Source organism: Schistocerca americana, chromosome 6 (genome assembly GCF_021461395.2).
Source record: "Schistocerca americana isolate TAMUIC-IGC-003095 chromosome 6, iqSchAmer2.1, whole genome shotgun sequence".
NCBI lineage: Eukaryota > Metazoa > Arthropoda > Insecta > Orthoptera > Acrididae > Schistocerca > Schistocerca americana.
This window is the reverse complement of record NC_060124.1, coordinates 373,573,900-373,718,078: the sequence shown is the minus strand read 5'-3', so window position 1 is coordinate 373,718,078 and position 144,179 is coordinate 373,573,900. Positions and strand designations below refer to the sequence as shown.

The following is a 144,179-nucleotide window of genomic DNA, read 5'->3' as shown; positions in this document are numbered from 1 at the left end:
TTGTAATGTGAAGTGTACTTGCTGCCTGGACTCCAACCAGAGGGTGAACTTTTGCACTTTTGCGCAATACATTTGAATTCCACTCCCAAAATCCACTGCATCCGTTGACGCTCTTTTGTTTTACAGTGTCCACAGCGATATTACGAGAAACGCACGTTATCTCAACGTTTCCCAGACATTATGGATTTGATGTCCGGCGAGATTTTACACTCCTGGAATTTGAAATAAGAACACCGTGAATTCGTTGTCTCAGGAAGGGGAAACATTATTGACACATTCCTGGGGTCAGATACATCACATGATCACACTGACAGAACCACAGGCACATAGACACAGACAACAGAGCATGCACAATGTCGGCACTAGTACAGTGTATATCCACCTTTCGCCGCAATGCAGGCTGCTATTCTCCCATGGAGACGCTCGTAGAGATGCTGGATGTAGTCCTGTGGAACGGCTTGCCATGCCATTTCCACCTGGCGCCTCAGTTGGACCAGCGTTCGTGCTGGACGTGCAGACCGCGTGAGACGACGCTTCATCCAGTCCCAAACATGCTCAATGGGGGACAGATCCGGAGATCTTGCTGGCCAGGGTAGTTGACGTACACCTTCTAGAGCACGTTGGGTGGCACGGGATACATGCGGACGTGCATTGTCCTATTGGAACAGCAAGTTCCCTTGCCGGTCTAGGAATGGTAGAACGATGGGTTCGATGACGGTTTGGATGTACCGTGCACTATTCAGTGTCCCCTCGACGATCACCAGTGGTGTACGGCCAGTGTAGGAGATCGCTCCCACACCATGATGCCGGGTGTTGGCCCTGTGTGCCTCGGTCGTATGCAGTCCTGATTGTGGCGCTCACCTGCACGGCGCCAAACACGCATACGACCATCATTGGCACCAAGGCAGAAGCGACTCTCATCGCTGAAGACGACACGTCTCCATTCGTCCCTCCATTCACGCCTGTCGCGACACCACTGGAGGCGGGCTGCACGATGTTGGGGCGTGAGCGGAAGACGGCCTAACGGTGTGCGGGACCGTAGCCCAGCTTCATGGAGGCGGTTGCGAATGGTCCTCGCCGATACCCCATTAGCAACAGTGTCCCTAATATGCTGGGAAGTGGCGGTGCGGTCCCCTACGGCACTGCGTAGGATCCTACGGTCTTGGCGTGCATCCGTGCGTCGCTGCTGTCCGGTCCCAGGTCGACGGGCACGTGCACCTTCCGCCGACCACTGGCGACATCGATGTACTGTGGAGACCTCACGCCCCACGTGTTGAGCAATTCGGCGGTACGTCCACCCGGCCTCCCGCATGCCCACTATACGCCCTCGCTCAAAGTCCGTCAACTGCACATACGGTTCACGTCCACGCTGTCGCGGCGTGCTACCAGTGTTAAAGACTGCGATGGAGCTCCGTATGCCACGGCAAACTGGCTGACACTGACGGCGGCGGTGCACAAATGCTGCGCAGCTAGCGCCATTCGACGGCCAACACCGCGGTTCCTGGTGTGTCCGCTGTGCCGTGCGTGTGATCATTGCTTGTACAGCCCTCTCGCAGTGTCCGGAGCAAGTATGGTAGGTCTGACACACCGGTGTCAATGTGTTCTTTTTTCCATTTCCAGGAGTGTATATACACGGCGTACTGGACTCCAGGCCTTGTTTAAATCGAAACCTCCATCCTTGCTGATTAGGTTTTCAAGACATTTCTGGATTAAGCTGTCCCAGAAACTTCGCTTTCGCGCCACGATACTGGCAACAACAATTCAGCTGCACACCGAGAAGTACACATCAATCAGTCACTGCAAAAACATGAGAAGTAGCAATCTGGTGTTACTCCTCCATATAATCATTTTGAGTGTGGCATATTTTTCCGGCGATGGATGATTTATAGGAAAACTTCCTTGTACAAACCTGCATTTTATGTGTTCAGGAAACGTTCAACTCAGAAAGTAATCTCGTCGTCATCTATAGAACGTCTGTAATTCAGTGCTTTCTTCACCCGAGGAAAGAGGCAGAAGTCACTATGTACGTAGTCAAAAGACACATCAAATTTCAAAGAAGCACCTTACCATAAAGTCGTCTGGAGAATTTGGTAGTAATCTGATGTGGTAGTTTTGCCTGTTACGAGCATAGTCTATAAGAAGTGCACCATGCCAGAACCAAGAAAACATTGAGAACAATCTTTCGCGACTATGTTTTGATGTTCTCCTTCTTCGGTGGTAGCAAAATCACATGATTTCACTGCCAGCTGGTACACACAAAGCACTTGTACGTGGTCACTTGACGGCTGCAATCATCTGGACTGGTGTGATGCAGCTGTAGCATCTGTTCAACTGCCACGAATCTGCGGGCTTTTTGAAGGGGTATGAAGAGTGGTGTGAAGAATCGCGCCACTCAGCCGTCGGTGAACTTAGTCAAGTTCAAAATGTCGCGCAAGATGTCGAAAACTGACCTATGACGGATTTTCCCTTGTTCCACAATCACCTCGGCTGTAATACGCCTTTTTTCGAGCAACAGTGTCAGCTCTTCTCCTGCGATTCCCGATTCATCTCTGAGAGAGGGCTTCCAACTTCGTTCTTCGAGATGCAGACCTGCCTCATGGCGTTAGAAGCGACTGCAACAGCCAACCATATGGCGGTGCGTTGTTGCCGCACACTTCCACCAACACAGCACGGACTGATCCACTTCGAGGAAATGGCCACTTACATTTTCCAGTTAAACTTTTACTTTATGTCACGACCCAGTCACTGATGGAATAATGCAAAGACGGTGTTCTGTATCAAGAATCGATTCCGAACAGGTTCGCTAGCTGGGATTGTCTTTGAAATTAGAGGAATTCGTGTGTTGGGCACCCGGCAGTATGGGACATTCAGAGTCGTGCCAGATCACTGATCATGCTGGCTGCTGATATATTCTGATCTGCGCAGTCCTGCTGTCGTTTGCTGGTCAGCACTTGGATGAGACAGGTTTAGCTGAATAGAGTTGGTCGACGAACTTGCTGTTCCGTGAGGTATCTTACAATATCGTTTTACACGGGCACTGCATTGCATATTGTCAAATGAATTTGTGATGCATTCGTGAGGTATTTCCATCTAGTGGGTAGATTTTCACTGAGACGATGAACGAGCGGAAGCTCGCCTTGGTATACAGTGTGATTTTTTCCTCCGTGTACAAACTACAGCGATTGATCGACAAGAAGATACGGAAAAAAACGGTCTAATGAACTTATGTTCGGAGATACATGGTTTCCATGCTAGAGACCATTTATTCAATCACACTTTGTTACAGAGACTGCGGTCTAATACACACTGTACCATGTAGCCACAGTTACAGTACGCATGGCTTCCTCCTAGAAGAATGCCCTAGCTTCTAGCATCACGCACACAACGAGTGATGCATGTGTGAACTTATTTGTTTTGAGTCGGCCGTTTAAACATTTCACATAATCTGTCATGCATAGTCATGGCACCGAGTCAAGTTGGTTTGGCAAACTGTTCCACCTGTACACAGGAATCCACTGGGATTTCAGAGGCTCGCAGGGAAGTACCTGCATTCTGAATTAACTGAACGCGAAATAGCATACTTGCATTTTCGCGCAAGTGCCATTAATAACAGATTGCTGCCATCCATGACTTCAGTCGGCGAACGCGTTGGTGTGTGCCGTCCTGACCAGCAGGTAGCTAAAGTATTTGCTGCTTCGGTGTAGGGCTTTAATATAGGTTTCTCATTACCCTGTTCTGTGGAACCATATTTTTCGTTAGGGAATAGTAGAGCATAGATGCTTGATTGTGGGGTAGTTTTTGTGCCATACCCCAGATTCACGTGTATGAAGTCAGGTAAATCGATTATAGTTCTGGTTAGTGCCGTGTGTCGATCCCCAGTTGATGCCTTTGTCCACCATAGACCCCATATTAGTGAAAGTGTTTGCCAAATAAATGTGTTTGTGTGACGTTTCTTTAGCCATTTCTCTGTCTCGTGATATTAAGAATAAATAAATATATTGTTATTTTGATCACAGCTCCTCCCTGTATTCTTATTAACATTCCACTTGCCATTTTTGTTAAAGTCCTGATTACAAAAGAAAGTAGGAAGCTTGCAATTGGCGAAGCGCTGCCAAGATCTAGATCCTTGGCACTTCTGTGACGCTGTCATTTAGCGTACTTGCGAAACAGGTCCACATTCTGATGAAATAAAAAACAAAAATACAAAAATATCGTTTATTAGTGTGTTGTAGATACTTAATTCTGTGATTGTGTTGTTTACATGTTTATTTCTTTTATTTATAGTGCATTTGTGTCAGTTACTTCTGTGTCAACCGTCGACCGTTTTCATGCCGTTGCTAAAGGCGTCGTCGTATTATTTTTGTGGTGTTTACTAATTTATTTGTTTTTAATATTCTGAATCTAGTGTACTACTGTCGTAGTCTCGGACTACATCCTGCTTCGCTATTTTTTTTTTTTACGTCATTGTGTGGTACTGGTATATCTTGTGAGTTACATAATACAGCTGTCTACGTGTTGAACGGATAATTGATGTTTGTTGTAGATAGAGAATTTGAATGATAACGGAAGTAGGGCACCGGGACAAATAGACTAGGAGCGGGAAAATACAGCGTATATCATGGAGGAAGAGCGCGATGAAACGGTTGAGGCACAGTTTGAACGTAGGGAGCCGTTGCTGTTGAACAGTGTTAGCAACAACGATGTCGGGCAACAAGGAAATCAGGGAGACGAAAGCAATATGGCTTTTCTTGAGGGGGCACACAATGTCAGATCGCGAGTGATAGAAGATGTGAGCGTACCACAACACATCGGAGCAGAGGTGCTCGTTAGAAATCCGGTACCGGCCGCTGTGACCAAGCGGTTGCAGGTGCTTCAGTCAGGAACGGCGCTGCTGCTGCGCTCTGAGATCTGATTCCTGCCTCGGGCACAGATATGTGTTATGTCCTTAGGTTTAAGTAGTTCTAAGTCTAGGGGACTGATGACCTCAGATGTTAAGTCACATAGTGCTTGGAGCCATTTGAATTAGGAATCCGGAAAGAGCAGACAGGCCGATATCAGAACGCAATGATGGGGATACAACGCCACAGAAATCAAGTATGAGTTCGCTCGATCACGATACTGAGGAAAAGAAAGAGGACTTCAACCTGGTGGCATTTTTATTGGGTATGGAGAAGAAACTATAGGAGAAAATTAATGATGCGAGGACGGACATCAGAAATATCGATGCTCAGGTACATGACACGCAAGTGAAACGCAAGTCATGGGCAAATAAACTCCAGGAAACCCTACGTAAAGCCGGCCGCGGTGGTCTAGCGGTTCTCGCGCTGCAGTCCGGAACCGCGGGGCTGCTACGGTCGCAGGTTCGAATCCTGCCTCGGGCATGGGTGTGTGTGATGTCCTTAGGTTAGTTAGGTTTAAGTAGTTCTAAGTTCTAAGGGACTTATGACCTAAGATGTTGAGTCCCATAGTGCTCAGAGCCATTTGAGCCCTACGTAAAGTAAACACCAAAGCACGGAAAGCCTTAAAAATTGCACATGATGCTAAGAAAACGGCAGAGAGTGCCATGCCAGTAGCAAGTTTCGCCAGACGTGTAGCAGCTGAAGCATCGAAAGCGAGTGAGCGCACATAACAGCAAGGACGAGAGGCAGTGGTCAATTTGAACAAGAAGGTCGTAATCGTGGAAAAGTGGCAAAATGACGTGGAGTCGCGCATCAGTACAAAAGTACATGAAGCCACGGATCTTCATGCGACAGCGGCCATTGATAAATCAGAATCTGAGCTGCGCAAATTAGGGACAGGTTGGACGGTAACAACTGCAACTCCAGTGAGCGAGGCCGATGAGGTCCGGACTCTCCTTTCGTTCAAATCTCAACAGAAAGCTATCAACACGTGTATGGAGAAGAAATTGGAGGAGGCGCTAATGAAATTTGGAAATTTGTGGTAAGGTCTTATGGGACCAAACTTCTGAGGTCATCGATCCCCTAAGCTTACACACTACTTAATCTCACTTAAACTAACTTACGCTAAGGACGACGCACACACCCAAACCCGAGGAAGGATTCCAACCTCCGACGGGGGAAGCCCCGCGCACCGTGACAAAACGCCCGAGACCGCTCAGCTACCCCGCGCAGTATGAGGCCCTAAGGAAACAATTTCAAATGCGGCCAAGCGCGAACGCAACAGAACCAGAAATAAATTTGGACCGGACGGATAACTGCATAAGTTTAGCAGCGAGCAGATGACATAGTGAGATGAACGTCGTATTTTCTCGAAGCCGTGGAGGGAACTCAGATGAGATGACTCTAACGAGGACATCCAAACGACTGATATTTTTCGTAGGACGGAAGTTGCCGAGGAAACGCCATTTGATTTTAACATTTTTTACGAGTCCGAAAATTCGAAATTTTCCGAGCTCAGGCTAATTTTACTCACCCACGCACTTGGATATCACAAAAAGAAAAATGGTGCAAATGGCTCTGAGCACCATGGGACTCAACAACTTAGGTCATCAGTCCCTAGAACTTAGAACTACTTAAACCTAACTAACCTAAGGACATCACACACATCCATGCCCGAGGCAGGATTCGAACCTGCGACCTCTCTTTACCTCCAAATTCGCCTTCAAAGTACAAATTAGACTTCATTTGCGGGCACTTGCAAGGGTCAGTTGCGGAGCAAATGCGCGGAATATCAGCGACGTGTAGAAGTTACCAGGAGTTCAAGGACGCCTTCCTATACATCTACTGGTCCAAGGAGTCGCAGGAGCGCAAAAAGTAAGAGATGATTGTTGGCAAAGATTTCGAGAGTTCAGGCTACGAAAGCCCAATAAAGTTCCTTGATGCAATGATTGACAAGAACCAGTATCTTGATGTACCGTGCTCCACCGGCGAAATCATACGTCACTGTTACACCAAACTTCCGTCAGCATATCAACTAGTATTAGCTTGCATGTGTAATGTCGAGCTCAGTACTTTCCGTAACACTCTTTACGAGTTAGAGTACGCATTCTGAGCAGAGAATATCAGAAACACGAAGTCTGACAGATACGTCGCAGGCCATATGTCGCGTCCTCAATACAACCATTACAATAATAGGAACGAAAATGCGCGGAATGGAGCGCCTTACAGAAACCATACACGGTCGGGAAATTTCGGGAGTAATGAAGTCGAACAACGAAGAGACTGGAATGGGGACCACAATAATTATGTACTAGGCAACAGAGGCTGGAATGGAAGGACGAATGAAGGCCACGGACCACAAAACAACGGATGGCGAAATAATGGATCCTGTTTCAATGACAATAGAAGATGGGGGCGCATGAAAAATGGATGAAACGGAAGTCGAGGTCAGGCTGAGTAAATTGAGATTCGGGAACCAAACCCAGGACGGGGGCAAGAGGAAATTCCAACCAACGCCAATGACCATTTGAATCGGCAAAAGAGGCACAAAATGCATCTGCAACTGAACTCGGACCTAGCCTCACCAATCTTACCAGATACGACGATCTAAAAGAAATGTTGTTGGAAATATCCTATTCTGAACAAATCACAGATAGTTTAATGGTCGGTGACAGCCGAACATAAGGATAGTAGCATAAGGTTTGTTTAGTCATAATAGTGTTAAAGATAACAATCATTTCTTTAGATTTCTTTCGATATTCACCATCGTAATTAGCATAGGAACTTCTCCCATTACTGCTAGTTGTAAGAGTTAGGCATCGTTAGAATTTCACGTACAAGTATTTCTTTGTAACGTATATCAAGTTTATAGATGTGCAGTTGGTGATCCCAGAGCTGACTAATTACAATTGTTGAGAGTAGAAATGTGACGATTTCACGACGGAAACTTCGTTGTCTGAGTCCTATTTCGCGTGATTTATAATGTTCTCATAGCAGTTTTGCAGTCTGCACAGAACAACAGAATCAGGTGGCAAAACAAGGATAGAATTTTATGTCTTCGAGTCCAAAACATGTACACGAGTATTGGGAACGGAATTCTTCCCTTCGACTCAGCTACAATCGTATTTTCCTCTGTTTATTGTGTGTGCATTGCAGTAAACGCCCTTGTACGACCCAGTATATAATTAATGGTATAGTGTGTGAGAGGGACGTCGTTGGGATTAGTTTGCGAGATCATGGAGGTGTTTTGCTGGATGATCGTGTATTGTCCATGCGAGAGGCGTGTTGGCTTTCTTGTGTTTCGTCTTGGTTTGTGACCATTGCCCATTGCAATGTGTCTTCACTGTGTGCTGATTATTGTCATCGCAAGTAGCGCGGTGTATTTGCTGTGTGTTTTTGTCTATGGATGTCGTCTTTGGTGCGATGTTTATCGCGAATGGGAGATTTTATTCGAGTGTGGCTACACAGATGATCTATCGCGTCTTTTGTGACTGTGGTTATTCTCATGTGGTTTTCGCATCTGGTTTTCTGCACTATTGTGCGATGATATTCGTGTGGGCTTTCGTGAGTGTTTCGAGAGCACCTGAATGGTAGATCTTGGGCGATAGTTTGTACCATGTGGCGTGAGCACAGAATGTGCTAGTCACTTTAGTATATTTTTGCAGAGTGAGCGAGGCACAACATCGATTTGTCAGAAAGAGAAGAACGGAAGAAATGTAGCTTTGCAGTCAAATATCGATAATACCTCGTACTTTTTATGCTTGTTTCAGGAACTGCAATGGAAAATCTTTACACCAACCTGAGAAAATTTGATGTCAGTTTCAGCAAAAAGAGAATTTTACAGTGGTTGTCTTGGCACATAGGAGAGAGTGAAGATTGGTGACATAGGCACTCATCGTGATTCACGCCATACACCAGCGTTAGTGCCATCATAAAGAGAAAAAGAAAGTAATTGGAAGTCTAGTTGTTTGTATATCTTTTATAATAGTTGGTTTGTAGTAGACTTAGATGGAATTAGAATGACTGAAGGGAATGTGTCACCTAAGCCAGCTTAGTACTTTGAGCGCATGAAAGGTTGTGGGAAATTAATACTACACTATCATACGTTACAACACCTCACCACTACTTAAGGTTATAAAGATTTAGACACAGAAAATTGATCATTTAAAATTATTGGTGTAATAAAATCAAATAAGAGTTGTAAAATAGAATAAAATTTTATTCTTGTCAAAAGAGCTCTGTAAACCATTTTTTTTTAATTCTTGGAGTAATCATGTAAATTAATCCTTTTATAATTTCATTATAATTCTATCTGTATTTATACTGTAAACATATTTGTAAAAGCACGGCACTAACTTTCCATGTAAGCATTGTGCAGACTATGGGAGCTGAATTGAAGGCAGCGTATCAGGCAGTTGGAGAGGTTACTGACACCGGAATGGCCAGAGCAGCTGGGAAGATGGGGCGCCAAGCAGACAGGAGTCAAGGTCGTCAGCCAGCCAAGTGAGCTGGGTGTGGCACAATAGGCAGCTGTGACCCACATTGCTGCAGGACAGCTGGTCGACATAAGTAAAGCAGGAAAATAACCAATGACGGACAGAAGAAGGAGGACTCAAAAGCAGACTAGCAATGGCAAAAAGGGCATTGCTGGCCAAGAGAAGTCAACTAATATCGAATATGGGCCTTAATTAGAGTAAGAAATTTCTGAGAATGTACTTGGAGTACAACATTGTATGGTAGTGAAACATTGACTATGAGAAAACCGGAACAAATGAGAATCGAAGCATTTGAGATGTGGTGCTACAGACGAATGTTGAAAATTAGGTGGACCGATAAGGTAAGGAATGAGCAGGTTCTGCGCAGAATCGGAGAGGAAAGGAATGCGTGGAAAACACTGATAAGGAGAAGGGACAGGATGATGGGACATGCGTTATGACATGAGGGAATGACTTCCATGGTACTAGAGGGAGCTGTAGAAGGCAAAAAGTGTAGAGGAAAACACAAATTGGAATGATCCAGCAAATAGTTGAGGACGTAGGCTGCAAGTGCTACGCTGAGATGAAGAGGTTAGCACAGGAGAGGGTGGGCCGCATCAAACCAGTCAGAAGACTGATAACCAAAAAGAAAAATCATGAAATAGATGTGCCACTAAGAGGTCGTATGTCACCTTGTTCATTTCCTTTCTCAGTTAATTAAATAAAATGGAGCTCAGGTAACTTCTCTCATTTAAAATTTCTTCGTCACTTATTTGGTGGTTATGTGCACTGGTATAACTTGTACTGTGTCGCCAATACATGATGCGTATTGACTGGTATAACTTGGGCCGTGTCGCCGTTAATGACGCGCATAAAATGGAGCTCAGGTAACTTCTCTCATTTAAAATTTCTTGGTCACTTATTTGGTGGTTATGTGCACTGGTATAACTTGGACTGTGTCGCCAATACACGATGCGTATTGACTGGTATAACTTGGGCCGTGTCGCCGTTAATGACGCGCATTGCGAGTTACATTCTAATATTCGCTAACTGGTCCAGTTGTAAATACTCGAGTGACGTTTACTATCTGACACTCTAAACGTTACAATTCCCGCTCTACTGCATGCACTTTCAGCAAGAAGATATTTCACGACGCTGATGCTTGGAGAGACGCCGTGCGCAATTCTGCACAAGTGTTTATGATCAGTATTTCATGCATGAATGTTCTGACTGGAGAAACGGGGTTGATAGCCCCACTGCACCGCAACTGACTGTAAGTGGAGTTGCTATACATATTAATTAGAACTGGAATAACGGATCTACTTGTGTTCAATGTAACAATACTATGCTCCTACTTTTTCGTTGAGCGATTGACGTATATGTTCCGCTCATTTACCTTTGATTGCTCACTTAGAGTTAGAATGCATTTGTTAATGAATTACGTGGGTTATTACCAGTTCTATTATAAGTCATGATGGTTTCACTTTGCACTATTAGTCCAGCCTCCAAGTAGAGCAGAGACCTTACAAAATGCAGAAAATTAATTACGGTCCGTTATTAAACGCTATGAAAGGACTGTGCCATTTCGTTTTGACTCATCTAGTAGTTTTCTAGTATAGTGCGGCGTGGGACTTCATTGAATACCGTGACTCTAGACATGTACCTGAAAACAAACAAACAAACGTTCAGGTACGAGTAGGATTCGCTCTCTTGAGAGTTCCGTACAGACTTAATTATGTACACAGACAGTTCATCCATCGTGGGAATTGAGAATCTCGACGATTTTTCCTCTTATCGACACTGGTACTGGCAAGATATCTGTCCAATGAGATACAATACTTTCGAGAATGTTTTAATTTTAAGTTTGAAGTCGGATAACAAATGAAAAAGTAATATTTTACGTGCTATAGTTACAAATTACCGATTTCCCTATTTTTTGCTTTACTTGTACTGTCCGACATTGCTTCTACCCAAATTTCATGATTCTATGTCAACGAGAAATAGCCCTTAGTTTTTAATGAGTGGTTCAAATGGTTCAAATGGCTCTGAGCACTATGGGACTTAACATCTGAGGTCATAAGTCCCCTAGAACTTAGAAATACTTAAACCTAACTAACCTAAGGACACAACACACATCCATGCCCGAGGCAGGATTCTAACCTGCGACCGTAGCGGTCGCGCGGTTCCGGACCGTAGCGCCTAGAACCGCTGGCCACACCGGCCGGCCGTTAATGAGTGAATTTACGAACGTAAAAATATGTGACATAAGTAGGCGTATGTTTTGTTTATATTGATTTACAAGTTTAACTTTTTTACGATAGACTTAAGTACGCGACATATATTTTAACTACATGCGTCTTGCCTTTCCTGAAAAAAAAAAATTGCTTAACTGACTTACGGACAGGCAGAAATTCGGATAACAACTGGAAAAAGGTCTATCTTATGTTACACGAGTGCAAATTATCTATTTTAGGATTTTTCCCTTTGGTTGGATTGTGAAGTTCTTATTCTTGCCTAATTTCATAATTCTAGGTTAATGGAAAGTAACCTATAGGTTATCGTGAATGAGTTAACGAATATGAAAATATGTCACATAAATAGCAGTATCTTTTGATTGCACTGACTCGGAAGTTTACATTTACTGCATCGCCAAGGGCCACAGACCTTAGTATGTGACATAAATTTCAGCTTCATACGTTTACTCCTCTTCTTGAGAAAAGAATGTTAACAGACGGATAGACAGACACCCGAATAACATACGGGGAAAACCATATTTTCTCGTGCGGCGTACTTAAAATTTACAGTTTTTGGAAATTTTCCTTTACTTTTGCTATGGAAGCTTGCAGCCTGCCAAATTTCATTTTTTATAGGTCAAAGATAAATTGCACGTATAATTTGACGAGTGAGTTAGCGAGTCTTACAGTATGTGTTATAAATGGCCGTATCATTTAATCGTATTGACGTAGAAAGATATTTTTTTTACGCCGTCAATGGATTATAGACGTGTCATACATTCCAAATTTATACGTCTACCCATTCCTGAGAAAAAGGACTTCTAATAATCGCTGAGACAGATAGTGAGATGGAGAGACAAGAATCTGATCCAATAAGGAATCCGTTATTACAGATTTAGGTACAGAACGCTAAGACTAATGGCCGAAATACTAAATGACTTTTTCCAAAGCTGTGTCACAGAGGAAGACTGCACTGTAGTTCCTCCTCTAGATTGTCGCACAGATGACAAAATGGTAGATACCGAAATAGACGACAGAGGGATATAGAAATAATTAAAATCGCTCAAAAGAGGAAAGGCCGCTGGACCTGATGGGATACCAGTTTGATTTTACACAGAGTACGCGTAGGAACTTGCCCCCCTTCTTGTAGCGGTGTATCGTAGATCGCTAGAAGAGCGTAGCGTTCCAAAGGATTGGAAAAGGGCACAGGTCATCCCCGTTTTCAAGAAGGGACGTCGAACAGATCTGCAGAACTATAGACCTATATCTCTAACGTCTATCAGTTGTAGAATTTTGGAACAGGTATTTCGTTTGAGTATAATGACTTTTCTGGAAACTAGAAATCTACTCTGTGTGAATCAGCATGGGTTTCGAAAAAGACGATCGTGTGAAACCCAGCTCGCGCTATTCGTCCACGAGAGTCAGAGGGCCATAGACACGGCTTCCCAGGTAGATGCCGTGTTTCTTGACTTGCCCAAGGCGTTCGATACAGTTCCCCACAATCGTTTAATGAACAAAGTAAGAGCATAAGGACTATCAGACCAAATGTGTGATTAGATTGAAGAGTTCTTAGATAACAGAACGCAGCATGTCATTCTCAATGGAGAGAAGTCTTCCGAAGTAAGAGTGATTTCAGGTGTGCCGCAGGGGAGTGTCGTAGGACCGTTGCTATTCACAATATACTTAAATGACCTTGTGGATGACATCGGAAGTTCAGTGAGGCTTTTTGCGGATGATGCTGTGGTATATCGAGAGGTTGTAACAATGGAAAATTGTACTGAAATGTAGGTGGATCTGCAACGAATTGACGCATGGTGCAAGGAATGGCAATTGAATCTCAACGTACACAAGTGCAATGTGCTGCGAATACACAGAAAGAAGAATCCTTTCTTATTTAGCTACAATATAGCAGGTCAGCAACTGGAAGCAGTTAATTCCATAAATTATCTGGGAGTAGGCATTAGGAGTGATTTAAAATGGAATGATCATATAAAGTTGATCGTCGGTAAAGCAGATGCCAGACAGAGATTCATTGGAAGAATCCTAAGGAAATGCGATCCGAAAACAAAGGAAGTAGGGTACAGTACGCTTGTTCGCCCACTGCTTGAATACTGTTCAGCAGTGTGGGATCCGTGCCAGATAGGGTTGATAGAAGAGATAGAGAAGATCCAACGGAGAGTAGCGCGCTGTGTTACAGGATCATTTAGTAATCGCGAAAGCGTTACGGAGATAATAGATAAACTCCAATGGAAGACTATGCAGGAGAGACGCTCAGTAGCTCGGTACAGGCTTTTGTTGAAGTTTCGAGAACATATCTTCACCGAGGAGACAAGCAGTATATTGCTCCCTCCTACGTATATCTCACGAAGAGACCATGAGGATAAAATCAGAGAGATTAGAGCCCACACAGAGGCATACCGACAATCCTTCATCCACGAACAATACGAACTGGAATAGAAGGGAGAACAGATACAGGCACTCAACGTACCCTCCGCCACACACCGTCAGATGTAGATGTAGATGAGGATCGAATGAAGGGTAGAGCCACGGGTCGTAACAGATCTGAAATGTAACGTCCACTGTTCAAACTTCCGTCAAAGCGAACAAGAGGTGCCCGAGACGTGTAACCAATGGCACCCCATACCATTACGCCGGGTGATGGGATGGGGTTCACCGCGATGTCGCCAAACACGGATGCTAACATCATGATGCTGTAAACAGAACCTGGATTCATCCGAAAAAAAATGCGTTTTGCCATTATTGCACCCAGGTTCGTCGTTGAGTACACCATCGCAGGCGCTCCTGTCAATGATGCAGCGTCAAGGGTAACCGCAGCCATGGTCTCCGAGCTGATAGTCCATGCTGCTGCAAACGTCGTCGAACTGTTCGTGCAGATGGTTGTTGTCTTGCAAACGTCCCCATCTGTTGACTCAGGGATCGAGACGTGGCTGCACGATCCGTTACAGCCACGCGGATAAGATGCCTGTCATCTCGACTGCTAGTGATTCGAGGCCGTTGGGATCTAGCACGGCGTTCCGTATTACCCCCTTGAACTCACCGATTCCATATTCTGCTAACAGTCATTGGACCTCGACCAACTCGAGCAGCAATGTCGAGATACGATAAACGGCAATTGCGGTAGGCTACAATCCGACCTTTATCAAAGTCGGAAACGTGATGGTACGCATTCCTCGTACTTACACGAGACAGCACAACAACGTCTCACCAGGCAACGCCAGTCAGCTGCTGTTTGTGTATGAGAAATCGGTTGGAAACTTTCCTCATCTCAGCACGTTGTAGGTATCGCCACCGGCGCCAACCTAGTGTGAATGCTCTGAAAAGCTAATCATTTGCATATCACAGCATCTTCTTCTTGTCGGTTACATTTCGCGTCTATAGCACGTCGTCTTCGTGGTGTAGCAATTTTAATGGCCAGTAGTGTATTTACCATAGACAAGCCACCACTGCCAGGGCAGACGAGTTGTGTTCCATGGCCCGTGTGGAGTTGCGGAAAGGGCGCGCGGTCCTCCATCTGGAGGATGTGTGGCCCCCTGACAGGTGAGCAGTAAGGCAGCAGGTGCAGCGAGTCGCATGCTCCGCGCGGCCATCCGTCTGCGCGAGCAGGCTGCCGCTGCCGGCGCCCGGCTGCGCCGTTATCGCAGACGTATGCCCCCGCCATGCATCAGCCCGCGCAGCGGCGATAAGAGCGCCGAAAGCCCCACAAACACACGCCCTCCCCCCCACTTCCATCCCCTACCCCCACCAACACTGCCGCGGCGGCCTCTCGCGGAATTACGCCACCGGGCAGGAAATTGGAATTTTATCTCCGCCATCTGGTAGGTGGCGCACCTAACCGAACATCCCCGGCTCTCGCTTGTTTCAGCGAGGGGGCGCCGTGGGGGCGGACGGGGTGTAAACCGGCCGGCTTTACAGCGTAATCTGCTGCGGAATGATTTCCGCATTAAAACTGCTACGCACTCTCTCTTTTTTTCGCGTGCGAAACAAGGAATTTTAAAAGGATTAAGCTGGTACTATGGAAGATAAGGCGCGTGAGTGACAGCTCTCGTGTGCTGATGGAATAAAGCACTGTCAGCGCACCGGAGTACAGGGAACTCGACTCACTGAGTTGCTGTGTGGCCTCAACATTATTCATTCCGTATCAAGCACAGGTCGGCTGGCTACTGCAATTATAATACGAGGGGCGTTCTACAATTGAGAGCCAAAGAAACTGATACACCTGCCTAATACCGTGTAGGGCCCACAGGAGCACGCAGAAGTGCCTCAACACAATGTGGCATGTATTTGACTAATGTCTAAACTAGTGCTGGAGGGAAATGACACCATGAATCCATCTGTACGAGGTGGTGGAGAACTCCTCTGAACAGCACGTTGCAAGGCATCCCAGATATAGCCAATAATGTTCATGTCCGGAGTTTCGTCGGCACTGGAAGTACTTAAACTCAGAAGAGCGTTCCTGGACCCACTCTGAAGCAATTATGGACGTGTGGGGTGTCGTATTGTCCCGCTGGCAATGGTCATGAATGGAAGCAGGTGGTCAGACAGTATGCTTAGATACATATCACCTGTCAGGTCGTATTTAGACGTATCAGGGGCCCCATATCACTAGAACTGCATATTTCCAACACTTTTGCAGAGCCTCCACCAGTTTGAAGAGTCCCTTGCTATAATGCACGGTCTATGGATTCATCAGGTTGTCTCCATACTCGTACACCTTCATCCACTTGGTACAATTTGTGTAATGTGTGTGAAATCTTAACTGCTAAGGTCATCAGTTCCTGAGCTTACGCATTACTTTACCTAAATTATCCTAAGGACAAACACACGCACCCATGCCCGAGGCAGGACTCGATGCTCCGCCGGGAACAGGTACAATTTGAAATGGGTCTCGCGCGACCACACAATATGCTTCCAGTCATCAACAGACCAGTGTCGGGGTTGATGGGCAACACAAGGCATAAAGCTGTGTCGTGCAGTCATCAAGGGTACCCGAGTGGGCCTTCGGCTCCGAAAGCCTACAACGATGATGTTTCTTTGAATCGTTCGCACGCTGAGACTTGTCGATTGCCCAGCATTGGAATCTACGGCAATTTGCGGAAGGATTGTACTTCTGTCACGTTGAACGATTCTCTTCATTCGTCGTTCGTCCCGTTCTTGCAGTATCTTTTTCCGGCCGCAGCGATGTCGGACATTTGATGTTTTACCTGATTCCGTATATGCAAGTTACACTCGTGAAATGGTCGTACAGGAAAATCTCCACTTTGTCGCAACCTCGGAGATGCTGTGTCCGACTGCGTGCGCCTATTATAACACCACGTTAAAGCTCATTTAAATCTTGATAATCTGCCATTGTAGCAGCAGTAACCCATCCACCTACTGCACCAGACACTTGCCTTATACGAGTATAGGCGTTGACGATCGCAGCGCCGTATTCTGGCTGTTTACGAATATCTGTATTTGAATACGCATGCATTAATCAGTTTCTTTGGCATTTCAGTGTATAAGTAATGGAATTTTTTTCCTTGCCCAGTTTTCTTTCAAAAAAATACAGAATTTGTTGTGGAACATTGTGATATATTCCCGCTTCATGTCCTAGAGTATCATGAAGTACAGATAGGTTGGGGTTGGGTTGTTTGGGGGAGGAGACCAAACAGCGAGGCCATCCGTCTCATCCGATTCGGGAAGGACGGAGAAGAAAGTCAGCCGTGCCCTTTCGAAGGAACCATCCCAGTATTTGCCTGGGACGATTTAGGGAAAGCACGGAAAACCTAAATCAGAATGGCCGGACGCGGGATTTAACGGTCGTCTTCCCGAATGCGAGTCCACTGTGCTAACCACTGCGCCACCTAGCTCGGTACAGATAGGTGGCAGCTCTATACGCAGACTTCAAAATGGCGACTGTAACGGAGGTACTTCCAAGCAGAGAGCTGTCATTGACTTTCTTTTGGCGGAAAACTGGAGCATCGCAGATATTCATAGGCGACTGCAGAATGTCTACGGAAACCTGGAAGTAAACAAAATCGTGGTGAGTCATTGGGAGATGCGTTTGCCATCATGGCAACGGTGTGACGCAAACCTGTCCCACCTCCCGCGTGCCGGTCGGTCGCACACAGTTGTGACTTTCGTAATGTTGAAATGTGCGAACACTCTCATTCGGGGTGATCGAAAGATCTCAATCAAATACGTAGCTGCACAACTGAACTTACCTGAAGGTGGTGCTGACACACTCGTCTACCAGTTGGGTACTCACTGTCCGCCTGCTTCCTAATATCTAACAGACTTCCATCTGTTTAGTCCAATGAAAAATCCACTCCGCGGGAAGCACTAAGTGGATGAACAGAAGGTTATTGACCCAGCAAGACGTTGGCTCCGATGTCAACCAGTAGAGTGGTACCATGTGTGCCTACAGGCCCTCCCAGCAAGGTGGCCTAAGCCCGTCCCATTGATTAGAGAATATGTGCGAAAATACTGGTTTGTAGCCAAACGAGTGGGGAATCATGTAATGTATTGAAATGTGAATAAAACAAAAATACTTTCAGAAAAAAAGTGTGTTGCATTACTCATTGAAGGCCCTACACATTTCTACACAAAAAACCACTCTCTGTACTAAAGGTCGGAGATTCGTGGTAGTGCAATGGCGCACGGTCTGTAAGTAACCCGTTAAAATTCTGTTGGAGTGGAAATTTTCTGTGCTACTGTTACTCCCGTGAAGGACCGAAATTTAGTAATAAGACAGACAACGCTGCTATATACTCATCGACTATTAACATTTAACCCCAGACACTCGTTCCTGGACTACGCACATGTTGCTTTGAATATAATATCTGTTTCTCACAATTTACATCTTTTAAAAAGGGGATGCAATTTTAGAATGTTTATGTGCGTATTTATTTTGATTTTGGTGCTATTGCACCCGACATCTATCTCACATAGCAGCTCAGGATTATAATTTCACGATTCTTGCACGTGAAGTAATGTCTGCATGTTAAGACAATCAGAACTGTCTATTTATAATGTTTACAAAGTATTCGTGGCACATTTCTCAAACTATTCTAAGCTAACCTAACAAAAAATTAGTCACCCATAGGTTACGTAATTTTAACATCGTGTGCTCTAATAACCTCGTCGTTGAGCGCTCCTAACCCAAATACACAGACCCACAAAGCTGTGTATCGTCATCTCTATTAATAGCCACAATGCGAAGTGGAGGTTATTCATTTCTTCAGGTGTTCATATCCAGCTGAATCAGAAACATAATGCAATAAATCACATGTATTTTGGGGATGTTACGAATTATGTATAAAACCTAATAAATAGCACGGTCTGTAGACTTGCCAACCAAGGGGAGGCATTGCTTGCTAAATTTCACAGTATTTTCCAGGTTGTTATATTTGATCAAGATTAGGTGAATTACCAAGTCAGTCAAGGTTCGATGTGAGTGTTCGTTTAAGCAATGTCGTGCGAAGTGGCATCAACATGGCTCGTTTCACCTTGCAAGACGTAAGCGTCCACATACTCGTGGTGAATACGTAGACCGATGTTGTGCGTGAGCGTATATATATATATATATATATATATATATATATATATATATATATATATATATATGTGTGTGTGTGTGTGTGTGTGTGAGAGAGAGAGAGAGAGAGAGAGAGAGACAAAATTTGTATTTTTGTTAATACTACACAATGAAAGGGTCCGCACAGATTTGGATGGAATTTATTATGGAGATAGCTTATATCCTGAATTAACACACACCTTATACCAAAACAAGGAATAAAGTACAGTAAACATGGGCTCTCAAAGACAAGCCCTAAGACCTATGAGCACTTGTTCATCTTCACTAGTGTGAAATACATATCACTCAACTAGTTCTCGTAGCTATTATCTTAGGCCTCGTGTTTACTGGACTTTTCTTCTTGTTTTATCCATACTACCTCCTCCCAAAATGTGGAAAGCAAAGACCTTGCAGTAGAAGAAATGTGTTCCACAGTATCGCTGAACAAGTGCTAATAGCTCTAAAGATATGCATTTTAGAGCCCAAGTTTACTACAACTTTTTCTTGTTTTGTTGTAGGAAAACTGTTTAAAAGTTCCACTCCACTTTCAGCATCCTTGGCGCTGTGAGTCGATCTGCTTCCGCTTCTTTGTAAGCGATAATTCAGATTTCCTGGTGATACGACCACTGGCCAGACAGTAAATTATGTGCCATTAATTTGTGCTACACATATTGTTTTTATAGTTTCCAAAATGTTTTATTCATAACCTCAGTTTGTTACTGCGTAACAAAGAAAAGCCATCTCATCACTATGCGGCCTTATACCTCCACCCCAAACGAAGAACCAAGTCTCCCACTGAAACCTCCAAAAATCTCCGTCCAAAAGAGAACGTCCTCTTATTTTTACTAAACTCACGGGCACGGTGGTCACTTTGAAATATCTCGAAATACTGGCGGAAGTCAGTGGCTGTATAGGGTCTATATATACATGTCCTGCAATAACGTCATTCATTTTCTTTTTTAACACAGAAAATTAACGAAATCGACTTGATTTAGATAGCGTCAATCGCAAAATGTAGTCCTACCAGGTACCATGTCAACTTAAACTTGAAAAAGCCTTCTCCACAGTAAATTCACGAAATAAGCAAGTACAATATTTCGCAGATACAATATTTCACATGACCTAGTGATCAGACTTCTCATTTTGGAATTATAAAAACAACCCTCAACGTATACTTTTCATTTAAAATGGATGAGAATCTGGTAGCTGTTACGTTTCGCACCCCCCTCCCCTCCCCCGCCTTCCCTCAAAGACGTGTACAGCTATAGAATGGACAAGACTTTTGAAGCCTACTCGAGTAATAGTGGGTACAATTCTACATTATGGCAGTGATCATGACTATATAAATTTACCGTTGTGTGTGCGTTCCAACATTCCATAATCAGTGTACCAATGACACAGTTTCTGCAAAACTTGACTGTAAGACAAAGATGAATTGTAAGTTCCTTAACTTTTCACAGAATTGCAAACTGAACAATCGTACAAAACAGTAAATATTTCATCACTTGTATTATCCATTCTTAACCAGTTTTCATCTGCAGATACAAATCTTGTTATTTCGAGACAAATCTAAGTAAAATTTTTGCATTTTTAATAAACAAATATGGAACGAGGCTGAAACAAGTAAAGACAATATTAGAGAGAGGGAAATAATTAAATGTGGTTACATGTACTGTTTATGCATACGTATTTTCCTATAAGAAGACACAGTTACTTCGAGAAGTATTTACATGTACAGTCTCTCAACTGCTGACTGGACAGAAGTAGCATCTGTTACTGTCATTCAGGTGACTAAACATTTCAGTATTCTAAGAAGTACGTACCATCAGTGTAAAATTAATTATTCATAATAATACAGCTTATAAGTTGTGATGTACATAATAACTAATAAATCTTTACATTGTGAAATGACACACACAAAACAAAGTACAAAGTGATGCTGATCACACACTACTGTTCATATGATCTACAATTACATTGGCAGTCCTAGTGCAGCAGTTTGCATTACATATAAGAGATGATACCAGCTCAAATGCTGAAAAAGTAGGTTTATTATCATACAGTGCAGTTGACGTACTACTGGTTGAGTAACGACTCATAATAAAACTGATTTTACATCTATTATTATCAAAAGTAGGAGGAGGCAAACTCCTAACACTAATTTCTAGTTCCTATTTGCTATTACATTTCATTTCATTGCATAAGTCATCCCTTTTTTACCAACATTTCACTTATTGAATCAGTCATTCACTTATAAGTTCATGACAGAAGTGAGATATTGTATGTCTGCAAAAAGTCTCTGGTTATTACACACATCTAAATATGAATCCCCTAATGTACATTTTGCAACTTTCTAAGTTTCACATAAAATGTCCATATTACATAGTACTGTCTCCTAACTGACAGAAGAAATTAAACTTTAAAATCACTTCTCTGTCCTCCCTCATAGTAAATCAGTCGCTGGATAATCAATGGTGGATAAATTAACCTACCTATTTACATGATGTGGCTTTCAGAAATACATTTCAAGTTCATGCATAATTTGTGATTACATTACCCTTATTTGTGCTCACTTAAATTAATTTCTATACAATTATGGGCTAAGTCCTTTCGACGTCACATCTTTTTGTCTCTTTTATCCGAATTGATGCAGTTGAAAGTTTTGCTTCATTTTAGGCAAATTTCTCTTATAATGAGCAAAAGGAAACTTCAGATCTATATACCTATTTTATCTTACTTATGAGTAATATTTAGTTCAGTGATCTCAGTGTATTAATCATCATAATTACTATTTCAGTTAGTATGCACACATAAATCAAACTAAACATTATTGTCTCTATGAAGTGCTAAACATTCTCTGGGTGCAATGAGACCTGATTTAAGTGTAGTGGCATGTTTTAGTCAAATATGTGTCAGATGTATGTAGTACCATCATCATAAAACATCAAATCGTATATATAGTGTAGAAAACACGTAAAACCTTTCAAGCAAGCAGATGTAAAAGTTGCACATACTTCTAAAGAAGGCAAATTTTTTTCGATTCTTAATGTAATACTTCATCTTTCACGAAAAAATTGTATTCATAACAAAATACTCTTCTATTCTCAGCACGTTTATTTACATCCCTAAGATCTAGTACAATTCTTATCACGCCATCGCGTTTGGACACTGCAACTAATCGATTGTTGTAGTAGTAGCTGCTTCTTTCTAATATTTTTCATCTTTACATTTGTTCCAACTCCCTTTCTACTTCTTCCCTTTTACAAATTGGGATTTCGTAAAGCTTAACAAATCTCATGAGCTTTTAATTTCAGTCTACAGTGATAATGTTTAACTCTTCCTGGTTTAACATCAAAAATATCTGTATATTCCACAAAAAATCTCTAGGTTCTTCTCTGTTTTCTGGGCTTAAGGTTTCTGCTTGATACAAATTTTGCCATACAGTTCATTGTAAGAATCACTACTAATTTCATCATTACAGTATTCCTCATTTTCCTCAAAATAACCTTAATCTCCAGATTCTTCTACCCCCCTCCCCCTTGATTTGATTACTGTGGCCATTGTTTAATATTACCATACTAGCTTCTGTACAGAGCCCGCTTTATGGTTCAGTAAGTTACTTTCAAGTAGGTCAAAATAAAATTCACTCCTCGATTACCAAGCATCCTTGATTAAAGTTAGTGTTATTGATCTCGAACTCTAGTAAAACCTGTCTGGTGATTAATTTTCTCCTTTCACCAGTAGCTCCTTTTATTCTAACAACTTCCACATGATATTCAGTGAAGTTCCCATTATTCTTTATTTATGTCTCATTATTACCGACATGACATTAATGGGACTCCCGGTGTCCAAAAGACAGTTACCTCTCTAACTATCAATCTGTACAGTAACATAATGGGTACCTGTTTAATCTTCTTTTCCATCTTTTTAATTCTCATATAAAAGACCTTACTCAATTTCCCCGAAACTCATTCCTCCCTCTCTATGTGAAACTTTATCACTTTCTACTCTTGGCAAACTTTCCAAAACTACATCACATCTAAGTGGCTTTTTACTAGAAGCAACATTAACTTCATTGCCTGAGTGCATATGTTGACAATCTTCCTTAAAACTTCTTGCATTTGACTATCATTGCTAACACTATAACAGTGATCAACAACCTTCAATATTACCTGTTCCTTCTAAAACTACTGTTAACGTGATTTCAATAGTTATTTCTTCTTGCCTCAGACCGACCGGTCTTAAGGCAAATCTTAGTTTTCTGGGTGGTACGCTCTATATTCAGATTACTGTTATACTGACTACTCCTTCACTCGTGACCTCTGTCTTCAGTACGCTTATCGTTTCCCATGTTACCACTCCTGTTATCATTTGTATGCCCATCATTTCAGTAATTATCTCTTTGGTTATCATTATTATCCTCATAATGGTTCCTATTATTTCTTCTCCTATCTCTGTTTTCATGGTGATAATTAGAAAAACTGTCATTTCTGTAACATTCTTTATCTATTGGTCTATCTTTATCTCTTTCATTTCTCTCCCACGACATGGCTGACTTATCTATGTATCTTAAAAACTCTGCTATCGAATCATCTGGTCCATAGACCAATCCCAGTTGCACTTCGTTGCTTAACGTCTCTCAAGAGCACGTGTCTGGATCATTTCGTCTAAAGGTTAGTTAAGGTGTACTAATGTTTTAATTTGTTCTTCACAAAATGTTCTCATACGACCACTACTTTCCATTAAGCGGAGCCCATTTAAGAATTCTGATTTTATTCTTGACCATTTAATATCTGACCAAAATTTACTCGCAAAATGTTTTTCAAACTCTGTAAAACTCATCTCAGAATGTATGATCTGATTCGCTCAGGATAAGGCCTCAAGATCTAACATATTTTCACCAATTTAATTTTTACCTTAGACTTGTTGGCTGTTAAATCATCTTCATATTGACAAATAAAGTCTACAGGATGGATTTAGTAGTATGCTGGAAAACTTTTAACGTATGTATTGTCTCAAACCCTACCAACGCTACTGCAAAAGATGTTAGTGATTACATTTTTTTTCTATTTCAGCAACCTTCCATCTTACATGTTATTGAAACATGCACCTACATCGCTTTGTGACTTCTGAAACGATTTTGTTAACTGGTTTAGTTAATTCGTCTATCCTTTGGTTTAAGGCCGAGCTCTCATTTTTAATCACAGCATGCCGGACATTGCTGACTTTTTTGTTAGTTTCACCTAGTAACCTATTTTCTGTTTCGGATTTCTGTTTTCAGCTTCATCTAGCCTCATATGGAACTCTTTATGACCTGCTTCCGAACTAGTGGCTTCATTTACAACAATCTGAATGTGGTCAATACCTTTACGAAAAGCTTTAGGGCTTCCCCTTTCTCCTGTACATACTTTCCTAACTGATCTAGCTTTTTCCCTTGTCTGTCTAGTTTTGTACCTAAATTACTTGATTTTCTGCTTTGTTATTTTGAAGTGAGTTTGATTAAATTGTCAAGTCTGTCGACTATGCTTCAATCTCTACTGTTTATTGTCTCATGTTCATACAGCCCTCGAAATGACGAACTAGTGCTACTGTTTTTGTCTATTTCAGCTTCTCTTTCTGACTCACTATCACTGAAATGGTCGTCATGAATACCATCGACACCATTAATTACTTGTATTCCTGGCACCTCCTCCTCCTCTCTGCTCTGCACATTTTCTGCATTTAAGTTTTCCATGTATTTAACTACAAAAATAGATATAACTAATCACCCAACATAAAATCACAAAATATCGATGTCATTCTAAGCACAAATTGCTTAACGTGACCTAACTTCACAGGCTTTACACATCGGTAAAAAGAATGTTGAGACGCCTTGACATAGATGCTCAGCTGAAAAATCATGAAGGCTGCAGCGCTCATGGTCGGACTCTGCTTCGAATTTGTCCGAAGCAGTTGCTCGTCTTCGTTCACAACCTTATTTTGCCCAAAGTTCATGCCAATTTTCTTTTGATCTGTCGAAATACATCTGAAACTTAAAAACTATGTGGGCCAGAGTTTCACGTCAATCCCTGCTCCTACAACAGCTGAGAAGTTTTCTCCACTTTCAGCATCCTTAACGCTGTGAGTTGACCTACTTCCGCTTCTGTGTACAAGATAATTGAGATTTCCTGGTGATACGATCACTGGCCAGACAGTCAATTATGTGCCATTAATTTGTGCCACACATATTGTTCTTATAGTTTGCAAAATCTGCCATACGAGCGGTGATGGAAGTGAAAAAGAAGTCCAGACCATAAAGCACGAATACCCGTAATTTATTCATTCATTATTTGAGAAAGACAGCTTTTATCGACTCGTTACAGACTTTACACGTAATACCTTTACAGTCGCATTAAATGATGAAACAAAAGAAGTTTATCGTTTACTAAATTTTCTCTCTTCATGCACCAAAACCGCTACTTCTTTACTACTGACTGTATTGGAAACACATTTCACAGACAGTGTCCAGACACAGGGCGTTTTCGCAAGAGAGTAAAAAAATGTAACAGGACACAGAATGCTCCACTGGACAATTTAAGGTACGGAACCTGGGGTCAAAGCAGCCACCTAAATGAGATATGGAAGTAAACTTGTCTGCCGTTTTGTCTAGCATTACTGCTTCCATGCTTATTTAAAACTAACGAGCGTACAGGTTTACACATACCGTGCTGTTTATTTACATGTTCCTTCTTTATTTCCTGCATGAAAATAAGGAGGACCAGCCTGATTACCAGGAAGTCTGGATGGCTACCTGTACTTCAGGTTCATGCAAAGAGTTCTACCTGACTTTAATGTCAGTACCGCCATTAGACTGTTGTTTATTTGCAGTGTTACATTTACAGTTACAGAATCATGATTTCGGCTTCAAAGTGCCATGTCAAGTATTTTAAGTGCTATACAGACCTGAGACGGCATACTATCGTATTTAAAATACACTGTTAGACACATTGTCTAAGTGTCGATATTTCTGGTAAAGCCTACTGCTTTGTTTCATCGCTGAGTATACCAGTACACCAATATTGAAGATGGTATACTCAGTGTATTAAATTATGTAGACTGCGCTGTTCCTTCCCTTTGTAACATGTGTCAAAGAAGATGGAGCACAGTCAGTCTCGTGAGAGATATGGTTCGTTTTGTGAAATTTATCCGTAATAGGACGACGCTACATGCTGCACGGAATATTGTGTTGTTAAGCATTGCAAGCGGTGCTCCGCTGCTATAACGCGTTTCAAATGCCATTAATACAGAATTGTGTCAAATATATGTTGAATACAAACAAACAAAAATATGGTATATTTGTCTACTGCTTACAGTTGTATCACGTTCTCCCACGAATTTCCCATAGTGCAGGAGGAACAGAAGGTCCGGCCACATTAAGGACCGTCTCTGTTCGAACTCAGTGACCCCACTCACAGACGGCAGTTGACAATACCACCAATGGGAGGTATATAAAGTTTTTCGGAAGACGGGCACGCGGAAAACAGTACAGTCGTCGTTGTAATGTGGAAATTGACAGAACTGACTTCTTTTTCGAAATGGACCACATCGTCTAGGAATGTGCCATTAGACAAGACGTTATTGATCAGGACAGGAACGTCTTTGGTAATATAACAGTCTATAAAATAATGAGGAATGACGAACTGTGGCATAATCTGTATTCGATAACAGCTAAAATATCAGTTTATGGACTGAAAACCTATGTGGCCGAAAGAGAACCTAGAAGAGGCCATACATCATGCCAACTTTATGTAACCTGGCAGAATATGCACCTACAACAACTTTCTGGAAGCACTGAGGAGTTGAGCCTCGGGGAGGACCAGGAAGGATTTCCCGAAAACCTGACAGCCGTTTCCCAATCTCTTCACCCCAGGTGGTACACCACCGTTACCCCTATGAATCCTGAGTTGTACTTCAGCGAAATCAGGTTAACTATCCAGACAAATGAGAATCTATCTTGGTTCTGATACCAAGTACAATAGTGTTATTTAGTGTTACCATAGTAGAGTAGTCGAGAATTACAAACTAGAAAATTTTTGATGCAGCAATGCAGCATAGTGTGCTGCACCAGTAGCATGTGCCTCCTGGATTCAGGGTAAACATATATCTGTGCATTAGATGGCCATATTGTAGTATGTAGAACTTTTTATTATATTTTTAAACATTCCTTTTTCTCCTTTTATGTACTCAGCAACCCAGCATAGTGTACTATATCAGTAGACTGTGCCTTCTGGATTCCGGATGAAAAGATATCTGTGCACCAGATGGCCAAATTGTAGTAAGCAGACGTGTCTCACTTTAAAGAAGGCTTATTTTTTTCTTTTTTTATGCAGCTTAGATGCTTGATGTAGATTTTTTCTCCCTTAAATATCGTAATAATTTCACTGACACATTTGAAATTGCGTTAAAATACATTACGTGTTATGTTAATGCCAACTTATGTGCACCATTTGGTCTGTTCTTGTATCTAGGATCCAGACTAAAACAAAATAGCAAATAAATGAAAGTCATCATGAACATCACGTGACATGTCACGACCTTGTTCCTCCCTCCCTCTCTCATCCTCTCTCTTCTCCCCTCTCCCCCCCCCTCTCTCTCGCTCTCTCCTTTTCTCTTTCCCCCTCTGTCCCCCTCTCCTTCCTCTCCCCCTCAGCCAACAATCATGCACACTCGATGTTTATATCCTGAACTTTCAGGTTAAACAGCACTAGTCACAAGTGAACGTGCGAAGTTTGATCGCTGTACCATAGATAAGGCACAACTGAGTATCAAATTAAATGTTTTTCTCTTCTATATTCTTCTATGTTTCTCAAGTGTCACAATATTAATTCAGTGTCTAAAATATATGCGAAAATGCGTCAGTCATTTTGGATCACTTAAATTGGGTCTTATACAAAACGCATTGTCTTTTTGTATGACCTCTTGCCCAGACATGTTTCCTACATGTCAGCTTCTTTCTCATGTAATGCAAATTCAGGTGAGCAATAGTAACAAATGAAACGAATTTCACATGGTATATAGTAGTTCTTAGGCCTAATACAGAGAGACCACCATAAGCTTTGTGTTATTTCAGAATAAAAGCAGTCTTGGTTGCGACATTATTTTAAAGTAACTTGGTATGCAACCCATGCTTCATAAAGTCACATACAATGTAAAATGGACGCAACAGTAACTCGATGTGTGATAGATGCACCATAAAAACGTATAAAACTAAGGTGGACCTTACTCAGTGATATTAAATAAGGTCACAACCAAGACAGCCATTATTCTAAAAAATTCTGAACTTGCCAATGTAGTACCCAGCCACAACGGAATAGAATAATTTTAACATAAACTTTGTACGATATTTTTCAGATCTAATTCGAGACTCACAGGTATCGAAACATGTTTGGGTGGATAGAAAAAGAAATGAGTCGTTTTCTGCATTAGCTGAAGCCTAAAAAACCATAATTTAATCAGCAAACACAGAAAAAAATGTCATAAAGTTGTATCATAAGCTTTACGAACTCAGCCACTTAAAAGAGCACAGAGATGATTTTCAGGTGCTGTAAATGGTATATACACTCCTGGAAATTGAAATAAGAACACCGTGAATTCATTGTCCCAGGAAGGGGAAACTTTATTGACACATTCCTGGGGTCAGATACATCACATGATCACACTGACAGAACCACAGGCACACAGACACAGGCAACAGACCATGCACAATGTCGGCACTAGTACAGTGTATATCCACCTTTCGCAGCAATGCAGGCTGCTATTCTCCCATGGAGACGATCGTAGAGATGCTGGATGTAGTCCTGTGGAACGGCTTGCCATGCCATTTCCACCTGGCGCCTCAGTTGGACCAGCGTTCGTGCTGGACGTGCAGACCGCGTGAGACGACGCTTCATCCAGTCCCAAACTTGCTCAATGGGGGACAGATCCGGAGATCTTGCTGGCCAGGGTAGTTGACTTACACCTTCTAGAGCACGTTGGGTGGCACGGGATACATGCGGACGTGCATTGTCCTGTTGGAACAGCAAGTTCCCTTGCCGGTCTAGGAATGGTAGAACGATGGGTTCGATGACGGTTTGGATGTACCGTGCACTATTCAGTGTCCCCTCGACGATCACCAGTGGTGTACGGCCAGTGTACGAGATCGCTCCCCACACCATGATGCCGGGTGTTGGCCCTGTGTGCCTCGGTCGTATGCAGTCCTGATTGTGGCGCTCACCTGCACGGCGCCAAACACGCATACGACCATCATTGGGACCAAGGCAGAAGCGACTCTCATCGCTGAAGACGACACGTCTCCATTCGTCCCTCCATTCACGCCTGTCGCGACACCACTGGAGGCGGGCTGCACGATGTTGGGGCGTGAGCGGAAGACGGCCTAACGGTGTGCGGGACCGTAGCCCAGCTTCATGGAGACGGTTGCGAATGGTCCTCGCCGATACCCCAGGAGCAACAGTGACCCTAATTTGCTGGGAAGTGGCGGTGCGGTCCCCTACGGCACTGCGTAGGATCCTACGGTCTTGGCGTGCATCCGTGCGTCGCTGCGGTCCGGTCCCAGGTCGACGGGCACGTGCACCTTCCGCCGACCACTGGCGACAACATCGATGTACTGTGGAGACCTCACGCCCCACGTGTTGAGCAATTCGGCGGTACGTCCACCCGGCCTCCCGCATGCCCACTATACGCCCTCGCTCAAAGTCCGTCAACTGCACATACGGTTCACGTCCACGCTGTCGCGGCATGCTACCAGTGTTAAAGACTGCGATGGAGCTCCGTATGCCACGGCAAACTGGCTGACACTGACGGCGGCGGTGCACAAATGCTGCGCAGCTAGCGCCATTCGACGGCCAACACCGCGGTTCCTGGTGTGTCCGCTGTGCCGTGCGTGTGATCATTGCTTGTACAGCCCTCTCGCAGTGTCCGGAGCAAGTATGGTGGGTCTGACACATCGGTGTCAATGTGTTCTTTTTTCCATTTCCAGGAGTGTAACTGGCTCCAGGCCGTGATGAGAACCATCACGGCTGACGCCTTGTCTGATGGCACATTCCTAGACGATGTGGTCCATTTCGAAGAAGACTCCGCCCTTTGCACGAAGCCAGTTCGCTCAATTTCCACATTACGACGACGACTGCACTGTTTTCCGCCTGCCCCTCTTCCGAAAAACTTAATGTAGCTCCCATTGGTGGTATTGTCAACTGCCGTCTGTGAATGGGGTCACTGAGTTCGAACACAGACCTTCTGTTCCTTCTGCACTATGGGAAATTCGTGGGAGAGCCACAGATTTCTAATTCTACTGGAATCGTACTTGAAACCTGGATCACGTAGATGGAAATGTAATGACCTCGTCGTCGATGGAATGTTAAACCCTAGACAGAAGGATCGGCATTAATGCTTTTGCTGCGTGATTTTTTCATTCCTTTTAAATGAAAATTTATCGAGCTGTCATACAACCACTTACATAGTTTATTAATACATACGTTGTTTGTATTAGACATGTACGCAAGCCCATATAAGGTGACACAACTTTACATACATGGTTACAAATGTAAAATTATACGTGATACAACTGTAAGCAGTAGACAAATATACCATATTTTTGTTTGTTTGTGTTCAACATATATTTGACACAATTCTGCATTAATGGCATTTGAAACGCGTTATAGCAGCAAGCACCGCTTGCAATGCTTGACAGCATAATATTCCGTGCAGCATGTAGCGTCGTCCTATTACGGATAAAATTCACAAAACGAACCATTTCTCTCACGAGACTGAATGTGCTCCATCTTCTTCGACACATGCTACAAATGGAAGGAACAGCGCAGTCTACATAATTTAATACAGTCCTAGCAGCTGCATGCGTTTGTTTGATGTGTAAGTACAACATAAACTACGTAGGGCGACTATTTTCGTTTTGTTTTATTTCGAACTCTCGCTTCGAATGTACACGTTCGCAAAAAATGTTACGTACTTAGAGTGTTGTTCGTTTCTATTGAGTCGAAGAGAAGTACTTATGACAAAGATATTCTAATGTTTGTAAATTTAGTGCAAATTAATTTGGACAGATATTTGAGCGTACTGTTAATTTTACATCCAAAAGGAGAGAATCCTTACGGATTTATGTATGAACGTACAAATAAACGTTGCACTGAGACATTGTTTCAAAAAGCGTCAAGACACGACTAGAGCAGCGTACGCGATGTTTATGATAGTGTAACAACAAGGATCGGAATCCTAACAGCTCGTGCTCAAAAGATTAGTAACCAGGTTGCAAATACGTCTGAACTGCGACCAGTTAATTCGTCTTACCTTGACTAACATAACTGGATACATTTAGAACAAATTCCAGTCTTCTGATTTCACAGTCTGAAATTTTTTTATATTCTGAGCAACCGCAGCTCTTGAAAGGCATGATGTCAGGAAGAATTCCGCTAACAGCTGATAAAATTATTGTTCACTGAAACACAATCGGTTTTGCGGCCTAAAGCCAAATCATGAAGTGCAATGCACGCGGTAAAGAGCAAAGTACAGTTTCATCACATTTTGTGGATACTAAAATTAATAAAGGAATGTCTAAAGTATATTCACAACGTTAGAGGGTCATCGGTATACCCACCGGACCTTGTATTCAGTGAATACGTCAATGCTATGACGAGCAAAAGGTAACGAAGACGTGCTCCAGTCTTACTTTGTCCAACACCGGGTAGCCCAGCTATCACACCGGGAAGACACTACCACCTCATACACTCCACATAGTAAACTGTATAGTGCCGCGAATAATCATGTCAGTAGCGTCAGTTTATTTATTAACAGTCAGGTCCTTTTAGAAATTTTCAGAGTATTCTCTTTTTTTGTATTTTTTTTCTTTTTTTTTTTAGCTGCAGACAATTTTCACCTATTAGCAGTTTGTCCTAAATGAATGGAGCACGCCTGCGTTACCTTTCGCTCCCTATAATATTAACAGTGTTTACTGAATAGTGAATTTTGACTAGGAGCGATGGCTATACCTATAACTTTTAACTTTTAAGCGCTGCGAGCTTATTTTAGACATTCCTTTATTAATTATAATATATGCAAAATGTGATGACATCGTACTTTGCTTTTAGCATGTAGGGTGCACTTATGATGCGGCTTGAGGTCGCGCGACCGATGTGTTTCAATGGATAGCAGTTTTACCAACTGTTAGCGGAATGGTTCCTAACATCGTTATTTCACAGTAGCAGCAGTTTATTTGCAGTATGATGAAAATACATTTTCTTGAAAATTATTCGTAAGAGTATCGCCCAGATATCGCCCCTTTCAATATGGAAACAATGACTGAAGAATCTTGCGTAATTTTTATCACATGAACATCTCCTTAAGTTATCCATTACATATGAACAATTAATACTGCACTTCTATGGGCGCCGAAGTTCTCCCATTAGTGTTAATTGTAAATGCTACATATTACCGCTAACTAAAATAAACTGGTCACGTAATTCTAAACAATGGAATGAACAAAAATAAATGAAACTAAAGTCAAATATTTCAATTTCCATGAGTCAACAACTAAAACTAAACTTTGTGACGTTGAGACATCATGTCTTAAGCAAACTGAGGAATTTTAATTTTGCAGACGTTTTTTATGAAATATGCTTGTGAACCCTTAAAAGTGTTAGTAACATGAGAGAAACTTATTGTTTGAGTGTTATTGATGCTAATATTACACAGTATCGTACGTACATTACTGATTGTTGCCGTACACAATGAAGCATTTTGAGCTCTCCTATAGTCTTGCCGCTTGCCTATTGTGTGCAATCCCCTTCTAATTGAATCATTGTCGCACACATCACGGAGAAGCACAAGTTGCCATTGGTTCCTTTACATTTTGCATACTAAAAGTTTCCTACATGAATGATCATCTTGTGTTTCCTAAATTCTGGTGCATTAAATAGAAAAGTTTTTTTTTTTTTTTTTTTTTTTTTTTGCTGTTTTGATAGTAGCAGCAGCAGCAAAAGATAGGTGTTTGGTTAAATATTGTGGCATATGTTCTATATTTTGTGCAAACCATATGGCGTTACCTAATTATTAGACACGTGAGCTGTGGTTTCATTATCTTTCAACACCGTGAAGGGCACGTTTCACATTTCCAAGTAGAAGTGGTATTTAATAATTTTAAAAGTTGCTGTTTACTACAGGAAATTTGTCAACAAAGAATACATATTCTGAGCAACGGGAGAAATAATTAAAACGATGCATTCCATTTTCCCACTCTGTTTGACGTTAGAGTGGTAGTAATTTATTTTGTCAGTGGCAGTTACTGGACTTATGGACAGGTAACTAATACTGCTGTAATGGACAGAGCTAAACGTTTTTTTAACAGTAGAACAGTGTGCAAATAATGGACTGACAGCAGCTTTAAAATAAAAAAAGTGAACATTGGTCGTTTCGTTGACTCTAAACTTCGGGTGTTTTCCTGCATAATTTGTTGATTGATTATACATCCAAAAATCACGAAAGGCGCGACATGGCACTCAAGCACTGGTGAGCAAAATACATTATATTACATACTTCTTTTCATTATATGAAACCACACGATTTCGAAGAATAAGTTAGCTTACATACCTACGGTGATTCATTAGATGTATTCAGAGCGGGTGGTGGGATGTTATCAATAATCTGTACTTATTTCATATTACATGGGCAAACGTACTTGAACCGAACTGAAGAAAGATGGTAATGCCTGACATTCCGTCAATGATCGTGTCACTAGAAACGATAGACAACCTCTATTTGGACTGGGATAATGCTGTGTATGCCTTCTCAAAGTAACAATCCATACTATTGCCTTTAGTGATTTAGTGAGACCACGTAAACCTAAATTTCGATGCATGGCCGGAAATTTGGATAAAGCTCTTCCGTAACGCTACTATTGTGCCTTACTACAATAGGTGGTTCCCTGGCTAAACTTGTATTGCACACGCCTCTTGTCCCAACATGATTGCTTAATACATTCTTGACATACATGACATTAACTGATATACATTAATGCCACTGTACTGTGTTTCCTGGTATGTTCGTTATGTCTGTTCACTTCATGAATGTCGCGTTGAAAATTAGAGATGAAAAACTTTATTTGAAACTTTAGACTGCAATAAAGGTGAATGCGTCTAATTTAAAACAAGAATTTTTATTACGTAAGAGATAATCCAATTAATCAACAAAAGATTAACTCACAATAGGACGGGTATTTGTAGCACAGCCAAAGTAAGGCTACCCGCAGGATTTATCTCTTCAAAAATTATTTTTTGTTTTCTTCCAGATTAGATCTTTTCTTATCATTCATAACACCTCAAGGATAATTAAATCAGTTCCTGGAAGATGTGATTTCTAAATGTAGGTTTTTGCTCCTCTGTCAAACTATTCTCTCAGTTTACTTTTTCCACGCACAAAGATCTACACTGTGCATCACACACTTCATTCATTCGTCCTTTTTCTAATTACTACACTATTTTCGTTCACTCTTTATCACTGTATCGTCTGTGTCCTATTTCAGTCCAATAACGCATTTAATGCACATTGTTCGTACCTATGGATCAAAATTGTGTCCATTTGTATACGCTGAGATTACTTTCATTTTCACGAATACCATACACATTGTGGCGTACAGTTTGAAGTTAGTTTTGTTTAATTTATTTCATTGTCACGTGCAACATTTGTGGGGCTAAATAAACAGGAATAAAAGAGAAAGGGGAAGCAATTTAATTGCTCTGGTTTTCTCATTCTATAGCTCTTCTGATCAGAAGAAAGAAATATTTAGAAGCACTGTTGGTTGCAGTCATTGTTATCTTTTCGACTAACAGTCCTAACTGTCTGTTACGACTCGTCCTTTCTCTTGTAGGCCCGATTCACCTATCGCCATATCGTGTTTAGCATTTGTTGTAACATTGGCTTCTAAAAGCTACTTCATTAGTAAAGGTCAATATTTCGTCATCGTAGCAGTGTGTTAATCATGTTAGTAATCTTGTTCATTTCTGGAATTCCGTTAAATGGAAATATCGGTAATGATTCTATGTGCTTTACGACAGTTTTGTATTTCGCATGATATATCTAGGTATGCTACATACTGAACTGCCCTACAAATCTTGCTCCGATAAGCATGATTCTTTTGAGGGTTGTCAATCTGCATTTAGTTGTTTGGATTAACCTGACAAATTATCGACGTTTTACGTTGCACTTTAGTGATGAATAGAATATCGCTATTCATATCCAGTATTCATGATAGAATATTGTACTACATCTAAGCTACCCTTACGTTGAAGATGAACATCGGGAGAACTGTCGATCAGAATCTTCTTGATATTGTGTAAAAAGTATACAATAAATAGATTTGGTGATAAACGGCAATTTGGTCGAGCTCCTCCTTTTATTTGCTAAAATGCAGAAAATTCTATTCCCGGTTTCAATTAGAATTTTATTTACATCGTAATTTCTCTGTATAATTTCTCAATGGATTATGTCTCGTCTTATCAACATAGAGTGAGATATTTTCTAGTTACACTATAATATGCTTTATTTCAATCGATGAACAGGATATGTTACTTTTTTTAAATCGACATATCTTTTAGTTAAATCTGTAGAATAAAGAAAACTATCTGCATAAGGTGGAGGTTTATGAGGTTATAGCCAATTAGCAAATTACTTACGGTAGAGGGCAAAGAAATTAAACAGGAATTTCACGAAGAGCGTTAACAAAACAACAGCGACCTGTTAAACATTATATTTATTGCAGACACAGTATTACAAAAGGTGTAAAGGGAGCAAGATCACACCATGAGGCCGAGGTAAGGAAGGTTTCAGAAGAGGATAAACTAATCTAATGACAGCATTCTTCAGCCAAGTCCTACTGATGACAAACATTGAGCTGGATACGAGGAACATGGTACTAAAACTATAGCTCCGAGCGATGTACTTTATGAAAATGAAAAAATATGTTTAAAAAGTTAAGTTAATATATGACACACAAATAGAAAGGGTATGTGGAAGGAAGGCAATATGCAGAATATTCTCACCAAGAGCTTGCATCCTACTTCCTCAATTATTTGCTGTTCTTCTCTACAGTTTCTGGCCTCTACAGCTCCTCTAGTACCATGAAAGTAATTTCTTGATGTCGTGACACATGTCCTATCCTCCTTTCCCTTTTCCTTGTCAGTGTTTTCCACATATTTCTTTCCTCTCCGATTCTGCGCAGGACGTGCCTTCATACCTTACCTTATCAGTCCAGCTAATTTTTAACATTCGTCTGTAGCAACATATTTCGAATGGGTCGATGATCTTCTGCTCCAGTTCCCCACATTCCATGTTTCACTACCATACAGTGCTGTGCTCCGAACATACGTTCTCAGAAATTTCTTCCTCAGATTAAGGCCTATGTTTGAGACTAGTAGACTTCTCTTGGCCACGAGTGCCCTTTTTGCCAGTGCTAGTCTGCTTTCGATGTACTCCTTGTTCCGCTCGTCACTGGTTATTTTGCTGCATAGGTAAAAAAATTCCTTAACTTCCTCAACTTATTGACCATCAATCCTGATGTTAATTTTATCGCTATTCTCATTTCTGCCCTTGTCATTCCTTTCGTCTTTCTTAGATTTACCGTCAATCCACATTCTCTCCTATTGTTCATTCCATTCAGCAGATCATGTAATGCTTCTTCACTTTCACTCAAGATAGCAATGTCATCTGCGAATCGTATCACATATCCTTTCACCTTGAATTTCAGTTCCACTCCTGAACGTTTCTTTTATTTCCATCATTGCTTCTTCGATGTACAGATCGAACAGTAGAGGCGAAACATTACATCTTTGTCTTACACCGTTTTTTATCCGAGCACTTCGCTCTTGGTCGCCCAGTCTTGCTTCTTGTACATACTGTATATTACCCGTTCGCGCCTATAATTTTCCCCAATTTTTCTGAGAATTTCGCACATTTTTCTGAATTTTACAGCGACAAATGTGTCGTCAGGATGGGTGACCGCGATGGAGATGTAGTTAAAGAATTCTATTACCTTGGCAGCAAAATAACCTATGACGGACGGAGGAAAGGGGACATAAAAAAGAGATTGCCACTACCAAAAATGGCGTTCTTGGCATAGGGAAGACTACTAATAACAAACATAGGCCTTAATTTTAAGAAGAAATTTCTGAGAATGTACCTTTGAGGCACAGAATTGAATGGTAGTGAAACATGGACAGTGGGAAACCTGGAAAAAAAAAGAGATTTGGAGTGTCTGAGATGTGGTGCTATAGACGAATGTTGGAAATTATTTTGACTGATAAGAGAGGAAATGAAATGGTTCTCCAGAGAACCAACGAGGAAAGGAATACTTGTCAAACGTGACAAGTAGAAGGAACAGAATGGTAGGACATACGTTAAGACATCACGGGACAACTTCCATGGCACTAGTCTACTAATAACGAACATAGGCCTTAATTTTAAGAAGTAATTTATGAGAGTGAACGTTTGGAGCACAGCATTGTACGGTAGTGAAACATGAACTGTGGGAAAACCGGGAAAAAAGAGATTTGAAGTATCTGAGATGTGGTACTATAGAAGAATGTTTGAAATTATTTTGACTGATAGGAAAGGAAATAGAATGGTTCTTCAGAAAACCAACGAGGAAAGGAATACTTTGCAAACGTGACAAGTAGAAGGGACAGAATGGTAGGACATACGTTAAGACATCACGGGAAATCTTCCATGGCACTAGAGGGAGCTGTAGAGGGAAAAACTATAGAGAAAGAAAGAGACTGGAATACATACACCAAATAATTGTGGACATAGGTTGCAAATGCTCCTACGGGATGAAGAGGTTGGCAGAGGCGAGGAATTCGTGGCGGGCCACATCAAACAAGTCAAGAGACTAATGACCCGAAAAAAAAATTAACAAGGTTGTTCTTAACGCACTACGTTATTTAAGCTTTCTGGAAATGGGAACAAGTATTAACTATAGTAACAAAACTATAGTAACGAACACACATGGAAATTCAACGAGATCGTCATGAAACGATCTCACTCTACCGTCGAGACGGTATCTGAAACTGCCTGGGTGTTGGGCATTCTGAGTCGCTGCAGACGCCCGCAGTGAAGGGGTGATGCTGAGCCCGTGGTCAGCCGCCTGCGCAGCGCCTTCGGACAGCGGCAGCGTCCACGGCAGGCCGCAAGCCGCCTCCGCAGCACTTGTCGCGTCCCGTGTAATCTGTTTGCCGATAGTCCGCCCGCCCTCACCAGTTGTAGCTGGCGCGCCGCGGCGCCGTCTCGTTGTACTCCGGCTCCTCCTCTGCGAGGCACACAAACACGGGAGGACTCAGCAGCAGCCGCACTGAACCGCCTTAGGACACTCAGTCTCACTACCAGTACATTTCAGCGGAGACCACCCAGCCAACGCTTAAATTTATGCAGAAGTGGAAATCAGTATAGAGGAAGGTTCCTTCGATACTAATAGTAGGATGTCTGTAAAATACTGTATCGAATTTATTAAGAAAGTTGTAGATAGAAGTAAGACATAAATCTCGACGGTATTATACAGGTTGCTTCATAGCAGGAGCAAGAAAATAAGGTATTTTCATTTCCTGTTTGGACCCTCCATTCTTCTTAAAGACAAGAAACAACATCATTCAAAAGTTCTGTGGTACTACCTGGGCAGCAACGGCCTCCACTCTCCACACCTCTGCTTTAGCAATTGTATTCTCGGCTGCCGAATACTGCGCTCCGATTTGGCTAAACAGCCCACTCTAAGGATGATTTCTGGAGTAATTAAACCCACTCCAACGCAATGGCTCCCAATATTAAGGCACATCCCGGCGCCACACCTGCGACGTACTGATGGCCTTGTACGTGAATACAAAAACATCATGGGAAATCGAAGCTAACCAATACACCAAGACACTGAGGCTGCAAACACTAATAGGCTTCATTAGGGAGGAAAATGGTTCAATCCCACGTCCGGCCATCCTGATTTAGGTTTTCCGGCAAATGCCGGGATGGTTCCTTTGAAAGGACACGGCCGACTTTCTTCCCTAATCCGATGAGACCGATGACCTCACTGTTTTGTCTCTTCCCCCAAACACCCCCCTCCCCTAACTAATAGGCTACGATCTAGGAACCCGCCAACAAGAACAGCAAGGACCTGTGTACAAGAAAGTTTCAGTATCACAAACGCATGGTCTGAAAAATGAAACGCATGGCAAGATTACAACATGCCTTGCATCGCACAAAAGCCACCTGGTTTTGACCTACCACGCAAAACGTGGTCCACTCTAAATAGGATTCGAAATCGTCATAGCAGATGTGCTTACTCCCTGTATAAATGGAGTAAAATACCATTCCCTCAGTGTGACTGCGGAGAAAATCAGACCATCAGCCACAGAGTTGAAGAGTGTTCCAGAAGAGCCTATAAAGGGAGCCCCGACGACTTCCTGCTGGCAACTCCGGAGTCGATAGATTATATTAATAGACTTGATGTTTGTTTGTAATCCTTAAACTTTGTTATTTTTTTGCAATTATTAACGTTTCTTATGTGTCTGTATTGCCATAGGATAAATAAATAAAATCTTTCTAATTATCTCAAAAATTCTCTTCCGCATCGATTTTGTTAACGTTTGTAGTTCCTGCAGTGAAATTGTTGCCCGCTCTTCTCGTATTCCACATTTCAGTTCACATAAGGCTTTCATTTACCTTCCATTGAGATAAAACACGCCTTGCAAGTATTCTCCAACGTGCTACCCGCGAATCATATCCAGGCTACGTACAGGCTTGACGAAGACAATGATATCTTTATCCCCAAACCACTTTTCGGCTGTAGCTGAAATATGCATACAGGCATTATCTTGTTAAAACATTAGCCTTTCGTTTCCTATGTCCTATTACAATCTAATTAGTTCTGCCTCTAGCATTTCAATGTGCATGTTTAACTTCATTCTAGTATTCATCCTAGAAATGCGTAAATTAGCTTTAGCGTCCCATAGTGCCCGAATCATCGCAGTTCGACCACCAAATTTTCTGTTCATTCTTTCCTGGTGCTCTGTTCTCAGACTTGCCAGTAATATTGAAATCACTCCCGCTGTGGCCTAGCGGTTCTAGGCACTGTAGTCCGGAACCACGCTGCTTCTACGGTAGCAGATTCGAATCCTGCCTCGGGCATGGATGTGTGTGATGTTCTAGAGGACTGATGACCTCAGATGTTAAGTCCCATAGTGCTTAGGGCCATTTGAAACATTTTTGAAATCCCTCCGGCCCATCCAAATTTGACCACTCCCCAGCACTGTGGACCGCTTTATTCCATTCTATGGCGTATGTTTTTCAGCAAACTCCAATGTATCCTTTTTATGTTTGGGTGTGACAACACGTTTCTACAGTCGTTCCTTGGATGTAAGATTTTATTTGACAAAATTTTTCGTACATGTCTGGCAGTTCTGATAACTGTGAATCAGCGACAAGTTCAGAAGAATAACGGTTTGTGCCCCTTGCTTTGAGTAAATGGCACTGTTTCGATGCCTCAAATAATTTTCTACCTAGTACATATTTTACGTCCTGTCCGTACCATGCGCTCAATCTAACAAAATTATCAATCACTGTACTTAAACTGTTCAGCTTGGCCCCGTTTCCTTGAACGCACCAATTTTTAATTCATCTCATGATAATTGTTCGCCGCGTGTCATTGTCACAATCGCGGTTTATGTACACAACACAGGTGTAACTAAATGAGTCTGTTCGCTATCTGCAATAAAGACACATACGCCGACACTAACACCGCAGAGAGACGACTGCCTTTATACTGCCTTTCATCCTCACCACCTGAATCGTTGAAGCCTTGTTATATGCTGTATCACTGATATTAAAGTCGATACCAATTGGCTGCATTTGTCGGTGTACTGCATCTCATACTATTACATATACACTGTGTACAACTACACACTTAAAAAAAAGGTTTGCATCACCTTTTTATTGCTCATCAAAACGACACGTTGCACGTTGTACCGCCATACAGTGAGACCTTCATAGGTGGTGGTCCAGATTGATGTACACACCGGTACCTCTAATACCAAACAGCACATCCTCTGCCTGTGTTGTTCGTGGCATGCTACCCACAATTTCATCAAGGTACTGTTGGTTCAAACTGTCCCACTCCTCAACGGCGATTCAACGTAGATCCCTCAGAGTGAGTCACCTCGTCCGTAAACAGCCCTTTTCAATCCATCACAGGTATGTTCGACAGCGTTCAAGTCTGGAGAACATGCTGGCCCCTCAAGTCGGGCGATGTCGTTATCCTGAAGTTATTCACAAGATACACACGACGGGGGCGTGAATTGTCGTCCATGAAGACAAATGCCTCGCCAACATGCTGCCGATTTGGTTGCACTATCGGTTGGACTACGGCATTCACGTATCGCACAGCCGTTACGGCGCCTTCCATGACCACCAGCGGTGTACATCGGCCCCACATATTGCCACCCTAAAACAGCAGGGAACATCCACCTTGCTGTACTCACTAGACAGCGTGTCTAAGGCGTTGAGCCTGAACGGTTTGCCTCCAAACACGTCTCCGACAATTGTCTGGCTCTGAGCACTATGGGACTTAACTACTGAGGTCATCAGTCCCCCAGAACTTAGAACTACTTAAACCTAACTAACCTAAGGACATCACACACATCCATGCCCGAGGCAGGATTCGAACCTGAGATAATTGTCTGGTTGAAGGCATATGCGACACTCATCGGTGAAGATAACGTGATGCCATTCCTGAGCGGTCCATTCGGCATGTTGTTGGCCCCATCTGTACCGCGCTGCATGGTGTCGTGGTTGCAAAGATGGACCTGGTCGTGGACGTCGGGAGTGAAGTTGCGCATCATGCAGCCTATTGCGCACAATTTGAGTCGTAGCACGGCGTCCTGTCGCTGCACGAAAAGCATTATTCAGGATGGTGGCGTTGCTGTCAGGGTTCCTCCGAGTCATAAGCCGTAGGTGGCATTCATCCACTGCAGTAGAAACCCTTGGGCGGCCCGGCGTCTCATCGACAGTTCTTGTCTCTCCATATCTCCTCTATGTCCAAATAACATCGCTTTGGTTCACTCCGAGTCGCCTGGACACTTCCCTTGTTGAGAGCCCTTCCTGGATCAAAGTAAAAATGCCGACGCGATCGAACTGCGGTATTGACTATCTAGGCATGGTTGAACTACAGACAACACGAGTCATGTACCTCATTCCTTGTGGAATGACTGGAACTGATCGGCTGTCGGACCCCTCTGTCTGATAGACACTGCTCATTCATGGTTGTTTACATCTTTGGGCAGGTTAAGTGACATCTCTGAACAGTCAAAAGGACCATGTCTGTGACACAATATCCACAGTCACCGTCTATCTTGAGGAGTTCTGGGAACCGGGATGATACAAAACTTTTTTTGTTGTATGTATAACGACAGAAACGCTAATTTTGCTACAAATAACCATGCCTTTGTACAGATTTCCACTACTATATCTTCGTGAATAATACATTTACTGTTTCTAAGAGGTAACGTACGGCGCCTCTGTTCAATACTTCAGTTGCTCGTCATTTCAGGTGATGATGTTTTCTGCATCTACATGATTATCCTGCAATTTATGTATGTTTGCAGGTGAGGATATTCAGCTGCCAAATAATTGTTAAAATTTATGGTGAACCTTCAACTGTCCTTCATTACGCACAAGTCGATGACAGCCGAAAGTTGACCTTAAATTTTAACAACTATTTTGCAGTTCATAAGTCGGCGGTTGGCCGAACCACTTTAACACCGATAAAATATTCTTGGAAGATAAGCCGAGTGGGGCGTCGTCTTGTCACAACGTTTCAGTGAGTCTCGTGGCCATCTTCAGGCGAAGTATGACACCGCCCGAAGACGGTGGGTACGACTCTCATTGAAACATTGCCGTAAGACGACACGACCACTCGGATCATCACCCAAGGAAGTTTTATCATTTAGATACGCAGAAAAAACCTGCAATCACATACACATTATGAGTATTTTCCTACTATTCCAATCTCGAGTAATACATCAGAAAAATCTTCATGTCTAAACGGGTAAAACTGTCACCCAGTTCCAGTCGCAGGTTGTCGACCTAACGGTTTCCAGGTTCAACAACTACTTAATTTTCTCTATTTGTTATCAGGATCGATGAAAAAGTGTCCGTTCGAAGTTCACATCGACGCCTTGCCTATATGTCAGTGCTTATACATCCCCATCGGAGTCGTGCTATGTCTCATGTACACTGCAGCAGTGAACTCAAAGGGAAACTGTGTTTCACCCTTTATATACAGATTTTCCCAGAAAAGTTGCAACAACCTTTGAGCTCTTGGAGAGGGTGTGCTGAGAAACAAATCGCGGGCAGGAAACCGTGTCGAAATTATAGGCGCCGGCACTCACCACTATGCCAAACCTTCGGCAGCAAACTTGACTTTCTACGCTGACGGACTGTATGCGGAATGTCTCGCGACACTGTTTCTTATTCAGTGATCATGAGTGATTGCCACAACTGCTAGTGGAGAAGATGGAGCTACTTGCTGCGTAAACAGGTCCTGTGTCCTATGTATGCGATGCTCTGTTGTCTTGGTGGATTACGGTCTGAGAGACAAGTTTCCACCTGCTCTTTATTTTTGTCCTGTATATTGAAAAATATTTGAGATTCATCCACCGAGGCAGAAGAGGCTCTGAGCACTATGGGACTTAACTTCTGAGGTCGTCAGTCCCCTAGAACTTAGAACTACTTAAACCTAACTAACCTAAGGACATCACACACATCCGTGCCCGAGGCAGGATTCGAACCTGCGATCGTAGCGGTCGCGCGGTTCCAGACTGTAGCGGCAAGAACTGCTCGGCCATCCCGGCCGGCCGGCAGCAGAGGATTGAATCATAGGAGACAAGAACATTTTACGCAGCGATTAGCTCCATCTTCTTCACCAGCGATCGTGGCAATCAAACAACACTGCGAGACGTTCTGCCTATAGTCCATCGGTGCATAAAATCACGTTTCCCGGCGAAAGTGTGACCTAGTGACAGGCACCAGCGCATGTAACTACGAAGATCTGTAGCGTCGCTGGATCACGTTTTCGGACACAGTTCCTATCCCCGATTTGTTCTCTAAAACATCCTCTAAACTCCTCGAAGTTTGTCGCAGCATTTGTGGGAGACCTCACATAAGGGGCGATCAAAAAGTTTCAATCTGTGAACGCTTATGCACCGTTTATGCATCCCATTGTGTCTCCCATGTGGGTCTATAAAAGTCCACTCAGGGCCACAGTGCTGTTATTCTTTTATTGGCTACCAGAAGACAAACAGCAGTAGACACGCATCGGAGAATTAAGAATGCGTATAGGGCAGCATGTCTGTCAAAAAACACAGTTGTGGAATTGTGGGCCAATTGGTTGCTGCTTCATGATAACGCACGTCCCCAAATTGCAAACGTCGCAACGTAGAATTTGCACCAACTCAAGAGGGAGACGCTCGAGCACCCGCCCTACAGTTCTGATCTCTCCCCACGAGATTATCAAGCCTTCGGTCCCTTAAAAAGTCTCTGAAGGGTCGACTACTGCTGTCGGCCGAGTGTGTGTTGCAAGCAGTTACGAACTTCACGCAATATGACATGGTGTTTTACCGAAAGGACATGTTTAACGTGGTGCGTTGGTGGAATGATCTCATGAATGTCACGGCTATTTAGCCTGATTGGCATACGGATTATGGACTGGAAGACGACAATCTGTGGTCTAAGGGCCAGTCCGCTAATAGCAGACACGAAGCGAGGACGTCTGCTGCGTCCTGCTAGCGACACCGCGCGCCAATAGATTGTATTTTCTCCCTCGTCGCTTACGGGATGGTTTTGTTTTTACGTTCTGCGTGCTATGCCACATTCCTTTATGAAGAACACGATGAAGATCATTTTTCACGCTGGACCACGTGCTTCCGCAGTAGAACAGTACCTTCGAGACCAACTCAATCTGGATGCATCGCTGATTTTGGACGTATATTTTTCTGTCACTGCCAGTACACTACTAGTTTACGTAAAGAAGACATCTCCGGCAGTGTGCACTGACGTGATCATTAAATACGCCGATGCCTCCAAGTCCAAAAATTCCAACGGTCATATCGGAGTTGTCTCGGTGAAACACGCAGGACGTGGTCAGTGGAAGCGGCGTGTATCTGAATTCCCGAATTTTCTTCTGAGGTGCCGGAAGATGTTGTCAAGTCAGCTTTCCCGCTGAATAGCAATGTGATCAGCCAATGTCTAAAACCGGGTACGTCATGTAAAATCGACGCCTCAAAACATATTCGGCCGTACCTGAATGGTGGATGTCGTACCATCATCATGTGCAATGACCAACCTTAAACATGCTCCTGCCTTTTGCGTCGTCTTACGAGCTCTCCGCCACAGGATATTGACGTACCCATGTAGCCCATAATTCTTCTCTTACATTATGTCAAGCCTCTCACACTGCCCTCGGTGCACAGTGAAACGAGCGATGTACCGAAGTAGACGGAGGAGGCCAAGGACGCCACAGCACCTTAGATTCCGACAACTCCGACGACTTCTACTGCGTCCACAGACCACCAGCCGCCTGTAGATGTATCTCAGCAGAAGATGAACGTAGACGCTAAGGTCGTGCCAAGATAGGCCTCCCTTATGGAAAGTGAGGTCCCAAAGTAACGTCCATCGCACACCAATCCAGAAGTCCATGTCTCTAAACGATTATCGCCCCGCAGCCAGAGGTTCCTTGAGGCACTTCCTCTCTCATCTGACCTGGAAGAGGACGACGATAATGATGACGACCTGGAAGACACGCTGGACACTAGACGACCGGTTTCCCACCTCGGTGGTGCTACTGGTAACACATCACTCCCAAACCAGATGCCGGCGGCAGATGGCCAGGACGGCGATCCTACAGCACCGGCCAATGATCAGCAGCCCACGATGAAGGAATGACGAGTTATCGTTCAGACCAACTCATCTCTCGTCCATGGACTGATGGCGTTGAGGACGTCTCTTATGTGGCGATGGGGGAGGTGGCAGGCCATGGCCTTTCGTCTGCCATCTCCTACCACAGGCCCCGTTAACTGGTGTTGCAGGCTGTGAAATTCAGAGATTTACTGTACTGTCCCCCACTTTTCTGTTACGACATCAGCCGAAACCGGCAGTCCTAGACAACAGACCGTCCGTCTAACCACTATTAATATTACTGACTGTGTTCGTTGCATTCTTATAAGAAGGCAATGTAGCAAGAGTCCCTGATCTTTACATATATATATATATATATATATATATATATATTTATATATATATATATATAAATTTTATTTTATGTACGACTTGTATCTCTCGTGTGTCTCCCACAGGCAGTGGGGTTGCCAACCTTCTCCGTGTGGATTTGACGGCCACTGATGTGCGACACCTCCTGAATGCGAGAGGAATGGCCGTTACGGCCAACGCCGTGCAGCTCGTTGGCATGTACCCTCCGTCTGACTCGCAATGAAGGTGAGGACGCGTTTTCTCACAATGGATACAGCGCAACTCTACCACGGTCGACTGGATGACATGCTGATAGGTGGCGACTTCAATTGTTTGGGGGGCTCTACCGAGCAGCCGCCACGCCATTCACGTTGCCCAGAACTCGAGGCCGTTGCACAGGAGCTTCATCCTGTCGACAAATGGCGACATAAACATCGTGACGCTCCCAGAATCATCCACTTTACCAGTCGCTAAGCGAGGACGATAGATTAGTCCTACGATACACATACCCTTATAGCAGCGATACGTGGTGCGGTAATATGGCCTACGACCTTCACTGGCATATATCTACCCCATGGCATATATCTGTGCTATTGCCTTTCATCCCCTCTGCGTATGGAGGAGTGGACTCCAATGGAATCCGAACAGCGACCACCTCGCCTGACGGGTATGCAGGGATGCAATGGAGACACGTGGCACCACACTGTCGGCTGTCGCGCTCACTTCGTATTGGTATTAACTTGGTAGATCAAATGTGCCAAGCCTGATCTCCGGTGAACACTAAGGACGTATGGTAGGGACGCAGCAACATGGAGACGAAACAGGTCGACTTTCGTTACACCATCCTATGAGAACGTTCCGCTATGCCACCCTCACCAGATCGCCAGCCAGTGATCAACCCTACCAAGGCTAAAGTCGTCGATCTGGTAAAAATGAAATGTCGTGTGGCTAGGGCCTCCCGTCGGGTAGACCGTTCGCCTGGTGCAGGTCTTTCAAGTTGACGCCACTTCGGCGACCTGCGCGTCGATGGGGATGAAATGATGATGATTAGGACAACACAACAGCCAGTTAGGATCGACATTCCGTCACGCTGACCACTCAGCTACCGGGGCCGGACGTCGATCTGGTGAGAGCTCATGAAGGGGTGCCTCTGTATCTACCTTCGAGGCGACACGTTAATTTTCAGAATAAAAAGCGAACGAGAACACGGGTGCATAACTTGGTTACGGACGACGGCCAGCTAGCTGAAGTGCAATGGGACATTGTAGGAGCCTTCTACGCGCATTACTCGCACCTTTACGCGGCAGATCGCGCAGATTCTGTGATGATAGCCGCCATTTCCGGATTATTATATGGTACAGTTCCATCGGACGTGGCAAAGGACTTATTGCAGGACTTGATGGAAGACGAATTTCACGACGATATCTTTATAGGTGCTGCTAACAAATCTCCAGGAGCCGATGGGCTCTCACTGGAGTTTTACAGGACTTTCCAACAGCTGTTTATGAATGCAATTTTGTGTGTCTATGGACAGGCAGTGAAATATCTCTACCCTGAAGAACCCACACATGTTCTTGATTTTTGGTGTTACCTCCATGAACGGTACCACACTGTTGTTCACCAATCACAATACAGTCAAATTTTTAAAATTACCTATGGGGTGCCCTGCACATACCTAGCAAGAGAGGTTGATATGACTGATCATATACTTTAACCAAAGAACGTGGCATAACATGGACTGAAACGAGAAGAGACGCGGGGTGACAAGACGTCACGTACAATAGTGCATCACTTACGCCATGCCTATTACTATTTTGTTTCTCCTTTTTATCTTCAATGTCTATAACGCACTAGAAGTGTCATTTAGTTCTCCCCCTCCAACTTAGCACGGCATCCCATATGTCTTCCACGTTGTTTCTTTGTTTATACGTAACACAATAATAAAATATATAAATAAAACAAAATAACATAATTTCTGCTCTACGGCAGTGAGCGACTACACTCGTCTGTGGTTCAGTTTGCCACATACTTCGACTTCTTTCCCTTTTCCTCGATGAGTGTCAGGGACATTGTGGTCAGTCTCCGGTCCCATGTTCGAAATCCACAACTGCTTAAATAAACATCGTAAGCAATTGCAGCTAAAGACTTCAGGCTTAAGAACCTACCCCACTTTCAGCAAACAGCCTTGACAACGAGGGTGGAGGAGCGGATAGAGGTTCAAGGCTCACTTTTGCATTTGAGGTGGGAAACTGAACCTAAAGGCGGAAGAATCCGCAGTGAACAATGTCATGAGAATGCACAAGGCAATGGAAACCGCTGTATTAAGAACACGCCACATGTATCCACAGGACATCTGGCCTGTAATTAAAAAGTATCACAATGGTATCTCCACTGATAAAAGATACCAGACTTGTTCCCAAACCGGATCTCTGGGAGGGGACTGCCAATGAATAAGTGAACATGAGAAAAAGATTGAATAACCAACAAAAGGAGAATGTTCTACCAGTCGGGGCATGGAATGTCAGAAGCTTGAACGTGATAGGGAAGATAGAAAGTGCTAAGGCTCACTCTAGATAAGTGGGGGTCAGTTGAGTTGTTAGGTGTCCCCATTCTTCGGACCATACATGCGCTTCATAATTAAGATACAGAATAACATCCCCAGAAAATAACTCCATATTGTTAACGGGGAGCAATTGTAATAATTGCATGTACTGAATAACAAAACAATATCCACCCTTATAACGACAGGGGCATGCGTAAATGAGATAAAGTGAAAGCAGTTTGGAGGTGGACTGTGCACGTGGCTAATGGCATTGGGGAACCCCAATTAACATTAACAGAAGAAGGCCCATCTGCAGTGCAGAAAGAAATAAGCTGAGAACAATATAATACCTTTTAAACAAATACAGCCAAGACCGTGGGTAAGAGGCTAGCTGCGAACCGGCAAGAAAAATAACCTATAACAAGGAAGCAGTTGGCTGAAGCCATACTGTGTGACATAGAAGAGACACAGTGGTGAGAGGTACGACATATAAAAGCACTTCTGGGAACTAAATTAACAGAGCTCTCTCGTCTCGCAGCGGGCCACACCTATGTGTGGAAAAATAGCGAAGCTGTTGAGACCTTTACGTCTGCAAAGTGAGGGTGGTAAGCTTCACGTATCGTGGCGACAGATGTAAAGCGGTAGTTTATATTCCTGTGGGAATTTTTGTGAGCAAAGCATTGTGCATGTTGCTCCATTCCTTAGCGAGTGTGCAATAGCCATTATTTCGTCTAAGGAAAGTTTAACGTTCTACGGAACGCAGGAAAGTTGAGACTGAGTGATTCAGTCAAGGCCAAGGTCTCCAGCATGGAGACAACGCCACCACAGTTCCTGATGCTGAGTCGTGAGTTTGCTCACTCCAACCTCCATGCACTTTGAATATAGAATTTCAAGAGTTGAATACTAACGTACCCTCCAGTGAGTACATGAGAGTTTGATTAGTTTAAAAGATAAAATTTCATTCTCCACCAACTTAGTCCATTAACAGCTACGACAACGTAGATGTAAATTTCACTGATGAAGGTTTAATTTTTTAGCTAGAAGCAACATTCTCATATATAGCGATAAAGATTTAATAATCACATATTCAATGCTTAATGTTAAGTATTTTGTTGAGAGTTGAAAGAAATTAACTTGCTTGTTACGTTTCAATTGAACACTGAAAGCAGGATAAATTAAATGTAGAATGAAAAAGGGAGAGGTTGTGTTGTCATTTTAGAAAAAATCCCAAACTCTCATTTTTATCAATTTGTGCATTCTTGTTATGTCACAGGTGAATTTATGATTAATTTTAGACGATCTGAACCTAACATTAGCGGTATTACAGGGCCAAAATTAGTAGCTATGTAGAATGTCTGTTTACCACCCTGGGCTTGAGAAGACAGTAAGATATGTTATCCACTTGCGTGCGATCACAAAATAGCTTTACCCACCAGCACTTTACACAAAATGACAACGTGTTACAGAGCGAAATGAAAAGAAGACAAGGGTTTCTGGTCAGACGAGTACAGCAATGGAAAATGGTGTAATGGGACTAAGATATGATATGAATCTGATGGTAGGAGAGAGAGTGAGTTACTATGAACATATCAGTGATGGGGTTGTTCTGATAACAATCGACAGGAAACCGACAAAATTAGTTCAAGTATACATGCTAATGTTGCAAGCCGAAAATAAAGAGATAGAGAAAGTATAGGAGGATACTGAAAGGAAATTAAACTCTAACAGCCGTGGGGGATTGGAATGCGGTTGTAGTAGAAACAGTAGAAGAAAGGGTTATGGGAGAATGTGGGCTTCGTATTAGCAATGAGAGAGGACGATGATTAATTGAGTTCCGCAATAAATTTCAGTTGGAAATAGCAAATACTCTGTACAAGAATCAGAAAAGAGGAACATATGCTTCGAAAATCTAGGGAGATATCAGATAGATTACAAAATGGTCAGCCAGAGTTTCCCAAAGCAGAGACTAGATTGTACAGTGTACCCAGGAGTAGATATGGACTCAGGTAACAATTTAGTAGTGATGAAGAGTAGGCTGAAGTTTAAGAGGCTAGTCAGGAAGAATCAATGTGAAAATTGGAATCCGGAAATATTAAACATCAAGAGGTATACTCGAAGTTCTTTAAGCACATAGATACTGCGATAAAGAATCCGTCAGTAGGCAGTAAGTAGAAGAGGAATGGAAATCTCAAAAAAGGGCAATCACGGAAGTTGGAAAGAAAAGGGGAGGAACAAAGATGGCAACTATAAAGAAACCATTGGAAACAGAAGAAAAATTTCATATTATTGATGAAAAAAGGAAGTACGGGAATATTCAGGGACACTTTGGAACACAGTAATACACCTTCACTTTGGAACGAAATAAATAGGAAGTGCAGCGAAGCTAAGGCGAAATGGCTGCATGGAAAATGTGAAGAAATTGTAAAAGAAATTACTGACAGGGGGAGCGACACAGCGTATGTGAACGTCAACACAACCATCGATGAAACTAAAACCAAGAGTGGTAACGTTAAAAGTGCTATGGGAATTCCACTTAAATGCAGAGATGAGAGCAGATAGGTGGAAAGTGCACTTTAAGGCCTCTAGGTATGGGAGGACTTGTCTAATGACCTTTTTTTTTAAGAAGTCATCAGTCCTTTGAATGGTTTGACAGGCCAGCCTCGAATTCGTCTCCTTGTGCCTACCTCTTCATCTCAGAGTATGATCTGAAACCTACGTCCCCAATTATCTGCTGGCTGTATTCCAATCTCTGTCTTTCTCTACAGTTTTTGCCCTCTACAGCTCCCTCTAGTACCATCGAAGTCATTTCCTGATGACTTAACAGATGACCTGTCATCCTGTCCCTTCTCCTTGTCACTGATTTCACATTCCTTTCCTCTCCGATTCTGTGCAGAAATAGCCTCATTCCTTACCTTATCAGCCCAATAATTTTCAACATTCGTCTGTAGCACCACATCTCAAACTCTTCGATTCTCTTCCGTTCCGGTTTTCTCGCAGTACTTTTTTCACTACCATACACGTGCTCCAAACGTATATTCTCAGAAATTTCTGCCTCAGATTAAGGCCTATGTTTGGTACTAGTATGGCCAGGAATGCCCTTTTGACAGTGCTAGTCTGCTTTTGATACCCTCCTTGCCCAGGTAGCAGAATTCCTTAACTTAATCCGCCTTGTGACCATCAATCCTGACGTTTAGTTTCTCACTGCTCTCATTTCTGCTACATCTCAATACTTTCGCCTTACTTCGACCTACTCTCAACCCATATTCTGTTCTCATTAGACTGTCCATTCCATTCAGCATATCATACAGTTCTTCTTCACTTTCACTCAGGATAGCAGTGTCATCAGCGAATCGTATAACTGATATTATTTCACCACACCTGAAGGTTTCTATTATTTACATCATTGCTTCTTCGATGTACAGTTTAAACAGTAGGGCCGAAAGACTACATCCGTGTCATACGCACTTTTTAATCCCTACGCTTCGTTCTTGGTTCTTGTACGTATTGTGTATTACCCGTCTCTCCCTATAGCTTACCACTATTTTGCTAAGAATTTCTAACGTCTTGCACCATTTAACATTGTCGAACGCTTTTTATAGGTCGACAAATCCTACGAACGTGTCTAGATTTTTCATTAGTCTTGCTTCCATTATATCGCAACGTCAGAATTGCATCTCAGGTGCGTTTACCTTTCCTTAAGCCAAATCGATCGTCATTTAACACATCCTCAACTTTCTTTTCCATTATTTTGTATATTATTCTTGTAAGCAACTTGAATGCGTGAGTTATTAAGATAATTGTGCAACAGTTCCCGCAATTGTCAGATCTTGCAGTCTTCGGAATTGTGAGGATGACATTTTTTCGAAAGTCAGACAGTGTATTGCCACACTCATACATTCTACAGACCAACGTGAATAGTCGTCTTGTTGCCACTTCTCTCAATGATTTTAGAAATCCTACTGGAATGTTATTTGTCCCTTTTGCCTTATTTGATCTGAAGTCCTCCAGAGCTCTCTTAAATTCTGATTCTTATACTGGATACCCTATATCTTTTATATCAACTATTATATCGCTATTACTAGCTAATATTTGTTACAGAACACAATTAGTGTTTCTCCTCTCTCATTCCTTCTTCCAAGTCCATATTCTGCAGTAACCTTTCCTTCTACTCCTTCCTCTACAACTGCATCCAGTCCCCCATGACTACTAAATTTTCATCTGCCTTTACATATTGTATTACCCTTTCAATATCCTCATATACTTTCTCTGTCTCTTCACCTTCAGCTGCGACGTTGTCGCTGTTGGTTTGCTGTCGATTCTGATAAGAAGAACCCTATCACTGAACTGTTCATAGTAACACACTCTCTGCCCTACCTTCCTGTTCGTAACAAATCCTACTCCCGTGAAGCTGTTGATATTATCTTACCCTCATCTGACCAGGAGTCATTGTCTTTCTTCCATTTCACTTCACCGACCCCTACTGTATCTAGACTGAGCCTTTGCATTTCTAGTTTCCCTACTACGTTCAAGTTTCTGACATTCCACGCCCCGACTCGTTGACTATTCAGTCTTTTTGTCATGGTCACCTCCCCCTTGACAGTCCCCTCCTGTAGGACCGATTGGGTGACTATTCCAGAATCTTCTGTCAAAGAAGAGATCATCATAACACTTTTTAATTACAGGCCACATGTCCTGTGGATGCACGTTATTTGTCATTATTGCAGTGGTTTCCATTCCCTTCTGCATTTTCATGCCGTTGATCATTGCTGATTCATTCGCCTTTAGGGGCAGTTTCCCACCCCAAGGGCAAGAGAATGCCCCGAAGCTCTGTCCGCTCCTCCACACTCTGTGACAATGCCGTTGGCAGAATGAGGGTGACTTCTTATGCCGGAAGTTCTCTGCTGCCAAATGCTAATTATTAATGAAAACCCGCGACTGAGGACGTTTTGATTATGATTCAAAGATGCTACCCCTTCAAGTTAATCGTTAAGACGTTCACTCTTTTTTTTTTATTAAGAGGGCACCTAAACCTTTGACCAAACACGCTGAGCTACACCGCATGCAACGTGATTGCAGAAGTAATAAGACTCGATATAAAAATCAAATAAGGCAGATGGTATTGACGATGTCAAACAAGAGTTTTAAGATCATTGTAGGAAATGGCAATAAAACGACTGCTCACGTTGGTAGGTAGAACGTATGAGACTGCCGACATACAACCAGACTTTGGAAAAATATTATCCTCATAATTCGAAAGGCCGACAAGTGCGAGAATTATTGCACGAGCAGATTAACTGCACTTCTATCCAGGCTGCTGACAAGAATAGTATACAGATGAATATAAAAGAAGACTGAGGACGTATTTATGTCGATCAGCTTTAGGAAAGGTCAAGGTGCCAGAGAACACTTCTGACGTTGCGGTTGATGATGGAAACAAGACTAGAGAAAAATGAAGGCACTTCATAGAATTTGTCATGTTGAACAAAGCGTTCGACTCTGTCAAATGGTGCAGGATTTTCGAAATTCTGAGAAACTTAGGGTAGGCTATAGCAAAAGACGGGTAATATACAGTATGTTGAATAGCCAAGAGGGAACAATAAGAGTGGAAGACCATGGTGAAGTGCACGGAGTAAAAAAGGGGTAAGACAGGAATGTAGTCTTTCGCCCGTACTGTTCAATCTATACAGAGAAAAGCAATGGAGGAAATAAAAGAAAGATTCAAGAGTGGAATTAAAATTCAAGGTGAAATGATACAAATATACGATTCGCTGATTACGCTGCTGTCCTCAGTGAAGAGTTACAGCATCTGCTGAATGGAATAATAGATGTAAAGAGGTAAACATCATGGGCTGACAGTAAGTCGAAGGAAGACAAAAGTAATAATAAGCAGGAGAGACGAGAAACGTGAGAAAATTGACATCAAAACTGGTCATCATTCATCTCCTGAATGGAATAAAAGGTGTAAAGAGTAAACATTATGGACTGACGGTAAGTCGAAGGAAGACGAAAGTAATAAGAAGCAGGAGAAGTGAGAAGTGTGAGAAACTTGATATCAAAACCGGTTATCATGACGTAAATAAAGTTAAGAAATTCTGTTACCTAGGCAGCGAAATAACCCATGACCATTTGAGCAATGAGAACATGAAGAACAGAATAGCATCGGAAAAAGGGGAATTCGTGGCCAAGAGAATTCTACCAGCATCAAACATAAGCCTTAACTTGAGGAAGAAATTTCTGAGAATGAACGTTTCGAGCACAGAATTGTATGACAGAGAGACATGGAGTATGGGAAAACCAGGACAGAAGAATCTGAGATGTGATGCTGCAGAAGAATGTTGAAAATTAGGTGGACTGACAACGTAAGGAATGAGGACGTTCTCTGCAAAATAGGGAAGTGAAGGAATGTATAGAAACATTGACAAGAATAAGGGCAGGTTGAGAAGACACGTGTTAAGACATCACGGAATCAATTCCACGGTATTAGGGGAAACTGCAGACCGTAAAGGCAGAGATTGGAATGAAACCAGCAAATAATTGAGGACGTTGGGTGCAACTGCTCCTCGGAGGTTAAGAGGGAGGCACGTGACACTGGAGGAGAATTCGTGGCGGGCCACATCAGGCCAGCCAGAAGACCGATGAGACAAAAAGAAGAAGAAAATGCCTCCCAATGGAAATTTTTTGATCTTATAATTATCCATTGAATTTAGAAATTTGAGATGTTTTCATAATCTAACCATTAACAGATATAATCTTTACGGTCGCAGGTTCGAATCCTGCCACGGGATTGGATGTGTGTGATGTCCTAAGGTTAGTTAGGTTTAAGTAGTTCTAAGTCTCGGGTACTGATGACCTCAGATGTTAAGTCCCATAGTGCTTAGAGCTATTTGAATAGATATAATCTTATGTTAACGTGGTTTAGGGCAGTAAGTTAAGTATTAAAATTAGTGTGTATTTCTTGAGACAGCGTATCTGACGCCGCGAAAATTGCCCATATTACATTCGCCTAGTATTTGGGAATGAAAGTACTTACCGACTTCCAACAGATCTTATGTCCAACAGTGGGCAGCATGCAACATAGGAGCTGCTAATTATGATTTAGCCAAACGTCTCGCTTCTTTGATGACATCATTATTGAGCAAATACTCACATCACTTCCATAAGTCGACTGACTTTATCAATAGGCTGGGGCTATCCGTCTTAGCAGTTCTGAGCGTTTTGTTACTTTTCGTATGGTATCATATTCTACCAAGGTCACTCCTAAAGATTCCTTGGCACTAATGGGCAAAACGTTTCAGGTGGACATTACTGCTTTGTTTCGGTACCCTCTATCCTCAACCTATTTTATGTTCAACCAAGTACATTTTGAACAGAGTGACGGCGTCATCATGGGTAGCCCCCTCTCTCTCTTGGTGGCCAACCTTTTTGTGGAGGATTTATAGGAGGGAGCTCTTGAATCGCCTGTCCTTAAATCAGCTGTATTTTGGAGGTACGTGGACCGTACTTTCATAGTGTGGCCTCATGAAGAAGATAAATTGATGGAGTTTCTTCACCACCTAAGCTCCATTCATAATAACATAAATTTCTCTACGGAAAAAGAGAAAGATTGCTGTCGACCTTTCTTGGATTTCTGGGTTACACGAAAGAGTGATGGCTGTCTGGAGAATTCAGTTTATTGCCAGCCCACTCATACTGACTGGCATCTGAGAGTGTCACGCTGTCATCACCCCTCGAAAACTATGAGCGTTCTTATGTCCTCATACATAGAGCTCACACTGCCTCAGAGCAAGATGTTCTGTATAAAGAGCTCGGCCATCTAAAAAAAAGTGCTCAGAAATAATCGATATTCCTCCCAGCAGATTAACAAGGCACTGTCATTTAAAACAAAAGATGAGGAAATGGATAAAGAGCACGCTGTCTAAGTCGTTAGCTTTTGTTCCTTTTGTGTGCAACATTTAGTCTAAAATAGCAAGAATCCTTGTAAATTTCAGGTGAAGAGGATTTTCAATCTAACACGTAACAAGTCGAACTTCACATACCCCAAAAGTTCTGCATCATATCACAAGCACAGAATTTACAAAATACCTTGTCAGTTAGTATGGCTTACACAGGACAGTCCTCTCGCAATGTGAAAGAACGTCGCATTGAACATCAACGTTGCTCTCACCTTCTGCAAACAAGCAAGTCTGCTATTGCCGAACATTGTATTCTCACTGGACATTCAATGGAGTGTGACAGAACTATGATTCTGGCCACAGCACATCTTTTTGGGAGTCCATTATTAAAAAATTCGTTGAAAAACGCCTGGCGGAAAAGATGATGAACCACGACAATGGCTACTAGTTGGACAGTGCATGGAACTCCATCATCTCCTCGATCTGTGCTAATTGAAGACGACCCAGTGCGCCAACGACCGCGATGAGCGTTAATGCAGAGGATGGCTGAGTTTCGAGGTTCCACTAGCGGGGGCGCTGCAGCTGGAAAGCGTGGTCCGTCTGTCAACTTGATTTTGGCGAGTGCACGGAATTCTCCCAGCACGATATGTGTTGCGGAACGGAGTGACTCTCCGTCAGTTTGCGATGGCTCATCTAAAGATGACTGGTAGGTGCCCAGACGAAATATCGTACAATGAACTAAACGATAATCGGCTACAAGATCGAAACTTATTTGAACATCTACACATAATTCAAACTTTTTCGGAACTTTCCCCCGCTAACACCACACAAAACAGTCAAAGGAAAAAGATAGTCGCTCACAACATTTCCGCCATTCATGCAGTAAAGCGACAACATTTAGCGTGAGGTTTTGATTTATTACTTCTTCACTACTAACTTTATTCGCACCACATTTTGCGCACAGTATTCACATACACTACTGAATGTACCTGCAAAATTGTATCATTGAACGACTAAATCGTATGGAGAAAATACGTCTATGAGGAAATAATTTGAAACTAATAAAACCAATACAATTACGCATTTGCGTCATCAACCAGACACGTTTTACATGCTTAGTGGCAAATGTTTAATACATCTACTAATTTGCAAAGTAATGAGTCGTTTCAAGCTATTTCATACATGGGAGTTCGATTCTTTAAAGAATCGGACTGTGTCTGGACGTGGGAGGAGTTAAAGAGTATCAATGCGAGCCCAGGTCTCTCTCATAATATTTCAGTCGTGAAATGCGTGTCTCTCTGCGCAGACGGCAGTATAGAAGATGCAGGACAGAAAGAAGGTCAGCTTTGATCTAAAAAAAAAATCTATATTTCAAGTGGCAGTGCATCTGTTATCAGTGCGTTGTAAATAGTCATGTAGACGGAATGTAACTACAGCGACACATGTTCCACGTTCAAACTTAGTCCAACAGTCATTTCCATGGAATCGAACTGTTCGTAATTGCAATTCCCACTTATATACTCGTAAATGAATTGACAGCCTTTAGATTTAACGTGTTTCTTTTAGTACTTATGTAGATGTCCTTACACTTTCCGTTATTTATGGTCAATTGGCACTTTTCGCACCATACAGATACCTTGTCTAAACCAATTTGATGTTGATTTTGATCTTATGATGACTTCACTACATGGTAAATGACGGCATCATATTCAAACAATCTGAGATGGGTGCTCAATTTGTATCTTAAATACTCTTTATAAAGATTGATACAAAAGCAACTGTACATATTTCAACGGTGTACTGTATGCATCAAAATAAGAGTCAAATGTAAAATAAAGTTTTTTCTGAAATTGGTTCATTTCAGAGTTATGCAGTTTAGAAGGAATTACAAGTTAAACAAAAACACAAAAATGATTTTTATCAGAATGCAGCGAAACGAAAGGACCCGAAATTCAATGCAGCTATATACTGTACTTTTATCCCAGGACATGTTCAAAATGATGTCTATGTAGGGGAAGACAGTTTCGTGCTAGGCATCTTACCGCTCTAGGGATGTTGGAGCCTCACTCTGAATAATTGCACAGCCATTTTGAGTTTGCTGCTGTAGTTGCGCTGTATTTTCAGTTGCATCACCGAACACAAGCTCCTCCAGACTGCCCGGAAGTTAAAAGTCCAGGGGGCTTATATCCGGAGATTTGACGGCGCCGGCAATTGGTCTTGCGCGACCAATTCAAGTGTATGGGTAAGTAACAGTGAGATACTCTCTTGCCTCCCGACTGAAATATGGAGACGCACCGTTGTGCATAAACCACAAGTAGGTACGTGTAGCAAGTGGGTCATTATGAAGGAGACCACCAAATTCATGTCCAAAAACTATCGATACACTCTGCCAGTCAGGCACTGTGGAATAACATGCGCTCCGAGTTAACCGATTGTCCACTATAGCACACCAGATGATCACTGCAAAATGATTTTGATATCCTCTTATTGCAGGTACACGAGGATTCTCATACAGGTAGACGTGTATCTTATGAGCTTTCACGATACCCGCACGGATAAAGAGGCTCTCATCCGTAAAAGGTACCCGAGGACCGCACAGTCGCGCTCGGGTAACCTCCGACAGAAAGTCTGATGTCTAGGATAGTCTGTAGGTGCCAGTTTCTGTACTTTCTGCAGGTAAAAAGGGTGGAATTGCTCTGTCGGCAACAGGCGACACACAGTTGAATGAAGTGTCACTGCGGTGTCAGTTGCGTATGTGTACTTCACTATGTGATCAAAAGTATCCGGACACCTGGCTGAAAATGACTTACAAGTTGGTAGCGCCCGTCATCGGTAACGCTGGAATTCAATATAGTGTTGGCCCACCCTTAGGCTTGATGACAGCTTACACTCTCGCAGACATACTTTCAATCAGGTGCTGGAACGTTTCTTGGGGAATGGCAGCCCATTCTTCACAGACTGCTGCACTATGGAGAGGTATCGATGTCGGTCGGCGTGTCCTGGCACGAAGTCGGTTTTCCAAAACATCCCAAAGGTGTTCTGTAGGATTCAGGTCAGAACTCTGTGCAGACCAGGCTATTACAGGGTTGTTATTGTCCTGTAACCACTCCGCCATAGGCCGTACAATACGAAGAGGTGCTCCACTGTGTTGAAAAATGTAATTGCCATCCCTGAATTGCTCTTCAACAGTGGGAAGCAAGAAGGTGCTTAAAACATCAATGTAGGCCTGTTCTGTGATAGTGCCACGCAAAACAACAAGGGGTGCAAGCCCCCTCCAGGAAAAACACGACCTCACCATAACACTACTGCCTCCGAATTTTACTGTTGGCACTACACACGCTGGCAGGTGACGTTCACCGAGCATTCGCCATACCCACACACTGCCATCGGATCGCCACATCATGTACCGTGATTCGTCACACCACACAAGGTTTTTCCACGGTTCAATCGTCCAATGTTTACGCTCCTTACAGCAAGCGAGGCGTCGTTTGGCATTTACCGGCTTGATGGGTGGCTTATGAGCAGCTGCTCGACCATGAAACCCTAGTTTTCTCACCTCCCGCCTAAGCGTCATAGTACTTCCAATTGATCTTGATGCAGTTTGGAATCCCTATGTAATGCTCTCTATAAATGTCTGTCTATTACACATTACGACCCTCTTCAATTGTGATTGTGTCTGTCCGTCAACAGAAGAGGTCAGCCTGTATGATTTTGTGCTGTACACGTCCCTTCACGTTTCCATTTCACTGTCACATCGGATACAATGGACCTCGGAATATTTAGGAGTGTGGAAATCTCACGTACATAGTATGACACAAGTGACACCCAGTCACCTGATCGCGTTCGAAGTCCGTGAGTTTCGCGGAGCGCCCCATTCTTCTCTCTCAATGTCAGGTCGCTGATATGGAGTACCTGGCAGTAGGTGGCAGCACAATACACCTAATATAAAAAAAGGATATTTTTGGGGGTGTTGGATAAAAAAATGGTTCAAATGGCTCTGAGCACTATGGGACTTAACTGCTGAGGTCATCAGTCCCCTAGAACTTAGAACTACTTAAACCTATCTAACCTAAGCACATCACACACATCCATGCCCGAGACAGGATTCGAACCTGCGACCGTAGCAGTCCTGCGGTTCCGGACTGAAGCGCCTAGAACCGCATGGCCACCGCGGCCGGTGGTGTTGGATACTTTTGATCACGTAGTGTATGGTTGGATCTTTCCAGGATGTTCTCAAGACCCATTTTCTAATGCTTAGCACAACCGATAACACGCGTCGTAACTCGGAAATAATGCAATTTCAGAAAAAAATTTCTTTAACAGTTCAGGCTTATTTCGATTCATACATTACACCCACGAAGCTTGTACGGTTACTTTTGGATCTCCCTGTAGGTTAGGAAGAGCAGAAGGCCTATATCACTTACTTGGGGAATGTCGGCTATCACTTCTGTTTTGCAAGGTGATTTTCCATCATCTACTACGAATTGCCGCCTTTCCCGCAGCAAATTACTCATTTGTAAGGCAATCAGACCTCTGAAGCTGGTTTAGACAAGATAGCTCTCCTATTAGGGTATCGGGAGTTGACTGGTCGAGACTCTTTACCTCCATACCTTGAGGTATCGTGGCCGAGATGTGAGCCGCGGAGAGACGCCTGTGGAGGAGGCCGCAGACGGGCGGCGCCGGCGCCGGCGCCTCCGGGCGGTAGTAGGCGGGGTAGCGCGGGAACAGCTCGACGGGGAAGCCGGCCTCGAGCTTGAGCACGATGCCGTGGGCGAGGCCGCGCAGGTCCTGCCAGCTGAGGCGCGACTCGACGCGCAGGCGGCGCAGCACGGCCGCCACGGCCGCCTTGGCCAGCAGCAGGCCGTAGGCGCGCCCCACGCAGATGCGCGGGCCCGCGCCGAACGGCACGTACGCGTACGGGTGGCGCGGCCGCGCGCGCGGCTCCGAGAAGCGCTCCGGGCAGAAGTGCTGCGGGCTGTCGAAGTGGTCGGGGTGGCGGTGCGCCGAGTAGCTCAGCACCAGCACCGAGGCGCCCACCGGCAGCGTGCAGCCGCCGATCTTCAGCTCCGACGTCTCCACCTCGCGGTGGATGATCGGCGCCGGCGGGAACAGCCGCAGCGTCTCCTGCCGCGCAGAGGGCGGAGGTCACGCGGATGTGCCAGCACCGGAGTGACCAATTTTGCATCGGGAAACAGTGAGTGGAAACCACAAATCCAAGGAAAGGCACTTCGCATCCTCTCCGACTGGATCAGTGAAAGAGGCTTAAGGGGAACTTTACTATCTTTGTCGCGAAAAAAGCATGTTCTTTGAGAATTTTTTTCACAGGATGCGTTATAGGAATCTATATCAAATTTGGTCAAAATGTTTACTGATATTTCCTGTACAAACTGAAATTATTTCGACCGGAAATGTCGCAGAGCAAAAGCGGAAGTGCCGTCGGAACGAAACAAAATTTCGATGTAGGCTTTCACTCGCGGTATGTCACAGGTCAACCGACTCGTCTGAAATCAAAATTGAGTTGACGTCAGCGAAGTATATAATATTCTGTAGGAGTTATACCTGGCTTAAGTTATTTGGACCATAGAAAACAAAGTGGCGGCCATTTGAAGAAAATAGGTTTTTTTTTTTTCATCGACTTTTTGCCTTCATCGGCCAAGTAAAAATATGTCTAGTTGATGGATCGGAATAAAAGTGATACAACTCCTAGACAATTTAGTTAGCTTTGTCTGAAACAAAGAATCATGCCAATCGGTTCATTAGATTTGAAGTTACAATACCGCGCCCAAAAAAAGTCATCTCGACAAAACCGCTTTTGAAGTTTTGACTACATGTAAATATAATATTATGCAGTGTAAGTTCAATCTGCTATTCGGGGTCCATAAACTAGTTCTTCCTCTTCCTCATAGAGGGCGTTCTGCTCGATCTGGGCCATCCTGCGCTGCTCCAGAGCCGCTCGTACGGCCGGTGACAAGCGGTTTTCGGCCGCTTGATTCTGGTGGTCGACCGAATGCTTGGCGAACAGGATGACGTCCATCGTTGCCATGGCTGAATACCCTTCGTCGAAGGTGCTCACTGCCAGGAAAGTCGCAGTCTACACAGTCTTCGCACCATAATGGAAGTTCTTTGGGGCTAACTTTAAACACACGCGTTCAAACTCTAATTTGAATTTTGTGTGTTTCCTCCCAAGCACCGGTACAATAACTCGTCCTCCGAAACAAAAAAACTGGTTCGTGTAAAAGGCCTGTTTCAGGCAGGTGTCGCCGACCTGTGTCGCCGAGCGGTTCTAGGCGTTCCAGTCTGGAATCGCGCGACCGCTACGGCTGCAGGTTCAAATCCTGCTTCGGGCATGGATGTGTGTGACGTCCTTAGGTTAATTAGGTTTAAGTAGTTCTAAGTTCTAGGGGACTGATTATCTCAGCAGTTAAGTCCCATAGTGCTCAGAGCCATTTGAACCATTTGAACCAGGTAAGTTCATTTTTTTTTCAACCACGAATAACAAACATTTCCGTTCCGTATTCGGAAAAACCATTTCGGGAGTCGATTCTAAACACTTTTATGGATCGAAAAATGCAATTTAAACCGATTTTTGAAACCAAAAGATAGTAAACCTCCCCTTAAACACTACCGGAACACTCGGTTGCGAAAATTAGGTCGGACTCAAGCACTAAGATTTAAATTCTTACGTACTAGTATTTTAGAAGTTCCTCTTCAATAAGACAGCAAATCTTTCCTTTTTACCAACCAAATTATATTCCCACACTGTCTCTGTTTGTAGCAGATAATTAAAAACGCACGCTAAAAATCATTGTCTCCAATTTTTTATGTGAAAACTTTTAAAGCTTTTTAAATAAAACGAACTTTATTACTATTCTACATATTTATTTTTCTTGCCTACACATTTATTTCTCAGCATAATTACACTGGCGATCAACACATTTCTCCCAACGGGATCCCACTTTGTTGATACCTTTACTGTAGAATGTTACACTTTGTTGACGTAGCCACAACCTCACTTCTGCTTGCAACAGTTCTACACTATCAAAGTGAGTTTCTCGAAGATGTTCTTTAAGTTTTGGAAACTGATGAAAATCGGATGGCCGGCCGCGGTGGCCGTGCGGTTCTAGGCACTGCTGTCCGGAACCGCAGGATTGCTACTGTCGCAGGTTCGAATCCTGCCTCGGACATGGATGTGTGTGATGTCCTTACGTTAGTTAGGTTTAAGCACTTCTAAGTTCTAGGGGATTGATGACCTAAGTCCCATAGTGCTCAGAGCCATTTGAACCGTCTGAACCAAAATCGGATGGGGCACGTAGGGGCTGTATCGGAGGATGATCGATGACAGTGAACCCGAGGCGTCGGATTGTTGCAGATGTCACAGCAGTAGTGGCACCGTCGTGATGAAGGAGAGAGTGCTACATGTGTGGACGAACTCTTGGATTTCGAATCATTAGAGTACTCTATTCCTCACCCAGTGAATTATTTACATTACACACCGCCATGTTACATGCTACTATTAGGAGCCCGTTAGTGGCAGAGGCTGAAAATATGTGGACGTGAGGATTAAAAATGCAGAGTGTTAATAACGTTTCTTTCACTTAAAAAGTTTCAAGAGTTTTCACATAAAAATTCGGAGGCATTACTTTTCAGCACGCCTTCCAACAAGCGCTTTAATAGACCACAGGTCCCGCAGACTACATAAGTGCCTCCATTCCTTTCAGTATTTTGCTCCATTCCTGCAGGTGTCTTCAGTCACCAGGGCTGCCAGCACGTACGTCTAGTCATTCACCTTGCGCTGCCTTGGTTGTCCCGTGGGGAGTCTGGTGTTTGGTCTCCCGTCAAGTGCTTTCTTCGTCTGCCTATCTTCTACTACACGGGCTCTATGGCACACACACTTTATTCTTTTGGGCTTCGGCTTCTGAAGTATTGTTGGTTGTTGCATTAGAAGCTAGATTTCCTCGTTCTATCTCCATCTTCATTCTCTTTTATCTAAGATGGGTACCCATATCTTCTCCATTACTCTTGTTTCAAATATTAGTGGTCGGGGTGTAAATGTGGAAACGTGTGGGTAGTGTGTATACGTCTGGTATCTGGCCTGCAGAGTACTGCTCTGTAGCGGGGCAACCAGAAATTGTTGCAATAGTTCCTTTTCGTCACGGTAGAGGGTTAGCAGTCAGTTGAGCAACAGACGCCGTGACAATGATGCAGTTTACGTTCGCGCATTTTCTAAACCTTTTTCTAGGTAAGTTTTGGTGTTACATTTATCTACATACTTTGTAGTTATCTTTTCTTTACGTCTGATAGCTTATAAAGGGAGGTGCATAGAAGGCTTTAGCAGTCGTTTGTCAACTTGAAATGGATAGTTGCTTAATGTAATGTACTGAAATTTAAAATGGCCGTTGTGTAGGTAATGTGGAAGCATACATACGATGGCATTGTGGAAACATTTCCACAGTACCAACATCAAATACATTACATCCAATACGTTTTGCGTCTGTTTCTAGATGTCACGATAGCTAACTGATCGGAAACCAAGAGCTATTGTGAAGAAATGGGATGCTGGAAACATGATTAATGCTATAATAGCCTTAAGGGAATAGCATATGGGGTTAAGAAGAGCAGTAAAAACTTTCAGTGTACCTCAGACGACACTTCAAAGGTTTTTGCATAATGATATGTCATAATGATATGTCACCTGAAGAATGTGTTTCTTTGAGACTTGGACGTAAGCCTGTACTACCTGATGCTATTGAGAAACGGTTGGTACAGTATCTCATTGAAATGGATAATCGTTTCTATGGCCTTAACAGATTAGATGTCAAGACAAAGGTTACCAGATTAGATGTCAAGACAAAGGCATATCAGCTAGCGGAAAGAAATAATATTAATCATCCTTTTACTTAAAATGCTGCAGGTAGAGCTTTGTTTGACCTTTTTCTTAGACGACACAGAAATAAACTCACAATCAACAAACCTATGGGGACCTCATTCTCAGGAGCAAATGGGTTCAACAAAGAAGCTGTAGACAAGTTTTTTGGTATTTTGGAAGCTGAGTACGGTAAACACTCCTTAAGTTACCTGAGGATTCAGATGAAGAGCCAAATGCACGAACTGTCTCTTCAGGCAAGTCAGATTTGGATCTCCCAGTTGGGAAAGAATAACCTACTGAAGAAGATGACATTTGTATTTCTTGTGGAGGTGCAGTTTCCAAAGACGTTCTGGGAGAATTGTGGATTAAGTGTGTAGTGTGTGAGGAGTGGAGTCACTCTTTGTGTACCTGAAATGAAGGAGATATTAACATATGCGATTTTTGCAAGTGAACTTCACTTATTAAGCATTTTTCTATTGTAGTTGCGTTTAAAAATATTTTTGTGCAATTTAAATTTAATATAAAATAAAATGGTTCCTAAAATTTGTAATAGTTTTCGTTTGAAGCAGTCAGTTTCCCACAAATTTAAGGCGTTTCCACATTATTCGCACTTCTTGAAAAATTAATGAGTTGTTGTGCAAGCAGAAAATGTTTTTCAATTTTTAACATATTTAGTTTTTGTGTTTAATAATTGTTAAAACATTATGATTTAGCTTGGTCTAATTATTGAAGCTGAAAGAGAAGTAAACATTTCTTTTATACAGCAAAAACAAACTGGGTTTCCACATTTACACCCCTACCTCTAATAGTTTCTCCTTTTCTCATTTAGTAATGCTCTACGTTTCTCAACCCCACATGAGTACTGGGTATATATCTCCGTCTTATACCCTAAGGTGACGAAAGCCATGCGTTACCTCCCAATATCCTGTCGGACCACCTTAGTTAGCCAGGCGTAGGGCAGCAAATCGAAGTTGTCTGGACTCAACATGTCGCTGAAAGTCCCCTGCAGAAATACAGTGCCATGCTGCCTCAATAGCTGTCTGTATTTATGAAAGGGTTGTGCACGAATTGACCTCTCGATTATGTCCCACAAAAGTTCGATGGGATTCATGGCAGGCAATCTGGATGACCAGATCATTCGCTCTAATTGTCCAGAATACTGTTGAAACCAATCGCAAACAACTGTGGCCCGACCACATGTTTTGAAACACAGTGTTCACGAATGGCACCAAATGGTCTTGAGGCAGCGGAACAAAAACATTTCCAGTCAATCATTGGTTTAGTTGGAGCAGAAGACCCAGTCCATTCCAAGTGAACACAGCCCACGCTATTATGGAACGACAACAGCTGGCACAAATGCCTTTTTGAGAACTTGGGTCCATGGCTTCGCGGGGTCTGTGCCACACTCTAATCCTGCCATCAGTTCTTACCAACCTAAATCGGGACTCGTCTTACTAGACCACCGTTTTCAAGGGTCCATGCGATACGTTCACGAGGGCAGGAGAGGGTTTAAAGGTGATGTACTGTTAGCAAAAGCATTCGGGTAGGTCGTCTTATGCCATAACCAGTTAACGCCAAATTAGCCGTACCTGTCCCAACAGATACGTTCGCCGTACGTCCCACATTGAGTTCTACTACTATTTCACGCTGTTGCTTATCTGTTTGCATTGACAGCTGTACACGAATGCAGCCGCTCTCTGTCTTTACGTGAAGGCCGTCTTTCTCATTCCATCAATTCCTCTCACAACTTTCTGATGAGCCACTCTTTCGATTAAAAGTAAATATTGTCAGAGCATTGCAGCTCACTGAATTGCAGTCTCACTGTGATGGTGTTTCCAATGTAATACAGGTGCCATTACGAGAAACGTATTCTTTTCTTTTAATCTGGAAAGTTAGCTGTGCCCTTTTTATAAAATATACGGATCAGGTCCCAAGTACTCTCTGTTATACAAGATGACATTTGTTCGTTCGGTTAGTTCATTGTTGGAGAAGTTGTCATACTCATCTGCAGTGATGAGTCACAGCCCAAACATGGTATACGTGGAGAAAGGGTCAAAAACTCGCGCTCTGAGACGGCTGTGTGAGTAGAAATGTTGTTCGAAAACCAGTCCCCTTTCTCATCGTTAGTGATGAGGTCAGGTTCCGCCATCACAGCTTTGCCGATTACGTAAATGTGCATCTACGTAGATCTACATCACTACTCAGAAATCCGCTTTCTAGTGACTGATTTTTTTTTTTTAATCTCATGGGACTTCACTGCTAAGGTCATCAGTCCCTAAGCTCACACACTACTTAACCTAAATTATCCTAAGGACAAACACACACACCCATGCCCGAGGGAGGACTCGAACCTCCGTCGGGACCAGCCGCACAGTCCATGACTGCAGCACCTTAGACCGCTCGGCTAATCCCGCGTGGCCTAGTGACTGATAGAGGGTTCACTGAACCACCTTTACACTGTTTCTCTACCGTTCCATTCTAAGCTGTGCGCTGAAAAAACGAACAATTTAAACTTTCCGTGTATGCTCTGATTTATCTTCCTTTACTAAGATCATTATTTCACCCTATGTGGGTGGGCACCAATAAAATATTTTCGCATTCAGAGGACAAAGTAGGTGATTGAAATACTGTGCAAAGATTTCGCCGTAACGGAAAATGTCTGATTGCCGTTACAACTCGCGTAGCATATCCGTGACACTATCTTCTCTAGTTCGCGATAAAACAAAACGAGCTGCCCTTCTCTGAACATTTTCGATGTCCTCCGTCAATCCTATCTGGTAAGGATCCCATACCGCACAGCAATGCTCTACCACTGACAGAGCATAGTGTAGGCAGGTAGTAGATTTATTGCATGTTCTAAGTGTTCTGCCAATTAAAAGTAGTCTTTGGTTTGCATTCTCCACACCATTAAATGTCTTACTGTGCCTGTGCTGTTCATAAGTGCGATACAATTTTCCTTCGGATATGCATGCATGTCAGTAGGAACCCTGCATCGTACTTCTGGAGAACACAGGTACCGCAGTATCGTACATATCCGCCGAGACCGGGAAATCAACTTTCAATTAAAATGTCTTCCCTGTACAGGAATACACATAGTGGATGCATGAGTGCAGGTTGTATAGACATATGGGTGATGAAATATGGAAGTTTGGTCTTGAGTCGTGAACGGATAGCCTAATTTTAAGAACGTTAAGGTGATTGCTCGTGATAAGTGGGTAAACCACACCTGCCACAAATTTGCATTTTCGTCATTCCATTATACAGGTGATGGCAGTTCATTATTCGAAAATGCTGTTTCATTTCATGTATATCAACTATGTGACCGTTCGAATTTTCGCGCCGTACATATATTGTGTTTAAATCATTTTGCAACTGGTTGTGATCTTCTGACGACTTTACTAGACAATAAATATCGCCCATATTGTTCATATAGATTACGAACAGCACAGGGGGTATAACACTTCCTTGAGTATATCACTTCTGTTTTTCTCGATCACCCTTCGCCACTTGCTACGGACTGTGATCTGTCTAACAGGAAATCACTAAGCCAGTCCCACAACTGAGACAGCACTCCATGGGCGTCCAATGTGATTGGGAATCGCTTGTGAGAAACGATGTCAAAAAGCATTTGGGAATCTAGATGTACAGAATCGCTCGTGATAAGTGGGTAATCCGCCCCTGTCACAAATTTTCAATGTCGTCTTTCCATTATACAGCTAATAGTAGTTCATTATTCGCAAATGCGAATTCATTACTTCATGAGAATACAGAGCTAATAATACAGAGCTATTATGTGGCACAAGAATTATATTTTATGAATCCATGCCGACTGTGTCAATAGATCGTTTTCTTCCAGGTAGCTCATCATGTTCGGACACAGTGTATGTTTCAGAACACTACTGCAAATCGATATCAGTTATATGAGTCTGTTATTCAGCGGATTACTCCTGTTTCCATTTTTGAGAACTGATGTAACCAGTGCAACTTCCTAATCTTTAGGCACCGGTACGGATCTTTCTTCGAGCTAGCAGTTGTAAATGATTGCTAAGTGTGGTGCATACTCTGAAACGAACGTAACTGGTGTGCAGTTTGGACCAGAAAATTTTTCTTTAGTGCATGATTTGAACTGGTTCACTACACCAAAGATGTGTAATTTTAAGTTACTCGTGTTTGCTGCAGTTCTTGATTATAATTGTGGGACTTAAAATTTCGTCTTCCCCCCCCCTCCCCCCCCCCCCCCCGCCCCCATGAACTATGGACCTTGCCGTTGGTGGGGAGGCTTGCGTGCTTCAACGATACAGATGGCCGTACCGTAGGTGCAACCACAACGGAGAGGTATCTGTTGAGAGGCCAGACAAACGTGTGGTTCCTGAAGAGGGGCAGCAGCCTTATCAGTAGTTGCAGGGGCAACAGTCTGGATGATTGACTGATCTGGCCTTGTAACATTAACCAAAACGGCCTTGCTGTGCTGGTACTGAGATCGACTGAAAGCAAGGGGAAACTACAGCCGTAATTTTTCCCGAGGGCATGCAGCTATACTGTATGATTAAATGATGATGGCGTCCTCTTGAGTAAAATATTCCTGAGGTAAAATAGTCCCCCATTCGGATCTCCGGGCGGGGACTACTCAAGAGGACGTCGTTATCAGGAGAAAGAAAACTGGTGTTCTACGGATCGGAGCGTGGAATGTCAGTTCCCTTAATCGGGCAGGTAGGTTAGAAAATTTAAAAGGGAAATACATAGGTTACAGTGAGATATAGTGGGAATTAGTGAAGTTCGGTGGCAGGAGGAACAAGACTTTTGGTCAGGTGAATACAGGGTTATAAATACAAAATCAAATAGGGGTAATGCAGGAGTAGGTTTAATAATGAATAAAAAAATTGGCGTGCGGGTAAGCTACTACAAACAGCAAAGTGAACGCATTATTGTGGCCAAGATACACACAAAGCCCACGCCTACTACAGTAGTACAAGTTTATATGCCAACTAACTCTGCAGATGATGAAGAAATTGATGAACTGTATGATGAGATAAAAGAAATTATTCCGGTAGTGAAGGGAGACGAAACTTTAATAGTCATGGATGACTGGAATTCGTCAGTGGGAAAAGGGAGAGAAGGGAACATAATAGGTCAATATGGATTGGGGGGAAGAAATGAAAGAGGAAACCGTCTGGTAGAATTTTGCACAGAGCGTAACTTTATCATAGCTAACACTTGGTTCAAGAATCATAAAAGAAGGTTGTATACATGGAAGAATCCTTCAGATACTAAAAGGTATCAGATGGATTACATAATGGTAAGACAGAGATTTAGGAACCAGTTTTTAAATTGTAGGACATTTCCAGGGGCAGATGTGGACTCTGACCACAATCTATTGGTTATGAACTGTAGATTAAAACTGAAAAAAACTACAAAAAGGTGCTAATTGAAGGAGATGGGACCTTGATAAACTGACTAAACCAGAGGTTGTACAGAGTTTCGGGGAGAGTATAAGGGAACAATTGACAGGAATGGGGGAAAGAAATACAGTAGAAGAAGAATGGGTGGATCTGAGGGATGAAGTAGTGACGGCAGCAGACGATCAAGTAGGTAAAAAGACGAGGGCTAATAGAAATCCGTGGGTAACAGAAGAAATATTGAATTTAATTGATGAAAGGAGAAAATATAAAAATGCAGTAAATGAAGCAGACAAAAAGGAATACAAACGTCTCAAAAATGAGATCGACAGGAAGTGCAAAATGGCTAAGCAGGGATGGATAGAGGACAAATGTAAGGATGTACAGGCTTATCTCACTAGGGGTAAGTTAGATACCGCCTACAAGAAAATTAAAGAGACCTTTGGAGAGAAGAGAACCATTTATATGAACATCAAGAGCTCAGATGGAAACCCAGTTCTAAGCAAAGAAGGGAAGGCGGAAAGGTGGAAGGAGTATATAGAGGGTTTATACAAGGGCGATGTACTTGAGGACAATATTATGGAAATGGAAGAGGATGTAGATGAAGACGAAATGGGAGGTAAGACACTGCATGAAGAGTTTGACAGAGCACTGGAAGACCTAAGTCGAAACAAGACCCCGGGAGTAGACAACATTCCATTAAAACTACTGACGGCCTTGGGAGAGCCAGTCCTGACAAAACTCTACCATCTGGTGAGGAAGATGTATGAGACAGGTAAAATACCCTCAGACTTCAAGAAGAATATAATAATTCCAATCCCAAAGAAAGCAGGTGTTGAAAGATGTGAAAATTACCGAGCTATCAGTTTAATACGTCACAGCTGCAAAATACTAACGCGAATTCTTTACAGACGAATGGAAAAACTAGTAGAAGCGGACCTCGGGGAAGATCAGTTTGGATTCCGTAGAAATGTTGGAACACGTGAGGCAATACTAACCTTACGACTTATATCAAACTAAGAACAGCCGACCAGTTGCAAAGGATAAAGCAATCTTTACCTAGGTTTCAATAGATATAAATCTATCTTCTTCAGAAGATGCAGTATTATAACAACATGAAGTGATATGTCCTTATCGTTTAGGCAAACATCTGCATAGTTACATTAATCATATAAAACATAGCCCTGATGATTAATGTAACTATGCAGATGTTTGCCTAAACGATAAGGACATATCACTTCATGTTGTTATAATACTGCATCTTCTGAAGAAGATAGATTTATATCTATTGAAACCTAGGTAAAGATTGCTTTATCCTTTGCAACTGGTCGGCTGTTCTTAGTTTGATTTACGTGGAACCATTGCTGTAGCGCAGCTATGTTTAAAGTACTTACGACTTATCTTAGAAGGAAGATTAAGAAAAGGCAAACCTACGTTTCTAGCATTTGTAGACTTAGAGAAAGGTTTTGACAATGTTAACTGGAATACTCTCTTTCAAATTCTGAAGGTGGCAGGGGTAAAATACAGGGAGCGAAAGGCCATTTATAATTTGTACAAATACCAGATGTCAGTTATAAGAGTCGAGGGACATGAAAGGGAAGGAATGGTTGGAAGAGGAGTGAGACAGGGTTGTAGCCTGTCCCCGATGTTATTCAATCTGTATATTGAGCAAGCAGTAAAGGAAACAAAAGAAAAATTCGGAGTAGGTATTAAAACTCATGGAGAAGAAATAAAAACTTTGAGATTCGCCGATGACATTGTAATTCTATCAGAGACAGCAAAGGACTTGGAAGAGCAGTTGAACGGAATGGACAGTGTCTTGAAGGGAGGATATAAGATGAACATCAACAAAAGCAAAACGAGGATAATGGAATGTAGTCATATTAAATCGGGTGATGCTGAGGGAATTAGATTAGGAAATGAGACACTTAAAGTAGTAAAGGAGTTTTGCTATTTGGGGAGTAAAATAACTGGTGATGGTCGAAGTAGAGAGGATATAAAATGTAGACAGGCAATGGCAAGGAGAGCGTTTCTGAAGAAGAGAAATTTGTTAACATCGAGTATAGATTTAAGTGTTAGGAAGTCGTTTCTGTAAGTTCTTGTATGGAGTGTAGCCATGTATGGAAGTGAAACATGGACGATAAATAGTTTGGACAAGAAGAGAATAGAAGCTTTCGAAATGTGGTGCTATAGAAGAATGCTGAAGATTAGATGGGTAGATCACATAACTGATGAGGAGGTATTGAATAGGATTGAGGAGAAGAGAAGTTTGTGGTACATCTTGACTAGAAGAAGGGATCGATTGGTAGGACATGTTCTGAGGCATCAAGGGATCACCAATTTAGCATTGGAGGGCAGCGTGGAGGGTAAAAATCGTAGAGGGAGACCAAGAGATGAATACACCAAGCAGATTTAGAAGGATGTAGGTTGCAGTAGGTACTGGGAGATGAAGAAGTTTGCACAGGATAGAGTAGCATGGAGAGCTGCATCAAACCAGTCTCAGGACTGAAGACCACAACAACAACAACAACTTCGTCTTTTTGGTGAACGAATTTCGGAAGTTTGCATTTAGTAGCTGTTCTTTAGTAGCACTGTCATCGGTAACATTAACATCGCTATCGTGCCGTGGAGGTATTTACATGCGACTAAATTTTCTTTTTTTTTATTTTCTGCTACTTTGCGACACAGATTTTCGGGTTCGAAACTATTAAGAGCACCTTGCATTTAATTACGCGCTGAATTTCTAACATCTGTAAAACTCCGGTCACCTTCTGGATTTTGCGTTCTTTTAGAATGGGTATGCTTTTCTGGTCGCTTCTGTAACACTGTTCTGATCTGTTCTTTGTACGTCTGGGGATCAGATCCGTCTCTTATTTATTTATTTGATATAGATGTCTCTCAACAGCTGTCGACATTATTTCTTTGAACTGAAGCCATATCTTGTCCATGCTTACATAGTTAGGACGGATAGGAATATGTCTCTTAGGAAGTCGTGAAGTGAATTTCTAAATAGTCATATTTTGCTCTTATTTTTGGTTGATTTGGATGTCGCGGTATACAGTCTCTTTACAACAAATTTTTAGTCATTAATTCCTGTATCAGTAATGATGCTCCCTACCTGTTCAACATTGATTGCTACAAAGAGGTCAAGTATGCTTTCGTAATCATTAACATTACGAGTGGGCTCCTGAACTAATTGCTACAAACAGTCTTCCGAGAAAGCGTGCAGTACAATTTCCGACGAAGATTTATATGTAAAACAGGCTTTGAAACTGTATTTTCGTCAACAGATCGAATTTTCATTGTCATCACCACCGAATGTAACTGTATGAGTTGGGTTCCTGTTTGAGATGATAATGAAGTTTTCTTTGATCCTCTGAGCAACTGTATGATTTGTGTCGGGGGTGTGAGCAGAGGGAACCAGGAGCACTCGTGAACAAAATTACGACCCCGAAACCAAGGAATTTCTGTTTAAAGAAATGCTTCATCAACTATGGTCACACAAATAAAATTCTCTATCAAAATAATGCAGACGATAACGTAGTATATGTTCGTAAAGCAGATGTGTTTGTAACAAGTTTTGAGAGTTGTCGTTGAGAGGGTAGCAGTTGTGAGTTGTGACAGAGACGGTTGTGGATGTGATTGATGACAGCTAAAAATAGTAGTTCTGAGAGTAGTGCTTGTGAAAATGTCGGTTTTGAGAAAAGTCATTGACAAATTATGATCCAATTTGACCGTGGGAGTCCTGAAAGTAGTGGTTGACAGTGTACCCGTCATGAGAACAACAGTACTGAAAATACTTGTTATGAAAGCATCCATTGTGAGGGTAGCCTCTGTGAGAGTGTCGATTAAGACAGTATCAATTGTGAAAGAGGCAGCTTGGAGAGCAGAGAGGACGGACTGTAAGAGTAGCAGCAGGGAAGGAAATAGCTGTTGAGAGCAGCAGATATAATGGAAGCAGTTGGAGTAAAGATGTTCTACAGTAATTAAGTACGCGACATGATTCGGAATAAATTTATCATTAAGTTTGCACATACAATAGGGTCCACTTGAGATAACTAAATTCCCTGTGTGTGTAGCAATTTTATACTGTATCGTAGTTTCTACTAGTTTTTACAATGTCATGTGCCAAATGTAACTGCAAAAAATGATCATAGTATAAATATTAAAACCATTATAATAAGCCATTTAAGAGTCCGCAAGCACGAGACGTGTATGATAGTGGGATTTATGGGAAACGATTTCCTTACAATCTTGCATCTTCACAATGTAGACATTAACACAATGTCTAGCATCCAGCTAGATGACCAAAATTAGACAGAGCCACTGTTGGGAGTGATAGGTTGTAAGACGTGATACAGCTGGAAGGTATCCGTATTAGAATCCTTGCAGTATCATGTAGGAATCGTACCAATAACCCCGTCGTTGCCGCCCCTGGCGACAAACAAGGTAAAACAAAGTAATAAACTGTCAGCTGTTTCATCGAATAAAACCATGACGCTATACAGAGAGGACAGGATTGCTGAAATAACAACATAGAAAATGAACCAAAACTGAAAATAAACCAGGGGAGAATGCTGTACCCAGAGGATAGTGTAGGTAGGAACACACAGCGATAGCAGTTTCTTGATTGGTGTTTCAATCCCGCGACTGATTTTTTAATCACGCGAAGGAATGTACATTACAAACTGTCATAAGCAGATATCGCCATTTTCTACTGTTTTTGTTGTTGCAATACATGTGGTTGGGTTTTTTGTAGCGCCTGAAAGTAATATAACTTCTACATATTTAAGTACTGTGTAGTATATTTCCCCCCCTCCTCCCCTGAGCCGTGGTCCTTTGCTGTCGGTACGGTGGATTTCGTGCCTTAGTGATACAGATAGCCGTACCGTACGTGAAACCACAACGGGGGTATCTGTCGAAAGGCTAGACAAATGTGTGGTTCCTGAAAAGGGACAGCAGCGTTTTTAGTAGTTGCAGGGGCCAAAATTTAGATGGTTGACTGACCTGGCCTTGTGCCATGGTGCTCCTATAGGCTAAAAGTAAGGGGAAACTACAGCCGCAATTTTTCCGACGACTTGCATCTCTACTGTATGGTTAAATGATGATGGCATCCTCTTGAGTAAAATATTCCGTAGGTAAAATAGTTCCTCGTTGGTATCTCTGGAAGAGGACTACTCAGGAGGATTTCGTCATCAGAAGAAACAAAACTGGCGTTCTGTAGATCAGAGCGTGGGATGATGGATGCCTTAATCGGACAGGAAGGATAGAAAACTAAAAAGGGATAGGTTGAATTTAGGTATAGTGGGGATAAGTGACGAACAAGACTTTTGGTCAGCTAACTATAGGGTTGTAAATAAAAAGTCAAATAGGGGTAATGCAGGAGTGGGATGCGAGTAAGCTACTATGAACAGTATAGTGAACGCATTATTGTAGCCAAAACAGACACGAAGCTACGCCTGTCATAGTAGTACAAGTTTACATGTCAGCTAGCACCGCTGATTATGAAGAGATTGAGGAAACGTATGACGAGGAAAAAAAAAGATAGTTAAAGGACACGAAACTCTAAATGTGATGTTTGTGATGGGGACTGGAATTCGGTTGTAGGAAAAGGAAGAGATGGAAAAATAGTATGTGAATATGGACTGGGGGAAAGGAATAAAAGAGGAAGCCGCCTGGTAGAATTTTTCACAAAGCTTAATCTAGTTATCGCTAAGACTTGTTTTGTGATAATAAGGTTTCAGATAGATTATATAATGGTTAGACAGAGATTTAGGAAACAGATTTTAAATTGTAAAACATTTCCAGGAGCGGATATGGATTCTGAGCACAAAAAATTGATTACGAACGATAGATTAAAACGTAAGAAACTGGAAAAAGCAAGGAAATTAAAGAGATGAGGCATGGATAAATTCAAAGACCCAGAGTCTCCTGAGAGTTTCAGTGGGAGCATAAGACAACGGTTGATTATGGCAGAGGAGAGGAGTACAGCAGAAGACGAATAAGCAGGTTGAAGAGGTGACGTAGTGAAGGCAGCAGAAGGTCAAATAGGTAAAAATACAAAGCCTCATAGAAATCCATGGATAATACAAGAGATACAGAATTTTATTAGTGCAAGGATAACATTTTAAAACATTCAGCAAATGAAGCATGCGAAAGTGAATACGAAAGTTTAAAAAATGGGATCAGCAAAATTACTAAACAGGAATGCCTAGAGGAAAAATGTAAGGATTTAGAAGCAAATTTCTCTAGGAGAAAGATAGACACAGCTTAGAGGAAAATTATAGAGGCCTTTGGGGAAAAGAGAACCAGCTTTATGAATATCAAGAGCTCATATGGTAAACCACTGCTAATCAAAGAACGGAGAGTCGAAAGGTGGGAGTATGTAGAGGGTCTTTACAAGATAGATGAGCTTGAAAGCAATCTTATAGAAAGGAAAGTAAACGTAGATCAAGATGAGATGGCAGATAAGACAATGCGAGAAGAATCTGATAAAGCTCAGAAAGACCTAAGTCAATACAAGGGCCCAGGTAGTAGAAGATATTCCGCCAGAACTAGTAATAGCCTTCGATGAGCCACCCTTGACAAAACTCTTACACCTGCTGTTCAACATGTACGAGACAGGCGAAATACCCTCAGATTTCAAGAAGGATGTTGTAATTCCAATTCCAAAGACAGTAGTTGCTGACAGGTGTGAAAATTATCGAACTGTCAGTTTAATAAGTCATGGCTGCAAAGTAGAAACTCTAATTCTTTACAGAAGAATAGAAAAACTGGTAGAAGCTGACCTCGAGAAAGATCAGTTTGGATTCCAGAGAAATTTTGGAACACGCGATGCATTATTGACCCTACGACTGATCTTAGAAGATGGCTTGCGGAAAGGCAAACAAACTTTTCAAAAATGGCTCTGCGCACTAAGGGACTTTTAGGTCATCAGTCCTCTAGAAATTAGAACTACTTAAAACTAACTAACCTAAGGACATCACACACATCCATGCTCGAGGCAGGATACGAACCTGCGGCCATAGCGGTCGCGCGGTTCCAGACTGTAGCGCCTAGAATCGCTCGTCCACCCCGGCCGGCCAAACAGAGTTTTACAGGATTTGTAGACTTAGAGAAAGCTTTTTAGTGTTGACTAAAATACTGTCTTTGAAATTCTAAAAGTAGCAGGAGTAAATTGCAAGGAGCGAAAGGCTATTTACAACGTGTACAGAAACCAGAGGGCAGTTATAAGAGTCGAGGGATGTGAAAGGGAAGCACGGATGAGAAGGGATTGAGACAGGATTCTAGCCTATCCCGATGTTATTCAATATGTACACAGAACAAACAGTAAAGGAAACTAAAGAAAAATTTGAAGTAAGAACTAAAGTACAGGGAGAGGAAATAAAAACTTTGAGGCTTGCCGCTGACATTGCTAACTCTGTCAGAGACAGCAGTGGACTTGGAAGAGCAGCTGACAGTTATTTGCAGTGTCTTGAAAGGAAGACATAAGATTAGCATCAACAAAAGCAAACAAGGATAATGGAATGCAGTCGAATTGAAACAGGTGATGGTAAGAGAATCAGATTAGAGAACCAGACACTTACAGTAGTAAATGAGTTTTGCTATTTGGGAAGCAAAATAACTGATGATAGTGGAAGTAGAGAAGATATAAAATGTAGACTGACAATGGCAAGAAAAGTATTTCTGAAACAAAAAAATTTGTTAATATCGAAAATAGATTTAAATGTTAGGAAATATTTTCCGAAGGTAATTGCCTGGAGTGTAGCCATGTATGAAAGTGAGGCATGGACGATAAACACTTTTTATAAAAAATAACGGAAAACAGAGGTTACCGAAATGTGGTGCTACACAGGAATTCTGAATATAAGGTGGGTCGATGAGGAAATTTTGAATAGAACTTATAAAACAAGATATTTATGGCACATCTTGACTAAGAGAAGGGCTAGGTTGATGGGACACATTCCGAGACACCAAGGGATAACCAGATAAGTATTAGGGAATTATATGGGGTAAAATTCGTAGAGGGAGGTCAAGAGACATTTACAGTAAGCAGATTCAGTAAGATGTAGGTTACAATAGTTATTCTGAGATGAAGAGAATCGCACAGAATAAAGTACAATTAAGAGCTGCACCAAACCAGTCTCTGTACTGAAGACCACAAAAACTTCATAATATATTATAGCTATTTGGAGGGTGTTGCTATTTCTTTAGTTAGAGAGTCTGACAGAGAAAAATTCTACATACCTTTAAAGCTAGTCACGTAACGTGTGGACGGTTAAAACTTACTTCATCCGTCATACATCATTTTGTGCCTTGAAACAGAAGAAGGTCTTCCACTGATCACGTATTAAAGGGAAATGAAATGAGATGCTCTAATATCTTAACAATTTTCCCTGTCTTGAGAACAGTATTTTGTGTTAGTAGCCACTAGCTTCTATTTTAAAAAATTTGATTGATTTGTAACAGATTTTTGAAACTACTTCTTATAAATTTGATTTGACTTGCTAATTAGTGGTATGTAGTAGAATAAGAATGTAACACAAAACTATTAGATACAGCATCGACAAGTATCGATATATATGGCCATGTTGTATATTGAAACACATTTTCACATTAGGAAAGACATTACCTTTCCGGAGTAACTATTGTAATTTCAGTATTACACTGCACCGCACATAAAGTGATTTCTATGATGCCAAAATGGAATAAGAAAATATATCTCACTTCTATTATAGGACTGGATAGTGGCGAAAATTCGAAAAGTGTTCGTGCGTACGACACTGCCCGCTGCTCACAGAAACTACAAAAGTGTGTGAGCTACTAAACCGCAAACATTAAATAGAAGAGAAGATGGGGAAATTTGCTTTATGCAAATGCCACAGTGGAGACAGTTACAGTGGGTGTAGTTAGGTAGCGGTGCAAGTAGCTCACTTTAATGACAGCGTCGAGATAATGCAGGCGACGCAGGTCAGCCGCTGTGGGGGTTCGCTGCGGGTCGTCTCCGAAGACGGCGTCCAGCTCTGCGACCAGGTTGTCCTGCACGCGCGGGTACATGCCGAGCAGCAGCAGCGCGAAGCAGATGGTGGTGGCCGTGGTCTCGTAGCCCGCCGACAGCAGCGTGTTCACCTCGTCCTGCAGCTCAGTCTCGCTGAGGCGGCCGCCAGACTCCGTGGCCGCTAGCAGGTAGTCCAGCACCACCTGCCAACGGTCAACACCTCATTGGTGCGGTTCTGTTTTAGGACAAAAGCATCTGAGAAGGGACCCGGGCGGGGAGGAGCGCCTGTTCCCAGGCACGAATCCGACCGGCGGATTTGTGTCGAGGTCCGGTGAACTGGCCAGTCTGTGGATGGTTTTTAGGCGGTTTTCCATATGCCTCGGCGAATGCGGGCTGGTTCCCTTTATTCCGCCTCAGTTACACTATGTCGGCGATTGCTGCGCAAACAAGTTCTCCACGTACGCGTACACCACCATTACTCTACCACCCAAACATTGGGGTTACACTCGTCTGGTGTGAGACGTTCCCTGGGGGGTCCACCGGGGGCCGAGCCGCACAATAACCCTGGGTTCGGTGTGGGGCGGCGGAGGGGTGACGTGGACTGCGGTAGTCGTCGTGAGGTTGCAGACCACTGCGGCTTCGGCGAGGACGGAACCTCTCCGTCGTTTTTAGGTCCCGGTTAACATACAATACAATCTGAGAAGGGCATAATAAATCAGAGGTGGAGGTAAGACATTAACTGTCCTCAGCAGCCACTCGTCAAACACGGAGGAAGAAATCCTTCGAAATACCGTAAGTTGGATGTGGAACACAATTCTTCCGATAGCCATTTTTGCGGAGTCTGGGCTCTTGCTGGTATAAGCCACCATCTGAACGAATACGAAGGCAGAGAACCTTATTGTGCTGACATAGTGATCTGTAGCTTAGCCAGAGGTGGTGGATGGATTGGAAAGGTGACGATTGATTGTGACTTGACGAAGGAATGTGAAAGCAAAAAACTACCTGAAGTGTCTTGGGCTCTGCAGAAATATCAACACATGCCATCTCTGCACAATTCTCACTCCACACAACCGCCACTAAATCACCATAATTTCCTAGGTGGTTGTCTAAGAACCTGGGCTGATTTGATCTCGAAAGTGGGTAGAAGTGGCTATCATTGACACTGAGTCCATACTTACCGTATGGTTGGGTCGGTGACATGTTTTCTGACGTATTGGGGGTTTGGTTTTGAAAACAAGATTTGTTTACATAAAGCACTTCAAGCTGCTTTTACTGCTGTTTGTTTACTTTCCTGTTCATTCAGTTTTTCATTCTAGTTGTTCTAAATACACTCGACTACTGGTTCTTCCCTTCACTTGAGCTCTGGAAGGTGGTTTTGTAACTACTGGCTTGTATGGAATATTTCTACTCCAACAACTACACGTAAATGGACTAAGATTCTCTGATGTATGTATGTATGTATGTTAACTGGGGATCTAGAAACGACGGAGAGGCTCCGCCCCGCCGCAGCCGCAGTGGTCCACAACCCCACGACAACTACCGCAGTCCACTTCACCCCGCCGCCGCCCCACATCGAACACAGAGTTATTGTGCGGTTCGGCCCCCGGTGGGCCCCCCAGGGAACGTCTCACACCAGACGAGTGTAACTCCTATGTTTGCGTGGTAGAGTAATGGTGGTGTACTGGTGTACGCGTACGTGGAGAATTTGTTTGCGCAGCAATCGCAGACATAGTGTAACTGAGGCGGAATAAGGGGAACCAGCCCGCATTCGCCGAGCAGATGGAAAACCGGTTCACCGGACCTCGACACAAATACGCCGGGCGGATTCGTGCCGGGGACCAGGTGCTCCTTCCCGCCCGGAAAAGCCGTGCGTTAGACAGCACGGCCAACCGGGTGGGCAAGATCCTCTGATAATTGGAGACAATATAAAATGTAATCGCTGAATACGAACATTCGTAACGACCTGTCAAGATATTCAGTGGCCCTAGAACTGGTTGAAGATTTAGATGCTGCGAGAATTGTGCATAACTGTCCCTCTTCGTACTTAGATCGTCAGTATGGTTCCAACACTCTAGGTTCACAGTGTTATGTAGCGTCGTATCCACCAAGTAATAAATTGTCAAGGTCTCTTTACCTCTGAATTCGGAGTGTCAATTAATAGCTTTGCGTCCTGTTAGATTTTCGAAATATTAACGTTCGCGCAGATGACAATTTTGGAATTAGAGCACATTGTAATTTACACTTAACCACGACAATATTAATATTGTATCGAGAAGTAATCAAAACACAATTAGTTCATACACCGTAGTATTTCAATACATTATTTCCTCGTCTGGAAATCTCTATGTGCATCTAACAATGTTTCACCATCTAATGGAGAAATTGATGAAAGAAGATTTGAAAGTTAGTTTGAAAATCAATTGCAGTACTAAAAAATTTATGTGCAATGAACACATCAAGAATTTGTAAAAATTTACCGATGCCGTTAAGGAACCAGTTGATGAGTTTTTGTCTTTAGAGCAGATGAAGACAACAACTGTTGGGAAGAGAAACAACAAGAAAAGTATGGAAGTGGCCACACAGCCGTTTTGATAATCCTAAAAACTTTCTCAAATATAATCTTGCGATGTACCTGAAAACTAGAATTTCAAATCACTGTAAGCGTTCAGAGCTACGACAGTGAGATGTGGACTTCAATTCAAAACCATTCGAAACAGAGTTTCGCTCCTCTTTAAATCATAGTAGATTGTTACGTCTCCCTCCCGCTGCTCTTCTCCCCCCCCCCCCCCCCTCCCCACCTCTCTCTCTCTCTCTCTCTCTCTCTCTCTCTCTCTCTCTCTGTCACTCACACACATACACACACGCGCGCTTACACACACCAGCATCCCCACTTTTACCGTACCACGTTTACGTACGAGTATAATAACAATAAAAAAAATATACAGAGTGATTGCGTGATGAAATTAGGACTTTCAGGGATGATTGAAAATTGTATATGTATCAGTCTGAGGTGAGGAACACTGGTCTCGAAACGAGTGAATCGAAAGTTATAGCGAAAATCTTCCTGATAGCTCCTCTGACAATGCAATAAATGTACCAGTACTGTTGTTGTTAAGACTGTAGGGTAGGCAATCCCTATTAACACTCCACACAAAGATGCAGTGTTTGGTCCAGTGGATAAGGCGCTTGAAATCAGCACTCGATCAGCTGCACCTGAAATGGATTATTCCACAGAGTGCTATGTGGCGAGAATTACGGGAAATGCAGCTACACCCCTACCAATCAAAGAAACTGCTTGCTTTGGGTTTTGCTGACTTCGCACCCGGTGTCGCGTTTAGTCAATGGTTCCGGCACCGCCTTACAATCGATCCTCACTTTCTTGCGAATGTACTTTTGATGGATAAAGCCTGTTTCACCTGCGGCAGTGGTAGACAGGCACCACCGTCATGTTCGACCGATGAGAGTACCTACGATAAAAGTTGTGAAGAGGCATAAACACAGATTACCGGTCACAAAATAAGGGCAGGCTTAATAAATGATTGCTTACTAGGCCCGCTTCTTCTTCTCTCCGCTAAAATTCACAAGGGTACACAGTTTGTATTAGAGATATACTATCCACTTTCCTGGATCATATGCCTTACGTTATTCGTCAAAGGATATGTGTCTAACAATATGAAGCCTCATCTCACTTTGCAGTGATGGGTCTTGAACACCTGGATCAGACGTTCCCTGAAAAATAGATAGGCGGAGGAGGTACTGTTTCGTGCCCAGCACGTTCACCTGATCTCGCCACAAATGATTTCTTCTTGTGGTGCCACGTGAATTGTCTTACGTACGAGACGCCTACCGACACTAAAGAGGATCACCTGATAAGAAATCTTGCTGCCTGTGACATTGTGCAGAGGAAACCGGGAATATTAGAATGGATACGACAGAACTCTGTGCGGCGATGCCATGCCGGTATTGACCCTGGAGGACGCAATTTTGAACAACTATTGTGAAGTTAGCAGCTTGTGAAGCTTGTGCATTACTGTGCCAATGGCTTAGGATTTTCAGTCTCTCTAACATCAAGTTAAGTGCGCTGTTAGTAGTCCATCAACAGGGGAAATAAATTGGGTAGTATTCAGTGGGAATCATGTACGTCATGACCAGGTTTCAAAAGTAGGGGCCCTTAGTTTGAGCGCCGTGTGAGGCTAAAACGGAACTTGAGTTGATTTTCGCTGATAGCCTTCGACTCGGTCGTTTCCGGATTATGGTCCCTTACCTCAAATTGATACATTTACCCTACTTCACCATTTCGGAAAAATAAAATATCTTAATAAAGTAATAAATTAATTGTACATAGATTTAGCATAACTGAAACTGTCAACCACAGAAATAATTTCCTAATATGAAAAACATTGATCAGAAAAATTCAGAAATAGGGGTCATGCGTGGGATTTAAGAGCTGTAACAGCCACAACCTCCAACAGTTTTGACAATGTCGTAATTTACTTGAAATAAAATCGAATAGTTCAGTCACCCTAATTAGTATTTCACTTAGTACTGCCGTTGTAAACGTACGTCAGATAACTATGCTGTGCGACATCATCAGTATGGTCATTAATACGGGTCTGCCGACGAAGCTGTGAGAGTTGTTATTGGGGTAATTCTATGTACTTCTTTATTTTCGACCTACGTTCTACTACGTTTCTTAGCGGGAGGTCTTATGCTTTCTGTCTTCTCTGATTCATATTCCTGTTGTTTGCCGATGTTGCTAGTGGACTCACGAACCGCGTCGGATTTATTGTTAGCAGCTGGTAGGATTAGGCTGTGAACTGCGGCCTTTAACTGGCAGGAATGTCTTCTGCTGCCGGTCGGGCCGCACACCGATCTACGTGGGCTACCCGTCAGGCTAACTCCGAAAAATATACTATAAGTCATAAGTTTATCCTCACAGTTTCGGTTACAGTAAGGGCAGACCAGTGCTTGAACTGTTGCTTTTCCCTGTAGTTTTTCCCATTTATGCATTTGATATATGCATTGAACACACCTCCTCCTTCCTCTCCGTGTCAATTTCTTCCTCCATCTCTCTGCCCACCTCTTCCTCTCACCTCCGTCTATCTCCTCCTCCTCACTCTCTCTTTCTACTCATCTCCTCCTCCACTCTCTTTATCCTTTCCGTCCACTGCCTCATTCTGACCATACCTTCCACCTCATTCTCTCTGACCATATTCTCCTCCCTCCCTGTCTTTCGATCTCCATCTCCCCCTCTTGGTTTTCCACCTTCCCACTACCTCCCTATATCTTCCACCTGCCTCAGACCTCTCCCGCTCCTCCCCCCCCCCTTCTCCTCATTTCCTCCTCCCCTCATCCTATCCATATTCTCTTCTGTCCACCTCAAGCAATCTCCAGTCACTGTATGTCCATCTTTTAGGCGATGGTTGCGGGACTCGCTAGAGCATGTCAATTTTCAACCTTATTTTATTGGGCAACCAATTTCAGCGTTTTGATACTCCATCTTCATGCCTCTAAGAGACGTGCAGGAATAATCTAGCACGCTTGTGATCAAAACAGCGGCCAGCAATAGTGGTATTAGTAGATATTTGTTGCAGTGACCACTTAAGCCATCACCTGCCGACTATTATCTTTTTATTAAAATAGTAAATGTTATCCCTGAGTCAATATTGTCGAAAATTATGCAGACAGGAGAAGACCAACACGACGACGTAATGACTGGTAGGTGAGAGGCAATTAGATGGTGATGATGATGATGAGCGTTTGGCGTCATTGGCCGGGAGGCCCCTCGCGGGGCAGGTCCGGCCGCCATATCGCAGGTCTTATTACATTCGGCGCCACATTGGGCGACCTGCACGCCGGATGGGGATGAAATGATGATGAACACAACACAACACCCAGTCCCTGAGCGGAGAAAATCTCCGACCCAGCCGGGAATCGAACCCGGGCCCAGAGGACGGCAATCCGTCACGCTGACCACTCAGCTACTGGGGCGGACAATTAGATGGTATGCATTACCGATACGTTGGATGTTCTCAATCCGCGGAGTTGGGTGGAGGCATTTATGCAGCAGTGTATCACTATCGGCTGCTGCCATTGCTGTTACTGATGTTATGGAGTAGGCTGTATCAAATACATGCATATGCTTTGATGTGGCAAAAAAAAAAAAAAATGGTTCAATTGGCTCTGAGCAAATACGGAGACTTACAAGCAGTCGTTCTTCCCACGCACAATTCGTGAATGGAACAGGGAAGGGGGGATCAGATAGTGGTACAATAAGTACCCTCCGCCACACACCGTAAGGTGGCTCGCGGAGTATAGATGTAGATGTAGATGTAGATGAGCACTATGGGACTTAACATCTGAGGTGATCAGTCCCCCAGAACATAGAACTACTTAAACCTAAGTAACCTAAGGACATCACACACATCCATGCCCGAGGCAGGATTCGAACCTGCGACCGTAGCGGTCGCGCGGTTCCAGACTGAAGCACCTAGAACCGCTCGGCCACATCGGCCGGCGATGTGGCAAAAGTCATGGGATAGGGACAAGCACATATACAGATGGCGGTAATATCACATACACAGGGTGTAACAGGGCAGCGCATTGATGGAGTTGTCATTTCATTGTGATGATTTGATTTGTGTGAAAAGCTTTCTAGCATGGTTTTGGCCGCACGGCAGGAACTAACAGACTTTGAATGCGGAATGGTAGTTGGAGCTAGAACTTGGGACGTTACATTTCAGAAATTGTTAGGGGATTCAGAATTCCGAGATCTAAAGTGTCAAGAGTGTGCCAAGAATCCCAAGTTTCAGGCATTACCTCTCATCACGGACAACGAAGTGGCCGTCAGCCTACACTTAACGACCAAGAGCAGCAGCGTTTGCGTAGAGTTGTCTCAGCGAACAGGCAAGCACTTCAGCATGCAGTAGCCGCAGAATTGAATGGGATCGTATGTCGAACGAAGCCGATGGGATTAGGACGTGGAAATTTGGCGTTAAAGGACTATGGCAACCGACGACCAAGGCGAGTGCCTTTAATAAACGCTAGACTCTTGACCATATCGGTTCGATCATACATGTCTGAAAATCCAAAGCCTGGTCAGATGAGGCTCAACTTCAGTTGGTAGAAGGTGATGGTGGAGTGCGAGTGTGGCGCAGACCCCATTGTGCAATCTGGTGGTGTCTCCATAATCGTGTGGGATTTATCTAGAAGAAACAGACTGGATCTTCTGGTCCAATTGAACCGATCACTGACTGGAAATCGATATGTTCGGCTACTTGTAGACAAGTAGCAGCCTTTAATGGATTTCATGTTCCCGAACATGTTACCAGGGCACAATTGTTCGCGACTGGTTTGAACAACTGTTTGGACAATTCGAGTGAATGATGTGATCACCGATCGAGCATTTATGGGACGTAATCGGGAGATCAGTTCATGCACAGAATCCTGACCGGCAACAATTTCGCAATTATTCTACATCTACATCTACATACATACTCCGCAATACACCATACGATGCGTGGCGGAGGGTACCTCGTACCACAACTAGCATCTTCTCTCTCTGTTCCACTCCCAAACAGAACGAGGGAAAAATGACTGCCTATGTGCTCCTGTACGAGCCCTAATCTCTCTTATCTTATCTGTGTGGTCTTTCCGCGAAATATAAGTTGGCGGCAGTAAAATTGTACTGCAGTCAGCCTCAAATGCTGGTTTTCTAAATTTCCTCAGTAGCGATTCACGAAAAGAACGCCTCCTTTCCTCCAGAGACTCCCACCCGAATTCCTGAAGCATTTCCGAAACACTCGCGTGATGATCAAACCTACCAGTAACAAATCTAGCAGCCCGCCTCTGAATTGCTTCTACGTCCTCCATCAATCCGACCTAATGGGGATCCCAAACGCTCGATCAGTACTCATGAATAGGTCGTATTAGTGTTTTATAAGCGGTCTCCTTTACAGATGAACCACATCTACCCAAAACTCTACCAATGAACCGAAGACGGCTATCCGCCTTCCCCACAACTGCCATTACATGCATGTCCCACTTCATATCGCTCTGCAATGTTACGCCCAAATATTTAATCGACGTGACTGTGTCAAGCGCTACACTACTAATGGAATATTCAAACATTACGGGATTCTTTTTCCTATTCATCTGCATTAATTTACATTTATCTATATTTAGAGTTAGCTGCCATTGTTTACACCAAGTCATCTTGTATCCTCCTACAGTCACTAAACGACGACACCTTCCCGTACACCACAGCATCATCAGCAAGCAGCCGCACATTGCTATCCACCCTATCCAAAAGATCATTTATGTAGATAGAAAACAACAGTGGACCTACAGCACTTCCCTGGTGCACTCCAGATGATACCCTCACCTCCGATGAACACTCACCATCGAGGACAACGTACTGGGTTCTATTACTTAAGAAGTCTTCGAGCCACTCACATATTTCGGAACCAATTCCATATGGTCGTACCTTAGTTAGGAGTCTACAGTGGGGCACCGAGTCAAACGCTTTCCGGAAGTCAAGAAATATGGCATCCGTCTGATACCCTTCATCCACGGTTCGCAAGATATCATTCAACCGATGACTGACTGGAAATGGATATGTTCGGCTACTTGGAGGCAAGTAACAGCCTTTCACGGATTTCATGTTCCCGAAAATGTTACCAGGGCACAATTGTTCAAGATTGGTTTTAACAACTGTTTGGACAATTCGAGTGAATGATATGATCACCCTTAGAGCATTTTTGGGACGTAGTCGAGAGATCAGTTCATTCACAGAATCTTGCACCGGCAATTATTGACGGCTATAGAGGCAACATGGGTCAATACTTCTGCAGTGAACCTGCAACGGCTTCCTGAGTCTATTTCACGTCGAGTTGCTGTGATGTGCCGGGCGTATGGAGGAACGACACGATGTTAGGAGGTATCCCATGACTTTTGTCGGCTAGGTGTAATTACCAGTGTTAACAGGGGTCACGTTGTGCTAGGCACCTGCTTGTCTCGACTGTCCCCGCCCGCAGCCTCCTGCCGGCGGCAGGCGCGCTGGGCGATGACCTCCTGAGAGAAGGCGTTGAGCTCGGCGAGTGTGCGCTCCTCGTCGCGGTAGAGTGCGGTGCGGCGGTAGAGCCAGCCGCAGGCCCACAGCCAGGGCTTGCAGAACTTCTCCTCGACGATGGCGACGCTGCGCGCCAGCAGCTGCACGTAGCGGCGCTCGCCCGCCGGCGCCGGCGCCGCCCCCATCGTGGTGCGGCACACCGCCTCCAGCACGGCCGCCGCCACGTACGGGAACACGTCCAGCGTCGCGCCGTCCGCCAGGTCGGCCAGCGTCGCCGACAGCTGCTCAGCCTGCTGCGACAGCTCGGGCACCATGTCCTGCACAAGCGCGTCTTACCATTCCACTCACCTTCCGCACGTCCATTGATCACTGGTACCTTACAGGGCCATTAAAGGCACAGTAAGGTCCATTTTCTCTACTAAAAGCGCTAGAGTTTTAATTGATTTCTTTAATCCTTTTTCGGCTTAGGTTGACGTGCCGGTTATTCTGTTATGATGAAGCCGATGATGATCAAGTTTTCGTATAACTTCCTGGCAGATTAAAATTGTGTGCCGGACCGAGACTCGAACTCGGGACCTTTGCCTTTCGCGGGCAAGTGCTCTACCATCTGAGCTACCCAAACACGACTCACGCCCCGCCCCCACAGCTTTAATTCAGCCAGTACCTCGTCTCCTACCTTCCAAACTTTACAGAAGCTCTCCTGCGAACCTTGCGTAACTAGCATTCCTGCAATAAAGCGCACACCCCGCTGCAGAGTGAAAATCTCGTTCTGGAAACATCCCCAAGGCTGTGGCTAAGCCATGTCTCCGCAATATTCTTTTTTCAGGAGTTCTAGTTCTGCAAGGTTCGCAGGAGAGCTTCTGTAAAGTTTGGAAGGTAGGAGACGAGGTACTGGCTGAAGTAAAACTGCGGGGACAGGGCGTGAGTCGTGCTTGGGTAGCTCAGTTGCCGGCCGGTGTGGCTGAGCGGTTCTAGGCGCTTCAGTTGGGAACCGCGCGACCGCTACGGTCACAGGTTCGAATCCTGCCTCGGGCATGGATGTGTGTGATGCCCTTACGCTAGTTAGTTTTAAGTAGTTCTAAGTTCTAGGGGACTGATGACCTCAGATGTCCCATAGTGCTCAGAGCCATTTGAACGGTTTAGCTCAGTTGGCAGAGCACTTGCCCGCGAAAGGCAAAAGTCCCGAGTTCGAGTCTCGGTCCGGCAGACAGTGTTAATCTGCCAGGAAGTTTCATATCAGCGCACATCCCACTGCAGAGTAAAAATCTCATTCTGAAAGTTTTCGGCAGTTCACATAAGTAATAAAATGAAATTCTTGCAGCCGTTGTTTTGATGTGATTTTATCGTATGGCAACCAGTTTCTGTGACTCAACAAACCATCTTCAGCCTCTCTGTCGGACGGAGTTGTCAACTCTTATTCGCACTCGGGCATAGTTGGGAGTGACGCCTTCATAGCGACATCTTTTGTTGTAGTTGATGGCTGATGCTATCTTCATTAACTTGATCTTGTTACTTATAAATCCGCACGACTGTCACATTACTTAGTAATATACACCAAGTTTTTTTCCATGTCCCTACAAATACTTGATATACCTTCCCGGATAATGGGACAGTCTTTAGGATATATTACTAACAAGATAAAGCTAATGAATTTAGCATCAGCCATCAACTTCACCTAAAGATGTGTCTCTGAAGGCGTCACCCCCAACTACGCCCGGGTAAGAACAAGAGGTGACAACACCGACGAAAAGAAAGCCTGAAGATTGTGTGTTGAGTCACCGAAACTGATTGCACTGTAATAAAATAACATGATCTGTTATGATTAAAACTGAGCTCTGGCGAGCTACAGATAAAGAAAGCACCTCATATGATCATGCAAGTTAATTGTTGGAAATAATAACTGCGCGCAACAGAAATGTCTTACTGAATGGAATTTAACAGGGTTCCAGTCAAACATGTCAGTGTGGGTACCACATCGTGTACATGGACTAATTTATGGGAGGAAGGATCATCTAATCTATATCGGAAACAAGTGGTCATTACAACGGTCGTAAAGCAGGGCACGCCAAACTTCACACCTGCAGCATGAGCAGGCCGTGTGGGGTCCATGGCCGGGCCCGTGACACGGCTTTGTTCCGTCCCTCTCGGAAGTGCACAGGAAAGTGTGACGTACCATAGAGCACTGCAGTGCGCCATTTTTCGGTCGGCACAACTCTCTGAGTTCGGCAGAATCGAGCTGTCAGAGCTGTTTAACCTTCGTGGAGTGAAAGGCATTCACAGTTCCAGTGGCTGATTGCACAAAAAGAGGTAGTCTAGCGACCTATTGTCGCACTTTTTTTTAAATGAATGGGAATGACAAACGATCCGGGTTACAATACTCAATTCGCATTAGCGACAGTTGTTGCATACTTGCTACGGCCGGGAGAGTAGCATACTGACCACACCCCCTTCCATATCCGCATCGAGTGACGCCAATGGGGTGAGAACGACACGGCGGTCGGTCGGCACCGTTGGGCTTTCATGGCCTGTTTGGGCGGAGTTTAGTTTATTTTATGCACGTGAAGCACCTTTTTCAACTGTGAAACTAACAAAGATACGATTACGTGGCAATTTGAGCTAGGAACTCTGTGAAATTGTCTGCATCTGCCCATATACTAATAGTTTGTACCAGATAAAAATTATATTGTGGTTAGAGCGCTCCAAAAATAGTTAAATAATACTGAAAATTTGTTTCGTTTGTCACCTTTGTAGTTACAAATTGTGAAGCATAAAGCCAAGCAGTATCGCTCTCAGGCTTCGTGGCGTGCCGGTTGGGGAAATGTGAAGCGATGTTGAGCGCTTTGGCACTCGTGTCGGGGCATGGCCCACGAGCCAAATTACTGGCCGATCCTGCATATAGTGAATCACACTAATTTACCCACTCATATGAATAAATGAACATTCAAATCTTGGACAAGATGTTTTTAATGGTGAACGATAACCTTCGCACAGGTGAGTGGACACGGTAAATGCTAAATTATGCAGATAAAACACGAATATGGACAGTGACTGTAAGTATTTGTAAATTACAGGAACAAAACGCAAAAACAGGCTCGAAGACTAGTGAGATTGGTTCAAGTGGTTCTGAGCACTATGGGACTCATCTGCTGAGGTCATTAGTCCCCTAGAACATAGAACTAGTTAAACCTAACTAACCTAAGGACATCACAAACATCCATGCCCGAGGCAGGATTCGAACCTGCGACCGTAGCGGACTTGGGGTTCCAGACTGCAGCGCCTTTAACCGCACGGCCACTTCGGCCGGCACTAGTGAGATTGCCAAAGAGCATACTAAAAGCCAACTAGTTGGCTGCGAAGTATTAAAACGGTATAGCTGGCTCCTCAGTGGACTGAACAAAATACCGCGTACCTACGAAAGTGCCGATCGCAGACTCGCATCATACAGACGACAGGTCTGTAGAAACTGGCTACTCAGAGGTCAGCTCTCTTTCTGTTCTCTGTCCTCGGATGTTGTTGTTGTTGTTGTTGTCTTCAGTCCTGAGACTGGTTTGATGCAGCTCTCCATGCTACTCTATCCTGTGCAAACTTCTTCATATCCCAGTACCTACTGCAACCTACATCCTTCTGAATCTGCTTAGTGTATTCATCTCTTGGTCTCCCTCTACGATTTTTACCCTCCACGCTGCCCTCCAATCCGAAACTTGTGATCCCTTGATGCCTCAGAACATGTCCTACCAACCGGTCCCTTCTTCTTGTCAAGTTGTGCCACAAACTCTTCTCCCCAATTCTGTTCAATACCTCCTCATTAGTTATGTGATCTACCCATCTAAACTTCAGCACTCTTCTCTGGCACCACATCTCGAAAGCTTCCATTCTCTTCTTGTCCAAACTATTTATCGTCCATGTTTCAGTTCCATACATGGCTACGCTCTATACAAATACTTTCAGAAACGACTTCCTGACACTTAAATCTATACTCGATGTTAACAAATTTCTCTTCTTCAGAAACGCTTTCCTAGCCATTGCCAGTCTACATTTTATATCCTCTCTACTTCGACCATCATCAGTTATTTTGCTCCCCAAATAGCAAAACTTCTTTACTACTTTAAGTGTCTCATTTCCTAATCTAATTCCCTCAGCATCACCCGACTTAATTCGACTACATTCCATTATCCTCGTTTTTCTTTTGTTGACGTTCATCTTATATCCTCCTTTCTAGACACTGTCCATTCCGTTCAACAGCTCTTCCAAGTCCTTTGCTATCTCTGACAGAATTACAATGTCATCGGCGAACCTCAAAGATTTTATTTCTTCTCCATGGATTTTAATACCTACTCCGAATTTTTCTTTTGTTTCCTTTACTGCTTGCTCAATATCCAGATTCAATAACATTGGGGACAGGCTACAACCCTGTCTCACTGCCTTCCCAACCACTGCTTCCCTTTATGTCCCTCGACTCGTATAACTGCTATCTGGTTTCTGTACAAGTTGTAAATAGCCTTTCGCTCCCTGTATTTTACCTCTGCCACCTTCAGAATTTGAAAGAGAGTATTCCAGTTAACATTGTCAAAACCTTTCTCTAAGTCTACAAATGCTAGAAACGTAGGTTTGCCTTTTCTTAATCTTCCTTCTAAGATAAGTCGTAAGGTTAGTATTGCCACACGTGTCCCAACATTTCTACGGAATCCAAACTGATCTTCCCAAGGTCCTCCTCTAGCAGTTTTTCCATTCGTCTGTAAAGAATTCGCGTTAGTATTTTGTAGCTGTTACTTATTAAGCTGATAGTTTGCTAATTTTCACATCTGTCAACATTTGCTTTCTTTGGGATTGGAATTATTATACCCTTCTTGAAGTCTGAGGGTATTTTACCTGTCTCATACATCTTCCTCACCAGATGGTAGAGTTTTGTCAGGACTGGCTCTCCCAAGGCCGTCAGTAGATCTAATGGAATGTTGTCTCCTCCCAGGGCCTTGTTTCGACTTAGGTCTTTAAGTGCTCTGTCAAACTCTTCACGCAGTATCTTATCTCCCATTTCGTCTTCATCTACATCCTCTTCCATTTCCATAATATTGTCCTCAAGTACATCGCCCTTGTATAAACCCTCTATATACTCCTTCCACCTTTCTGCCTTCCCTTCTTTGCTTAGAACTGGGTTTCCATCTGAGCTCTTGATATTCATATAAGTGGTTCTCTTCTCTCCAAAGGTCTCTTTAATTTTCCTGTAGGCAGTATCTATCTTACCCCTAGTGAGATAAGCCTCTACATCCTTACATTTGTCCTCTAGCCATCCGTGCTTAGTCATTTTGCACTTCCTGTCGATCTCATTTTTGAGACGTTTGTATTCCTTTTTGCCTGCTTCATTTACTGCGTTTTTATATTTTCCCCTTTCATCAATTAAATTCAATATTTCTTCTGTTACCCACGGATTTCTACCAGCCCTCGTCTTTTTACTTACTTGATCGTCTGCTGCCTTCACTACTTCATCCCTCAGAGCTACCCATTCTTCTTCTACTGTATTTCTTTCCTCCATTCCTGTCAATTGTTCCGTTATGCTCTCCCTGAAACTCTTTACAACCTCTGGTTTAGTCAGTTTATCAGCGTCCCATCTCCTTCAATTCCCACCTTTTTGCAGTTTATTGAGTTTTAATCTACAGTTCATAACCAATAGATTGTGGTCAGAGTCCACATCTGCCCTTGAAATTGTCTTACAATTTAAAACCTGGTTCCTAAATATCTGTCTTACCATTATATAATCTATCTGATACCTTCTAGTATCTCCAGCATTCTTCCATGTATACAACCTTCTTTTATGATTCTTGAACCAAGTGTTAGCTATGATTAAGTTATGCTCTGTGCAAAATTCTACCAGACGGCTTCCTCTTTCATTTCTCTCCCCCAGTCCATATTCACCCACTATGTTTCCCTCTCTCCCTTTTCCTACTCTCGAATTACAGTCACCCATGACTATTAAGTTTTCGTCACCCTTCACTACCAGAATAATTTCTTTTATCTTATCATACATTCTAATTTCTTCATCAACTGCAGAGCTAGTTGCCATATAACCTTGAACTACTGTAGTAGGCATGGGCTTCGTGTCTATCTTGGCTACAATTATGCGTTCACTATGCTGCTGTTAGTAGCTTACCCGCACTCCTATTTTTTTATTCATTATTAAACCCACTTCTGCATTACCCCTATTTGATTTTGTATTTATAGCCCTGTATTCGCCTGATCAAAAGTATTGTTCCTCCTGCCACCATACTTCACTAATTCCCACTATATCTAACTTCCACCTATCGATTGCCCTTTTTAAATTTTCTAACCTATCTGCCATATTAAGGGATCTGACATTCCACACTCCGATCCGTAGAACGCCAGTTTCCTTTCTCCTGATAACGACGTCCTCTTGAGTAGTCTCCGCCCTGAGATCCGAATGGGGGACTATATTACCTCCGGAATACACTCCTGGAAATTGAAATAAGAACACCGTGAATTCATTGTCCCAGGAAGGGGAAACTTTATTGACACATTCCTGGGGTCAGATACATCACATGATCACACTGACAGAACCACAGGCACATAGACACAGGCAACAGAGCATGCACAATGTCGGCACTAGTACAGTGTATATCCACCTTTCGCAGCAATGCAGGCTGCTATTCTCCCATGGAGACGATCGTAGACATGCTGGATGTAGTCCTGTGGAACGGCTTGCCATGCCATTTCCACCTGGCGCCTCAGTTGGACCAGCGTTCGTGCTGGACGTGCAGACCGCGTGAGACGACCGTTCATCCAGTCCCAAACATGCTCAATGGGGGACAGATCCGGAGATCTTGCTGGCCAGGGTAGTTGACTTACACCTTCTAGAGCACGTTGGGTGGCACGGGATACATGCGGACGTGCATTGTCCTGTTGGAACAGCAAGTTCCCTTGCCGGTCTAGGAATGGTAGAACGATGGGTTCGATGACGGTTTGGATGTACCGTGTACTATTCAGTGTCCCCTCGACGATCACCAGTGGTGTACGGCCAGTGTAGGAGATCGCTCCCCACACCATGATGCCGGGTGTTGGCCCTGTGTGCCTCGGTCGTATGCAGTCCTGATTGTGGCGCTCACCTGCACGGCGCCAAACACGCATACGACCATCATTGGCACCAAGGCAGAAGCGACTCTCATCGCTGAAGACGACGCGTCTCCATTCGTCCCTCCATTCACGCCTGTCGCGACACCACTGGAGGCGGGCTGCACGATGTTGGGGCGGGAGCGGAAGACGGCCTAACGGTGTGCGGGACCGTAGCCCAGCTTCATGGAGACGGTTGCGAATGGTCCTCGCCGATACCCCAGGAGCAACAGTGTCCCTAATTTGCTGGGAAGTGGCGGTGCGGTCCCCTGCGGCACTGCGTAGGATCCTACGGTCTTGGCGTGCATCCGTGCGTCGCTGCGGTCCGGTCCCAGGTCGACGGGCACGTGCACCTTCCGCCGACCACTGGCGACAACATCGATGTACTGTGGAGACCTCACGCCCCACGTGTTGAGCAATTCGGCGGTACGTCCACCCGGCCTCCTGCATGCCCACTATACGCCCTCGCTCAAAGTCCGTCAACTGCACATACGGTTCACGTCCACGCTGTCGCGGCATGCTAACAGTGTTAAAGACTGCGATGGAGCTCCGTATGCTACGGCAAACTGGCTGACAGTGACGGCGGCGGTGCACAAATGCTGCGCAGCTAGCGCCATTCGACGGCCAACACCGCGGTTCCTGGTGTGTCCGCTGTGCCGTGCGTGTGATCATTGCTTGTACAGCCCTTTCGCAGTGTCCGGAGCAAGTATGGTGGGTCTGACACACCGGTGTCAATGTGTTCTTTTTTCCATTTCCAGGAGTGTATTTTACCCAATAGTACGCCATCATCATTTAACCATACAGTAAAGCTGCATGGCCTCGGGAAAAATTACTGCTGCAGTTTCCCCTTGCTTTCAACCGCCCGCAGTACCAGCACAGCAAGGCCGTGTTGGTTCCTGTTACAAGGCCAGATCAGTCAATCATCCAGACTGTTGCCCCTGCAACTACTGAAAAGGCTGCTGCCCCTCTTCAGGACCCACACGTTTGGCTGGCCTCTCAACAGATACCCCTCCGTTGTGGTTGCACCTACGGTACGGCCATCTGTATCGCTGCGGCACGCAAGCCTCCCCACCAACGGCAAGGTCCATGGTTCATGGGGGTAGGTACTCGGATGCAGACACGTTTTCTGTTGCGACAGGAAGTCTTGCCTCTACAGTTGTCCAGCAAAAGGCCTTTACTCCATGATATCCCGGCAAGTGCTGTCTGTGTGGACACTGTGTAGCTATACAGCTTCTCTGGTAATTCATCGACGACTGTGGGACAGCAGCCGGACTGAAGTACTTGAATAATGGTAACTGAATTGTCGTCTGACTGTTGGTGGGCTTGTTACTGCTGCGAAGATACGAAATCCAGATGATTTCAGCCTGATGCACTCAACTGCACTTGGTGGCGTAACTGGCTTAATAAGGTGTACTGTTCCATTTCAAGACTCTGTTGGTCTTTGTCAGTGTGATTCGTAAGCTGATGACAGATTACACTTGGGGGCTGAAGATGACGCTTTTTGGCGTCGAAACTGGTAGAATGTTTCGAATAAATGACGTCGTATTACAATACAGCAGTCGGTTTCGAGTATCATTCCTCTAGTGCTCTATAACTTGACTGCTTTTCCCCCGGAGCAGGTACTTGTTGGCTAGTGGTGGCAAAGATTGCCATTTCCGTGCAATAGAATTTAAGTAAAGATTTTAAATACTCTCCTGGTATTGTGAACTTTTACTATTTTTAACTAACAGTGCTCTGAGGTTGGGAGGAGGGCAGTAAATCTCTCTTACTAGATGTCACAATATAAAAAATGGGCTATAAGGAAACTGATACGTTGGCACAGCCAAGAAACTGTGTACTCTTGAAAAAATACAGTAAGAACCAAACCCCACACTGGAATGCGAAAGTTTAAACCGAACGTCATTTCGAGGAGTCGTAACGAAAAGTCTTGAGGTCCTCTGGGAAGTGACGATATCTTATCTTGCTAAAAGGCGTTTACGAAGAAGTCTACGCTTTCTCGACATATAGTTCACGATGAAGCAACAATTGTAGAAAGGAACACCGTGAACGAATGAGTAGTTACTGGGAATTAAAACTCATTCCTTGGTTGGGCACAACGAATAAAAAATGTCTTATCTTCCTTCGTTTTCCAATCATTAATGAATGTCTTACAATTTTTGGATCAGAAAAACACAATCAATATTCAGATCTTCCTCCTCTTAGATCTACAAACCTATGAATTTAATCGGTTTACACGTTCTCGAACTCCCCAGAATGGTGTCGAATGGTTTCGAGGGCTTCTGTGGAATGTTGATGGTGCATCAGTCCATTAAGACTGTCTGCTGTACAGATCGAATATTATCGGTAGTGTCATAGATAATAATCTTAGTAATCCACGCAATGCCAAGGTAACGTGGTGTGTGTGTAACTGGCCCTATCGTAACAATCTATATATGATTTCACATATTACCCATGCACCTCAAAGAACGTGACTGAAATTTGCTGGAGACCCATCACGTGCATTTGTACAGGCTCTAACGTGTTTGAGGGGGAACATTCTGCGGCATCTCTGGAAAAGCGTTTGAACAAATCCTTGCAAGTGTATGCTTCACGAATAGATCTTTTTACAGGCACAAGAATTTCTACTAACTTTTGCCTATAGTCATTCGCGAGCTCTGTTTTGAACCAGAATGTAAAATATTTTTTTTGAGTGTGGACTGTGGATCTAGCTGCTCAAGACAGTTTTCGAAAAACATATTAAAACTACTTAAGCACAACACTACCGGTCCGTACCACCTGCACTGAGTCCATAGACTTTTCAGTCTATGCTCGGCAGGTTAAAGTCGCCTCAAATTAATGTAGCATGATATCGGTATTTTCGTGCTGCTGAGCGTATAGTTTCCTTTGATGATACTGAAACTCTCAAGGCGGAATCTGGTGGCCGGTAAAAACATCCGACTATTATCTTCGCGTAGAATGTTACAAACGTCCATATAACTTCACAGTCTGACTCAATTTCAACTTCGATAGTCAGAATTGTTTTGCTTTGCAATGAACGTTCTCCCTCCCGCCGGGTCTGATGTATCTTTTCGATATGTACTCCGTGCTTCATTAACTATTTGGACCTTTCTCCTTCGGGTTTCAACTACATCTCGGTTCCGAAATTAATTTGAGCGTGACAACTGCCCCGGAGGGCAGCAACATCGAGAGCTTTGTTATGAATAGTCCGACAGTTTACTGTTATAAAAACACCACGTGCGCTCTACAGGTACTCTGCTACATGTGTGTAGAGCACCAACAACGTATCAAGTGTAGTCCTACAAGTCTCCATCCCATAACGCAGTTTCAGAAATCTGCAGTCAAGACCGTTGCAAAATCGATGGAGCCGTTGGTTGAGACCCCTCTATTCGGCTCCAAACCAAAGGCCCCGCTTTACTCAGGATAGTAGTCTACAAATTGTGAGCTCTGCTTGTACTCCGCGAGTGAGGAGAGCTGTCTTCATCACTTCCACCAGCCACCCGTACCAACTCTATAACTGTATTCAGATATACGAGGTTCGAGGAAACAAAATGTCTCTAGAAAAATTCGTTCAGTTGGTAAAGTTAAACGAACGGATGCATGTGATGGTTGGAGCATACCTGCAGGACGTTGGAGCTGAAGGCTGGTGCGACGATCTTGCGGTGCGCCTTCCACAGTTCTCCGCTGGCTGTGATCAGGGACTGGCCCATTAAATTGCTGGCTAGTCTGTTGATGTAGCTGTCACGGGAAATCATTGAAGAATTCCCCAGCACGCACGCGATGTCCTGTAGCGAAACACAAAGTCGCCATCCACTTTTGGATATTTTCGTTTATCCATAAATTTTAGAACAAAAACGAAAGATATTAGCCCGGCAGTGGTGTATAGTGATATGATACACCCCTTCTGATGATTTTCTGTAGTTAGTTACCAGACTCCATATCATACTGCTTTGTAGTTCGATATAGCTGCTACGGAATGTCAATACAGCGGTACAAGAGAATTTTTGTAACATTAGTTGAGAACAAGGTTTCGTGAGATGCTGTTGAAACAAGTTCGAGCATGATGGGGTATGTGAAACCCCAACACACCATTGTAGTCCCATAAGAAGAGAGAATCAAGGTAGCTATTTCATTGCAGTTTTGTGCTTTTTTTGCATGTGATATTGTGTTTGATCACACAACTAATAGTAAATATTGTTATACATGGACTGTTATAGGCCAGAAGGGGGCATAGTACAAGCGTTGGTTGAACATGATGAGGGGGCAGCAGATTCCGCTGGTGGAGATGAGGAGGATGCTGTTATTAACTGTGGTCACAACACACCATCAGAGCAGGAAGCAGAAAAAAAACGATGAAGATAAGGTCAAAGGTAGTTATAATCTTGGGAAAGATGGAACGAGTAAATGGAAAAAAGGATTTCCACGACGTAATGTTAGAAAAAGGCTGCACAATATTATTACTCGTCTTCCAGGCCTCGTTGATGATAACAAAAAATGTTATACCATTAGAACGTTTCAACCTCGTTATATATCCAAATATTTTTGTCTAAAGTGTTTTTTTACGAATAAGCGCCTGGAGACTCAGAGAAAAAAGTATTCACAAAACAACGTACTAAAGCTGTAACGAAGCATGAAATGATGGCAGTGGGCTTCTGTATTTAGCATGAATCTACAGGGCAAGTAGTCTGAAACTGAAAGATCTTCGGGCATCTGATGGAACTGGGCTACAGACTTACTGTCTACTACATCTCTCCAAATATTCACATTATTCTTGGCCTGTCCTCGTTTTTATGACCAAGATATTTGAACAGCCAGGAAGGAAGTATAAGCATTGCCTCCAGTTAGAGAGTAATTGTAAGAAGCTATTCTCTGTCAGTGAATATATTACTTTGGCTGAGAAATTAGAACCTGTTACACAATATTTCTAACTGGTTGACTAATACTAACAAACAGTATTTAATTTCGTTGTTGTCACTACATGTTAATAACATAAAAAGATATTAATCCCTAGTAATAACTTACAATTGATTAAATAACTAACTTCAGTGTTAAATTAGTCGAAATATGTAGAAAATTAGATGATATACAGAACACCTCACACATCATTAGCTTTAGAATTCCATGCCAAACAAGTACCGGATTAATAGTGTTTCATGCGGGAAGTATGACTGTATGGCAAAAATAATCATGAAACAATTATCATCCACCAGAAATAAAATTACAAAAATTGTTCAAGGAATTGAACGGTCAGATACGAAATGGCAACAAAAGAATGTTTTCATCAACACAAGAATCTTACTGATAATACATATTGGATGTGGCAAGATGTTTCTGAAACTGTATTCCGCAATTGCATCGTTCTAAGGTATATAATAATTAAATTTATTAAGAATTATATATTAAATATCTTACAGAAAAGGTATATGTGGTGTCACCGCCAGACACCACACTTGCTAGGTGGTAGCCCTTAAATCGGCCGCGGTCCGTTAGTATACGTCGGACCCGTGTGTCGCCACTATCAGTGATTGCAGACCGAGCGCCGCCACACGGCAGGTCTAGTCGAGAGAGACTCCCTAGCACTCGCCCCAGTGGTACAGCCGACTTTGCTAGCGATGGTTCACTGTCTACATACGCTCTCATTTGCAAAGACGACAGTTTAGCATAGCCTTCAGCTACGTCATTTGCTACGACCTAGCAAGGCGCCATATTTCAGTAATTAGAATGGATTCTGAAACAGATAATATTGTGAATCATGTACCGTCAAGAGCGACGTTCATCATTGATGGATTAAAGTTAAGTATCAAACTAATTACATCCTCTTTCTGATTTCTAATTCCTTGTCATGTTCCAGACCACACGTCAGTATAGTTCTTCCATCGTCACGCCAGCCTGCGTGAGCTAAAACGCGTGCATTTCGGCATCCACTCGTAACACGGTGTTGGCTCTTCTGCTAACACAAAGGTATACAATGACACACGTTTGTTTAAATGCATTTCAAAACATGCGGTAAAAAATTTTCGGATATTTGCTAGTAGCAACATTCACAATTTCTATATTAGTACAAACGTAATGTTCGTTTCTTCAAAATCTCAAATCTCCGAAAGTTCTTCACAGATTGCTTTGAAAGTTTGACGCAACGTTGATTTCTAATATGGGGGATATTGGGACCCAGTTCTGTAATATATGTATACAGAGTGAATCACCTAAGGATTGCACCTCAAATATTGTGGAAATGTGCTACAGATGTGGAGTTTTCAAAGAATGGGTTGGTCAGGGGCTCTTATTGTTAGCCGATAAACAGACTGTAATAATAGTTAGGTGTACTTTTGTGCAAACACACCCTATTCCAAATGCAACAATACTTATTGACATTAACAGCTTAACAGAGTAAATTAGAATGTCAGTGGTGTTTGTTGTGGCATTAGTGCGAGTCGTTTGTGCGATACCGTATTTTGAAAAGTTTCCACTCCATCACTTATCTGTGCCATTCAATCAGGGTAGTTGATAGGTACGACGTTATGTTTCCTACCAGTGTGCTTGTGTGTGCCTTCAGTGCATCGCGACTTGCTAGCAAGTTAGTGTGTAATAGTCCAAGCAGTACGTCGTGAATGGGCCTTGGGTTTTAGCAATGCAGAAAATGCCGACATGCTCGAGCTGTAGGGTGTAGGAAGAAAGTAGTACGTTGTTAGGTGTATGCGACAAGATACCCCAATAGACGTCAACCGTCGCGACAATTATTTATCAACCCATTCAACCAGTTACGCGATAATAGTTTTGTGACACCTAGACAACGTAACACAAGGAAATAAGTGAGGACACAAGTGGGGGAAATTAACGTTATTGCTGCTGTGGCAGTTGATCCGCACGATAGCTTCCACTTGATCCCACGAGGAAGTAGAATGGGTCACGCAAGTCACCTACAGGTTCTCCTTCGACTTAGATTCTATTCATATCACATCTCTCTCCAGCAAGAGCTGCATCGAAATTATTATGAGAATCGTGTTAACATCTGTACATGGGCATTAAGGCAGTATACTCCCATTCTCCGTATTTGACGAGCATAGACTCTTTTCTACGGGGAAAGCGGGGGGACGCTGTCTACAGGCACATACCAACTACACCCGACGATATGCAGCGACATATTACTGCATCTTTACTCGGACATCTCCGTTGAAAAGCCAGCACATGTGCGGCAGTTGTTGCATACCATATTGAAAGCGTGTATTGCCGTTGCCGGTGCTCATTTTTAACACACCTTGTGCTGGTCAGTAGTGTCTTTACTAATGAGTATCCACAAAACTAATTTACACACGTATTTTGTTGTTCAGTGTACGCTACCACGCGTATTTTACAAATGTCGATGTGGGAACTTTTAAAAACACGATATCTCGTAAGCGACTCACACTAGAAGTCAGCAAAAAACGTCACTGACGTTCTAATTTGGCGCAATATTTGCGGTGCAAGTTATAAGTTATTCGCCATGTATTTTAATTCATATCCTGTAAAGAAGAAACATTATAACCAAAGTCCCAAAGTCTACCTTTCCGATTTACTTTAAATTTGTAAGAAACATTTAGACACGTATAGTGAAACATCGTCAAGAAACAGGAAAGTTTCATTTGTGGCTTATTGGTTTATCGCGTTCACCGCGATGTCACCAAACACGGATGTGACCATCATGTTGCTGTAAACAGAACCTGGATTCATCCCAAAAAATGACGTTTTGCCATTCGTGCACCCAGGTTCGTCGTTGAGTAAACTATTGCAGGCGCCCCTGACTGTGATGCATCGTCAAGGGTAACCGCAACCATGGTCTCCGAGCTGATAGTTCATGCTGCTGCAAACGTCGTCTAACTGTTCGTGCAGATGGTTGTTGTCTTGCAAACGTCCCCACCTGTTGACTCAGGGATCGAGACGTGGCTGCACGATCCGTTACAGCCATGCGGATAAGGTGCCTGTCATCTCGACTGCTAGTGATACGAGGCCGTTGGGATCCAGCACAGCGTTCCGTATTACCCTCCTGAACCCACCGATTCCATATTCTGCTAACAGTCATTCGATCTCGACAATCGCGAGCAGCAATGTCGCGATAAGTTAAACCGCAATCGCGGCAGGCTACAATCCGACTTTCATCAAAGTCGGAAGCGTGATGGTACGCATTTCTCCTCCTTTCACGAGGCATCACAACGTTTTACTAGGCACCGCCGGTCAACTGCTGTTAGTGTATGAGAGATCGGTTGGGAACTTTCCTCATGTCAGCACGTTGTAGGTGTTTCCACCGGCGCCAACCTTGTGTAAATGCTCTGAAAAGCTAATCATTTGCATGTCACAGAATCTTCTTCCTGTCGGTTAAATTTCGCGTCTGCAACACGTCATCTTCGTGGTGTAGCAATTTTAATGGCCAGTAGTGTAGTAAGCAATAACAGCTAACTTTAGTTTTAACTGTCGTAAACATATAAAAATAGCTTGTCGGGAGCCATTTTAGGTCAGACTGTGGTGAGATTGAGAGGAGAAAGTCCTATGTCCTGCAAAACGAGGAAATGTACAGCAGACAAGGTAGCATAAATTTCAAGTCAGAAAGAGTACCGGATTTTATCGAAATTTTGTTTGTGGGAGTTTGTTTGATAATCCAGGGACTGTACTGAATGATTATTTGGACAGAGTGTGTAATTGTTATTATGAACTGTGTCAAACTTCTATCATACTTGCTGTGAGCCAGATTAGGCTGTGAGCAGTATTAATTAGTGAGGGCGTAGTGTTTGTACCTATTTGAAATTTGGATCTGAAACACAGTGTCACAAGAGTACAATTATGTGGTTGCGTTAAATATTTATCCACCACAATTAAATTTTTGTGTACAGATACTTCAGTGTAAGGTCATTGCACATGAAGAAGCACATTATAGGTCATCAGTCGAGTGTAGTATGTGGTTGTCGGTTTGTCTGTGCATAATTTAAGTAAATTAGACTCGAACTGGCGATAAATAATGGTTCATTCAACATCTAAGAGTGTTTGAAATGCTACAAAGTGTTTGAACTGCAAATCTGGTGTAGACTATATTATTGACACTAGCCTATTTTCTACCTCTCATTTCTCAGCCAGATTGGATGGAGGTGCAGCTATCGAGAGAATATTTGATCGGGTAAATACAGATATGCTACAAGGTGCGTGTGTTTAGTCAGTAAAACAAACGAAAATTGGCTAGTAGATGATAAATGCTGAAATGACAAATACTCATGCACTCAATAGCACTTTGGATGGCCATCTAAACCACCCGATATTTGAAATTATATGGGACTAATTCGAACAGTGAGTGAAATATATGTCAATATCCATAAAATATTGTTGACCGCCATTTACACAGCTTATTCAGTACGAGCACCAGAGACGTCGACGAGATGCAGCATCCTTAATAGGATGTGATGAACAATATTTTTTTTCAATTGATGGTGGAAAGATATAGCAACCAGTGATAAATATATTGAACAGAGAGTCTAGGCTGCAAAATACGCTTCATTATTTTATATTTTTTCAATAACGTATTCCGCCTTGTTTAAGGTATGTGCAGATTGGCTGGCACAAAAGATACGTTCATGCAAATCTCTCAACTGGCAAACACCGTTGTCAATATTTTCAGCACATTGCGTGGTGTCTTGAGGGAAAATAATGTTGAGTACTCGGGAAACCACGTTCAAAATGCATAAAACAGACAAGTGCAACTGCCTACTAAGGTCTTTTGTGCATTTTAAAACGTGACTTCCAATGCACTCAACACTATTTTGTATCAGGACATCACGTAAATTGCTTAAAACATTGATGACGGTTTTTCCCTGCTTAGACATTTGTATGGGTGCCAGCCTGTATGTTCAGCACCCGTATATATGAAGATACCTTTGTAAGAGGTCCATGGCTAAGGGATTTATTGCTAGCGCACTCGAGCGGATGTAACTTCGATGGATTGCGCACGCGCTGCCTGCGATATGTAAGCTACCATAGAATCGCAGACCAGAGAGCAGTGTCGGCAGCAGCAGCAGCAGCAGCAGTAGTAGTAGTAGTGGTAGTAGTAGTAGCTCACAGTCGGGCGGTTGGGTCAGGCTGCTCGTAGAGACCAGTTGTCGAGTTGTATAGCTCACAAAGAGCACTTGTGTCCTGGAGTACGGAGAATGCAGTCCAGTAGTGGTGTTTTTTAGCTCGAGAATAGCAGTAGAGTTATGGAATTACCAAGGCCATTCGTGAGGAATGATGGTGGTGCCTGAGCGATGTAGTATAAGGTAAAAGCAAAATATTATTGTTCTTTATTGCCCCGCGCATACGTAAATTACCACAACTGATTTTTGTACTATTGTTATATCAAAGTCCCAAGTAAATGTTTTCAAAAATCTTTGAATAATAATCTTTATAAGAAAGATAAAAAAAATGTAAGAAATTTATTGCTAGCGCACTCGAGCAGATGTAACTTCGATGAACTGCACACGCGCTGCCTGCGATCCTATTGTACCTTAATTATCGCAGGCAGCGCGTGAACAATCCATCAAAGTTACATCTGCTCGAGTGCGCAACGAATAAATTCTTTAATCATGGACCTCTTATACCTTAAACAAGAAAAAATGCATTACTGGCAAAACATAAAATAATAAAGGCTATTTTGGGGCCAAGCCGGTTTATCTATTCAAAAATGATCAATAGTTGCCCGCAGCAGTTCCGATGGAATCTGAGCAACATGTTCCTGTATACTGTAGTTCAGAGCAGGTATAGGCCGAACGTGTTACTGGTAAAAGCATTCTTTTAGGTATCTCCAGAGCCGAGTCGCATGGATTCAGGTAAGTCTTGTAGGCTACGCGCCTGAAAAACTCTGGAAATAACACGTTCATGAAAGATTGCCGTAAGCAGACCTTTCACCCGGAGAGCAACATGAGGTGCTGCCCCAACTTCCACAAAGTGGTTCCACACAAGTGAACTCTTCCAAAGCAGGAATCACGTACTGTATAAGGAGATCTCAATAACGCTTAGACGTCACTATGCACATGCCAGGCCCTCTGGGAGTATTTTCTTCAAAAAAGAACGGATCGAGAATAGAGATGCTTATGAATTAAGCATTCATAAACTATGAATGTCATTACTTTTCGTGCACAATGTTCAGATTAACAGTACCCCAAATTCGGCAGTTCTCATGTTCACTCACGTTATGTCTTGTCAAATGACCGTGAGGATGCCCTAACGTCATAAAAACAGTGTATAGCGCCATAATTGCAGCGATGGACACAATTGGAACTGATCGGTTCAGAATTTACTGCAAAATGTGCCTCCATAGAATATTGCCCTGCCACACCAACGTCACGCGTGTTTTGGAAAGTTATTACTATCGTATTTAAACCATTTAACCCTTTTAATGAAGACGGGCCTCCGCTCAGGGCTTTCAGACGCCGATACTCCCTCAATGTAACACTGTCATTGCAGTCGTTCACATAAAACTGTTTCACGAACAGCGCATCGGTCTCTCTTCTCAATGGCCACGCTGTTCACTCACTTAACGGCTTAAATGACAGCGCGGATGTCATAACGTCACAAAAACATTGCACAGCACCGGAATTTCACCGATGAACACAATTGGAACTTATCGGTCCCACATTAACGCATTAGCATGTCTACGAAGTTTCGCTGTCACGCGATAATTACAGCCCATACTGGACCTTCGTGGGCAACTATTTTAATTATAAGTACCCGATACATAACGTAAACACGAGAGGAAAATGTCAGTCACTGCCGGGAGACACTGATCTAGTATTGAGTAATACCGACTCTAGCGATGACAACGATCTCATATCGGCAAGGAGTCAAAAAGTTTCTTCTTGTCAGTCACATTCTGCCGAAGTCAGTCGCTGGCGACAAGCGGAAAAATGCTCCTGTCGGAGCACAGGAGAGGTGAATATGTTTCTATTTGAAAGACCCTGACAGGTAAATGGGTAACCAGCTACCTCAATCCTCATGTCGCTTTCCTCACCAAAAATATCTTGGCATGCGAATATATTCGCACTCTTTTGACGGACAGTATTCTAAATCGTTTTACCCAGTCTCTGATTGCAGCTACGCATTCATACTCAGCACCTCACTGGCTCTTTTCGTCTGTACATGTCTCACACTGTTTCCGTTTTCTGCCATTCATTTATAGAACATCGCACATCCACGGTCCCCAATCTCTCTTATACTTTCTCTTTTGTCATTCTTTCCCACTGTCACTGTCTCCATCGTCCCTCGGTAGCTCAAAAATGCTGGAAGGTTCAGCTTATTTTTGCCTCTATAAACACGAGTTTAAAATTTATATAAAAAATGCGCCGTCCCTTATACCGTCGAGTTAAAGTTCGCCTGTCTGGGAATGCCAGACCCCTCCAGGCCTATAGGCCTATATGGCCTCTACTCATATGTATTTTTTAGTTTCACTGTCTGCTCTATCTTTGGCGCCCACTGCAATTCCCTTTATCCATTTCTCTTTCTCCTACACTACTACTCTCTCCTTCCCATCACTACGTCCTCCCTTCTATCCCACTAGCACTGCCTCCTCTCTCTTCCTCCGTCACTGTTACTCTTTTTCAACAAAAACCGTAGATATGTTCGCATCCCTTAATTTTTACAGAGGAAAGCGGAATGAGGATTGAGGTCTTTGGTTCCCCCAGTCTTAAAGAAGAGCATTTTTTTTTTCGTGATCCAACAAGAATATGTTTCCGCTGGTTACTTCTTTCCCCTGCTACACAAGGTGTGCTGCTCGCTTGCAGCAAATTCTATAGGTCAGTTAAGTTTTGACAATTCAGTTATATACTTCGACATATTTATATATTTCGACACATATAAACAACAAATAAGTGTGTGAAATACATAAGATTAACATGAAATCGTTCACTTTACATTTTTTCTGGATGCTTTGCCCTCCGATAGCAATTCGTTGAAAAATACCGGATTTTGACTTACCTTAAAAGAGTAAAACTGTTATAACAAAGATTTTACTGAATGTAAAGACTTTTCATTTTACGTAATTTTAACAATCATTGTAAGTTATTTTCAGTCTTGTTGAGATCTTTTACAGCTCATTTTTGTCACTTGCAGTACCACTTTGGGCATATATGTATAGGAATAAAGCGCCCATTGTAATGAGACGGTTCGTCATAAAGCCTTGTTGGTGAAAAAATGCAACCTAAAAACTTTTGACCTCGGAACATCTGCAATGGCTCTAAACCCTTTCCATGTGTTCTTTACGTCATTGAATATTTTAGGTGCGTATGTACAGTAACTTTGAATCTCTGGCTCTCCGCATGCGATAATGATATCGAAAAAATTTTCGAAGTTCCCGAAGAATGTAATCTTAGGAGAACATAGTAAAAGTTTTGTCTTTACGCTACGAATACAAATTGTAGAAGTGGCCTTCCTCGCAGTTGGTAATTTTCGTCGTAAAAATCATGGTTTTCTGGTTTTTTTCAGGAACAACCCACGAACAAGTGATGCTTCTATAAGCCGCCTAGGATCCATCATAAATTACACCTAATGCAAAAGAAGAAACAGATTTACTTTATTTTTGTCTGCCTTTAAGGAGGTGTATAATGTTTAAATTTTGACCCTGTATTGGTACACAAATACTCTCTAGGCCAAGGGCTGCCAAAAACACCTGACATGTCTGATCAACAGAGTACTGTGTATGACCCCTAAAAAACACGTTTTCGCACGTGGCTTTTTGTAATAAAATGGATCCGTGTACAGCGCAACGCGGACTGATTCATCGAAGTTCCATCTGCTCGAGTGCGCTGGCAAGAAATTTCTTAGTCACGGACCTCTTACAATTTTTTTTTTATCTTTATGTGAAAGATTATTATTGAAAGATTTTTGAAAACATTTACTTGAGACTTTGATATAACAATAGTACAAAAATCAGTTGTGGTAATTTACGTATGCGCGGGACAATAAAGAACAGTAATATTTTGCTTTTACCTTATACTACATCGCTCAGGCACCACCATCGTTCTCCACGAATGGCCTTGGTAATTCCATAACTCTACTGCTACTGTCAAGCTACAAAACACCACTACTGGACTACATTCTCCGTATTCCAGGACACAAGTGCTCTTTGAGAGCTATACAACTCGACAACTGGTCTCTACGAGCAGCCTGACCCAACCGCCCGACTGTGAGCTACTACTACTACTACTACTACTACTACTGCTGCCGACACTGGTCTCTGGTCTGCGATTCTATTATAGCTTAAATATCGCAGGCATCTCGTGAGCAATCCATCGAAGTTACATCCGCTCGAGTGCGTTAGCAATAAATCCTTTAGTCATGGACCTCTTACAAAGGTATCTTCATGTATACTGGCATAACGGGTGCTGAGCATATAGGCTGGCACACATACAAATGTCTTAGCAGGAAAAAACTGTCATCAATGTTTTAAACAAATTACGTGATGTCCTGATACAAAATAGTGTTGAGTGCATTGGAAGTCACGTTTTAAAATGCACAAAAGACCTTAGCAGGCCGTTGCACTTGTCTGTTTTATGCATTTTGAACGTGGTTTCCCGAGTACTCAACATTATTTTCCCTCAAGAGACCACGCAATGTGCTTAAAATATTGACAACGGTGTTTGCCAGTTAAGAGATTTGCATGAACGTATCTTTTGTGCCAGCCAATCTGCAGATACCTTAAACAAGGCGGAATACGTTATTGGAAAAATATAAAATTATGAAGCGTATTTTGCAGCCTAGACTCTCTGTTCAATATATTTATCACTGGTTGCTATATATTTCCACCATCAATTGAAAAAAAAATATTGTTCATAACATCCTATTAATGATGCTGCATCTCGTCGACGTCTCTGGTGCTCGTACTGAATAAGCTTTATAAATGGCGGTCAACAATAAAATCAAGATTAGGCCTTTCTCACTTGTTTGATCTTTTTACCCATGTCCCATTCTTAATCCATTACAAATGGAAACATTTATGTACGTACTTTATTGAATTCATAGCGACAGATTTCCATCTGGTGACCAAAACTGGGACTGTTTTATTTCAGCGTAAATCAGTTCCGTTCAAAATGGTTCTAATGGTGCTGAGTACTATGGGACTTGACATCTGAGGTCATCAGTCCCCTACACTTGGAACTACTTAAACCAACTAACCTAAGGACATCACAAACATCCATGCCCAAGACAGGATTAGAACCTGCGACCATAGCAACAGCGCGGTTCCGGACTGAAGCGCCTGGAATCGCTCGCCCACAGCGGCCGGCTTCAGTTCCGTATTATCGCAATAGCCTATGTACCAAGTTTCGCTGCCATATGACAATAACAAAAAAGTATGTGAAATCTTATGGGACTTAGCTGCTAAGGTCATCAGTCCCTAGACAATAACAGTCCACATTGGATCTCTGTGCATAACTGCACTTAAATTATAATCACCCCATAGATTAGTAGAAAAGCACAGTAAAGAATCCACCACCTTTCTCAAAAATGGTTCAAATGGCTCTGAGCACTATGGGACTTAACATCTGAGGTCATCAGTCCCATAGAACTTTGAACTACTTAAACCTAATTAACCTAAACCGAGCGAGGTGGCGCAGTGGTTAGCACACTGGACTCGCATTCGGGAGGACGACGGTTCAATCCCGCGTCCGGCCCTCCTGATTTAGGTTTTCCGTGATTTCCCTAAATCGCTCCAGGCAAATGCCGGGATGGTTCCTTTCAAAGGGCACGGCCGACTTCCTTCCCCATCCGCCCCTAATCCGATGAGACCGATGACCTCGCTGTCTGGTCTCCTCCCCCAAAAACCAACCAACCTAATTAACCTAAGGACATCACACACATCAATGCCCGAGGCGGGATTCGAACCTGCGATCGTAGCGGTCTCGCGGTTCCTGACTGTAGCGCCTAGAACCGCTCGGCCACCCTGGCCGGCCCACCTTTCTCGGACAAGAGTTGTTGACTACCACATACTTCGTGATATCCGGGTGAAATATTGACAGAATAACACACATTTGTCGTCGAGAAAAGGAATTTGGCCCAATCGAGCATTAAGATCTTTCGGTGAGGCCCACAGTTCCAGCGACTACGCTTACCTGAGGGTCAGTGACGACGATGTAGAGTTTGGAGCCGATCCAGATACGGATGGTGGGTCCGTATTGCTCTATGAGCGCCAGCACCGTCTGGAAGGCGCGCTGGGGATTCCTGCAGAAGAGCGGCGCGTTGCCCACCAGAGGCCATGGTTCGGGCCCCGGGATGCGCGCCGCCAGCTGCCGCAGCCGCTGCCGCCCCCACCACCATCGCCACAGCGGCCAGAACAGCGCCGCCAGCACCACAAGCACCGGCCATCCCGCCCATTGCACCTGCTGTGACGTCATCTTCAGCACCTGCTACTCCAGTCTCGTGCAGAGCACACAGACACAAGTGCAAGTCCCGTGCAGACGGCTTCTCGGCTGCGTCGAGATCTACTCACTCCACCATACCCTTCTGTAGTATGACTTGCTGCAGCTTGTTGACAGTGGTATCAATGCGGTTAACCTTCAGTTACCTTCTAACCTAATGTTCCACCAGTCAAGAACAACAAACTGAATTAAAGACGTCGGAACTAGCAACCTCTCGTAAATCTTTGTCATGCGATGCTACAGACGTCATCTGCCTGATTTACCGAGACATACTTTACACAGATATGAAATTAAGAATTTACATACACAAAAGTAGCAGTAGTCGTTAACTGCACATTTGATAACCAGGTGACATTAGACACGAATGAAATGCGGTATTCATTTACTCACAAGTAACTGAATCACGGCCACGAAGTTTTATATAAGGATATCTAACATGAAATATAAAATAAAGAAGAGCTTGAACATTGTATTCTACCTTCTAGTCTTACCAACAAAGGCTCAGTGCTGATAATCTTAGGAGCTTGGCGTGGTCACTGACTACGTAGCTAGTTATCTAGTTCCTAATCTCTAGTTAAACTACCTTTTGTATCTCGATAGGTGTTATTTTACGTCTTTACAGAGCCTCTCTCACTCGTTGCTTCTTTCTCATACGCAGTGACAAATTCGTCGTTTCATACTGATCACAAATATTTCCTAAATTTCATTGAAATTGGCAATTCAATGCCTCACCTAAAATATTGGAATAACTTCTTAGTTTTAAATTAGTCGTTCTTTTAAAGCTCCCCGGAATAACTTTAATGAGAAACTGTGGTTGCATTATATGGTGGCATTAAAATCACTGTGCCATAAATTCAATTGCAGAAAGTTTTCTTTCTGCTCAATCACACTACAAAATTTACCTGCGACTGGTAGGTACAGCCTTGTACCAAAAGCTACTCCAACAACGATAGCTTGCTGTTGACTGCACCGTCTAGTATTTTCTGCCACACTATTTCAAGCTTCTTACATATCGCCTCCAGAAGACAACTCCTGCTTACCGACACGCTGAAGCAGATTTTCCACTCTACATTCATCGGTGGCATTACCTCTACATAGGAAGCTATCTCAGTCACAAAAGGTCAAAGTTTTTGTAGTTGTCACGGAATTGAAATAGTAGCCAGCAGAGCAGGTATATAACACTACACTTGTGCACAGATTGGGGGAATCCTCCAATAAATTGCTTACTGATAACTCAGAAAGTGCAATGAGGGTCTCCTACAGGGTCAAGGATTCCTTTTCGTGGTTTCAACTGTAAGAGTAAATTCACAAGATCTCTAACCAAATTTTATATTTTATGAATAACAATACATCAGCTTGATGGAAGCTTCCTGAGAAAATTAGGTCTCCTTCGAATCGTTCATCAGACAATGTTTACATTTGTAATCATAGTTGCAACCTGTTTACCTCGAAATGTGAAAGAACTGCCTAGGTTGTTTCTAGACGCACTTATTAATCTTGCATTCAAGTACAGGTACTATAAAACACGAGATCAGTGGAAATATCACTTGTGTTTTTCACTGGAAACCGTCTCTTAGACCAAGCGGAAAAGCGTGGAAAACACGATATAACTGGAGTACAAAAACAGTACAAGTATATTCATTGAAAATAAATGTGTGACTGAAAAACAGACGCACACGTCCAGCACCTCGTGAGAATAGTGAATACGAACTCTGAATGGTGTGATGGCTCCTGCGATCTGTGAAGCGAACGATTAGGTGTTACACACTCCTCAGCTATCTTGATCATCAGATACGAAATATTTTCCAATCAGCTATTACACTTCATATTAATAGCTGAATGCTCACTGCGAAGTACGGTACAGATAATCACCGTTTACAAAAAAGAAGCAAGAGATCTGCTAGTGATCCTAAGTGAACGCTATTTGAGCACACGTTATTCTGACGTTATGTTCACACTGAAAGATTCTCCACTTCCCTAGCTTCCATATATATACGCTCGCGAGAGAGTCGGTGTTCCGGGATGCTTCCCACGCATCTTGCTGACGCGAAAGGATCAATTAATCTGTTCCAAGAAAACAGAAGCAAGGTGTAATCTGGAACTCCCTAATGAGACTGATGACATACTGCTTACGTGGCAGGCGCGATATACCTGTCTAATTACAGATAAATGCAGGGTTACCCACTTCGGAAATAACTGTATACGGAGATTCCGTCTTCCAATGGAGTAACAAATATGGCTCCCTTTACATGACGAAATAAGAAAAGGATAACAGAAGTACTGCACACCACGTTCTCGAGTAACCATTTGACCTGGCGCACAACACCACTACTAAGATTTCCAAAATGTCTCAGTAGAAATCTTTCTAATTAAATGAATCCAAACATAGATTTTAAATTTTAATTGGCCGTGTAATCCCCTCTGGGACGTACAAGCTTATTATCTATCCATGCATATTATAAAAATGGATGTATGTACGTGTGTGTATGTACGTGCGTACATGTGCGTGTACATATGTCCGACAACTCCTTCTAAACCACTCCACGGATTCCAACCAAACACAGTACACATATCTCTTAACGTGATGCAACTTTCGCTGTGGGATAGGAACCAGCAACCTACCATAGTTCAGGAAATATGTCATACACACTGAGGTGCGGGAAAACGGTCGCATCATGCGTGATGTTGAAATTTATTACTTCTTTCCCATTAACTCTATTCGTAACACGTTTGGTAGACAATTTCCACGCATGCCCGCTGAATGTATCTACAGAAATATATCATTGTAGGACACATAGCTCAAGAAATATAAAGACTGAGGTGCGAGAGAAAAGTGCCGCATCACGAACGAAGTTGTCTGGTAGCATTTTTTACAGCTTTCAACTACGAAGTGCAAACGGTTGTGGGCGAAAACAATAGCCGTCTACAGATCTATGAAGATGCGTTTCCATGAAGAGTTTTACAAAATCTCGTTACAAACACGCGAAGCAGCTGCGCCCAGCGTTCAGATACTTTCCGGGATACTACACTTGTACATTTGCACGTGACGCATATTTCTTTGCACGATTCTTTCATAATTTGAAAGGTGTATTCATGAATACATGGAAATGAAATTTTTTAAATGTTACACTACATAGTCACCTTTTGTTTTCGTTTCTAATAGAAAATTGGCAAAATGAATAACAGGGTAATGCGTGGTTGGTCAGCTGATACTGTCATATTAATACAAGTCGTTGTTTAACATTGTTATCAAATTTCTGGAAAAGTACTTGACCGATTTACTCTATAAACATTGGTCGAATATGAATTCAGACGCACATAGGTGATGTATGTTTTTAATATGTATAATATATAAATATGTATACATGTCTAATAAATAAAGGGGAAACCTTGTTAACAAAAATCACAAAGTTCCGTTGATCAGTTTACTTCTGAGTTTCACATGTTTAACAAACATTCGGACGAACGTAGGCAAACTATTAGTGTCCACAAAAATGATTCTAACATTTTCTGAGGATACAATATGCATCAGAGAACGAAAAAAGGTTTCTATACACATTGATCGTAAGCCGCGTATCTTCGGAATTGTCACCTGCTTGTGTTTAAGGAGAATATCTTAAACACCGAACACTTCGGGAGGAGACAATTGAGGAAACAGCTTGCATACTAGTCGTTTATGCAGAACAATGCGTTTGCACTGGTATCAAGCACGCACCCAGCATGTAAGGGATCCGTGATACCACGAACATAGATGTTAGTATCCGACACCCAGGTCGATAGCAGACAGGAGTCGATTGTCGAGCACTGCAAGAGGCAGTGAGACTAGTGTCGAGTGTGCAGTAGTACTGGAGAGACGAGCAAGAATGGTGGTCGAGTGAGTAGTAAACGGTAAATTCACTGGAGTATGACAAATGAGCGCGTCCCCCTGATCATCGTGGGGTAGACCCTCATCGATACCGATTCACGAGTGATATGAAACAAAGTGACAAGTGCCGAATAACGTGTTTCGCGTCAATTGCGTCGGCCAGAAACAACCATGGCTTGTAATGAGGATTGTTGTAAATGTTAACCATCATCATTGTGTGTGACAAAGTACTTAAAATCGGCAACTAATAAAAGATATAACCGTAATTAGAGGTGTAAGGCGAAGGTAGCAACTGCCTCAGAATTTGTGTGTTAGTAGAAAATACATACCAGTTTGTACATCGCAAACTTTATGGTCTTTAATAATAGACAAACTTTCAATCATTAACTATTCCGTCTCAGAACAGCCGCACTCGGTTGAAATACCCCCGAAACCACAGCAGAAATACCGATGACCTTTCATCCATTAAGCACACGGTCATATAAATATAATAATTAACTGTTTGGTGGCTTCGGTAAATCACACAAAACCCAATAGAGGACCATAACGTGGGTGTTTCATCTCGGCTCCCGTGCCAAGGTCAGTGCAATCTTCGGATCCGAACAATGGTTTATTAAGCACAATTTTTGGTTTCAGTAGAAAGACATTGCAATTATTGGACGATTTTAGTGCAAGAGTAATCCGGTATTGTCGTTACGTGATTAAAATTATAGTATTCAAACTAGAAACTGTGTAACATAACATTTATGGTGAAATTAAAAATCGCGGGAATGAAGCACATTATTTAGACAATACAGTACAAAAGTCACTGAGATAAGTAAACAATTTGTTTTTACGATTTTAAGTTACAAAAGCAGTGTTAATAAACAATGTATTGACGTATGGACACGAAAACCTGCGTGAATTACTGTAAAATTCATATTTAAAGAAAAGGCACATATGTACATAATCTCGAGTGAACCAGCCAAAATTCCGTAACGAAAGTATCAGGAGCATGTTCTCAAGTGACTTTGTATCAGAAATTATCTTTTGCACGGTGTAAATCGCTTAATTTGATGTGGACCCATAAACTGTTCCTCGTTTGCGAGTGTTGACTGTGGCGTAATTGTTGGATGACGTCACCCAGACTGTGAGCGGCTAGCCAAAGCAGTTGAAGAAGTGAAGCAGTTCCACACGCTGCAATAGCAAGGATTTGCATAGTGGAGGTGTACTACACTGACCGGTGACTACAGCGGAGCCAAGTGGCTGAAGTAGAATCAACGACGACGCGGAGCTCGGCATCTAGTGGCGAACCCCCGAAGTGTACGACGTCTGCGCCACATACCCACCGATCAGCGAAATACGTGATAGCAGCTCCATCCCGTTGCCAACCACCGAACTACAAGACTGCGTCAGCGAGATTCGTCGCGGACGTAAGCAGTCCACACGGCACCACACCAACTGCAACGACGCTTTGCCTGACAGCCGTCGTGCCGGAGGAGCCAACGCCAACACGACCAGTAACGCGACTTCAAACGTCGAAACATCGCGACTTTGACGAGCGTCGAGGGGTGAGTGGGGACGATTTGCTGGCGCGAGACTAATTAGTATTGCACTATCTTCAGAGCGCAGAAGGAGCTTCAAATTAAGTTTGTCAATTGCAGAAAATATAAAACCAAAACTTTTTAACATTTCTTTGCGAATTTGCTCTGAAGCATGGTATGCTAATATGCGTGTGTTTTCATACTGTACAGCACAGAATAGTGTCTCATTTGCATTATTTATCGTAAATTACATGTTTATATGTCTTTTAAGGTGTGTGTATGTTTGTTTTAAATGCAGTCATTGATGTTTGATCTGAGTAGGTTTCTGTAATTTATGGTGTTCAATGGACAGGTCTGTTTTGTCAACATGGATTAACCTAATACAGTGAAGTATTGTTCATTTTTTAGCTAATTAGTGAGTGTTTGGGTTAGTAGGAGATTATTTTATTTTTCTTGTCAGTGCATAGTGCATAGTTGAAAATGGATCCTGAATTGAAAGAAATGGTTGTGGAGGAGGTAGTTAGAAAAATGGAGATAGGGCAGGAGGACAAGGATGAGTCAGGAATCGGTGGTAGTGGAATGTCAATGGATAGCCCATTGGGTCATTCAACCAGTTACCCTGAGACACCTGTAAAACCAATTAGAAAGGAACTGAGTCTAGAGGATGGAGAATCACAGATGCTCCAAGGAATCAACAAGCATATAGAAGAGATACCCAAAGGAAATGATGAAATGAAGAAAGGAAATGAAGAGATGAGGAAAGGAAACGAATAAATAAAGGAAATGAAGAAATCAAGAAAGAAAACAGTGTAGCAGAGATGTCCCAAGAAACCTTAAGGAAATGACTGCAGGAATTCCAGGAAAAGATGAGAATAGCTCTTAAGGAGAGAGATGACAAGCTGCAGGTGAAGGTAGATCAACTCCGAGAAGAAATGAACGATATGAGGGCAGAGATAATTGGAAAAGCTGAGGAAGAGGTTGAGGGTGTCAAAACTGAATTGGTAGGAAGAATGCAAATTTAAACACACCAAAACCAACGGATTGAAGACGTGGTAAAAATACAACAGCAGTGTCAGGCTAATATTGGTAAATTGCGAAATAGCCAAGTGAAACTGGAGGAGGCTGTGGAACATGTAGTGAAGCAGCCTACTCACGCCTTATAAAATTCACATCAGTCTTTCCGTTGCGTGCCAGCCTAGTCCGCTGTAACTAGCTCTGACATCATAAATATTGTGCAATACTTTAAAATGAAGTAAATAACCTGAAACGTTTCTAGGATATCAGGAGTAATACAAAATCAATATGTGTTGGATATCAGTTCAATAACTTTAACCATTTTCGAAATTTGAATGTTTTTCTGTAAAAATCATTGGCGAAACAGAAAAGAGCTAGAAACTTAAAATTTTATGTTTAGATTCCATTTGCATAATAATTTAGTGTAAACAGTGCTCTGGATCTCACAAATTAAAATTTTAGTTGAAATTAACGATTTTCTGGTTTTTGTCTTTGAAATTAAGGAAGCAAGAAAGATTAAGTAGGCGAATAAATAAAGCTAGGATGTTTAAATTTAAGTAGAATGGAGATTTGCTATAATCATAAAAATGTGAAAAGTTTCAACAGAATAACTATAAAACTACAGCTATAGCGTATCTCCAAAGAGCAAGTTCAGAGCTCATCTACTGCATGTAGTGTAATTAAATTAATTCTCTCACCCAAAATATTTGACTTAGCCACGTCAAACTTTTATTATGATTACTTACCTGTGTGTTGATTGCACATTTAAATTTAGAGCTTCATTGGCCATCAGCAAAGGAAACAATGATTTATTCGATAACTTAAGGTGGTGGATTACTAGCCCAGCGGCTAGTCGGAAGAGCAGATTTGATCAGGCGTTCCCTTAACCGTCCGCACGCGGCTTTATATGTAAGAACGCTGTGCGAGAAGAGGAAGCTCCCAGTTCTCTCCAGATGCTGATTAGCGCACCACTTGTGCCGAGAGTCACGTCGCGTCGGTATCGTTGACATAAACAGCCTCGGAGGCAGTAATAAGTTACTCGGGATACGTGTAACCATGAAATCGTTTTCGAGTGAAGTGTTAATTTTGGGATGACGTTAATGAACTATCTTTAGTTTGCGTATGTCGTATTTTCACGTGCTGCCGCAGGACAGACATTCTACTATTATTAGCGTGGCGTTTGATGAACATTATCATCAAATTATGGCGAGCATTCACTTAAACATTTAATTTAGTAGTCATGCACAGGGAAAGAACCAGATGTGTGATCAGAACCAAGGTGGAAATAATTACCATGAAAGTTATTTTAATGGCCCACCAAATTACAGAGATAGAGGTGGGGGTAATGGACATAGGAACCATGGCAATGGTCGACAGTTTTATGCCAGTCATATGAGATGATGATGACAGGAACTATGAGAGGGGAGAAGATAGATGAAGGGATCGTAAGGTACGAACTGAAGAAATAAGAGACCTGGTAAACTAAACAAGGTGTAGGGAGCCAGCAACTTTTTTGCTGGTATACCAAGTGGCGAATGGTACACTCCCAGCTGGGTGAGATTTTATTCCTTGTTTCAAGTTTCACTCCTCTACCATCTTTCTCAATCCTTAGGTCAAGAAAGTTAGCATGTAGTAGTTGCAATAGGTAGTGGTTGTCCAAATAATTCAGTCAGGAACCATTTATAGTTGACTTATATTAAGGACAACCAGTTACTGTTGATGTAAAGTGTGAGATGTCAAAGAATTGATAAGTTAAAAATCAGTTTAGTGTCAGTACATTACAAAATTTATAGAGCCAGAAGTAATAAAATGAGAACCAGATCAGAAAGCCAATGTTTATAAAATGTAGTGGGCAGCTAATTGGTCAAACAAGAGTTTGTGTAAGCTTATAGAGTTGTTTTATGAGGCATGAAAAGGTCAAGCAATTGTAAGAGAATTGAAGTAATGTATCAGCTTGTAAATAGAAAGGCATATAAAGAAACTAATACAATATTAGATACTTGTTCGAATAAATCATGTGAAATATGATTTACAGAGAGGCCAAGGAGCCTGGGGTAGTATTTTTATGTAGTTATTGCAGCGAATACGGAGGGTTGATGTAGGTTGATGATAAACATACATTTTCAGTTGAAGTTGCTGCTAAGTTGAGAGAGTTATGTCTAATGAAGTGTATTGAGTATGAAATGTTTGAAGTATTACAGTATGTCACTTAACACAAAAGCAACATCTGTTTGTAGGTATTTGTAGGTATACATATTGATCTAAAGTATGCTGATAAAACAGAAAGTGTAACTCATGAGTAATGAGTAATTCTTGTATCCAATTAGCTATCAGCGTCAATTATGGTTGTACTTAAGTCGAGTTTTAGAAGCATAATTCTGCCACTGTGTAATGAATAATAAGTATCCATATAGCAGATTTGGATTAATCTCAATATAACACGAAATATTATAACTCTCATCTGAACATTAGTGATAATAATTCACATATGGCAGTATAAGTGTTTCGCAAAATGGAATGATTAATAATTAAAACTTTTTCATTGGGTGACCACATTAGTTATAATGATGCAAGTAGTTATATAAGACATATTTAGTGGAATAATGGAGCATTTCAGATTATTGAATCAATCATAAGGAATTGTAAAATAACTGCATAAGTCAAGGTATAAATGCTATATTTTGTTCTCATTTTGAATTTCGCTTGTGTTAAAGACTCAAATGAATAAGTTGTTAATTTCTTGTCTAACTTTAGTGTTTCTTGACCAAGTCAGTTATAAGTTAGTGTGCTACTAGTATGAATGGCAGGAACCCCGCTAAAAGGCCGACATACCAAACGGGTAGCTGGCATTCAACTAGTTTGTTTTCTTGTCTTTGCTGTAGCAAGTCATAAAATATTAACTGATAACAAATATGTAGTTAACGGCCCATAGAAACCTTTGAATGGGAAGATTTTTAGTAATTGAATGTAAGACAAATTTGTAAAAATATTTACCGTCCTACGATAATTAAGATAGATTGACGATATGTGATGTTTCTCAAGGGGCAATTTGTTACCGGAGTCAAGAGGGTATTACTTGTGATACGATGTAACTTTCAGAATGTGAACCAGAATTTATGTTTCTTATTTTCATTTATATACTATGTGATATTTTTTTCCTATTATTCTTTTTCGCCTGTGGCTCCAAAGAAGGTTTTCAGGCCGGGGATGTAAGGGATCCGTGATCCCACGAACATAGATGCTAGTATCCGACACCCAGGTCGATAGCAGACAGGAGCCGATTGTCGAGCACTGCAAGAGGCAGTGAGACTAGTGTCGAGCGTGCAGTAGTACTGGAGAGACAGGCAAGAATGGTGGTCGAGTGAGTAGTAAACGGTAAATTCACTGGAGTATGGCAAATGAGCGCGTCCCCCTGATCATCGTGGGGTGGACCCTCATCAATACCAATTCACGAGTGATATGAAACCAAAGTGACAAGTACCGAATTACGTGTTTCGCATCAACCGCGTTGGCCAGCAACAACCATGGATTGCAGTGAGGATTGCTGTGAATGTTAACCATCATCATTGTGTGTGACAAAGTACTTAAAATCGGCATCAAATAATTGATATAACTGTAATTAGAGGTGTAAGGCGAAGGTAGCAACTGCCTCAGAATTTGTGTGTTAGTAGAAAATACATATCAGTTTGTGCACCGCAACCTTTATGTTCTTTAATAATAGACAGACTTTCAGTCATTAACTATTAAATCTCAAAACAGCCACACTCGGTTGAAATACCCCCGAAACCACAGCAGAAAGACCGATGACCTTTCATCCATTAAGCACACGGTCATATAATTATAATAATTAACTGTTTGGCGGCTTTGGTAAATCTTACAAAACCCAATAAAGGACCACAAGGGGGCTGTTTCAAGCACAAGAGCACATACAGTTTTCCATAGCGTACTGCAGTCAATAGCGTATCTGTCAGGAATATTATTTTCATCTGGTGTTCCTATGGTGTTCATATGGCGCAATGTTTGTTGTTATACAGCAACATATTACTGCAATATTTTTTCTGTGGTCGTCACTGGATGTACAGCCAATTGAACACAGAAGATGCCACATGTGTTATGGTAAGAGGCCAGCAGATCGAAGCTGGGATCACGTGTTCGGTACCTGCAATGCAATCCGGCAGTTAGCTTGGGTGTTCCAATTAATGATTGATTGCATGAGATGTAAGGTGGAAGGCTCCATTGAAATGGATGACAGTCACATTGAGCACGTCTTGTGAGAAGTTGCGCAGAGACAGGGTATTACTAACAGTATTGGTAGTAGACTGTAACTCCGAAAATATGAGTTTACCAACCAACATTTATTAGAACTTTCTACTTCCCTTGTTGCATACCACATCCTTTATAAATATTGCACCTTTTTTTCTGGACGCTGCGCATGAGAAGGAAATGCTAGCAAAAATCACACAATACTGAAATAAACGTGCAGAACGACATAAGCTATTTATTTTTAATAAGTTTACTCTAAAAATATATGTGGTACATAATACAGAAATGTTGCTAGCAAAAATCTCGAAAAGTGATTGAGTGATTTACTTCACATTTTTGTGAAGTACCCATATAAACGTTTGAGTGGATACAGGCTATATTTTGGAATGTAAATAATACATAAATATTCATTTGAAATACAGAGTACTAGGGGTATAAGTTCAGTTATTTTTATGGATTACTGAGGTCAGTGCACTGAACAGCATTACATCAGTACTGGCTTGTGTGTGTAGTAAACGATGGAGAGGCTTCGTCTCGCCATAGCTCTCAGTGGTTCACGACCCCATAACAGGCCACAGCAGTCAACCCACCCCACAGCCGCCACACATCGAAAAAAAGTTATTGTATGGTTCAGTCCCCAGTGGACCCCTCCCCCCTGCCCCTGGGAATGTCTCATACCAGATGAGTGTAACACCATATGTTTGTGTGGTAGAGTAATTATGGTGTATGTGTAAGTGGAGACAGTGTTTGTGCAGCAATCGCCAACATAGTGTAACCAGCGTGCATTCGCCAAGGTAGATGGAAAACTGCCTTAAAAACCATGAACAGGCTGGCCTGTACACCGGACCTCGACACTAATCCGCCAGGCAGATTCGTTCCGGGGTTCGGCATGCCTTCCTGCTAGGAAAGCAGGGCATTAGATCACCCAGCTAGCCGGGCTGCCAAGTACTTCCTTTGTTTGCAAAAAATGGTTCAAATGGCTCTGAGCACTGTGGGACTTAACATCTGTGGTCATCGGTCCCCTAAAACTTAGAACTACTTAAACCTAACTAACGTAAGGACATCACACACATCCATGCCCGAGGCAGGATTCGAACCTGCGACCGTAGCAGTCGCGCGGTTCCGGACTGAGCGCCTTAACCGCGAGACAACCGCGGCCGGCCTTTGTTTGCAGACTAATAGTTATAATGAGAAGTAGGTTTCCTTTGTTGGTTAGTACCACAAAGTCGATGGTGAAAAAGGAAGGCCATAATGATTGTTTTCCCCGGGTTAGCGTGTGAGGTGTTGAGGCGCGAACGCAAGGCGGGTAAGCCCCTAGAGACAGGCGCAATTAACTTAGTGGTGCACTTATGACCATGGAGAAAGCCTCAGGTAGCAAATTATAAGACGTGTTTGCGGGAAGACCGTTAGAGATAAGACAGGTGACACACAGTGAAGAGGGTGTATATTAAGGTATCAATGATCAAAATATCTGCACTTGCAACATCCCATAATTCTGGTTAACTTTAGAAGCAAAAGTCCACCTCTTTTAACGACAATGTACAAGTTTTTATGTTAAAACCAACTCCGAAAAAGGAATTATTGCGATGTGCTGTGAAAGCGTGCTGTATAGTTTTCTTTCTCACAGTCTGTTTTAAACATGCTAGTAGGGTATGTATACTATGAGACAAGTTGTTTCTCCCATGTACGTTCATTCTTCATACTCTTTATGTGTTGCAATTTTAAAGAAAAATTGTATATGCAAAAATGTGCTTTTTTTTCTTCCTCGCCTTCGATTTGACAGAAAACAGTGCAACTGAATTTATGGTTTATCAGTTCACGATTAGAATACTACTATAGAATCTGAATCGTCCAGAACTTTTAATCCTCCGCATTCATAGATTTAAACTATGAGAAATATTGTAACTGGAGCTACTATCCTCACAGGTCCAGCAGCTGGAGAACTCTCTCTCATACTCGCTATACGAGTGATCCCAACCGAAAGGGGAGAGAGGAAATGGGCAGAGACAATGGGAATCACAGAGTGATGGGAGGAGATGGACGAAAGAAGGGGAAGATGCAGATGGACAGAGAGAGTGGGGAAGGCGTTTAGGATGTATATCCAATTTAATAAATGAAGTCAAAGAATTCTGCTGCCTAGGCATTAAAATAACCAATGACAGATGGAGCAGGGAAGACATCAAAAGCAGACCAGCAATGGCAAAAAAAGGCATTCTTGGCCAAGAGGAGTCTACTAATATCAAATACCGGCCAAAATTTGAGGAAGAAATTTCTGAGATTCTACATCTAGAGGATAGCATTGTATGGTAGTGAAAAATGGACTGTGGGAAAACCCAAACAGAAGAGAATCGAAGCATTTGAGATGTGGTGCTACAGACAATTGTTGAAAATTAGGAAATTCACTGGTAAAATTCTAAAGGTAGATTCAAATTGAGGTCCATCGTAATACACTGACTGGAAAAAAATCGCTGTTGTGGCCACCCACTTCAGACATCTTAGCGCCTACTACATCGGAATCCCACTTCACGTCCAACCATCATGGGATGCCTGCATCACGGGGTGTATATTCATCAGGAAAACCTACATCGTCTGTGTTGTCAAAACAAATACTTACTGGCGGCCACAACACAATACATCACCAGGTCTCGACCAACAGCCGCCAGGGACCGCTACCCGTTCGAAGAGCCTGCAGAACAGCTTCTCCAGAGGTCACAGCTGGCCTAGGAACTGCTTTGCAATGCCCAGCATGTGATCGCAAATACTTCCGCCAGATACATCCGCCAACGCGCTCTATAAGGCGGCACACTGCTGGCAAAAGGCAATTCGACACACCAGTCAGAAGCATACAGAGCTGGCGCTGCAGCAGCCACAGGCAGACGCCTCTTCTAGCTGGCCGACCTCTTGGTATAGTCGACAAACCTCTTGACGTTGTAGAATTATTTGTGTTTGCCTCCCGTGAAGAGTCTGGTCTCTTCTATTGTTACTCTTACGTGTTATTTTGTATTTGTGTTTGTCCGCAGTTGGGATCGAGTCGGTTGTTCTTTTGGAGACTGTGTTATTGTTTCGTTTTGGTGAGTCCAATAAATAGTATTCGTACTTGTGATTTTCGTATTTTTATTCTACTAGGGCAGATGCTTCAATTGCAACACCAAAAATTGGTTGTGCGACATAAACGAAAGTTGGTAGGTGCGTTTCCACATCTGACAGAGGTCTATTAAAATTTCGAACAAGTCGCATAAGGTTGGAGGTAGTAGTGCCACTATGAAGAGGGTCTTAAATATATGCTGTAACGGTACCATGCATTAGTTACCTTGGATATTGGACATAGTATAATGATGTTAGTCAAGAATGCCATTATGGCTACAAAGACATATTATCAACACATTACTGACTTTAAATGAAGTCATGTAAGAGGGCTAAGAGAAGCTGGATGTTTTCTGCGATATTCCAGAAAGATTTGACAGGAATGTAGCCACTGTACATTAATGCTAGCAGTGGTGGTCACGAATGTGTGGTCGTAAAAACAGCGGGATCTGGACGGCCACATGGCAATACCAAAAGAGAAGACCACCATGTTCAGCGGTTGTCTCTGGCTCATTAAATTGCATCTGCAGCAGCAGCTTGAGTAGCAGTTGGCATCACAGTGACACAACGAACTGCTACTAATCGGTTACTTCAGTGATAGCTTCGAGTGAGGTGCCATGTGGCGTGCATTCCAGTGACACCAAACCACTGCCATTTGCGACTTCAGTGGTGTCAAGCGGGAGCTCGTTGGAGGGCAGGGTGGACAGAGGTTTGTCGTATTTCCCAATGAAAGATAGTTCTGCATTGGTGCCAGTGACGACTGTGTGTTGGTTAGGAGGAGGCCGGTTGTGGGCCTGCAACCAAACTGTCTGCATGCTAGACACATCGGACCTACACCTGGAGTTATGGTATGGAGTGCAACTTCGTATGACAGCAGGAGCACTCCGCAGTTATCCCAGATCTCCTGACTGCACAGTTGTACATCAATCTGGTGATTCAACCTGTTGTGCTGCCTTTCATGAACAGCATTCCAGGAGGTGTTTTCCAACAGGATAATGCTGGCCTACTTACCGATGAAACCCGCTGTGTCGGCGTGCTGGCCTGGTCTGCTTTATCACCAGATCTGTGTGCAATCGAGCACATGTGGGACACCATCGAACGACAATTCCAGTGTCATCCACAACTGCATTAAGCGTCCATGTGTTGACCGACCAAGTGCAACAGGCGTGGAATTCTCCATCCGACAAACTGACGTATAGATCTGTAAAACACAATGCATGGACGTTTGCATGCTTGCATTCGACGTTCTAGTGGTCACGCCAGTTATTAATGAACCAGAATTTCACATTTGCAGTAGTTTATCTCGCGCTTACATTAGCCTGTGATATTGCAATGTTGTTACCTAAACAAATGTATTCCAGAAATTTCATTTCTCTGCATTAATAATTTTTATGTTCTGATTTTTTTTATCAGTGTAGTTATGGTGATAAGAAAAGGATTTCCACAACACAACCTAGTGTGCTGACTTGATTAAGATAATTTCAGGGTAGAAGACTCTCGTGGAAAACAGTGAAACGTACAATATACTCTTCACATGCTGGCAAAGAAACAAATAGAAGTGTTTTAAATTATGAAAACGCACTGGTCTCAAAATAAATCCCGCTACCACTACTCGCTGTTCCACTAAGTCGACCATGTCGTTCGCTCTTCGCCCTTGAAATGCACAGTGTTTCCAACATTTAGGACCAAGGAATTGCTGCAGAGAGCGAGTTGTGATGCGTCCAGCTGTTCTGTAAATGTGCTGCGCAGAAGCTGATGATAACCTAGAAAACGCAGAGGTGCTATAATTTTATTAGCAACCTTTCTACTCCACAATCATACAAAGACTTTTATTTTAATACCGACAGCATTCACATGAGGTTCCTCATAACCTCTGATATAACTTGCAAAATAACCGACAAGCGTAGAATTGACCTTGTGTGCCTTCTATGCAGACGACTACCAGTTTCACTTAAGCTCCTGATCTCCAGATACCATGCTACTATCTCCGGCGGTCGTCAGTGATCAGATGGCCACCAGACCGAGGACCTACTCTAAATGCGAAGAATTTTCAAGTAGTTCTTCTCCACCTGAAATAAGTTACGTCTAAAGTCCAAAAAAAGTGCGTTCTGTTTTTCTCGACGGCATCCCAACTGCACATCAGAAAAAAGTGAAGAACATGGATTACCTGTTTGAAACATGGGCCTAATGAAAGGCAGGATTCGGTGTAGAGGGGGCCTTACTCAGTTACTGTGGGTTGCTGAGTTTTTTTAACCACATACGCATTATTTGGAACCAATTGCAATAAGGTTGACAATAAGGAACAATTATCAAACTTGACTGTTAAGACACAATGAAAGATAAAATTCTTAAGCAAGATGCACTCACGGCTGAAGGCATTATTGACCAGAAATTCTAATTATTTGTAGGCTAAAGGACCCAAAAGTAATAACTTAAAATTAAAATATTTTAAAAAATCCAGTCATTGTAATCTGATCAGACCAAAAGAGAAGTGGGCCTCAGACAGTGCTCCATGGATCGGCCTGGAAAAGTCGCTCAACTTCGTAACCAAGCAGCCAAGAGTTGTATTCCCTTAACACGGATAGTAACTCAAACTAGTGGCAGTTTAAATGCAGACCAACACTCTTGTAAAATCTATAACGTCTGATAACCAATACAACATTGGAATAACCCAGGCAAGGCAGTACTGGCGGACAGTAACGTCTCTACAGAATCAGGTGTTTAGAACTTCCAGAAGCAGAAGGAACCACTACAACCAAAGTAGTCCAAAAGAAACAACATATCCAGACCACAATCAAGGAGGCTGTCGAACTACATGCCTTACCGGACAACAGCGGCAAGGCAAGGAAAGATACAGTCCACGAAATTACGCTAAGCTCGAGGGAGGGTAACTGGGGCGTTAGCGGCCTATAGGCAGAAAAATACCGCTGGTTGAACTTCACCAATAACCACAAGGAATTCAATGATTAATAATGAGAAGCTGAGGATGGATAACTACTACTTTTGCCATGTCCAAACACTCCACTCATTGTTTTTTGTCTCAGTGACCCTTCGAGCAGCAACGTTCGAACAAACAGTGTGATCTCAAAATAGTGGAGGTTTTGCTACTGGGTTAATGTTCACTCAACTCAAACGTACTGGGTCCAGTGGACAACGAGGTTGTGGCTCTCGCGACTACAGCCCCTTGATCTAGCAGTGCCGGTGTGCCGCCAGCAGTTCTGGCATGTCCCCGTGCTGCCGGAGCTCACTGCTGCTCTGCCCTAACCGAACTCCCAACACACTCCAACTCGCAAACACTTGACGTCCTTCCAAAGATAGTACCATGGTACTAAATATCGATAACCGTCGCTGCTGCCACTCATGGACAGACAACGCTAGCAAACGTAGTGGCGCCCGAAAACACAAGAAGAAAACGAGACGCGACTATCCATATACCTACCAACAGCACCAATGCGAGCTGTAACACGGCTCACTGTTCACTGGAGGAAAAATACTTTCGCCAAGTATAGGAAGACTTTTGCTTCCCGCTATGCTCTGCAGAAGTTTAGCGAAATATTTCCACGGGGCGTCAAACGTAAACTTGTGTTATCACGCTATCTACTGAACTTTGGATATTGCAATACTCCACAATTGGTGAAAACTTGAAATGGTTTGAACTAAACATTAATTATTATGTACGAAGCATCTGCATCATCCATCTATTTGATCTTATCGGTGCTTCATTTGCCCATTTTAAAGGTTTGTGTCCAAATAAGTTTTGTGGCTTCCATCCGCTGTGACTATTTCATCGGTTCAGAATGTGCACGCACTTGAATACCTCAGACAAGGGAACAAATACCTTGTATCTCATAATAACCACAAGACGAGGTCTCACGTGGAGAATCCTAGCTGTTCTCTTCCATAAAACAGAAATATTTGCAAGCTATTTCTCTTTAGTTACTGTCCACTCCACAAAAACCTGCCCTACAGTTTGCACGCAGTTCAGTAACATGTTGCATTTGAGGAAAAGCTGAAGTACTTCCTTTCCCCTGGCTCGTTACCTTTTCTTAAGAAAGTGAGATGTACGGTTAGTTTCTCTCCATGAAGTGTAAAGCAGATACCTTTGCCCAGCTATGCTTCTCACAGCGCCTACACCTCCTGAAATTGGTATGCATATAGGTTTATTCAGGAAACACACTCTCGAAGGTTATGTGATCTTTACCCAAAACATTTTCCCGACCCTGCCTAATGATTAACGCTGAACCGTTGAGCCTCTCCATTACTACATTCTCAACTCAGTTTTCACGTCACCCACCGACATCGTCCACAGTAGGTTAATTCCTTGTTTATCTTTGATAGAGTGTAGTGCGATTGGCTCCTGATAGAAATTCAGTCTTCGCCGTGGTCAGAGAATAGCGGACGGGGAGTGAGATGGAGGAGAGGTTGAAGGTTAATACTGAACGTTCTTACCCTGACTATCTTCATACACTCCAGATCCTTGAAGCACAAAAAGTCTTAAGTCCGGTCCAAGTCAGGTCACCCGCTGTAGGAGCCTAAAGTAAATCCCCAGTGAATGCAGAGTGATAAGTTAAAAATATGGCCCTGAGTAGTATCCTGCATTTGACTGGATAAAATTTTAGCCAATATTCTGACCTACTCACGTAATCTGAAAGACCCAGAAAAATGGATCTAATGGCTCTGAGCACTATAGGACTTAACATCTGAGGTCATCCGTCCCCTACAACTTAGAACTACTTAAACCTAACTAACCTAATGACATCGCATTCATCCATGCCCAAGGCAGGATTCGAACCTGGGACCATAACAGTCGCGTGGTTCCAGACTGAAGCGCGTAGAACCGCTCGGCCTCACTGGCTGGCATCTGAAAGATTCAATTCTCTGATAGTAATTATGAGTCCCTAAGCGAAACTGTCTTACATTGTTCGTAGTTATTTTTAAGCAAAATCGGCTGCTCCGGAGAATATTTACCATTAAATTAAAGTCACAGTTCTGGTACAACATACAATCACTTCAAACTGTGAAGGAAAACCAATCAACTGTTGTGACACAGGTCTGATATATCGTCCATAAAACAAAAACTGTTCCTCATTATGATCCTAACTACTTTTCAAGTAATTCAAATAAATAAAATAAAATATCAGTCTAATAAAAACTGGCCTCGTGGAAAACTAGTGATCAACGTCAGTCCAACCAGTATACGTTTCAATGTACATAAGTTAAATTTGAAGTAAAGTCATGCATGAGGCAAGTGACCATTATTACGATATACTGACATGACAGAAGTCGTGGGATTATCCTAATCTTGTGTTGGACCTTTTTTTTGTCCGACCTAGTGCAGCGAATCGACGTGGCAGGGACTCAAGAGGTCGCGAGAAGTCCTCTGCAGAAATACATATTGAGCCGTCCCGGCTCTGTAGTCGTCCATAATTGTGGAAGTGCAGTTGGTGCAGGATTTTGTGCACGATCTGACCTCTGGATTACGTCCCTTAAGCGTTCGACAGTATTCATGTCGGGCGATCTGGGTGGCCAAATAATTCTCTCACACTGTCTCGAATGTTGTCCAAATCATCGCGAACAACTGTGACCCAGTGACATGGCACATTGTCATCTATTAAAACTCCATCGTTGTTTTTGAAAATGAAGTCCATGAATGACTACAGATGGTTTATAAGTAGCCAAACATAACCATTACCTGGACCATTCCATGTAATCGCAACCCACACCATTATGGAGCCATCACCAGCTTAGACAGTATCTTGTTGACGACTTGGGTCTTTGACTTCGTGGAATCTGCACAACACTTGAAACCTACCATTAACCCTTACCAGCTGAAATTGAGAGTCATCTAACCAGGCCACTGTTTTCCAGTCGTCTAGGGTCCAAGAGATGTGGTCACAAGCCCAGGAGAGGCGATGCAGGTGATGACGTGCTGTTACAAAAGACCTGACGCCTTGAGCTGAAGGAGTAATGGAAGAGACCGAAAGATATACCCCTTCATGTCTGGCTTGGAGAGGAGCCGTTCCGTTGTCGCTCTTGGAGCAAGAACAAGTAACGAGAGCATGTACACTCATACGTGTACTCAAAGAGTGAGGAACAAGTCTCTTCTCAGTACTTCACTGGGAGAGCACCTCTGACGAGAGCAAATCAGAGTGTGACTCTATATTGAGTCCTTGCGATTAAGTGTTGTTCACTGTGTTGGCCACCACATTTATTGTGCGGTGTGAATGGACAGAGTTATAGTTAAACGCCTGCATGCGAATGTTTGAGTGGCATCGTGGTGGACTTGTTATCTGACCGGCGTACCACGCCAACAGCTACACTAGGGGCGAATAGGAGTCCTTGACTTCATAAAGGCGTAGGGAGAGTTTGATTGGCGAAGGTCAATCCAGATACAACGAGTGTTATCTTATTTGTCGGCAGCAAGCGGCGGAGACAGCAGTCATCGCAGCTTACGGTATTGTGCACTACAGCTCTTGCGAGTCCCATATTTCCTCCACAACAGTACACTTCACTGCATTTCATACATGACAGCCTCGGCCGTACCTAGCAACATTCTAATGGATAATTATTCAAGTTGAGTAGGTGCAACTCTCAGCCATTCTGCCAAGTCAATAACAATCTTAAACATTGAATAGAAATTTCAATAGCGAATCCTATCCTTAAGAGGTAACTTCACATTCCGAAAAGAACCCGGAAATAACTTGTTCAGTTCATAACTAAAAGTGCCATTGTGATTTCTCAGAATTTTTGCAAAAAAATAATAATTTTCGTTAGTTTCATGTTTTTCTTACACTAACTAGCACTACTCCAGTACCCAAGTATCCCACTAGTTACGTAAGAAATATTTTGAATTTGTGTGTCATTTCCTTACAGTTGACGACTCCAGACGATATTTATTGCTGGAAGTTTTTCAGGCCTTTCTCTCTAGAACGTTAGGAGCGTCTGTCTGACTTTTGTGGTAGTGTCGGGATGGAAATTGCATGTTGCAGGAGCCACAGTTGATTGTAATCACTTGGCACAAACTCTACTGCATCTACCTAGGAGCGACTGCTGCAGGTAAACATGGTACTTACAGGTGTACGGGAAATTACCACTAGCAGACAGTAGATAGAAGTCTACAGAGTTGCAGACGAAGAAGATGCTACAGATTGTATAGTGGCATCAAGACACATCAACAAATGTGCATTTATTATATCATATGTGTCATGGCTGTGAAGCAACTTACTAGTATATAAATAAAAGAAATATTTTATTTAGGCAAATGGCAATTATGAAGTTAGTGATAAAGGGTGAAACCTAATATTTGTTTCAATTCGGGAATATTATGTGGTTCCACACTCATCGTCAAAAGATACTATCACAGCAAATGTGCGATATGACAAGAGACATAAAATCAAAATGTAAAATAGCAATACAAGCAATGTTTCAAAGTTAAATTATTGTCGCCTGCTGTCGTTAGTCACTCAGTTTGGTGTCAGGTGATTTCACCATCCACAGCACCTCTATATATTACGTAACTCGTTATTATAAACAGCTTTCTGTAACACTCTGTTTTCAGACATTAGCACGTAGTATTTCTCCCATTTCTATTTTCCGTCAGCTGCTCAGCAGTGTCGTTTTGTAAATGTTTCTGTCTTTATGATGTGCACGAGGATTAAAGTTACGTAGCGACTGTCATCATAATGAACCGTCACAACTGCCTACAATTAAAGTTGCAACCTGAACATCTTACGTAAACAACAAGACTCGCCATTAGCCAGAAAAGGGACTGAAGACGTTGACAAGGCAGCGTACTGCCGTGTTCGCACCCCAGAAACAGTGAAGGGAGGCAGTAACTGCAAACACTCCAGTATTTGTGTAAGTGGAGTGCCCATATGCTACGTGTCCAAACGCGAATACCCTGCATAGTACAACACTCGAGGTGATGACACAGTATGGGAGTAAATGTTGGCGCGCATGTCGTTGCTTCTTACCGATAAAAGGTGTCCACACGTTACTTGAGATTTTTGTGGCCTTTGTGATATACGTACAAGTTCCTTTCTGTCTTCAATCTTACTTTCTCTGGTCACACACTTTCTTTTTGTTGGCCGTTAGGTTAAAGTTGCACAATTATCTGAAAGCGGACGGTGAGTTTAGAATATCTTGTCGTGTTTTCTGGAAACCTGACGATGGAACAGCTGATTAGGGCTCTTATATTGGGAAAGGGGATGTATGAGTTTACATTAAATTGGCAGCTTATTATATGTATTTCAATTATAGCGATCAGCCTGATGGTATATTCCTCAGAGGCCTCGATAAATGACGTCGCCTCTTTTCTTTGTTTCTATCAACATGTTACGACGGTCGCCAAAGATGGGAAACTTTTTCTAAAATGGCTTACTGTGTATTAGAAAGTTATCAAGACCCATTTGTAAAGTTAAGCTGAGTGACCCTGCTGCTCTACACAGTTGACATTCTCGATCACTACTACATAGTCGTCGCCTTTTATTGACAAAAATAAAAGAAAGAGTCCTTGATTTCCGACGTTTATTTCCGAAACTCACTACATAATTTAACCCGAAGCGTTCCCTTATGCCTTCACACAGGTAGCGATTCTTGCAGGTTCCCAAGCAAAAAATAACAACAAATATAATGAATATTTTATAACGAACATGGCTATGCCTTGCACACATGGCAATAGGAAGTACATTACATTGTGGAGGCAATTGTTTTCTATTTTTAGGAAATGTAGTAAATTTATGATTTCAGCCAGTGTACTAATCAAAAATTTATTACACAACCTGTTTCGTTCTTAACAGCCGATCTTCTGGTGTATGCAAACAGTAGAAATCTAATATACGGCACAATGAGTTATCACAAAGACAATTATAAATATAGTATTCATCGGTACAACTTGTTGAGTTCTTACACTTTGAAATCATAGTCAGGCGTGCCACAACACAACGATTATAAATCATCGTAGCACATGCCAGCCTCTCTCTTTAACCGGCAGAAGCTCATATAGCGTCTCGTAATACAATGACGAAGCACTTGACAAAACTTATAAAATATACGATCCTCAGTAGAGAACACATTGTCAGCGGCACCCCACCACGGCGTGATCACGATTCCTAGCGGTATGGAATATTTATCGTTCATTCTGCATTCTCTTTTTTTGAGCAGATGCGTTAAATTCACTCCTGCTGAAGATATCCTGCTGTGCTCTGCACACATTTGACCAACTAAACATATGTCTCTCCTTCCTGTTCCTCGTCACCAGAAAATTTACGGACGTTAACAACAATCAGTCACGGCTGTCCGCACAGTCATTTTCCACAATCACTTTCCACGTTTGTACTGTGAGGTAGAAGCGCACGGGAACGTGACCCAACTAATCATGGGTCCAAGTTAGCTACGAGTAATGCCTGTATTAGGTTCACTTTTCCAAGTACTGTACTTAAGGTCTGGAAGCAGCACAACAAATAAATGCAAATTCGCTCAGATGTGTGGAGCATCATGACCAATACACCTCATACGTGGACGTAGCTCATAAACTACGCTCTAAAAAGTATTCGTCCCAGAAGAAAAGTTAATCACCTACAGTCCCAAGAAAATTGGCAGTTAGCTTCTGAAACACCCCATATGGTTAGTATCTACAATTCATTACAAACACTACACTTCAGGTCCAATGTAATCCTTACACATGAAGTCCTGTCTCAGCTAAATGAAAAGCAACTACAATATTAAAACAGTCAACGCGCCTGTCAAGGTCTATAATGAATTCGTTAACGTGTCGTTGACAAGCGTGAAGATGTTGATGAGGAGCTCAATGAATCAATGACGAATGTAGGTGGCTCGCTTAAACTGTACCCAGTTACCTGGTTACCAGTTTTCAAGAAAACTGTTGTCTTTGATATCCAACTTGTCGACATTGTACTGCTTACTTAACCACTGTCTTTTGAAACTTTGGTATCAGAGTGAGCTTTCTCTCTGTGAAAGCACTATATTGTTGTAGGCTGTCAACAATTTCCCAGTGTTAGTGGTCATGCGTCGACTTGGCGTGGGGAGAAGAGTCAATGTTGAGCGGATAAGCTATGAGCTGGATTTGGAAGAGAGTATAACAAATTGTTAAAGTGTTACGTTAATTTGTAGAAGAAAAGTACTTAGCTATTCGGCGGAACGGCGCGTGGGACTAATTAAGAGATTTATTGTTGGTGCAGTGTCGTGTTTGAGAATCAGAAACGGTCTTGGAGAAACAATGATAGCAGCACGTAAAAGAAAAGGCTTCCTAATCAGTTATTACCTGTGTAATTAATACGGAAATGCAGCGTAGGGATGGTTCCTTCAGAGTGAATAAGGAACAAATATAACTATTAAACGAGACTGGATGAACATAGACACTGTGTTACTTGCAAAGAAAACAATATATGAAGGTATTTTAACTTCTGCTGTTATCATTTCAAAGCAATGTTTTTCGATCTTTAATTAAATAACTTTAATAGTTGAAAAGTGTAAGAGGCATATATTCGTGTTAGGAACATGGTCAGCTTATTTTCGTAACGAATGGTGATCTCTACGCAAAGCTCAGATACTCATGTTCGATAGTGCGACAGCCGCAAAAATAAACTAGAAAAGACAGTAATAGAGAGAGAAGTGAGGACTTTTAGGGAGTTCTAGCCAATATGCTTCCACAAAACATCAGATGTAAAGGTGCCACATAAAAGGAGTTGAAGAAAATATCAAACGATTGCGACCTCTCAATTCATCATAATTTACACCTGAAGGTTCGACTAAAATAGAGGACGCCTTTCTGGATAATAATCCTAAGATTAGAAGCTTTTGAGGCGGAATCGCACGGACATTGGTGAAGAAACAACCCGCAAAATGAATCATTTATTGCTAGCCTGACGAAACAGTTTTCTGGTTTTCAAATGGTTGAAATGGCTCTGAGCACTATGCGACTTAACTTCTGAGGTCATCAGTCGCCTAGAACTTAGAACTAATTAAACCTAACTAACCTAAGGACATCACACACATCCTTGCCCGCGGCAGGATTCGAACCTGTGACCGTAGCGGTCGCTCGGTTCCACACTGTAGCGCCTAGAACCGCACGGCCACTCCGGCCGGCTTTTCTGGTTTGACCTTAGAAGAAGACACTCGATAAGATTAAACAGAATAAGAACTGGAATGGTTCGGTGTAAAAGAGCAGTGACAAAGTGATACCTTGCAAACGATTCTTTCTGTGAGTGTAGTTAACTTCAAACTACGGATCATATTGTGTAATTTATGAGTTGAATGGGGAGACATTAAAGACATCCATAACACCTCCAGAGAAGTCCTACAGTGGCTGAGCCATCTTCAGTGTGTTGGTTGTCAGTAGTGTATACAGCGCATGTCTAACCTGACAAATAGACCGTTTTTTAATATAATTATTTTTGTCTCATGAGGTTTTGCGCTTCTCAGTACAGATGCACTATCTGTTTGCAGAGTGTATAACACATTTTCCTATCTAAGTAATAAATATTTTTCCTCGTATAACGCCTGTTTTATCATGATCCGTGTTTTTTACTTTGTGGTGTATTACTGCATTCGCAAGTTTAGTCGCTGTGTTTCGCGGCTCCTGTGTTATAATGTGCACGAAATTTTTTCGTTACTGGCTTAGATTAAATGCAATCATCTGTGCTTACCTGTGTGATCTGGACTACGTACCATTCAGTCAATATGTATGTGAATAGAAACCAGCCATGGCATAAACAAATGTTATTTAAAATGAGAGGGTTGTGCTCCTACTTCAGCATTAATTCATACTGTAGAGGAATAACAGGTGCCATCCACTCCAAATGAAGCAAAAAAGGAAAAATGACTGCACTGAAGTGCTGCAGAGAAGACAATACATAAGATACAGACGCAGCAAAACCTCCACAGAAACTTCATTGGAGCATCTGAAGCGGGGAAGAGCACAGCTTATTGCGAACTGGAAGGGGGGGAGGGGGGAGGACTTGCTGCCTTGGATACAGCGCGCTGGTGCACGTGTCAGGAAGGACGTGACGGCTACGTCCGTCGTGATGGATTACTTGCCAGCAAGCCGTCCCCCCATCACTCCAAGACTCTCTGCCGTCGGCATGGATTCGTATAAAGAAGATGACGAAGATACTTCACTTCTTCTCCAGAAAATTCAAGGAGAGAGCGGTTCGGTGAGAAAGTGTATTCTAGTCTTCACTTAAAACGTCCGAGCTGATAGGCCGTGGTCGAAGTATAAAACTATGTCCTGACGTTTCGTCTCCGACTGCGGGAGACATCCTCGGAGGTAAAGCGCTGATTATATAGGCAGTACAGAGGGCGCCACTGTCGATCACGTGGCGTCGGCTATGAGACTGTCTCTGGTAATGCCAACATTCTCGATTGAAAGTAATCGATCGTCAAGCTTGCGGAGCAACGCTGACATCCAAATTTTATCCAGTTTAACGCCTTCGTCTTTCCTGTTAAAATTATTACGATGTTTATCAATCTCGATAGCCTCTCTATACAAGCGTGCATAACAATGCGAGGTTATTGATATGACGCTCGTCTCGCAGAATTTTATTTCATGATCAACTTCCTGGTAAACATGTTCCGCTACGGCCGATTTATCCGTGTGACCCAGGCGGCAATTCCTCTCATGTTCAGCAAGACGGGTTTTCACACTTATCTTTGTGGTACCGATGTAAACCTGTCCACAGCTACGAGGAATTTTATATACCCCCGGTGCAGCCAAAGGGTGTCGTGCATCTTTTGCCGAGCTTAAAAATTCTTTTATTTTCCTGGTGGGTCTGAAAGTAGTTTCCGCCCCATACTTGCCTAAAACTTTCCCAGTGAACGGAAGAAAAACTTTGCCGTTGGGCGACTGTTGTTCGTCGTTACTCCTGATTCTCTGCCTAGAGCGAAGTGCTCGATCTATATCCTTGCTAGAACAGCCATTCTTCACAAAACTTGACCGTAGATGTTCAATCTCATCTTTTAAATAAACAGGTTCACAAAGTTTGTATGCCCTGTCTACCAAAGTTTCCATTACACTTCTTTTATGTCTAAGGTGGTGGTTTGAATCTTTATGTAGATAACGATCAGTATATGTGGGCTTTCCATACACCTTACGGCCCAACGTTCCGTCCCGTCGTTTAATCACAGACACATCCAGGAAATTCAATTGCCCATTCCTTTCCGTCTCCATAGTGAATTGGATTTTCGGATTAATGCTGTTTAAATGTGTCAGGAAGGCACCAACTCCTCTGCCCCGTGTGTCCATACTACGAACGTGTCACATAGTATGATCAGTGTATCCTAGGTTAGTCTTTCTGCATCTACACCTTCATCTACTTAGAGACTCCGCCAGCCACCGTATAGTGTGTGGCAGGGGGTACTCTGTACCATTGCTGGTCGTTTCCTTTACTGTTCCACTCGCAAGTAGAGCAAGGGAAAAACCACTATCTGTATGACTTTGTGTGAGCCCTGATTTCTCGTATCTTTTTTTCGTGGTCCTTACGAACAGTGAATGTTGGCGGCAGTAGATCATTCGGCAGTTAACTTCAAATGCCGGTTCTCTAAATTTTCTCAGTAGTGTTTCTCGAAATAGAGGGTCGCCTTCCTTCCGGAGATTCCCATTTGTGTTCCCGACGCGTCACCGTAACAATTAGGTGTTGTTCGAACCTGCTGGTACCAAATCTAGCAGCCCACCTCCGAACTACTTCGATGTCCTCCTTCAATCTTACCTGATACGGATCCCAAACACTCGAGCAGATTTCAAGAATAGGTCGCACCAGCGTCCTATATGCAGTCTCATTTACACGTGACCAAGCTTTCCTACAAATTCTCCCAATAAACCGAGGTCTACCAGTTGTCTTCCGTAGCACAGTCCTCACATGCTCGTTCCACTTCATATCGCCCAGAGATTTAAAAGCATGACTGTGTCAAGTAGTAGACTACTATTGCTGCACCGAAAGTTATAGGTTTGTTTGTCCTACTCATCCGCATTAAATTATATTTTCCTACATTTATAGCTAACTGCCACTCATCACACTAACTAGAAATTTCGTCCAAGTCATCTTGTACCTTCCCACAGTCACTCTACTTCGACGCCTTACCTTACAACACAACATGATCAACCAACACCCGCAGATTGCCGCCCACGCCGTCTGCCAAATCATTTATGTATATAGAGAACAACACCGGTCCTAAAACACTTCCCTGGGGCCACTTCTGACGATACCTCTGATGAGGGTTCTTCACTATATGAGAGCTGCTTGCACAAAGCGAAACAAATAAAGGCAAAAAGTTTAATGGCGTCCATCTGCTTCTTCATCCAGTAAGTCGTAACATCTGTGTTGAAATCCAAAATAATAAATGAAGGGATTGCTAAGCCCATGTACGCAAGGATATTGCAGTGAAGCTAACTGACACAAACTCACTATAGATACATCGAACTGGGTAAGTGATGTTGGGAAAACTCTGTTTCTTGCTGACTGGGTGTGAAGCAACTGGGTCAGTGATGTGTAACTACTGATTTTATCAGTTTTTAATAAGGCTTAGCGCCGTGATGTATGGAAAGTAACCTCTGTAAAGCTGTAAGTGAGGCACGCAATCCAGACATACTGTCGACTGCAACAAAAAAAGCAATTATTTTCTGTAGTCTGCACTTGTACTTTCCACTTATGGCACCAAGAACTATCATCACAGCATCCTGCTATAAAACATGCACAGTGGAATTATAAAGTATTATTGAAGAAGTAGTGGCAAAATAATTTTCTAAATGATAGCTAGAGCATGAAATAAAGTGCAAAAATAATGTACCCAGACCCTTATCCTTTGACACACTGTCGTGAAACTCGTTTACTTAAGTAAGCGTATCATTATACTTGCATGTAAAGGTGTATTAAGCACGTAAGATAGACGTCAATTGCCCCCAGAAGAAACAGAACATCTCGTAAATCATGGAAAGCAAGATGATAAACAAAACGTAATCAATTGAACAGATTCCACTACAAAAAGCATTAATGGCGTAATAAATATTCCAAATTTGTGTTTCAATCGATCTATCGTATACGGTCCGTACCTCTGTAAACCATCGAACTAACTACGAAACGTTCCTGTCCGATACGCATCGTCCATAACAATAGAATTGCTCGATGACGAGCCAGAATGATTTACAATGGAAAAATTATCTGGCATTCAGATGGCATAATGGCGCAGTGCTGGCATGCATTATTACACTTCTGGCCGTGGAACGCTTTCCCGCCGGCCGGTGTCGCCGAGCGGTTCTAGGCGCTACAGTTTGTTTTCAGAAAAGGCTAAAATCACTCAGATTAAGAGCTTGGAAATGTTAAGCTCGTCTCCAATGTTACGAATTTATTTTCTCTTATGTGAGACTGCAGGAGACATAAAGAATCATTGTTGCAAGGTAATCGACCTCAAGCTTAAAAACCAGTAAGACGAAAAATATATTAATAGTATGATTAATCAATAATAATAATATTGTTGATGGTATAATTATAATTTTGATGGATTAGTTACACTGAAACGTGCGACGTGAGATACTGCAATATATATTAATTTAAGTGTCTCTGTAAAGGATGCTCCCCTAATTTGTCAGTCAAGTAAAGAGGTGAACATGCATAGAGTGAGAGACTTCAGAAAGAAACGGTGACTGGCGTTCTGAGTGTGACCGACATCATGTCGGTCGCACTTCATGCTGCGCGAGCCCAGAGTCTAACTTATATCACATTCTCGTGGGCTAAATCAAAATTCCACAGACACTTGCTCATGGTCATACATACAATGAGGACATAAGTAAGGTCAGTCTCGAAAGTAGGATTAACCTTCATTTTTATGTAGGACTTGAAGTAGCGGAGGGGGAGAGTGGATGGAAAACATGTTAGACTAACTTCCAGAGTAGGTGAGTTTGTTTAGACTTGCGATAGTGACAAAGCCGTATTTCTTAATGGGGCCGGCACGTTGCTTCAGTTTTGGCATTGTTAGTGGTAGTTAATGTCCAGATGCAGTTCCTGACGATGCCACTTCCGCATGGGACGGAGTTGTGTACAGCACCACTGCGTCGTGTGAGAATGTTTTCTAAATGTTTACCAATCGAGTAACTGAGGTGGGACGTGGGTACCAACCCGGTATTCACATAGCCGGATGTGGGAAATCACCTAAATATCACATTCCTGGCTGGTCGACACACTTCCCTTCATCATACGTCAGGACAATTTGATCCGAGGCCAGCGCGCCTTCCCCGTGTAACGTTAGCAGGTTCAAAAAAATGGCTCTGAGCACTATGGGACTTAACTTATGAGGTCGTCAGTACCCTAGAAGTTAGAACTACTTAAACCTAACTAACCTAAGGACATCACACACGTCCATGCCCGCGGCAGGATTCGAACCTGCGACCGGAGCGATCGCGCGGTTCCAGACTGTAGCGCTTAGAAACGCTCGGCCACACCGGCCGGCACTGCGTTGGCAGGTGCTGTAACGCTCTGAGCTATTCGGGTGGGTAAACACTGCTACCGAATATCCGTTGAATTTAGAAATCATTCAGTAGTTGGTCAGAAAAATCCCAATGCCGTTGATATCCGTATCACACTATTTGCTGTATACGGATCGCATTTGGTTAGTGAACGTTCTGTGCACCAATACCGTTGTTTTCTTCAAGAGTAGAAGGATGAACGTTGATTACGCTGCCAGATGTAGCCGTCCGTCTGTATTCAACAACGAACTAGAACACAGAATTGAAGAACCAGTTCGTGGGAACTTTCGTGTCACTATTTCCCAACAGCTGCACAAATTTCTTGGCATGTTTTGTATTTTGAATAAACAATGGGGGTACTACAAGTTCTGTGCTCTCTGGCAGAAAAATATGGAGAGAATTTTGTGAATGAATTATCTTTTAATATTTCCACACTTCACCTCTTAAAGCGGCTGAAGGCCTATCATTTTAAAAACAATTTTTTTTTCTGGTCATCAGTCTACTGACTGGTTTGATGCGGCCCACCACGAATTCCTTTCCTGTGCTAACCTCTTCATCTCAGAGTAGCACTTGCAACCTACGTCCTCAATTATTTGCTTGACGTATTCCAATCTCTGTCTTCCTCTACAGTTTTTGCCCTCTACAGGTCCCTCTAGTACCATGGAAGTCATTCCCTCATGTCTTAGCAGATGTCCTATCATCCTGTCCCCTCTCCTTATCAGTGTTTCCCACGTATTCCTTTCCTCTCCGATTCTGCGTAGAACCTCCCCATTCCTTACCTTATCAGTCCACCTAATTTTCAACATTCGTCTATAGCACCACTTCTTAAATGCTTCGATTCCCTTCTGTTGCGGTTTTCCCACAGTCCATGTTTCACTACCATACAATGCTGTACTCCAGACGTACATCCTCAGAAATTTCTTCCTCAAATTAAGGCCGGTATTTGATATTAGTAGACTTCACTCGGCCAGAAATGCCTTTTTTGCCATAGCGAGTCTGCTTTTGATGTCCTCCTTGCTCCGTCCGTCATTGGTTATTTTACTGCCTAGGTAGCAGAATTCCTTAACTTCATTGACTTCGTGACCATCAATCCTGATGTTAAGTTTCTCGCTGTTCTCATTTCTACTACTTCTCATTACCTTCGTCTTTCTCCGATTTACTCTCAAACCACACTGTGT

At 42.8% G+C, this 144,179-nt stretch overlaps 1 protein-coding gene across 1 annotated transcript; it reads right to left on the bottom strand.

The window, feature by feature from the left end:
- Nucleotides 1–38,022: 38,022 nt before the first annotated feature.
- On the bottom strand, nt 38,023–118,002 carry LOC124620154 (probable cytochrome P450 4e1). The gene is made up of 7 exons (XM_047146823.1): nt 117,937–118,002; nt 112,473–112,658; nt 99,999–100,163; nt 80,129–80,395; nt 61,729–62,056; nt 61,543–61,684; nt 38,023–38,525 (listed from the first exon to the last, which is right to left on the bottom strand). The coding sequence occupies exons 1-7, from the start codon at nt 118,000–118,002 to the stop codon at nt 38,258–38,260; spliced, it is 1,422 nt and encodes a 473-aa protein (XP_047002779.1). The 3' UTR covers nt 38,023–38,257.
- Between the last annotated feature and the right edge of the window lie 26,177 nt (nt 118,003–144,179).

What these genes read in the sequence shown, in the direction of transcription:
- LOC124620154 (XM_047146823.1), bottom strand. Translation starts at nt 118,002, where the DNA reads ATGGAGCTGCTATCACGTATTTCGCTGATCGGTGGGTATGTGGCGCAG. An exon ending in AGACGTCGTACACTTCGGGG is followed by an intron (nt 112,659 to 117,936) that starts GTTCGCCACTAG and finishes TGGGGGCGGCAG; the next exon opens with CGGCTGCGGCAGCTGGCGGC. An exon ending in TCGTCGTCACTGACCCTCAG is followed by an intron (nt 100,164 to 112,472) that starts GTAAGCGTAGTC and finishes GTTTCGCTACAG; the next exon opens with GACATCGCGTGCGTGCTGGG.